This window comes from Peromyscus leucopus, chromosome 4 (assembly GCF_004664715.2).
Source record: "Peromyscus leucopus breed LL Stock chromosome 4, UCI_PerLeu_2.1, whole genome shotgun sequence".
Lineage (NCBI taxonomy): Eukaryota > Metazoa > Chordata > Mammalia > Rodentia > Cricetidae > Peromyscus > Peromyscus leucopus.
In genome coordinates this window covers 128,868,045-128,992,546 of record NC_051066.1, presented here as the reverse complement: position 1 = coordinate 128,992,546, position 124,502 = coordinate 128,868,045, and the positions used below count along the sequence as shown (strand labels likewise).

The 124,502-nt window shown below is 46.6% G+C and overlaps 2 protein-coding genes and 1 non-coding gene across 5 annotated transcripts; all 3 read right to left on the bottom strand.

The window, feature by feature from the left end:
• Positions 1 to 4,483: 4,483 nt before the first annotated feature.
• Tm9sf4 (transmembrane 9 superfamily member 4) lies at positions 4,484 to 51,772 on the bottom strand. 3 transcript variants are annotated; one of them, XM_028887430.2, is made up of 18 exons: positions 51,564 to 51,772; positions 34,370 to 34,483; positions 31,011 to 31,110; positions 25,675 to 25,843; positions 25,443 to 25,575; positions 24,054 to 24,177; positions 22,377 to 22,495; positions 22,164 to 22,275; positions 21,307 to 21,377; positions 18,818 to 18,950; positions 17,878 to 17,959; positions 17,705 to 17,780; positions 15,691 to 15,774; positions 13,222 to 13,397; positions 12,565 to 12,628; positions 10,584 to 10,703; positions 9,709 to 9,798; positions 4,484 to 6,365 (listed from the first exon to the last, which is right to left on the bottom strand). In XM_028887430.2, the coding sequence occupies exons 1-18, from the start codon at positions 51,576 to 51,578 to the stop codon at positions 6,216 to 6,218; spliced, it is 1,932 nt and encodes a 643-aa protein (XP_028743263.1). In that variant the 5' UTR covers positions 51,579 to 51,772; the 3' UTR covers positions 4,484 to 6,215. The 3 variants fall into 3 exon arrangements, with proteins under 3 accessions (XP_028743263.1, XP_028743261.1, XP_028743264.1); XM_028887428.2 differs by having other exon boundaries at positions 34,370 to 34,486; positions 51,564 to 51,771; XM_028887431.2 differs by lacking the exons at positions 34,370 to 34,483; positions 51,564 to 51,772 and having other exon boundaries at positions 25,675 to 25,799; positions 31,011 to 31,096.
• Positions 51,773 to 59,832: 8,060 nt separating this feature from the next.
• Positions 59,833 to 59,936, bottom strand: LOC114705609. Its single transcript, XR_003736417.1, has one exon. It is a non-coding gene; the product is annotated as a U6 spliceosomal RNA (small nuclear RNA).
• Positions 59,937 to 65,329: 5,393 nt separating this feature from the next.
• On the bottom strand, positions 65,330 to 117,255 carry Hck (HCK proto-oncogene, Src family tyrosine kinase). Its single transcript, XM_028887461.2, has 13 exons — positions 116,973 to 117,255; positions 99,307 to 99,424; positions 95,283 to 95,325; positions 94,395 to 94,494; positions 93,534 to 93,632; positions 91,930 to 92,033; positions 89,007 to 89,156; positions 88,424 to 88,576; positions 86,774 to 86,953; positions 85,385 to 85,461; positions 77,740 to 77,893; positions 68,029 to 68,160; positions 65,330 to 65,841 (listed from the first exon to the last, which is right to left on the bottom strand). Exons 2-13 carry the CDS (start codon positions 99,421 to 99,423, stop codon positions 65,639 to 65,641), a joined length of 1,512 nt encoding a protein of 503 aa, XP_028743294.1. The 5' UTR covers position 99,424; positions 116,973 to 117,255; the 3' UTR covers positions 65,330 to 65,638.
• Positions 117,256 to 124,502: the final 7,247 nt, after the last annotated feature.

The window sequence follows — 124,502 nt, the reverse complement described above, 5'->3', positions numbered from 1 at the left end:
TTCAGTGGAAGAGCAGTGGTTCTCAACCTGTGGATCATGACCCCTTAGGGGTCAAATGACCTTTCCACAGGAGTTGCCTAAGACTATTGGAAAACATAGATATTTACATTACAATTCATAACAGTAGCAAAATTATAGATACAAAGTAGCAACAAAAATCATTTTATGGCTGGGGGTCACCACGACACGAGGAACTGTGTTAAAGGGTTGGTCCCAGCATTAGGAAGGTGGAGAACCACTGATTTAGAGGGTCCCTTCTCCATATGCACCTCCAACCTTCCAAGAGACTGACTCAGCGGCAATGCTTTTGGAGGCATCTAACAGGTCTAATCGATTTACACAGTAGGCTTTTTCCTACATGAGTCTGCTTAGGTCAGACAGGCTTGGGGTTATTTATCAGCTCACTGATGTCTTCAAGGACGGGGACCTTGTCCTATCTGCCACCCTTCATGCTGGTTTCGCTCTCAGATTGGGGCCAAGGCAGTAGCTCCAAGGGTCACACTGGGATATATCAGTAACGACCCAGATTCTGTTCCAAAGGGAGATAGCCCTTTCCAGGGGCCTTGGTGCTTTCCTGTTGCTTGCTGGCTAGAACTGGGTCCCGCTCTGGAGTCTGTTACTCACAGAAGGGAGAGGGCACTGCAGGTTGCTCTAAGTAAGCACAGCGGAGGTGGCTATCTGCAGTGGCTACAATCCAGTCCTTCCTGGGACCCTTCAGGGAGCACTTGCAGTGTGGTGGCCCTCAGGGTTATAGGGTATTCTAAAACATTTCTTAAATCATCACTAATCTCTACCAAACTAAACAAGCAAGTAGTGCTTTTTTTTTGTTTTTTGTTTTTTGTTTTTTGAGACAGGGTTTCTCTGTATAATAGTCCTGGCTGTCCTGGAACTTGCTTTGTAGACCAGGCTGGCCTACAACTCACTGAGATCCACCTGCCTCTGCCTCCCAAGTGCTGGGATACCACGGCCTGGCACCTTTTTTTTTTTTAATTTAAAGATTTTTATGTGCACGAGTGTCTTGCTTGCATGTATGTATGTGCACCATGTGCATTCTCGGTGCCCACAGAGACTAGAAGAAGGGGTTCCAAACCCCAAGAACTGGAGCTGCAGATGAGCCACTCTGTGGGGGCCAGGAAGGAATAACTGATTGTCTGCCACGTAGAGGACTCTCACGTAACTCATATGCAGTCCTTCAGAGTCCCTGTGGTCTTTAGCTGAACCAGTAACTTCAGAGATCTGTCTCCAGCCAAGGCGGGGACAGGTTGCCACCAGAAAAGAGCAAACAAACTAGGAGCCGGGGAAGTAGCTCAATGGGCCCAAGCCTAATGGCTGAGTTAGAGCCACAGGACCGACGTCCAGGGAGAAAGAACTCAGCAACTGCCTCCTTCAAGTTATCCTCTGACCTCTACACGTGCACCACAGCATATGAACACACACTCGGTATACAAGCAACTGTTAAAGGATGTATCTTTTAGGCCTGTGTGATGGCACAGGCCTTTAATCCCAGCACTCAGGAGGCAGAGTGGTAGATCTCTATGAGCTTGAAGCCAGCCTGGTCTTCATGGAGAGGGGTGTAAAGGAGGGAGAACAGCCCTAGAGTCAGTGAGTATCGTGAGTTGAGGAGACCAAGCTGACGACGGTCAAGCGGTCATGGTGGCTCTCTGACCCTGTCAAATACTTTCAGAAAGTACGACACTGCAGAGATGTCCCTGGAGAGCCTCAGACTCTGACCACTCAGCAGAATGCTATTGAGAGCATGTTTGTGAGGAGATGCCTGAAACCAGGTAAAGAACACTTAGGAAGGGCTAGGCATGTGTGCTGTCCCCCAGGGACACTGTCTATCCCGACAGCCATCACAGGCAGTATACCCAGGAAGGTATCGCCTGTAGCCAACAGTTACCAGTAGAATGAGGTCACATGGATTTGCAAATAAAACATCTTGTGAGCCCAGAGAAAAAGTATTTCCAAAAACTTAACTGTCCCAGAACAAATCTCAGAAAATTTATAGGATTATAAGTATATCTAAGACCCCATGAGATAAAAATGTTCAATGCATGGCATCTTAGCTGGGCCCCTGGAGTATGCTAGTAATTTCAAGAGGATGGAAAGTTCTGGTACACAGCAAGTCCAAGGGCAGTCTGATCTATGTGAGATCCTATCTCAACAAAACATATATGTGTGTGTGTGTGTGTGTGTGTGTGTGTATCTCACATATACATATTCATACGTACTCATATATACACACATAACAACTTTGGGGCCAGCCTAGGCTACATAAGACTCTGGAGCAGGCCAGGCAGTGGTGGCGCAAGCCTTTAATCCTAGCACTCGGGAGGCAGAGGCAGGTGGATCTCTGTGAGTTTGAGGCCAGCCTGGTCTATGGAGCAAGATCCAGGACAGAAACTCTGTCTCGAAAAACCAAAAAAAAAAAACAAAAAACCTCTGGAGCAGAAAAACCAAAAACTTAACTCCAATGTTTGACATCCAATCCAATTATCAAGCCTACAGCTGCAGTCAGGGATTCCAGAACAGCTGATCTGACCAGCACCCTTGCCAACCTGACCTGACTCCACCCCAAAACACAGAAGCCTCATTTTTTTCCAGTGTACATGAATTTTTACTGAGAGACTGTATGTGTGGTCACAGAAGTATCCAACCATACACAGCTCTGACCCACAACAGAACTTACAAATCAGCAACCAATGGGTGCTGGAGAGAGGGTTCAACAGCGAAGAGTACTCACTGCTCTTCCGGAGGACTCGAGCCGATTCCCAGCACCCACACAGTGGCTCACAACGACCTGGAACTCCAGTTTCCTGATATACAGGTGTACACATGCAGGCAAAACACTCCCACAATAAAATCTAAACATTAAGAGAAAAGCAACAAAAAGACACCCAAATGCGTGTCCACGGGAGGAGAGACAACATTGCTAAGAGCACGATTCTTCCCAATGACCTCAATTGAAGACAATAGGAACTGAAACACAAGCTTTTCGTAGAAGAGGACAATGTGAAAATTCATATGGAGATGCTGATTTTACGAGTTACTTGAAAAGCAGGGCTATAGCTCAGTAGTAGAACACTCGCCTTGCATGTACAAAGCTCAAGGTAGGCGGGGGAGAGAGCTCAGTGGGTAAAAGGTACTAATGTGCAAGTAGTTCTGACGGACAACCCAAATTCAAGTTAAAAAAACAACAGCGGGGTGGTGATGGTGCAAACCTTTAATCCCAGCACTCGGGAGGCAGAGGCAGGCAGATCTTTGTGAGTTCGAGGCCAGCCTGGTCTACAAAGTGAGTTCCAGGATAGCCAGGGCTGTTACACAAAGAAACCCTGTCCTCCCATCCCCCCCCCCAAAAAAAAAATCCAGATGCAGTGGCATACATCTGTAATCCTAGCACTCCTAAGGTCAGCTAGGAGGGTGAGACAGGAGAATCACCTGGAAGTTTAAGGACTAGCTAGTCTCGAGTATGTAGCACAGGCACAGAAATAAGACCCAGTCTCAGCAGGGCCAAAGGCCAGAACCGATTCCTCAAAGTTGTCTTGACCTCCATGTGTGTCATGGTGTTCTCTCTCTCTCACACACACACTTAATAAATACACATTTTAAAAAGCTACAATGGCAGTGCAGGAGTCATAGTGACCTCAGAGACAGAAGATGTGTTGGGGCTCTCTGGTGTCTCTGCTGGTGATGGTCCATGGCATCAGTACGGCCAGCCAGGAAGCTGACTTGGCAGTAGCTGACTATCCTGTGCACAGTGCCTGGTACCTCCAAGAGGGTGCTCAACAGTCCAGTAAATCTAACAGTAAGAGAAGATCTGAAAAGCCTTCCCACTGGAGGATGCCTTGGAGGCCTGTGATGGTCATCAACCTGCTAAGATTGAGACTCACCTTGGAGACAGGCCCCCGGATACATGGGAGGATTATCTAGATTAGGTCAGGCAGGAAGACCCACTCACTCTGTGTGTAGCGCCATCTCATGGGCTTTGGTACTGTGCTGAACTGAGGAGGAGAAAGGGAGTAGAGCACCCACTGGTGCTCAAAGCTGTTTCCTGACTGTGACGTGGTGTGATCAGCCACCTCAGGTTCCTGCTGCCGGGACTTGGCCTCAATGGAATATACCCCCTCTAACTGTAAATCAGAATAAAGCCAGCTCTTGCCTCCCAAGTTCTGGGATGCTTGAGCCTAAATTTCTATTGCTTTGAAAGCATCCTACCTGACACAGAATGAAGCAAGTTGGGAATTCAAACCAGGTTTCAACGTTACTGGAGTCCACACTTGTTTGCCACTTTCCACTTATTCAGAGGGGCAAATGCCTGCAATTCCACATGGAGGGGCTGAGCCGAAGAGGCTGGCTAGCAGCAGGCGCAAACAGCCGAATCCTAGACAACCTGGATGGGAGACTCAACTTCAAAAGCAGCTACTCAATCCGTTGGGTGAAATGGTCATACTTCAAACCCCACACTCTTGCATGAGTCAAGATGTAACAGGACAATGGCATTTTTATTTACAATTGGACCAGAAAAAGGCATACAGGCATTTTTTTAATTAAAAATAATGACGATGATTTAAAAAGTCAGAAAAATTGACAATGTTTGAAACCCACCCCCCAAATGAGAACCTTAGGGGGAAAATGCAAGATTTGAATGAACAAGTAACTCCCAATCACTTTCTACTTTTTGGGTTCCCTTTTCTCCAGCCTGATTCGTGGTGGATGCCGCTTGGTGCTGTGGAGTCACTGTGAGGCAAGATTGAGAGGTTCACTGATTGGACTGGTGATGGTGGCAGGTCCCCAGGAGGCTGGGGCAGTGAGGGGCAGGGTGTGTTCCTAGCATAAGCAGCATCCTGAGCTTTGTCTCCCAGCAGGGTCCCAAAGGACTGGAGCGAGGGTGAGTGGCTGTTGTTGACCCCTACACCCAGGGTGGGTTTGGTCTCTTGCTACTTAAGAGCAAAGTCTATGACTTGCACAAGGTTCATAGGGGCTGGGGTGGGGTGGAGGAGCTAGGCCAGGTACGTGAGCCTCCTTCCAACTTGGGGAGACTAGCTTCTTGCCTATTCCTAGAAACTGGGAAAGGAGCGATCCAACTTACCTTCCATCTTCCTTCTCTCAGAGAAGTTTTCTGGGTATCCCCAAAAGAACTTGCATGGGAGGAAGAGGGGATGGGTCTGGCTAAAAGAACTGAGTATAAATGTTGAGGCCAGGGGCCATGAGGAGAGATCGTCTCTCCCTGGCCACCTCAAGGAAGAGATCTGAGGACTCCAGACCTGAAAGTGAGGGAAGAGGAGGTCCACCATCATCCTTTAGAAAGAGTGGTGCCCCCTAAGGAAGGACTGGGGAACAATCTTGAGGGGCGAGCACCCTAGTGGCCTTAGCCACCTCTTCCCAGACACACACATGGGTGCTTGGCTCCAGGAACACTTGGCCCTGACCCAGGGCTTCTTGGCACGAGAACAGTTCGCTGCAGGTCTCATCTCTTCCTTGGTGGCCAGCAAACTCTGGCTGCTTTGATGAAGGAAATCCTGCTGTCCTAGGGAACCAGGACATGTCCTTGTAGTAACCAAGGCCGGGGCTTGCTCCCGGTCAAAACGATGACCAAAGGCCTGGCTGGAAGCCCTGTTTTGGGCGGCAGAGGGCAGGCTGGGGAAGAGAATGGGAGGAGGGGCCGGCAGGGGTTGGTTGGCACTGAGGCTACTGTCCGGGCTGGAGCTGTGCTGTGTCGTGGCATCAGTGGTGAGGATGGCACTGAGAGGCTTGGAGCCCTCACTGCAGGCCCTGGCGATCCCTCTTCCAGTTAGTGGTCGGGGAGCCAATAGCTCTGAGGAGCTGATGGGACAGTGACTAAAACCCCACATTTATCCATCCTGGATCTGTTAAAAAAAAAAAAAACAAAAAAAAACAAAAAAAAAAAACAACCAAAAAAAACCCCCCAAAAACCCAAACCAAAAAAAAAAAAAAAAACCCTGAATTAACAGGTCAAAAGACTCCTGCTGAAGGCGACTCTCACTGAAGAACTCCTACAGACTGGAATAAGATGAAGGAAATGCAAGGGAATCTACAGGCCCTCCTGCCCCCCATGCAGCCTGGGGATCTAGGAACACTGTGCCAGGAGTTACATTCCAAACGAGCAGGAGTTATTTTATTTGTGTGCCTGCAGTTCCCCACGCAGGGTGGCTTCCTGTCCGAGGATGGAGTGGGCCTAGCGTTGGTCCACCCACTCAGTCTATCTTGACAGCAGCATAGATCTTGCGGACAAACATGTAGGCTGCATAGAAGCCGATGGTCCCTGTGAGCAGCCAGAAGGACAGGACCATGAGGGCGGTGTAGCCGAAGTAGAGGAGCGAAGGGATGAACTCGACAATGTCCAGCTGGGGCGGTGATGGCAGAGAAAAGAGGGATGGATGTTTAATGCCAGGCAGCTATCAGCTATGACAAACTGTGACACCCACCCTGTGCTCGCTAGTTTTATGTCAACTTGACACAAGCTATAGTCATCTGAAAAGGGGAACCTTAACTGAGAAAATGCCTCCATAAAACCCAGCTGTAGGGTACCCCTCCGTGGCCTCTGCATCAGCTCCTGCTTCAGGGTTCTCGGCCTGTTTGAGTTCCTATCCTGACTTCCTTCAGTGAAGGGACTATGATGTGGAAGTGTAAGCCAAATAAACCCTTTTCTTCCCAAGATGCTTTTGGTCATGCAGCAGTAGATAAATAACTAAGATATACACCCACATCCCCTTGCCCGACTTTTATGAAACTGACACTTGGCAAGGTAAAAAGGCTCACAGTAAAGACTAACTTCCAACTGTACTAGGGCTAGAGTACTGCCTTGGGCCTAGTGACCTTGGGGGTCAGGGGGAGAACTCTATAGGTAGGAATGGACACAGCTGCCCCGCTTCCTGGTCCACTGTCCCAAAGCAGCACCACAATATTCCTGAACAGCTGGAGCAACATCAGAGTCTAGAGCGGGGAGGTGTGTAGAGGTGTTCACTTCTTCCAGGACTATGGAGCCATCATAAGTCTGCCTCAGTCTACATAAACTCCCGTGACCCTGAGAATGCTTGGCGTATCTCAAATAGCTCACAATGCTTTTTATCTTGGAGTACAATGGCCTCTTTTGTGACTAAGGTAGAGGTTAAAGGGATTGGTGGTGTGACGTCTGCTGGTAGAAGAGAATACAGCCCATCTGGAACCTTAGTATGTGGCCAGTGCACCAGGCCCTGACGGGGTCTGTTCTAGGGCTCATGGGCAGATACACAGTCACAAAATGTGACAAGCCCAGAAGAAAACAATAAAGAAAAATAAAATCAAAGAAATAAAATAATATAGGTCCCTGTCTGAGATCATCTAAGCCTAAAGGGGGAAGGTCATATTTATAGGCTCCCCTCAAAAGTCCCTGCCGTCTCTTAGGGTGTGTGTGTGTGTGTGTGTGTGTGTGTGTGTGTGTGTGTGTGTGTGTGTGTGTGCGCGTGCGCCTGCCTGCAGATAGGGTGAAGGAGGTAGGAGAAGAAAGGAGCAGGACAGTGGTCAAACCAGGAAGGGAATGAGCAAGAAGGAAGGACTGACAGGGTCCCAAGTTGAGACCTAACAACTTCCTAAACTGTGCAGCGACATCAGCCCAAGGATTCTTTTTGCGTGAGTCAGTTTCAATTAGGTTTCGGTTACCTGACAGTCACAAAGGTCTGGACTTAAACAGGCCATTGAGATGGGACCAGCCCAGGAATAAAGTCAAGATACAAGGCACACAGGGACAGGCTGAGGTGTGACCCGAGCCCGTCACCATGACAGGGGCTATCCAGTTAGAGAATGGGGGTGTCTGGAGGAAGAGCTTCTGTTACTGGAGGGCTTCAGCAGGGTCAGCAAACCTTGTCTGAAGGGCCAGAGAGCGTTTTTACTCCTGCCTCAGTTTTCTAGTTCATGTGCTTTACAACCACCCAACTGTCACTGCGGTGTGAAAGCAGCCAGAAGACACGTGAATGAATGTACATCGCTGTGTTCCAATAAAATGTTCTTCCAAGAGCAGACCCCAGGCCTGTGAGCTAGTCTGTTGACCTCTGAGGCAGATGTGAGCCTCTGTTGGGACTGCAGAAGCAGCACCAAGGAGCACTGCATTAGATGATCTGGGAAGTCCTCTCCACAACCTGTACTCTGGGGAGACTTGGACATTCCGAATTCACCCACTCGACCTGCAGCTCTTACTTTGCAAATACGACCTGGCTGCAGGCAGAGGATTGTTTGCCCTTGGGCTCTAGAGACCCTAAGTAAAGCATGCAAAATCAAACCTTCAGTGTTGGAGGTGAGGAACCCAAAAAAATCCTCCCTAAACCCCTCTAACTGGCCTATCTGGTTTTCCCTAGTTGCTAAGCCAGACTCCTGTTGATTACCAGCCCACGCTTAACCTGTGTGAACTCATGCAGCAAGCAGGCCTCCAAGACACAAGCCTAGTGCTGGTTCATTCTCTCTTCACCAGGCAGAGGCAAAGAGTACTTGAGTGAAGAGGAGGAGGCTACAGACACATGAGGGCTGATGTGGTTTCTAATGGGTATGTAAACAGTCTACCTTGGTCTTTCTGTGTATGTATTTGTGTGTGCACAGGGGTGTGAGGCCAGAAGTCAACACTGGGCGTGTTCCTCAGTCAATTTCCACTTTATTTCTCAGATAGGGCCTCTCAAAACCTGGAACTCACCAGACTGGGTTGGCTGCCCACAAGCTCCAGGCAACCTGTCTCCACTTCCTCAGCAATGTGTCTACAGATGCACGCTGCTGTTCTCAGTCTTTTATGTGGGTTCTGGGGTATCAAACTCAGGTCTTCTCGCTCACACAGAAACACCTTATGGACTGAGCCATTTCCCCAGACTGGTTTTTATCTCTATTCATTGCTTTCAACTGCTTTTACTTTCACGACGTTGTCCTTTTCCCCTAGGTCTTGAGGTAAACTTGTATTGTCAGCCTGACTTCCGAGGAGAAGCACTGCAGGTGACTCTCTGCCTCTGAGGCGTAGAGGGAGTGGTGGAAGCCCCGAGTGAGTGAAGTCCTGAGTGAATGTGCACGTTGACATGGGCACAGCCATGCCAAGGACTCCAACACCGGGCTCAAGAGGAATGGCAAAGCTTTCCCCACGAGTCTGAGTGTTTCTGAATGCTTCATCAGTGTGTGCAAAGACTAGCAACTGCATGCAGCCTCCTCCTCCAACCTTAGACTGCTTGCCTACACAGACCTCCTACCAAGACTAGCCAACCCGTCCCCTGTGCTGCAGCCATAACAAATGCACTGAGATCCAGGTTGACAGTGAAGTAGACCCCACCTGTTCCTGGCTTTCCAGTACTTGTGTCTGTCCTTTCTTCATTCCCTCACCACCCTAGCCAGGGTTCCAGGACTCAAGCCACATGGGTCACAGCAGAAATGGTCTTGCTACATACATACCTCAGGCTGGCATGTATAAACTTCAACCCCTCCAGACTCAGCCTCTCAGTGCTAAGGTCGTATTGCCTTTATGTTCCAAGTATCACACAGGTTTCTGCACACAGCACTCTCACTGTTGTTCAGATTGAAGGCTTGTTTCCCAAACACACCAGACAGCTCTAAATGGCTCAGGTCACTTCCACTTTGGGTATGAAAGCACAATCCAGACACTTGGCTTCCTTCCAACAGCCTCCTCCCCCACAACCATCCTGCCCCAGAGAAGGTTAAGGGGGATCTTAAGGAGGGTGGTACCTTGTTAACAAAATAAAAGATGGCATAGACCAGGACGTAGAATGCAGACCCCCCTGAGACGAGGAAATTCCTCCACCACCAGCGGTAATCCTAAGGAGCAAAGAGAGGAAGAGTCACCACCGTAGGCTCCAGGGTATCTTCCCACAAATCTCATGGTCAACAGAGGGGCTCAAGACTCTGGGTAAGAAGAGTCACATTTGGCAGGGTGGTGGTGGCTCACACCTTTAATCCCAGTACTTAGGAGGCAGAGGCAGGTGGACCTTCTGAGTTCAAGGCCAGCCTGGTCTACAGAGTGAGTTCCAGGACAGCCAGGGCTACACAGAGAAACCCTGTCTCAGAAAAAGAAAAAAGTCACATTTGGAACTTTGATTATGATGAAGTCCCATATCTGGACTAATTTCTAAAAACCACAGAATTACAAACTAAAATGGATAATTTTACTGCTTATAAATTATATCTTAACTTTTTAAAAGATCAATAGAAAAAAAAACAATAACATGTAACTTTGCTTGAGCAAATGTTTCTTATGGGTAAGGGTCAGTCAGTCAGTAGTGGTGACTCCCATACTAGTCTCTTAGTGGAAGACCTGGCTTTCAGTCCAGGCTGGTAGTGGCTCTGGGCTGGCCTACCCTTCTGCACACAGGGAAGACAGGTCAACAATCTGCACCTAACTGGAGAGGATGTGATGCCGACAAATCACAGCCATGCAGAGAGGTGGGCATCATGAATTCCAGTGTAGAGGAAAATGGTTTGGGCAGGGGAGCAAGATAGCCCAAGGAGGTACTCACATGGTATATCCACCCTCTGCAGTCCCATGGGGATGGTCAGTGTTGGATCTGTCCCATCCCACCCCCGCCTACTGGTCTACCCCTCACCTCTGCACACAGTTGGAAGTACACCATGACGATGCTGATCTGTGAACAGGACACCACCAGGATGATGAAAACGAGGAACAGGAAACCGAAGAGGTAATAGAACTGGTTCTCCCAGATTGCCTGTGGGCACAGAGATGGCCTCAATGGCCTGTGCTCAGCAGCCACTTCCCCAGAACACCTCCAACAGGGCTCCTCTAGGGAGGGCTGGTGGCGCAGGTGACTAATGTTTGGGTGGACTCCAGACTAAAGCTGACGGCATTGAAGATAATTACTACCCCAATCAAAATTATACAGCACTGCTACCACTGAGGCACAGTGCACCCCACACCAGGTGCATGCTTTATCACCACACACAGACCTGTGTAACCTTGGCCTTTTTTGAAAAAAATCTTTTTAGTGAAAAAATTTTTTTCATACAATATATTTTGATGTTTTCCTTCTCTCTCAATTCCTCTTGGATGTTCCCCACCTAATTTTTTATGTTCTTTTTGTCTCTCTTTTAAAAAAAGACAAAACAGCTGGGCAGTGGTGGAGTATGCTTTTAATCTCAGCCCTCAGGAGGCAGAGGCAGGTGGATCTCTGAGTTCAAGGCCAGCCTGGTCTACAGAGTGAGTTTCAGGTCAGCCAGGGCTACATAGAGAAACCTGTCTTGAAAAACCAAACCAAACCAAACCAACCCCCCCCCCCACCCCCCGCAAACCAACAAAAAGACAAAACAAAAACATCAACAACAATAACCAAAACCAACCAACCAACAAACAAAAAAACAAGAAACACCCCCCAACCCCTGCAACGAAAATCAAAATAAACCAATTAAGAAAAAAAAAAGGCTCAAACAAAACAAAGCAAAACGAAACCAAGATTCTACAAAAATAGCATTGAGTTTGTTCTGTGTTGGCCAACTACTCCTAACCTTGGCTTTTCTTCTTTTTTTTCAAGACAGGGTTTCTCTATGTAGACCAAGCTGACCAGAGATCTGCCTGCCTCTGCCTCCCAAACGCTGGGATTAAAGGTGTGCACCACCACACCTGGTCCTTGCCTTTCTTAAAAAACAGTTTAAGCATTGTTTTGTAGGTATGAATGCTTTGCTTGTATGTACGTCTGTGCACCACGTGCATGCCTGGTGCCCCGAGGCCAGAAGAGAGCACTGTATCCCCTGAACCTAGACTTCTAGATGACTGTGTACCCCTGTGTGGATGCTGGGAATCAGGTTCTCTGGAAGAGCAGCCGGTGAGGAACTTAAGTGCCGAGCCATCTCTGCAGCCCCAGCCTGGCCTTTTATAGCTGAGGAAGTCAAAGCTCTGGTGACTGGTTCAGGGTCCCAAGACACCAGGAGAGCCCACGGAACCTACTCTGGGGACAGAGCCGCAAACAGCTGTGGTTATCCTAGGTAGGGAGGGAAGGACTACTCTTGTGGAACAGCAGAGGCCTACAGAGCACTGACAGGACGGGCACCACTGGGCTGGACAGCTGCGTCAGCTGCACACGTGCCCTGGAACCCTCCTGCTAGCTTTCATGTTGGCACTTCTAGGCAGGAGTGCTCACCATCATGGTGGTAGCATTTTCTGAATGCTGAGCCTGTTTCCATTTGTTCCAGTCTCACAATGATCCTGACAGTTGGGGATCCTTCTGTCTGCTTGCCTGAAGTTTTGGGTAAGAGATTGGCAGGTGAAGAGGGTGAAGGACTCAGGAATGGAAGCAGATGCAACAGTGCTATCAATCAGCGTTGCAAATGACTGCATCACTGAAGCAGCTTCCATGTGCTGAGCCTTTTCCATGCATCAGCCCCTCATGCACGGCATGTCTCCATTACCTCTCACAACTGTCCTGACAGTCAGGACCATTATCAACTTTAAGGGTGAAGAAGGGGGCTCCTGCAACTTCACAAAGAGCAGGAAGCAGAGTGGCTAAGTGAGGGCAAGAGGTCAGGCTCCTGTGGCGAGGGCTGCACGTAGAGAGGCGGGAAGCCAGCAGTACTCACACTGAAGATGAAGAACAGCTCGATGAACATGGCACCGAAGGGCAGGATCCCAGCCATGAGGATGCTGCAACAGAGAAGGAATGTTAACAGTGCACAGTACAGAGAATGCCTACATGGCGGCAGTTCTAAGGCTTTGTCATGTTGTGACACCAGTATTTCTTCTTGAGAAAAGAGCAGGGGCACAAAACGCTCTTCAGTTCATAGGTGGGAACTCAGGTAGAATGGTGGGTGACCTGCCCAAGGTTCAGGTGGTCATCTTTTTTATTTCTTTTAAATACAATTATTCCATGTGGCCTTTTGGTTTGGGGATATTGGGGATTGAACCTAGGGTAGTATGTAACTTAGGTAAGTAAGTATTCTGCCACTGAGTTTTATCCTCAGCTTTTCTACCTCTGCTTCCCTGACCTAGTTTCTAGGTACTACATCAAGCAGTTACTAGTTTCTAGTGCTACATCAAGTCGGTAGCGCTCGCCTTCACTGTGGCATGAAAGTAAGCTTGCAGGCCATCCAACACTAATGCACTTGCTGCTGGTACAGGGTGATCTCAGCACCCTTCTGGGAAGGTAGCCTCTTTATGCTCTCCTAAGGAGATGTCTTAGGAGAGGACTAGGCCTTGCCCACCCTGGAAGTCCCCGGTTCACCTCTGCCAAAACTCACCCCACAAATCGATTCATGTACCACCGTTGTTCAGGGATCTGTCGGGGAATCTGGTTTGTTCGCACAGGGTTGTCATACGGCTGCTTGCGGAAGCCGAAGTAGTAGCCCAAGTAGACGAGGGGCAAGGAGATCCCAAACCACATACACAGCAAAGCCACCATGGTGGGAAATGGTACCTGTGGACACAGTGCTGTGAGGCCCCCAGAGGCCCTGGTACCTAGCATAGAAGCCATGCAAGCGGTGGTGGTGAGGGGGGGTGGGCAGCTCTGGGCTCCAGGGAAGGAGAAGCCGCATGCGCAGCAGGGCCACTGTGGTGGGGAAGGTCCAGCAGACCTTTCCGCCCCAGGGCTCCTGGCCTGAATCTCAAGGCCAAGAATTTCCTGTGGGAGAGCAGAGTGTAGCCGGGGCCATGTGAGCTTCCAGTGAAGATGGAACCTCAGCACCCCAGGAGCTCGTCATCCAGGGAAGTGGGAACTGAGAACTCCAAGGAGCCGTGAAGAGCCAGAAAGAAAGGACACAACATGAGGTCTGCTGAGTGAAGAGAACAAGGGAAAAGGCAAAACTGCTCCAGTTTGGTTAAAATGAAACACCACAAATTCTTCCAACTGGGGAAAAGCAGGGCATAGGCCTGGAGTTATAAAAGGATTCCATTTTAATAAAATTCATTTTTTAGACAGGGCCTCATGTATCCTAGGTTGGCCTTGAACCCACTATGTAGCCAAGGATGACCTTGAATTTCTGATCCTCTGTCTCCACCTCCTGGGTGCTGGGATTAGAAGGCATGCACTACCACGGTGAGTTCATGAAGTGCTGGGGATGGCACTCAGAGTTTCAAGCATGCTAGGCAAGCACTCTATTTCCTGAGCTACTACATCCTATGGCCCCACATTCAATGCCCCTACAATAAAAAGTTCACAGTACTTCCTTGGATGGGTCTGGGAGTTGAATGAGTTTCTCCCCTTCCTCACCATCTGTATAGTCATTTTCTCTAAGACTTGTACAAAAAGAAGTGTTTACATTCCCATATTGAGATGAGACTGTAAGCCTGTGCAGCCACTCTAGAAATCAGTATAAAGTAAAAATAGAACTACAATGTGGCCCAGCTATACCACTTGGGTATACACATAAAGGATTCTAAGTCTAACACCACAGAGTACTTGCACATCCATTTACTGCTGCACTAGTCACAATAGCCAGGAAATGGAACTGTACAGAAGATAAAGAGAATGAAATAATGACAATTTGCAGGCAATGGATGGAATTAGAAACCATTATGTTAAAATAAGCCAGACTCCAAAAGACAGATACTGAGTGTTTTCTCTTACACGTAGGACCTAGACTTGAAATTTCGTGGGTATATATGTGTATGTGTAACTTGTGAAACTAGAAAGGAGATCATTAGACGGAAGGAAGAGATCTTCAAGGAGGGGGAAGTAGGGTAATGGAATACATGTGATAAGAAAGCAGAAGTTGGGAGTTAGTGGGGGAAGGAAGGGGACCAGCCAGAGGGGGAGGGGATAAGGAGAAGGGCAGTGGGTGAGGGGAATGAATGAGAACAAAGTATAGTGATACATATGTGTAAAATGCCATAGTGGAATGTATTACTTTGTATGCCAACCTAAAAAATCAATAAAAAAGAGAGCATGTTACATGTTTAGAACAGCATTTATTACAACAGCATAATCTGTCTGTTATAATTTTTAAATCACCATCTCATTTGAAACATCCCTGTTGAAGGAAAAAGACTGAAAGAACATCTATCTATCAAAGACCTCTGCAGTGTTTGCCTGAGTGGCTCCACTGGGTTCTGTGCTCTCCAGACAGTCCACCATGAATACTGAGGCTTCCGAAGCTGCTGGGACGAAGAAGCAGTCTGCACTCCAACCCTATCCAGAGCCCTTAGCAGATGCGTACTCTCAGCACACTAAGCGAGGTGGCAAACACCTGTCCACTTCTCCTGCAGTCCTGAGAATGGACCAAAGGGCCCACACTCCCACGTGCCCTCAGCCACAGAGCCTGGAATTCCATTCAGAGTCCGAGAAGCTGCTGGCAACAGCACAGCCTGGGGCTAATGGGTACTCCACTCTGGAGTGTGCTGACAGGAGCGGAGGTGAACCCTCTGACCTTATCTACTCACACCAAGCAGCTCTCACTTGGTTGAGACATGGGGAATTCCCCAACTGGCCCCTGGAGTGTGGAAACCTCCCTTTAGAGAAGTGAGCTCTGGCCAGCTGTTTCAAAGCCTGCAGAAAGGCCAGGGCCAGGGCCAGGGCCAGGGCCAGGGCCAGGGCACTGGCAGATGACAGACGGGCAATGCTGGGGAAACCCCAGCCAACCCTCCACCCCTACAGCTGGGAACAGAACTCCGGGGACTCAGAAAAGGGAAGGGAAGAAGGGAACAACAGGAAGTGACCTTAGGGAGTAGGGCTGAGCAAGGAGAGGGGCGGGACACTGGGGGAAGGCACTTACTGCTCCTGACGAGTGCTTTCCCCAGATGAAGCAATTCAACACAAAGCAAATGCCGAACACCACACCGGGATACAGTGTCGCCGTCTGTGAGCAAGAAGGACAGGTTGGCTCCTTCTTGGTCTCTGGGGGATTCACAGACCAGAAGACCAGAGGCTTCATGCCATCTGGTCCTTTGGGTTCAGCTCAAGCAGGTCCTGCTCTATGAGACACTTTGTAGAACCCTGAAACTACCTTGTCCTTGTCCTCATCCCACTTTCTTTCTTTCTTTTTTTTCTTTCTTTCTTTTTTTTCTCGAGACAGGGTTTCTCTGTGTAGCTTTGCGCCTTTCCCAGAACTTGCTTTGTAGACCAGGCTGGCCTCGAACTCACAGAGATCTGCCTGGCTCTGCCTCCTGAGTGCTGGGATTAAAGGTGTGCGCCACCACCGCCCGGCCTCACCCCACTTTCTAATTACAGATGGTACCCAACTTAGTAAGGTTCTGCTTAGGATCTTTTGAATTGGTGATGGACTGACAGTCTAAGGCATTCAGTAGCAACCACACTGCATTTGGTGTGTTAGATGCACATTCATCTCAGGACACCATCGACTGAGATGGAACCTCAGAGACAAAGGAGCACCTGCATGCAGCTTTGTTGCCTGATCAATGTCTGTCTCCCCAATCACTCCAAATCCTGTCCTCTGCTGTATTCTCATCACACAACACAGTAGCTACTCAATTAAGTATTTTCATCATAAATAAATTAATATAACACTATTAGAAAATATATATGTCTAGGCTCTGCTTAAAATAACAGTTCAGTTTTAATGGCATCTTAAGGATGGCAACTGTGGGCTCCACTTGTATCCTCTCACTTGACCCTCACTACGGGTTTAGAAAAGACTCTGTTAAAAGATGAGGGTATCCCTCCACTCCACAGTTTATCAATGGTGAGCAGAGGTGGGAATCTAGACAGCCTGCCTCCAAAGCCACTCTTGATATCCTGCAATGTAATCTCGTCAGTCATGGGCTAGAAGCCAGGCACCGAGCACCAAAGCCACAGGCTTACACTGAGTCTCATTCTTCCACACCAGGATCTAGGCATCCAGGTGGATCACCAAGCACAATGACCAAGGCCCCCTTATCTTGAGCAACCAGCACTCAAACTGCACTAATTCCTCTCTGGCTCAGGGTTGTCCCCACCCAACAGCTAGTCACTGCTCCTGCAGATTCTTGTCCCTGGGCCTTCATGTGGGTCATCAACACCTTGTGGTATGAGTGTACCAGGGCTATATGCTGCAAAGGAGATGCAACCATGCCACCGGAGATGGGAAGCAGAGGCTCAGAGGCTGTTCGTGATTATCTGTCAAGAAGAGCCAAGTCAAGACTAGGATCTTGGCAATTCAAGAATCTTGGGTGCTACTTAAAATCTTCAAGGCCCAGTTCCAACGTCAAGATGTCTTTTCCTTTTTGTTCTTTTTCATTCTGCGGTGTAGCAGAGAATTCCTCATCTTCCTTTCTGGCTGAAACTTATAGTCTGGACACCAGGTCTGATATCAGGCGCAGAAAGAGGACGAAAGTTCCTGGGAGAACCACAGCCCTGCACTACCCCATTTCTATGGACTTTTCTACCTCCAAGATGTCTCTTCACTCTGGTGGTTGGCATGCTGGCTAGCTGTTACCCAAGCCTGGCCTTGTTCTCTGGCAGGCAATTCTTTCTAGTCTGCTGGGCATGGCATCCTCCTGCGATGTTGCTGATGGCTCTGAATCCGCTATTCTCTTGCTTGAGCCACTGGACAATGCAAGCTAAAAGTCACCCAAGTTCAATCCCCTTAGCATTTTATGGACGAAGCATCTGCAGCTCTGAGAAACCCTTTTATAAGCTTAAGAGAGCCTTCTAGAACTGTTGACTGTGGGCCCTAGCCTAAAAAATCTCCACTGGGGCCTGCCTATGCTCCTGAGCAGTGTAGGGAGAGTGTCTCAGGCCCTACCAAACGCTGGGAGGAGGAGGAGGAGGGGGAGGGGGAGGACACTTACACAGAATGCTCCTTTCTTCCACCGATGGCCTTTTAGAGTTCGGTAGAGACGGCCAGCTGAAAACCCACCAAATACCCTGTTGTGGGAAAAGGCAGAAACCACAATGAGGGGTCTTGTAAATGGTGTGAAGCAGGCTTGTGCCAGGCCCTGGGAACAGCCTCCCATACACTTACCCCATGAACATGAAGAGGAAGCAGGCAGTGGTCATGAGAGCTCCCCGGCTGGAGGGCGACAGCATCCCAAGCATGGCCACAACTGCAGAGGGAAGCAGAGGGCAAAGTCAGGATCAGGGTGTCTATCTGGCCTGAAGCTTCTGATGGGCAGACTCACAGGACGCTAGACAAATGGGGCTAGAAGAGACCCCCTTCCTCCTTGGCCTTTGTAAGAGCACGGTTCTCTTCAGAAAAAGACTGGGTTATAGCTGGGCTTGGGGCTGGAGCAGCTGCTAGGCCTTGGCTGTCTGAATCTAACCACAGCTTCTAGTCCTAAGAGTCCTTGGAATGAACCACATAATGGGCCGAGAGCATTCTGAATGCCTACAAGCGGAATGTAACTTGACTATGAAAGACGGAAGTTAGTCTCTCCATGTTTTAGACAAAGAAACTGAAGCCCAACAAGACTAAGCGGCTATCTGGTCACAAAGTTTAAAGGCATGAGGGTGAGGTACACACTTAGGCAGACTGACTCCAGACCTGTCTGTAAGTATGAGAGATTAATTAGTAAGGGGTTTCTATATTAATGAGAAAAGTCCTGCTGTACGGTGGCACAGGCAGAAAAAGGGAGAGTTCATCTTAGCCTGGGCTACATGTAAGACCCAGCCTTGAAGGGAAAAAAGAGGGGAGAGGGAGGGACCTGAGTTTGGGCTAGCTGCTTACTCTAAGGACAGACTGAAGTTAGCCTCTTAGTACTGATGTGCGCTTGCTTCCCTGACCAAGTTCTCAGGATGGCTCTTATGTGAACAGAGCTGAAAAACAGGGAGGAGAATCACCACTGCCAGGGCTTGGGGCTGCTGTCCAGAAAGCCTGCTCCTGGGAGATAAGCCTACAGTGGCTATGCCTCCAGATCAGGCCACGTTCCTCTGATCCCCATACCCCGTCTACGTGGCCCACTCACAGATCACGATGAGGATCATGCAGAAGAGCTGAATGCCTGAGCCCAGCAGAGAGCTGAGGATCATGGGGTACTGGGGTGGCCTGAAGACATCACCATGCACAAGCTTCCACCCAGACTCCTCCATAGTGTCTTCCTGCAGCAAAGGGCAGAGAGCGAGGTAGGTTTGTGTGGACAGGGAGGCTCCTGCAGGGAACACCCCCATAGACCCAGGCTGCTCCATCAAACCAGCACCATTCTGCCACAGGCTTCTCAGAGGAATGCTACATGGGGAAAGGAGGCCAAGAACAGGATGCTTGAAGCTGCAGGAAAAAAGTTCCCTAATTCCACAAAACAAGAGAATGGGAAACAATGCAAATACCAGCATTGTTAAGTTAACTAAAATGTTAACTTAATAGTCTTGAGTTGTGAGAGTCTGAAGAAATTTACTTTTTCTGATTATCAATAAAAGATGCATTTACTTGTATAAAAAGTAGTATATGTCATGAAATTCAAATGAATTTAAAGAAACAGAAAATGTTTAGTATATAAAAAAATTAAAAACACAGAAAAGGCCAAGTGCAGTGGTATACACCTGCAGTCTTAGCACTTGGGAGGGTAAGGCAGAAGGATTGAAGAGTTCAAGGTCAGTCTGGGCAATGTGACAAGAGACTGTTTCCCAACCTATGTGTTCACACAGACGCATACTTTTCTATATGGTAGAAAGATCTAAACAATAAAATAACCTATATATGTAAGTAATGTTTACACATTAACATAAAATGATACCATTGTTTTCTTTAGTCTTGTTTCTTTTATCTATGTTTATTCATGTACACACATGAATAGTTTTTAAATAATAAATAGAGGGTCATACCACGTACTTTGTTATTTTCAAGTGATATATGATTTTGAACATTTCTCCATATTAATTTTTTTCTTTTTGTTTTTTGGAGACAGGGTCTCACTTGTGTATGGAACTAACTCTGTAGACCAGGCTGTCCTGGAACTCAAAGATCTGTCTGCCTCTGACTCCTGAGAGCTGGGATTAAAGGTGTGTACCACCATGGGCTCTCATATCAATTCTGCTAACGATTTTGTTCGGGTGTATATGTTCCTGTGTATGTACATGTGAGGTCAGAGGTCAACCTTGGGCATCTTCTTCAATTGCTCTCCACCTTATTTTTTGAGACACAGTCTCTGGACTTGGGGTCCGTCTGTCTGGTCCTTCAGCAGGGTTACAGATGCATGCTGCCACCCCTAGCTTTACGTGGGTACTGGGAGTCCAAACTCAGGCCCTCCTGCTTGTGTGGCAAAGCCAGCACATCACCCACTAACCCACCTCCCCAGCCCGCAGTCAGCACTGCACAGAAGAGAAAGAAAGAAGGCGGCGGCTTATGTGGTGGTGTATGCCTGTGCTCCAGCATTAAGAGGCTGAGGTAGAAGGATCTCCAGTTTGAAAGAGCCCAGGTAACACAGTGAGACTCTGTCTCAAAAAAAGAAAAGAAAAGAAAAGAAAGTCTGTGCTATTGACCTGTCCCAAGACCACTCTTATGACAGTTTGAATCTGAATTGTTTTTTTTTTTCGGGGGGGGGGGGGGGGGGGGGGCGCTATTTCTGAAGTATAAAAAAAAATTTCAAACAAGACGTGTTGGCTCACGTCTGTAATAATAACACCACCAATACTAATCTCAACAACAAATATTGAAGCATCATGTCATTATCATACACATTGTCTATGTGTAATTTCTTGTCTGTAAATACCTAAGAAATGTTCAGAACATAAGAAATTTAGGATTTTTTATTTTTTATTGTTGGTCGTGTTGATGGTGTTTTTTTTTTTTCTTTTTTTGGATACTTGTTGACTTGAACTCACTATATAGATCAGGCTGACCTTGAACTCATACAGCTCCATCTGCCTCTGACTCCCAAGAAACAGGCATGAATGACCATGCTGGGCCTTGCTGTTTTTAATACAGGGTCTTGTTAAGGAGCCAAGTCATCTCAAATTAGAGATTCTCCTGCCTCAGTCTACTGAGTGCTAGGATCACAGGTACATAATATTATGCCTGGTTCTAGTTTTGAATAAAAAAACGTTGTATTTATTTATTGAAGTGTGTGTGGGGAACATGTATGCATAACAACGTGTCAGAGGACAATTTGTGGGAGCTGGTTCTCTGCTTCCACCATGTGTGTTCTAGGGCTCAAACTCAGGTTGTCTGGCTGGGTGGCAAGCACCTTGACCATGATGTGCCATCTCAAAAACTCTACTTTAAAATTTTAAAATGACAAATTAACCAAGTTTTCTTTCTGTGAATTCTTCCAAATCTACCACTTTGGGTGATTAGGAAACGTTTTTGTTTTTCCTTTTCAATGCCTTTGAGGTTTATTCTATGATCTCTCTCACACACGTGTGCATGCACATGCGAGCACGCAGGCCTGGCAGGTGGAGAGCCCTACTGTTAGCTCGGCCTCCCTCTTCCAGTCCATCCCGCCCAGCCAAGACCTCGTACAATGTCATCCTCCTTGTTGTAGTTGGCGATGTCCTTCCGCAGGGTCCGGATAATAATCATGCTGAGGATGCCTGCAAACGGCAGGGAGGGGGTAGTGGTGAGCACTGCTAACAGTGGTCTAGCCCCAGGCCCTTTTCCAACAGGGCTTGGTCAGGAGGCCACCCCAAACCCTCCCACACAAGTAGTCCACCCCAGCTGAGAAGGGGGTGTGAAGAGAAGGAAACTGAGATGGGAGAGATGGCTGCAGGGAGGAGAGTTTACTGGAAATGTCCTGAATGATGGACTTCCACCCATGCATCAAGACTCACCTGGGGTACCTTTACCTCTCTCTATCCCTCAACAGTTCAGGGTACACCACTATCACGCTGCCTCATTTGTTCTGTCTCCCTCTCTAGGTAGCAGCATGGTCAGGAAATAGGCTTCATGACCCCGAGCTCACTTTATGCTTTTAGACTTAGCTCGTAAAGCCAGGGCGGCAGCCAGCCCCTGGGTAGGCAGTGGATAAGCAGGAGCCGCTGCTCCCATTGCCTCTCACAGGATGGAAACAATTGTCCTCATTCTACCTCTGCCCAACATTTTCTCCACCCAGCTTTCTGCCAAGCTTGCTTCACGGCAGAACCACGCTTCTGGGGTTGTTGAATGAGTCAATGACTGCACAAACGTTTCTGCTTTTCTCTAGCAAGCTCACCAGATCAGAGACCAATTCCTGTGCATTGCCATACACATGAGGCCTAGCACAGGGACATGGTGACTGACTGCGTTGACCACACCTGGCCCTGACAACACCCTAGAAATTCCCCTTGGGTCATGTGCCACCTCAGGGCCACCATTCCACCTTCACTACTCAGAGCTCTCACCTGACAGGAAGAAGACCACGACGACAGAGTTAATGATGGAAAACCAGTGGATCTGCACATCACTCATGGTTAGGTAAGTGTCCCAGCGAGAGGCCCATTTGATGTCACTTTCCTAGCAGGCAGGAGGAAGCAGAGTCAGGTCTCGTGTTGGACAGAGAATCCCAGCCCAGAGCAAACCCTCCTCCCCTGGCCAGAGCAGGCATTCTGTCTCACCTCCCAGTGCACAGAGTAGGTGAAGTACAGCTGATTCTCCTTAGTGGGGTCAATTTCTTGGGGTGAGGAGTTGGTCCCCTCAGGTAGAATACATGAACTCTTCTCATCTGTTTTGAGGTCTGTGAGAGACAGAGATCCAGTCTGCTCTCACAGTGGCCAGTGCTCTCCCCCAGGCAGGGCAGCTCTGCAGAGGGCTCAAGGTTGCCCTGCCTTCAGGGTTGAGTGGAGGTTGTGAGCATAAAGTGGAGGTTGTGACTTTTACAGCTACACTCCCTGGAGCCCTGGCTTTCCTAAGGGACTTCAGGAGTAAAAAGGTGTGTACGTGGGGGAGGGAGGGAGAGTCTAATTCCCTCCGTCCAAAAAGCAGTTGGCCTTCTACATTGGACCCCAGCCTCCACTGACTCATTCGCATTCAATCAGGCCCACTCAGCACGCGCCACTGTGGCTCCTTCTGTTTGCTCACTTACTCAGTCATCTCTACTACTTCAGGAACCCAACCGTTCCCAAGCCTTCCTCTTTCATTCACTCATTTGTTTGCTGCCATTCATCACCTCATCTAGTCAACCAACATATGAACACCAACCATGGGTCAGCACCGTGCTGTCAAGAAAAGGACAGAGTGTAATCTTGAAGAGCTACCGAGGATGTAAGAGAACGCTAAAAAGAAAAAAAAGATCATCTGTAAATGCCGAACTGTGCTTGTGATATTCACAGGAGAGGCAGGACAGTCCTTAGAGATCAGGTTCCATGCTTTATGACTGCTTTATGTGGAAAGTCATGTTCCACACTTTTTCAAAAAGCCAGAAAATCACCACTGTGGACAAAAGGCTTAGAATGGTGATTCATGCCTGTGATCCCAGAGGTAGGCTGGAGACAGAGCTCAGTAGAGCACTTACCTAGAATATGTGAGACCCTAGGTTTGACTCTTGGCACATGAAAAGAAAAGGCAGAGGCAGGAGGATCCATGGGTTCAAGGCCAGTTTGGGCTACATGGTGAGATCCTGCTTCGGGAAGAAAACAAAAGGCAAAGTACGGTGATGCAAGCCTTTAATCTCAGGACAACCAGGGTTATATAGCAAGACCCTGTCTCCAAAAAAAAAAAAAAAGGAGGAGGCAATGGTGGTGGCGGCGGCGGCAGAACAAAAAAGCAAAGTTCTACCAAATCCTGTGTGGCCACCGGGACTGAAGCTCTTCAACTCCTGGTCTACTGCTGACCCTGGGCAGTTTTAGTCTGGCCCATCACCCACACGGAGGGAGACAGTAACCTGCGACCTGCTTCCCAGTGGCTTTCCCTGTACTTTCATCCCTTGTTCTTCACTCAGGCACACTGGTTCTTGGGAAGAGGTGCCACAAAGCCTTGATCTGCTATTTGGTCTTGGCCAAGTCACTAACCTCGTGAGCCTCTGGTTCATCTGGTTCCTCATCTACAAGCACCTCTAATCTCCTGGAGTTGCTGGGAGGTGGTAGGCTTACATGGTCCCCAGCCCACAAGACAGTAAGCACATGTCTCCCTCATTCCCAGCCTGCTCTCTTGGGGTACAGTGGCCTTCTCGGGATGAACCTATGTGCCATACCTGGGCCTGCCAGCCAATGAAGTGGTGAGAACGTGAGAAGACCCTCTGTATGGAAGCCCAGGCCCATCCAGCCCTGCCCCTCTGGTGACACCTCCCCACTCACCCTCCAGCCTGATGCTCTGGGGAATCACCTCGAAGCGGACGACACGGTATGTGTGTTCCTGGTCCTCTTCCATGTCCTCCCGGTGGTAATAAAGGATGAATGAGAGGTGATTGTGCAGGTAGATCTACAGCAGAACAACAGAGAATAACAAAGAGCTAGCAGCCCCAAGCCAGAAAGTTACTCAGGAAGCCCACCCCAAACACTAGAGCCTTCCTCTGTCCAGGTCTTGACTGATCAGCCTTCTGAAAACACTGCTCTAGTCACACTCCACTCTTGCTCTGACACCTACTGTGGCTTCCTGGAACTCAGATAAAACCCAAGTTTCCTTGGCCTGGCTGTCAACTGTCTTTTTTTTTTTTTTTTTTTTTTTTTTTTTTTTTTTTTTTTTTTTTTAAGCCAGCATATAAAATAATGGTTTCATTATGGCATTTTCATACACATTCTGTTCTTGTCTTGCTCAACCAATGCCCTACCAATTGTCACATTAGCTCACCTGGGCTCTGCAGTCTGTCCCTGCCTCACAAGCAGTCCCTACCCTGTACTTCCACCCACAGCATCCCAGCAACTGGGGGATGCTGTCCTTCCTCGACTCCACTCAGCCCAACTCTTTTCTAAAGCCCCTTCGTCCCCCACGAGGCCCCGAATGCACAACAGCTCCCTGGCTAGTGGAAAGCAACCAGGAATCAAGACTCAGGGCCTCACACCACCAGTTCTCTCGAAATTAGGACAAGGCCTCTATGCCACAAAGGAATGTCAGCCTTTTATTCCCTGGGAAATCAGATGAAGGACACAGTTATGATCTATGTCATTACTAGCTTACTTCCAGGATTTGTGTCATGAAGTGTACACACAGACTGATTGTCAAAACTGCACGGATGAGATACTGAGACACTGGACTAAGGACACTCAGATCACTAGCCAAAGGTGGATGAAGGAGTCAGCCCAGGAAGTCTACAGTGTGTTCTTGATCATAGTGTGGGCTTCTCTCCTGTGCACTTTAGAAGTTCCAGGTTTCCTTTCTAGTTTTAATCTTACAGAAACAGAATCTAATATTCTAGTGTCAATCCCTTTATCTCTTATAGTATATGCTGGAGCCAGTCCAAAGCCGCAGAATTCTCACAGGCTGTACACCGTGAGGCACTGGCAGAAATGTATTCTGGTTGACGCCCATTAAAAGAATATATATATAAATAAAAATCTGTGTGTGTATACACATCTCAGCACATGTGATGGTCAGAGGACAGCCTGTGGGAGTCGATTCTCCTTCTGCCTCTTGGGTACGAGGGACTGAACCCCAGTGAGTCATCAGACTTGGGAACAAGCACCTTGACTTGCTGTACTGTCTCAGCACCCTGCTGACCCAGCCCTCTGAGCATGCAGACACTCTACCTTATTGACATCTGTGAAGCCAAGACGGTAGCCATGTTCAAACTGCACATCTTTTTCTTTCTTCTTGTCATCACCATCACGGTTGTTGGAGTAGAGCTCCAGCCGGGTGGCCACAGGCAGGTTGTCAGCAATGCTAGAAACCCAAGGCCTCACTCAGTCTCTCAGGACCACACTCCCACCAGACCCTCCCTGGGCTGAGTTCAAGGCCAGCAGGATGTAGTGGGTAACTTACAGGTGAACGTAGTAGTCTTCCGTGATGCGCTCAGCCACCAGCCGGCTCTGCTCCACTGTCAGGGTCACTGGCTTGCTGGATTGGCTGCAGAGAACTTCACACTTCTTCTCACTGTTCATGAGAACCTGGAAAGGGGTGTTGACAATCCGGTCCCCTCTCAGCACCTCTCCTGCCATAAGAGAGACAGATGGAGCTCAGAGCTTCAGCCCTGTGGTGGCTGAGGTCAGCAGTCACAGGGCTGTAGACAGCAGGACAAAATGGAGCTCCAAGGATGTCAGCAGTGCCATCAGGCTCTGCCCCACTGTTTCAACTGTCCCACCACCCTCTCTACTTGGTGTTCCATTGCTGGTAGATGCTCCACATCCTCCCATGCCTCTAGAGCCCTGGGTGGCTTCCTATGCCTGGTGTGTCATCCTGCCCCAGGCTCCCCTTTCTTTGGATCACCCTTCCTGACCCTGTAACAGCAGACAGGTAGGTAATGTCTTCTCCATCCCTGGTGGAAGCCCTCATGAACTTGTTTGCTTTCTGGACAAAGATCAGATTGTGTGTGATCCACCCTAAGGCCAGCCCCTACCCATCTCTTAGCCATCTCTCCAACTCTCCCTGCCACTCTGCTTTGCCACCACACAGGTAATCTCAGTCACTGCCCCCCAAGCAGCCTTTGCTGACCTCCTTTTCCTCCTCTGTACAGTGACAGTACTGTACAGTGAAGAGAATATTCTAACTCTACGCTACCTATTAATGCACCCTGCTTGATATTTACCAGCTTAGTCCCCGAATGTCACTTCACTGAGCTTCAATTTCCTCCTCCAGAAAATGAGACGGCGGTTGTATTCTCCTTACAGACATACCGAGAACTGAGAGGTTAATCCCCTCCCAGGCACAGAGCAGGCAGGTGACAAAGAACACCGTTTGCATTACTGGCATCACCTCTGCAGCCAGTTGGCCTCTTACCCAAGACCTTTCTATCTCTGTGAAGCTCCTCTATGTCCATGACATTACTTTGCAGTATGTTAATAAGTGTAGGTCTGACTCCCCTACTACCAGGGAGCTCTGAGCCAAACCCTACGTCTTAATGTACTGGCATCTCATGCCTGTTTCCTCCAAGGAACCTGATGCCAAATGTTACACTCACAGGCACTGAGCAGCTGGGAAGCAGCTACTAAACCCAACTGTGTTTTCACTCTGAGCAGCTCATTAGTTCAACAGTAATGATATGAAACTGGGGCAGGCTGAGGGAGACACACCATGACAACAGGCAGGACTACCACCTCCACATATGCCAGTGGATCTACTTGACACACTCAAATCGTCTAATCTACTCACTTACTCATTCATTCACCAACACATACTGGGAACTGGATATGTGCCAGGCCAGAAGATACAATGTTGGACGAACATATTTGTGGAACTCATGACCCTAAGTTCTAGTGAAACCGACTGATTAAATAATCAGCAAAGTGAAAATATACTGTTTAAGTGCTGTCATGGGGACTAGATCTAGGGAAGTCTTACTGAGCTAGCAGTGCTTGAAGGAGGAGCAGTACTAACCCGACAAAGAGATGGAGAACAGCTTACACAGAGGCAGAGGCTGCTTGGGACGGTGACTGAGATTACCTGTGTGGTGGCAAAGCACAGTGGCAGGGAGTGACCTGGGAGAGTTGGAGAGATGGCTAAGAGATGGGTAGGGGCTGGCCTTAGGGTGGATCACACACAATCTGATCTTTGTCCAGAAAGCAAACAAGTTCATGAGGGCTTCCACCAGGGATGGAGAAGACATTACCTGTCTGCAGCTATGGAAAGATCACTCTCATTGCTTCGTGCAGAGAAAGGGATGTAAAAAGTTGGCAGTAGTCATGGCGCCAGTCATGAACTAAGGACAAACAAAGAAGAGAGTGTGTGCAGAGGCCACCATCACAGCACAGATTCAAAAGCAGTGAAGGTGGTAAAGCTGTGGGAACCAGCTGCTTACTGGATACTAGGCATGAGGAAGGAGTGGTGCATGCAACAAAGACATGAAGGTCTCCATGACCAAGTTCTGTGAGTTGTCCATAGGAAAGGTCAGGCAGTTGGATGCTATAAGTTGTTGGTAGGTAAGTGCCAAGTGACAGAGCCACAAACTCTACCGTATTAAAGACAGCACGCAGCTGGGTAAGGTAGAAGGCCTAGGTGATGTCCTGAGTATGGCATAGGCCATCCAGGAGAGGAAATGGTAGAGAGTGAAGAAGGTGAAGCCTCTGTCCCTCAGCTGCCATCAGATGCCTGACAGTGCCTGTGAGCCTCTAAGTCTGGGATCAGTGGTGAAGAGAGTGAGGACATCAACAGGACATCTGCACAGCTCACGGCTGAGGACATTTTATAGACAACCAGAACCAGAGAGACAACAGCTCGACATGATCTGGGGTGGGCTCTTTCTTTACACCGTGTCCTGCTGCTCACTTCTTTGCAGGTCAATAAGGAGCTGACCTGAAGAGAGGAGGAACTGCAGACAGAAGAGCCACAAACTAAAGAAGGCTGTGCCACTTCTTAAATCTGGAAAGTAAATTGAATTAAGGAAGAAGGTGCTGGGCGGTGCTGGCACACACCTTTAATCCCAGCACTCAGGAGGTAGAGGCAGGTGGATCTCTGTGAGTTCGAGGCCAGCCTGATCTACAGAGCATGTTCCAGGACAGCCAAGGATTCATACACAGAGAAACAACCCTGTCTTGAAAAACCACCACCACCACCACCACCACCACCACCACCACCACCACCACCACCAAAAAAGAAAGAAGGGAAAAAAAAGAAAGAAGGAAGGAAAGAAAGAGAAAGAGGACATCCTGGTCTAGCATGGCTCATTTCTGAAAAACACAGAACTATTCCTCTTTTTTTTTTGAGACAGGGTCTTACTATATTACCGTGGCTAATCTAGAACTTACTCTGTAGACTAGGATGGCCTTGAACTCCTAGAGATCCACCTGTCTCTGCCTCTGGAGTGCTGTGACTAAAGGCATGGGCCATCCTGCCTAGTTAAATCCCTCTCCCCACTTTTTTTGAGACAGGGTCTCACTATGTACCCAGGTTGTTTTCAAACTCACAAACTCAAGCCATCCTCCTGCTGAGACTCTCAAGTAGCCAGGACAGCAGGCCTGTGTCACCTCCTTTAACAATGTACCAGAAGCCATGATGTGACGAAATAATACATGCTAATAAAAATTTTCAAAAGAACCAATTCTCAAGGGCTAAGGTGTAGCTCAGTGTAAAGCACTTGCCTAGCATACCCAAGTCCCTGGGTTTGATACCCAGCACCTTCTTCGTGGCACACCATGTCTCAGTGGTTAACAACTGTTGCACAATCATGAAAAATGGATTCAGATCCCAGCACTCAGAAGGCTGAAGCAGGAGGATCATAGGTTCAAGGACTGTCTGGGCAATGGGCAACATGGCAGATTCCAGGTCAGCTTTCGGGAAGGTGGCAATCAAAAAAACAAAAAGAAGGACCAAAGAAATGGCTCTGCAAAAAACAGCACTTGCTACACAATCCTGAGAACTAGACTTCATATCTCAGCACCCACAAAACAATCCACGTGTACCACAAAATGCCTGTAACTTCAGCTCTGAGGCATCTCTTCTGGCCTCCAAATATACTTACATACACTCACACTGATGAGCATACACTAAATAAAGCAGACCTTTTGACAATGACAAGAACAACAACAAAAAGCCAGAGAAAACAAGTGTCTTCCTTCTCCTTGCCAAGACAGAAGAGGAAAATCTGCTGAGGCTCTTGAGGTCCAAGGAGTGTCTGACTGCTTGCTTCTCTAGGATTTAATGAGAGATAGGCAGAGAGGAAGCACGAGAAACTGTCCTGAAGAGGTAACTCCAGTCAGAGAATTGTGGTGACATTGTGTTTCCCAATATATTGCACCCTAATAAACTTATCTGGGGTCAGAGACAGAACAGCCACTAGATACAGAGGCCAGAAAATGGCAGCACTCACACCTTTAATCCTAGTATTCTGAAGGCAGAGATCCATCTGGATCTCTCTGAGTTCAAAGCCACACTGGAACCAGCCAGGCATGGTGACTCATGCCTTTAATCCCAGGAAGTGATGGCAGGAAGCAGAAAGGTATATAAAGAGTGACCAGGCCAGGAACTAGAGCCTGGTTAAGCTTTCAGACTTTTAGCAGCAGTTCAGCTGAGATTCATTCTGGATGAGGATTCACGAGGCTTCCAGTTTGAGGAAACAGGATCAGCTGAGAAGTTGGCCAGGTGAGGTTAGCTGTGGCTTGTTCAGTCTCTCTGATCTTTCAGCGTTTACCCCAATACATGGCTCTGGGTTTGTTTTTATTAATAAGACCCTTTAAGATTTGTGTTACAGAGAATATTTAACCTAGAATTGTGACTGCTATTTACCACTTGTGCCAGACACTGTGAAGGGTGTTTCACACACTTTCTGAATAAGTCTTGCTCAGTTTAGCAAGACTGTCAATGTCTTTGCTTGCTTCAAGGTAAAGATAATCACTCTTTTCTTTTCTTTTTTGGGTTTTTGAGGCAGGGTTTCTCTGTGTAGCCCTGGCTGTCCTGGAACTCACTATGTAGACCAGGCTGGCCTCAAACTCAAGAGATCAATCTGCTTCTGCCTCTTGAGTGCTGGGATTAAAGTTATGCATCACTACTGCCCAGACTTTTCTTTTTTACATTTCTTTTACTTTTTAAGAGTTTCATATACAAGGACTATATTAACATCAATCCTTTAATTAAAGGTAGAGCAATGGTCTGGTGAGATGGTTCAATGGGTGAAGTACCTGAGTCCAGCTCCTCAGCATATACATACTGGGTGGATATGGTGGCCTGCCTGTGACCCCGGGACTAGGGTAACAAAGACAGGGGATCCCCAGAGCAACCTGCATGGCTAGACTAGCCAAATCAGTGAGCTTTAGGTTGAAGCAAGGGACCATGTCCCAATAAATATTGTGGAGAACAACCCAGGAAGACATCTAATGTCAACCTCTGGCCAACACACACCAAAAGCAGGATAAGGGCAGAGCAAGTAACAGAAGTCACTAGAAAAGAAATGTCTATCTAGAAACCAAGGGAAAGCTGCTATGGTTAGAAGCTGAGTACTCTAACCTTGAAAACTGGTAAAGCCCAGGTTAGCTACTACTGAACAAAATAACCAACGGCAAGTCAGTCTATAAAATAGACACACACACCCCATCACTACCTCTGCAGGGTCATTATGACTCAATAAGCTAACACGCACAGAAACTATTCACAACAGTGTCTAGCACATAGCAAGTGAAAACCATGCCAGGTCCTCTGTGAGACAGGCTGAAGCAGTACATGAGACTTACCTAAATTCTCTGCCTTGTAGGTTATCTTGCTGGGCTGGCAGAAAGGCAATGAGTAGTACTCATAAGGGAGCTGAGTTCGGGAGCTGGTAAGCTTCACGGCCTACAGGAAGGAGAGAAACTGTTATTCCTCAAACCACCAGAAACAGAAGGCTGTTCCAAGAAGTCTTCTTGGCACTCATGTCTTTAGAAAGTTCACTGCGGGAGATAGGACTATAGCATGCCATTCCTGTACTGCCCACAATTCTGGATTTTGCTGTAGACAGCACCACAGATTTAGTTTAAAGCCACAGTGAGATCCAATATTCACTGAGTCATAAACATTTGGTCACCCTTGAACAAGATATGGCACTTGAGTAGCCTTCCGCAGTAGGCTTTAAGAACAAAGGGGTCTGCACCTCACTTGCCATCCACGTAGCCCTCTCCTTTCAGTTCTTTGGGCCTATAGCTCTCTCTTACTTCAGGCTTTCCCCCTGCCATTCCTCTCCGCTCTCCTCTGTGCTCATCTGATGCTTTCTCCTAGCTCGGTCTCAGCTAAAATTCTCAACCCATGAGCCCTTCCCTACCCACTGTATCTAAATGAACTCCCCATCATTCCATTTCAGCTCTCTCAGCTTCCACCAGAGCATGTCACATAAAATGCGATTATTGTATACTGTTTTAATTTCTTTCTTTTCCTTTGAGACAGTGTCTTACTCTGTAGCTCAGGTTGGCCTTGAATTCAAAATCCTCAGTGCTCTCATTACCAGTGTGAGCCATCATACCCTAGTCTTTCCTACGACTTTAAAAATCAGTTTTTCCTACTTAAGATCACAGCACAGTAGATGTTCATTTAATATCTGCTAAATGACCAAAGAGGAAAAACATAAAAACAATGAAAGCCTTCTACAATGGGAAACTGATCAATCATGATTTACTCAAGACTGAGACAGGAGGAAAGTGAACTCAAGTTACAGAGTAAAACCAAGAAAGAAAAGAAAAAAGGAAAGAAAGGAAGGGGGAGGGAGGAGAGACAGGAACAGAGACAGAAGACAGTCTAGTTGTTAGCTAGCTGAGTCGGCAGGATGCCTGACTAGACTATGCAAAGCCACAGGTTTGATCCCTCGCATCGTATAAAATGGGCATGGTGACACACACTTCTAATGCTGGCACTCAGGAGGTAGAGGCAGGAGAATCAGAAGTTCAAGGTTATTCTTGGCTACAAGCCAGGCATAGTGGTCCAGGGGATCAAACCCAGGGCATTGTGGGTAAAGGTGCTTGCCATACAAGACTGGTGACCCGTGTTTGATCCACAGAACGCGTGTAAAGGTGGAGGGGAAAACGAACTCCACAACACTTACTGTGAGCTCCACATCCCTGCTGTGGCCCAGCCTACCCCACATACATTAGGTATGTGGACATTAATAATAACAAACACAAGCCGGGCGTGGTGGCGCATGCCTTTAATCCCAGCACTCGGGAGGCAGAGCCAGGCGGATCTCTGTGAGTTCGAGGCCAGCCTGGGCTACCAAGTGAGCTCCAGGAAAGGCGCAAAACTATACACAGAGAAACCCTGTCTCAAAAAAAAAAAAAAAAATAATAATAACAAACACAAAGTTCTAAGAATGCTCAAGACATTTTTGGCTACATAAGCTTGAAGCCAGCCTGGACTACACGAGAACCCATCTCTAACAAACAAAAAAGAAAACTGTTAAATCATAGCTAAAATAGAACCAGTGAAATATTATAAAAAAATTAAAATTTAGGGCCACTGAGGTGGCTGAGTAGATAAAGTCACTTTTTGCCAAGCCTGACGACCCAAGCTCCTATCCCACAGACCCACATGGTGGGACAAGAGAAACGACTCCTCCAAGTTGTCCTCTGACCTCCACCTGTGTGCTGTGGCATGAACCCACACCTACTCATACACACAGAGAAATAAATAAAATGTAATAAAAAATCCTTTAAAGAAATTAATTTTAACTACTTAGGAACTACCTGCTATTCCTCAGATACCATCTAAAAGTGTAAATAATTTTTTAAATTTTAGAATAGTTCTACAACCCTTTCTTAAAATTCTTATTTTGGAATTAAGAAATTTGAGGGCATTTAAACAGGCAGTATGGTATACACACCATGGGTTGTATCACACCCCCAGATGGGTCTGGAATAATACCTCATATCCCATAACCACGTGCAGAGAAATGCAAACATTGACACTAAGTGAAATCCATGAAGTGAGTAAATGGCATCACACCAGTCTGAGGTCAGCTCTTGACTGGAGGGCCCTTAGGAAACCTTGGGTTTTAGAGCTTTTGGGATGTCAGCCTGAAGACACTAAGGACCTCGGTTATACATGTTATATAAACTGGTGTAGTGGCACAGACTATAATTCCAGAACTTGGGAGGTGAATGAAGGAAGATCAGGAGTTCAAAGCTATTCTTAGCTACCCAGTGTTCAAGGCCAACCTAAGCTCCATAAGACCCTGTCTTAAAACCAAACCAACAAAATCAAGTTACAAATTACTTAAGGAAAAAAATTACCCCCAAATTCACTGTTGCTAATTCTTTTTTTTTTTTTTTTTTTTGGACAATGGGAGTGGGGTGGGTGGGGGTTATAGTCACAACCCACCCCCCCAATTACAAAGAGGTGCATTCCACCTTTATGTTCTCCTCCAGCCCAGGTGTCTCCTCTGACTCCGCTTTGGCAGGGTTAGAGACCAGACACTACTGGACCTCTACACCAAGCTTTGTTCAGGGCTGTGGACAGAGGTCAAAAGTGAGAAAAAAGGCACTGTGGTGGGAAAGCTGGCATTCTCAAAGCTCCATGTATCTTCCTTGGTGTCAATGTTTGCATTTCTCTGCATGGGACCAGTTGGCTCACTTCTTTATGCGTTAATTTCCATATCTGTGAAACATACAGAAACTCTGTAAAACATAAAATTTCCCTCAGAAGGTTCTTGGGGGCATCTTGACCTAAGCAGAGCCCAATGCATAGCATGTACTAACCCTCAGTCAGTTGTTACTTTTATGTTTTTCCTGCAAGACATAAGGAAGAGAGCTTCTTACAACACAGGCATTTAAACAGCTGCTGTGTGTTACTCAGAAAGCTGGTAATGAAAAGAGGATGGAGCAGATGAGGAAGGGAAGCAGAGAAGCCACAGAAGGAAGCAAGCAGAGTAACACACAGATGGGTGGGATGGCATGTGACACACTTCATAGTAAAAGTGAGAGTGAGGAGACAGAGACCAGAGGCACAGGGGAACAATGGAAAGGTAGAACTAACGTTAGGCAGCCTTTCAGGATGGACATACACAGTTCAACACAGTCCTCCAGCCAGGCTGCTAGGCACAGGAGCTCCTATGGTCCAAGCAGGCACTCACCTTGATCTCTACTGGGTCGTTTTGGTGGAAGTTGATTGGCGCGACTCCAGGGACATAGAAGGTGCTTGTTTTACATGTGAGACAGAGAAGCAGCAGGAACCTTGGCCACCAAACCTGCTGTGGAGAGAGACCACAGTTGGAATGCAGAGAGAGCAGTCAACTTTCCTGCAGGGCAGGTCAAGTGGGAACCTTCCAATCTGCTTGCACTGGCCAGAGTCGCCTCTGTTCTGGGAAGCCTGAGGTCACTGCTTCCCAAATGCCTTCCCAGAATGCTACAAGGAACAAGACTCTGCACTTCCAGAGATGGGCGACAAGATGGGTAGAGCTATTACTATCTGGAAGGAGGAGTAAGACTGCTGCTAGTCTGAGATATTAAAATGCCACTCTGTGCTCTGATATGGTGGGCACATTACAAACAGGGAGCATTTCTAGATGGCAACTTAGCACCTACTTCCCAGAGTCCCCAGCAATTCTATTCCTAAGATTTTTTTAAGTCTTCTGGAAGAGCCGCAGCCCTCTTAACCACTGAACCATCTCCCCAGCTCCTGGACTCTATTTCTAGACATGTTAAGAAAGATATGACAACTCTACCAAACATACAAGGAAGGACACTTACCAGGGTGTTAAATGAATTGAGTGATAGTGTTCTTTCTAATGTTTTATATAGAATTATATATTTACATTACTTTAGAAAAACAATTAGCCAGGTGTGGCAATGTACACCTACAATCCTAGTAGTATTTAGCAATTAGAGGCAGGAAGATCCCAAGTTCCAGGCCAGCCTGGACTGCATGAGATTGGGGGTTGGGGGGGGGGGCGTGGCATGGTAGCACATGCCTTTAATGCTAGCATTCAAGAGGCAGAGCCAGGCAATCTTTGTGAATTCAAAACCAGTCTAGTCTACATAGAAGGTTCAGGACAGCCAGGGCTGTATAGAGAAACCCTGTCTCAACTCCCCGCCCCCCAAACAAAACAAAACAAAACAAAACAAAACAAAACAAAAAAAGCCCTACCAATGCCACATTATTATTACTGTTGTTGTTATTTTAGGTCTCAATGCATAACTCTGGCTGACCTGGAACTCATTATGTAGACAGGGCTGGACTTGAGCTCATAGAGATCTGCCTGTCTCCTGTTTGCTGGGACTAAACATATGCACCACAATATTTAGCTTCATCCAGATTATGGATCATCCTGGATGTCTAGAAGAAGTCAGTGTCTGAGTTTCAGTAAGTTTAAAGGGTATCTAGGTGCTCACACTCAAAGTGAGATCTGTGGGGAACAGCAGAAACAGCATTTTCTGGAAGTTTGTTATAAGCACAGATACTCAGGTTATGCCTTGGGCCTGGCAATCAATGTAAATTCTGCAGGATGGCCTAGCAGTCAGGGTGAAGAATTATTCCTGGGGGAGTGGGGAGGAGTGTCCTAGAGTCAACTGGGAAAGAGGAAGTATAGGTCTCTAATTCTCTCTGGTCAGGTTTAAAAGTGTATCCTGACCATCAATAGGGAGGTGGCTGTCATATGCAGAGAAGATATTAAATTTGGGGCCCTCAGATATTAGCAGAGCATTGTATCCTACCCCTCAGCTATGCAGTTACGACCCATCAATGCTTCTGTGTCCTTATTTAGTATAAAAGGATTCACGTAGAAGTGTGTGTGTGGGGGAATCTATATGCACTTGAAACCACTTACTGACCTCTTAAGTCACCACTGTTATTATTATTATTATTATTATTATTATTATATGGGTGTTTGCCTGTATATACATCTCTGCACATATATGCCTGTTGCCAGTGGAGGCCAGAAGATAGTGTTGGAACCACTGGAACTAGAGTTATAGACAGCTGTGAGCTGCCATGTGGGTGCTAGGAAATGAACCACAGACCTCTTAATTGCTGAGCCATCTCTCTAGTCCCAACTACTCTTTTTTTAAATAACTTTTGTGTTTGTATGTGTGTATTCATACACATGCGTGTGTATACATATGTGTAACATCTGGTGTCTTCCCAATTGCTCCCCACCTTTTCTTTGAGAAAGATCTTTCACTGAACCCGAAGCACATGGACTGAGCTGGACCAGCTCAGGTGTGCAGTACTGTGCCCGCTCACTTTCTGTGTGGGTGCTGGGGACCTGAGTCAGGGTCCTCACGCTTGCACGGCAGGCATTTTAGTGACTGAGCCATCTCTCCAGCCCCAAGCCGCTACGCTCACATGTAAGGCACCAAGATCACTGTTCCTGTTAATGTAAAGAAAACGTGATCTGAAGTCCCTCCTAAGAAGCTTGACACCGGACGTTAGCCTTATCTGATGGGGACTTGAAGCAGGGGCAGAGGATTACAATCTTCCATGTTTATCAGGTCAATTAAATCTAAGAGGTTACTTTCGTTCTACCTCCTTCAGAAACAGAATCTTCAGCCTGAACTGAGAACACTGCCCCGCGGAGCACAATGCTCCCTTGGGAGCTCGGGTTGCAGAGGAATGAAAAGTAAATCCAGGAAGACTTCAATTCCCTTTGGTTCCAAAGTCTCAAACCAATGAAGCCCTTCCTCCTCCCCAAACAAACAAAACCCAAAAATAAACAGTGAGATCCATGCTCACCCCAGCAGGAAGGTAACATTAAAAAACAACAAGGAACCAGAGCCACTAATACCCGTGAAGAACACAGAACTGCACAGGCATAGCAACTTCCTTCTATTTACCTAGCTGCTGCTTTGTGCTAAGCACCTCCCACACTCATTGCTTATCTCACAATGACAACTACCTGTACACTTCTGCCACCATTTTGCAGTGGACTGTCAGTTAACCTGAGATAGAGAGATGAAATAACTTGGGGAATGTGGATGTAGTTTAGAAGATAGTGTGCATGCCCAGCATGCTCAAAGCCCTGTGTTTGATTCCCAGCGTCACATTAGAAGTATGACAGACACTCTAATCCTAGCACTTGGAAGATAGGAGGCAGGAGGAGTAGATAGATGTTCAAGGTTATCCTCAGATACACAGTGATTTCCAGGCCAGCCTGGGCTATGTGAGATCCCATTTTAACTCACTCCCCTCCCTCAAATAATAACTTATCCCAGGCCATGCAACCCAAATGTGATGATGGAATATGTGTGCCCTGCTGAGGCAGGTGAGTTTCAATATAAGATGATGAGCCAGGTGGTTGGTAGCACTTGCCTATGATCCTAGCATTCAGGAGGCAGAGGTAGGCGGATCTCTAAGTTTGAGGCCAGCCTCGCCTATAGCCTGGTCAGCAGATCCAGGGCAGATTCATACATTCATAAAATGTATGAATGCATGAGGCTGATGACAACAGCTAATATTTACTGCATGCCAATATGTGTGAGGCACAGTTTTAGGTTCTTTTTATGTATAAACCTGTATTCCCATTTCATAACTGGGGGTTAAGGGAGGGGGAGCTGTATGTATCTGCAATCCCAAAGACTCGGGAGGCTGCTGAGATGGGAGGATCACTTGAGCCTATGAGTTCAAGACCAACCTTTAAACAACATAGCAAAATCCCATCTCAAAAAAAGGGGGTGGAGGTGGTAGAGAGATAGTTAAGAGTACTTACTGCTCTTGCAGAGGACTTGGGGTCGGTTCCTAGCACCCATGTCAGAAGGCTCACAACAGCCTATATCTTCAGTTCCAGGGGAGCCAATGCCCTCTGGCCTCCTAGGCATCTGCACAACATGGTGTACATAAACTCTCATAGATGCATACACATCACATGAATAAATAAATAAACCCTGTCTCTAAACAAAACAAAAAAAGCCAGAGTATGCTAGAAGGAGAAAAACTATCATTTTTTGAGGAGAGAATTGGCAATGTGAGAGGCAGAGCTATTCTCAAGTACTGTCACCACAAATTCTTAGGTGTATGAAAAATGATCCTAGTTTATGTATGCATAGCCTATCTTGTTTAAATGTTTGAAAGCACACACCAGTGGGCCTGGTGCACACCTTTAGTCCCAGCACTCCAGAAGCAGAGGCAGGTGGATCTCTGTGAGTTTGAGGCCAGCCAGGAATACCCAGTGAGACCCCGTCCTTTTTTTTTGTTTTTGTATATACCAAAACCAAACAAAGCAAACAAAAAGGAAAACTACCAAAAATTTTTAGCATGAACACATATGGAAATACCCTTAAGAAAGTGTCCTCCCGTAGCTGGGTGGTAGTAGCGCACACCTTTAACCCCAGCACTCAGGAGACAGAGCCAGGAGGATCTCTGTGAGTTTGAGGCCAGCCTGGTCTACAGAGTGAGATCCAGGGCAGGCACCAAAACTACATGAGAAACCCTGTATTGGAAAAAAAAAAAAAAAAAAAAAAAAAAAAAAAACCAACAAAAAAAAGTGTCCTGTAATTAACACATTAAAAACATCTGCAGCTAGGTATGGTGAATTACGCCTGCAACCTCAGCACTCTGGAGGCAGATGCAGGAGAATGAGTTGAGGTCATTCTGGCCTGTGTAACGTGGTGGTGTTTGACTTTTCCCAAGAATGCAAGGACGGCTTTCTAGCTGGTCAATTACTATGGTGTACCATAGAAGCAACCCAAGGACAAACACAGCAGCAGCACACCTGACACAAAAGGCAGCTGACAAAATCCAATACAGTCATCAAAACAACTTCAAGTACAACTAAAAAGGAACTTCCCCAGCCAAATGAAAGGCAGCTATGAAAACCCACTGGCAATCATCACAATGTTGAAAAACTAAATGCTAAGTTCCTCTAAGATCAGAAACAAAAGAATACACATTCTTGCCATGTCTATTCAATTCTATACTATAAGCCAGTGTGCATGAAAGAAATAAAATTTAAACACATCCAAACTGAAAAAAGTAACAAATGCTTTTATTTGTAGATAATATTACCTTGCATTTAGAACACTCTAAGAAATCTATGCAATAACTAACTAGAATTAAGCTGAGGACAGGCACAGACTATCAGATTGATATATAAAAAATAACTGTATTTCTACATATTGGCTATAAGCAACTTAAAAATAAAATTAAAACATGGTTCTACTTAGTATTGAAAAAATCTAAGAAAATATATTAAAAATACTTATATGTGGACATGTGCGCACCTAAGTGTCTGTGTACCATGTGTGTGGGAGCCTGAGAAGGTCTAAAGAGGTGTTGGATCCCCTGGAACTTAAGTTACAGAAGACTGTCAGCCACCACATAGTGCTGGAAGCCAAACTCGGGTCTTCTGAATAGTAGTCAAGTGCTCTGAACTGCTGACACCTTTCTAGCCCCTAAGAATGTATCAGAAAGGACTTAGGGCTGGATGCAGCTGTTGTGTGATATTTTGTTTGTGTTCTGACAAATAAAGCTTGCCTAGAGATCGGAGGGTAGAGCTAGCCATAGAGTTAACCATAGAGGCCAGGCAGTGGTGGCACACACTTTGAATCTCAGCACTTGGGAGGAGAGAGCAGGAAGATCAGGAGTTCAAGGCTACCCTGGACTACTTGAGACTGTCTAAAAGAGAAACAGCCGATGGTAGTGGTGCACCCCTTTAGTCCCAGCACTAGGGAGGTGGAGACAGGGATATAAGGTGGGTGGAGACAGGATCCCCCCCCCCCCTTCAGTCTGAGGATTTGGTAGAGGTAAGAAGTTTCTAGTGGCTGCTGCTCTGTTCCTCTGATCTTTCAGGCAAGCTTTATTTGTCAGAACACAAACAAACAATCACACAACATGCAGAGTAGTAAAGCACTTGCTGAGCGTGCTCAACACAAGCTACGTTCAATACTACAAATAATAAAGAAAGAAAAGGAAAACAAAAACATATTTTGTTTTGGTTCGAGACACAGCTGTGTAGCCCTGGCTGGTCTGGTGCTCTTTATGTAGTCTGGGCTGGCCTCAAACTCATGGTAATCCTCCTGCCTCAGTCTCTCAAATGCTGTGATTACAGGCATGCACCACCATATCTAGGTACATGAAAATGACTTTTAAGAGCTTCTTTACTGAAAATTACAAAACACTGCCAAGAGAAATGAAAGATTTAAATAACTACAGACATTCCAGGTTGACAAACTGGACTACTCCACAGAGATAATATAGGAAACTGTACTTCCAGGGCTGGAGAGATGGCTCAGTGGTTAAGAGAATTGCCTGCTCTTCCAGAGGACTCAGGTTCAATTCCCAACATCTCCACAGTGACTCTCAACTGCCTGTAATTCCAGTTCCAGGGGAGCCAACAACTTCAGGCTTCAGTGGGCACCAGGCATGGTGGTGCAGACATACATCCAGGCAAGACACCCATACACATAATACAATAAAAATAAAAACTAAAAAAAGGAAAAGAAAATCCCACTCCCATACTGATCTTCAGATTCAATCCCCATCAAAATGTGAGCATGTTTTTTGCACAAACTGATAAATTTACTCTCTCTCTCTCTCTCTCTCTCTCTCTCTCTCTCTCTCTCCACACACACACACACACACACACACACACACACACACACACACACACACACACTGGCTTTTTGAGATAGGGTCTTTTTGTTATAGATATAAACCAGGCTGGTCTTTACTCACAGAGATCCACCTGCCTCTGCCTCCAGTGTGATGGGATTAAAGGTATGCACTACCATGCCAAGCACAAATTTACCTTAATATTGATAAAGAAATAGAAAGGATCCAGAATATCCAATGCAGATCCAAAACAGAATTGGGTAATTTATACAATTTTCTAAACATACCATAAAACATAATAATAATGATAACTGGTAAGCCGGGTATGGTGGCACATAATCCCAGCACTTGGAAGACAGAGGCAGGCAGATCTCTCTGAGTTCAAGGCTAACCTGGTCTACAAACCAAGTTCCAGGACAGCCAGGACTGTTACACAGAGAAACTCTATCTAAAAACAAACAAACGGAAAAGATAATTGGTAAGGATAGGCGCGCGCGCGCATACACACACACACACACACACACACACACACACACACACACACACACACACATTAATCCAACCAAATTAAAAGCATAGAAATAAGTCTTTCCATTTACAGTCATTTGATTTTCAACAAATATGCCAAGGCAATCCAACAAAGACAAAGTGCTTTAACTATGTGGTAACCATATTCACAAGTAACATTAGACCATTCACAAAAATAATAAATTCAAAGTGAACTATAGATTAAAACAAAAGCTGAAACTAAAATTCCTAGAAGAAAACTGTCACTTTGAGTTAGATGAAGATGTTTTAAATATACTGCCAAAAATATAACCCATTAAAATTAATAAATTTCATAAAAATAAAACATTTTACACTTCTAGGCCATGGACAGGTGAAAAATCTTTGAAAACGATGTATGTAATGAGGGACTGGTTCAGGATGCGTAAAGAACTCTCACAACTTAACGAGACAGCAAACACCCCAATTAAAAGTGGGCAAGGCCTGGGGGTGTGGTTCAGTGGGAAGTGGGAAGATGTCATAAAAGATCTGTACGCTCATTTCACCAGAGATGTGTACAGATACACGAATGGCACATTAGAAGATGTTTACTATCAGCTGTCATCAGGGAAATGCAAACCAAAGCTATACTGGGTACCAAAACACACCAGAATGACTAAACAACAAAACAAAACAAAAACCAGGCAACTGTGAACCAGGACATGGAGAGAAACCCTCACATTTCACTGATGAAAATGTGAAACAGCACAGGCACTTTTGCAAAGTTTGGTAGTAGCTTACAAAGTTAGACATAAACTTACTGGCCAGGACTCCCAACTCTAGGCATCAACTGAACAGAAAGATGTGTACTCAGACTTGCATGTGTTCATAGCAACTTTAACCACAACAGCTGTCTCCTTCTCCCTGGTTTCACTTTCCACAGTTTGAGCTACCCACAGTCAACCAAGGTCTGAAAACACTAAACAGGAAACTCCAGAGATAAATGATACCCAACCCTTTAACTCTTATTACTATATATTAGTATAAATGTTCGACTTTGTTATTAAGCATCCTTGCTCTTCCCTGCCCCAGGGATTCATGTACCCCAGAATGATCTTCCTGCCTCTACCCGAGTGCACCACCACACTTGGTTTATGTGGTACTGAGGACTACTGCTCATGCCTTTATGTATGCTAGGCAAGCAGTCCACCACCCAACTTAGATCACCAGCTCTGCGGATCTTACTGTGTCTAATTTACAAATTAAACTTTATTGTAAGATATTCAAGTAAAGAGAAAAGTATGGGGTTGGACTTGATGGAACAGGTCTATAATTTAGTTACTTAAAAGGCTGAGGCAGGAGATCATCAAGCTCAAGGCCTGCCTCGATACTGAGGAATTCAAACTCAGCCTGCACAACTTAGTGAGACTGTCTCAAAATAGTAAAAAGAGGTATGGGTATACCATTTGCCTGGCACATACCCTAGGTTCAACTCCTAGTACACAAAACAGCGAAAACACAGAGTTCCGTACTGGCTGCATTCCAAGCATCTTCTCAGAGGGCTTGGAACACACACCCTCAGATTCGGGGACTACTACAGTTCAAAACTGAAAATAATTCAAAGGCGCAATCATTAGTGAAAGCAGAAAAAAAAAGAATTGGGATACTATCAGCAGTTTTTTTAAGTAAAAAACAAAAACAAAAACCTGCCAATACAAATTACAAGAAGGAATAACCCAGAAAAAAAAAAAAAAACATACTAAGTAACAAGCCAGATGAAGAAGTCCATATGACACATGACTCCATTTCCATGGAATGCCCAGCAAAGGAAATTTACAGAGACAGACATCAGATTAGTGGTAGTTTGGCTGTGGAAACAAGGGCCTGATTGCATCACTCCCTTGACCAATGTGAGGGAACTTGGGGTAACAGAACTGTTCTATAACATTGTGTCACAGTAATGACAAGGGCATAAGTTTATACAGAGCTAAAGGTCACTGCCCTGGACATTCACAACGGTGATTTGTAGTACGAAAGTATAGCTTAATATGCCTGAAGAAAAGAGAACTTGTTGGGAAGGGTAGAGGTGAAAGGATGTGGCAATGTGATTACAACTGGTGAGGCTGGGTGACAAGTGACAATGGCTGTACTCTTCTATGCTGGTGTATGCTGAAATTACTATAACAAGTTGGGCTTTTATTTTTGTTTGTTTTGAGACAGAGTTTTACTATGTAGTATTGGCCGGCCTGGAATTCCCTATGTAGACCAAGTTTGTCTTAAACTCATAGAGATTCACCTGCCTTTGCACCCCCAACCCCAGTGCAGAGATTAAAGGCATGTACCAGCACATCCAACCTACAACAAGGTTTTAAAAGTAGGAATTACATATGCATAAAATATAATAGAGATAGTTTCTAAAATCAAAGACAATTTCTTCTGATAAATGGATTAGGGGCAGCCAAGTGACTTATTTTAGCTTTTCTGGTTTTTCCTTTATTGTTATTGTGTGTCTGTGGTGTGCATGACATCTGTGCTTATGTGCTACAGTGTGTGTGGAGGTCAGAAGAGAACTGGAGAATCCATTCTCTCCTTCCACCTTTGCTTGGATTCCAGGGACTGAACTCAGGTAGTCAGGCTTGCAAGGCAAGAAATTCAGTATTCAGCTTTTTTGACCCAGGTTTTTAAAAAAAAATTAACAAATTAAAATGTACACATTGATTATGTATTTCTTCATATTTTTATATTTTCATATGCATTTTTCCATATACATGGGTCATCATTATCTATAATACATACATATTTTAAAAAAATTAAGACAGTCTTATATAGCCCTCGCTGGCCTTGAATTTGCTATATAGTCAAGAAACCTTGAACTTGTGATCCTCCTACCGTCATCATCCAGATGCCAAGATTACAGGTGCATACTACCATGACCAGTTTATACAGTGCTGGATGGAGGTGGAACCCGGGGGTCTCATGCTTGCTAGGTCAGCACTTTACCAACTGAGCAACATTCCCAGTAATACATTTATATTTCTTTCTTTCTTTTTTTTTTTTTTTTGTTTTTGTTTTTTTGTTTTTTTGAGACAGGGTTTCTCTGTATAGCCTTGGCTATCCTGGAACTTGCTCTGTGGACCAGGCTGGCCTGGAACTCAGAGATCTGCCTGCCTCTGCTTCCCGTGTGTTGGGATTAAAAGCGTGTGCCGCCACCACCACCTGGCTTATATTTATATTTCAAGGGAAGGAAATTCATTGCTTATAAAAATACCTAGATGGGAGACATATGGAATTTCCAGCATAGAAAATCTGGCCACCAGGTGTGCAGGTGATAACTAATTGCTCATAATTAAATCAGCAATTCTAACCTTGGAAGAGTGTCCTAAACTCCCATGAGAGCTGATAAAAGCTATAAGTTCTGATGTCAGAAGTCCCAATATGTAGGATGTTACATGATTTAAGGAGACTTGAAGACTTAGCAGCAGTTTATGGGTTCCTGAGAGCTTAACAGGATGTAGCTCCCAGTTCATTTCTGTAAAAGATAGCAGAATCCCTGCTTATTGGGAAATTTCTCTGTCTTGTTCTTTGACCTTTTTTCAAAATTATTATTATGAGATTATTTTATTTTATGAATGAGTATTTTGCCTGCATGTGTATCTGTACACCACATGTATACCTGGTGCCTGAAGTCAGAAGAGGGCATTGGTTCCCCCAGAACTGGAATATGGATGGTACTCTCCAAGAACAAGTGCTCCTAACCACTGGGCCATCCATCCATCTAGCCCTGTCCCTTGACTTTTAACTGATCACCTCAGTAACTGTGACGAAGCTCAGTACAAAGCCTCAGGTGTGCCCAGAGCCCTAAAAGGAGGGTGAGTTCTAAGAGACCAGCAGCAGCCCACTCCACAGCATTGGTGTCCAAGTCACAAGACTACAGGGGCAGCCTATCAAGGAACCAGATGATGGCAATCGAGAACTCTGCAGGTAATCTAACACTCCACCTCTGGCAAAAGTACCAGTGACCTGGGAAGCTGAGAAGCTCAAGGGACCTAAGAATCAGTTTCTCCCTCACTTTTTTTTTTTTGTTCTTGTTTTGTTTTAATTCTTGGGGTCTGGACATTCAGAAACAACACCCCTCTCTACCCCTTAGTAACCTAAGGGAAGGATACTAGGAAAAAAAAATCATCCTGCCAATTTTGCCCTTTTGAAAGCTGTGGACAGTTACCTTCTCTCAAAGAAAACGGGAGCTTCTCCTGAGAACTGAAAATTGTTCATTCAATGGCATTTCTGTGACCAGAGGTTAATTTCTTCTTTTCTGGAGCCCTCTCTCTGCCTCTCCAACTCTTTCCTATAAATCGCATCACCCAGCCACCCAATCCTGACCCGGCTATTCCTGCTCCTGCCGCAGACTGCTACAAAACCTTCTTCTCCTCTGGAAACACTGCACCATTTTCAGGTCAGTTGGTAACTGCTCCACAGATGAAGGAACCGAGCCACAGGGGTGGGGGTAGGGAGGCTTCCAAGGCACTCTTTGCCAACAGTTAACTGAAATCAATTATCCAATCAGTGGAAGCTCCCTAAGAATTCAATCACATGTGAACGAAGGCTAAAGACCACTTACTAAGAAGCCCCATGGGGCTAAAGAACTCACCCAGCTACATGAAACCAAAACAAAATACCCAGAACTAAATTCGCTACTAGTGAGGAAAATGCAGCCTTTATTTCAGAACACATACCTGACAGTTGTGGAACAGGGACACACAAAGACACAAAAACTGCTGGGGAGTGAGGGGTGGAGAAGGTTAGGCGAAGGCCTGTCAAGAGGAAGTTCAGGTGAAAGCAACTATCTTCACAAAGCTATAAGCAGCCAGACTTATTCCTGAAGGAGAGGGCGTGCAGAAGTTACTGTTCTTCCCTGCCCTCGGGGGTATTTACAAAGAGCTCTCAGCTACCCAGGCAGCTGGCCCAGACGGGGCAAGCCTGCAACCCTTCAAATCTGGGATTAAGGCTACAAAATGCTAGGCACTAAGATTCATTATTACAACAAGTCTTTAGCTCATGCCCAGTTCAGAACTATGGGAATGGATTCAGTATGGGATAGCGGGTAAGCTCTGGAGATGGGTAGAGGTGGTGTTGCATACCACTGTGAATGTATGGAATGTCCTGAACTTGTACAGATGGTTAAAATGGCAAATTTTATGTCTATTTCACCACAATGAAAATATTAAGAAAAAATTAACAGGCTTAAAGAGGCAAGAAGTTTGCTCAGTCACAAAAGTAATTCTACCCCCAGTTTGTATACTCAGCCTTAGACCTGAACCTCAAAGCCTGGGAGGGCTGTCAGTTTAAGGCATCGGATGTAGGTGAGAAATCATACTGGACATATTGGGCAGCACAGAGGAAGCAATGAAGAGGAATGGGGTGGAATTGAGAAGTCTTGGGCGTCCCCCACTCCATCTGGGGAACAATAGTGACAGCAAATGGTTCAGGGATCAAAGCAAGTTAGAAGGTAGTGCCCCTACCATCCATTTGTAGCCAGATGGCCCCGCTCATCCTGGGTTCTTCCCACCTCCCTGCCAGTGCCCAAACATCAAAACTCAACCTTCTCCAACATTCTGCAGCCTGCTTCTTTAATTCCAAGATCAAAGGGGACCTTTTGTCCAAGTTGTAAAACAGACCAAGAGGCAACTAAATGCCATCTTCTCTGCATTTCCTGGGGGCTTAGGGCCTCCTTTAAAAGAGAAACACATTAACCAAGGCTTGGTACAGGCACTCGGTTCCCAGGATACAGTGGTTCCTGCAGAATATGTGCCAGGTGAGGCAACTCAAGGAGCCAGAGAGAAAATATCCCCAACACAACACCCTGGAGGGAGCACAAGAATGGTGACAGGTACCATACAAATCAAACTGCACAGGACATTAGCAAAAGTAGCCTTCAATGTAAGTATTTGTTGCAGAACGTTCCATTTGAACTTAGGAATCATGAAGTTTTTTTTTTTTTTTTTTTTAAAGGCAGCTCTCTTTCTATAGCCCAGACTGGCCTGGAACTCCCTATGTAGACCAGGCTGGTAGAACTCCCAGCAATGCATCTGCCTCTGCCTCCCGAGTGAGATTAAAGGCATGTGCTACCACCCCCAGCTGAAGTTCAAATATTAATGACACATATGACATACACAAACAGACCAAGAAAGCCAAATCCATTTGCCAGGCCACACATGAAATCAGCGCCTGGACTACAATGAGCCAGGCTGTGGTCTCCTACTCCAGTGCTGACTGATGCTCTGAAAGCCCAAAGGAGAGACAGCAGCTGCCACCACATGAAACTTCCTGCCTCCTGCTCCAGGACACATCCATCCAACTGCCCTATTAGCACTGCCTCTATTGGCTCCAAGGAACCCTGGTGTCAGTCAGCCCATCACTCTGTCCTCCATGGAATAAACCCTTCAAAATAGGATAAACTGACCCAGGAACTCTACTACTAGGCATGTATCCCAGACTACTGAAAACACGTTTATGTAAAAATGCACACAAAGTTCACAGCAGTGTTATTCCAAACAGCTAATACATGAGACAGTCCCAATCAGCAGATAAAGAAACTGTGTTCTATCCATACAACAGAATGGTTTAACCATTTAAAAAGAATAAAGTATTAGGAATGCTACATACAACATGATGAACTTTGAAAGTATCATGGGAAAGTAAATGCAGCTACATAAGAAAAACCACAAATTATACATTCTCTTTATATGAAATGAGGAAAGGTAAATCCTCAGAGACACAGAAAATCAGTGTTTGCCAGGGACTAGGGGGAGCAAAGCCTGGGAATGACTATGAATGCTTCTTTTTAGGTTGATGAAAATGTTCTGGAATTAAACAGTCATTCTCTAAATACACCAAGACCCACTGAACTGTGAACTTTAAAAGAGCTCAGTGTTAGAAGCACTCACTGCCTTTGCAGAGGATGGGGTTTGCGTCCCTGAACCCAAAAGGTAGCTCACAACCATCTGTAACTCCAGTTCCAATAATCTTTTGGTTCCCTCAAGCACCAGGCATGCACATGGTACACATATATACATGTAGGCAAACACATAAAATTTAAAAAGATCTTTTAATAAGGAGCGATTTTGTGGTATGTAAGTAATACCCGTAGAGATAAAACTATAATAAAAGCTGATACAGTGTGAGGGAGGAGATATCTGAGGAAAATAGAGTATTATGTGCCTATGAATGTACTCAATGGGTATTTCCCAAGTTCCATTAAAATATTCCCAAGAGTAGTTTTCTGTAATGAGATATGAGCCTGCTTCTCAATTCTGACCCAGCCAGATGAATTCTATCCTGTAACTTTATAGGGTGGTCTAAATCCAGGGCAGAAGGCAAACTCCTGGCTTCCTTTCCCTATAGCCAGAGAAGTCTTACTCTAGATTCAGGAAACACTGTTGTGCTTAGCAGACCTGGGAGACATCTGCACAACTGGGGAAGAGCCATTCATGAACTAAGAGAGGGAGGGGGAAAGCCCTTGACTGTATACCCACATCTCTAACTTTCAAAGCAAACAGCCTCCCCAAACTCCAGCCTGTTCCCATGGCCACTGAGTCCACCAGCTAAGTTCCTCTTTGCATGACTTGCCTCAGAAGCTGATTCACCCCAAATTAGATCTATATGCCCCTCCCAAAATGGTTGTGAAATAGCTTATGTGTATGAGGGCGTGGGGACAGTTCTGACTTCTGTGCAGTAACATGCTTGGTACAGACCAAATTTACACCTACCTGTGACTCCACATACACCTCTATACAAACTTGCTTCTGTGCCTTTTCACTAAACATGCAGTTTCTTGTGTGCCTTTTAAACTGACTCTGCATACAACATATTCTCCATTTATATTATCTATTTATCTATTTATTTATTTAGAGCCAGGGTCTCTCTCTATAGCACTGGCTCTTCTGGAACTCATTAGACCAGGCTATCCTTGAACTCAAAGAGATCCACCTGCCTCAGCCTCCCAGGCGCTACATTCTCCATTTATTGAAATGCATTAAATTAGTTTCCATGGTCTGTTTGTACACTAAGAACAAGATGGCTCCCTTAATGTGTTCCCCTAAGGAAGTGAAGCCAGCCTAACAGAACAATCTATTTCAAAACACAGTAGACGGACTGCAAATAGTGAGCTACAACCCACACCAATCACAAGCACACTTCTAGGAACCATTGTTCTTATCTGTCTCCAATTTGTCTTTGATCACAGTCTCTTACCCCACCTTTCCCCACGTTTCTGGTGTTCTAGCCTTCTGTATATTCCTTAGAGTACCACTGGATCTTCACACTTGCCATTTTCTTTGCCTGGGTCATTCTCTGTATGGCTGGTTCTTTGTGGTCAACTGAGCCTCAATTCATATCACTTTCTCTGAGGAGATTCTGACGCTCAATCCCAGGTATGTCAGCACCAATCATCACTTCACTGTGCTGTCTTCAAAGCACCAGACATTATTCTACTTGGGCGCTGCTCAATGCAGGTTTCCTTCAATGAGAGAAACCCCACAAGGGTGGGACCCTGACCCTCTGATAACTACACACCTAGTTCCTGGCACTAACTGGGCGCTCAAATATTTGCTGATTAAATAAATGCATACTAGAAATACACATCGCTAACGTATAAACTCCTAAAACTCCGTACAGGGCTGGAATTTCCCAGTGCAGCGCTATAAATGCCACTTTATTGAACTCTATATGGCCAAGAAAAGGTGTGACTTCCTGTCCTCACATCAGCCTTGCTCTGAAGGTGGTAAAGGAGAAAAAGGTTCAACATTCCACTCTGGGGATTTGCCCCATTTCATTCATTCAGACTGACGCCTGAGGCCACAGAAAGCAGCTAAAGCTTTGAAACATTTCCCCCCTCAAACAGTGCCATCAAACTCAGGCTCTTGTGTAGGCTCAGCAAGTGCTCTACCAATGAGCTACACTCCCCCAAGCTATGAAATCTTTTACCCGACTTCTGAGTTTATAAACAAAGAATTTTATTAAAAAAAAAAAAACAGAACAAATAAGTTAGCAATCTGCTAGCAGAAGGGAATCCTTTCAGTTAATTAACCTGGCCCTGGTTAAAGTAAACCAACACCAAATAGCTTAAGCCAGAATTTTCCTTTGGTGGAGTCAAATGTCAACAAGCTTTTTTCTGAGTCTTTCTTATCATTCACTACCAGGATGAAACAAAATTTATCTTCTGAGGAAGCAACATACAGGACCACCCAGGAAAATTCACTTTGGATCTTTGTTCTTATTCCTTGGCAAATAGAATTTGAGCTGAACTTCTCAGGGGAAAAGAAAAAAAAAAAAAAAAAAGCCAGCCCTTCAAAAACTTAACTCTGTGGTTCCATAACAGAAACCAGCAAGTTGCGACCCACTCTCCAGGTACAGCTCTGTTACCTCCACTCCCATGCATAGAGAGACTTAATTCTAGTCAGCTTTATGAGAGTGAGCCGTTCACCTGTAAGGAGCTGTATGGCATGGGAAGAGGATGCAGACAGGGAGGGCCAGAGGTGTTTTTAAACGGTAGGACAGGCACCACCTCCATTATAATCACAGGACTACTTGTGAAAGTGTAGATTCCTGAGCATTGCCTAACCTCAAGGAATTGCACTCCTTGGGCGTGAGGCTCAGGAAACTGCATTTTAACATGCCTCCTCACCCACAACCCAAGATTCCCATGCACAGTGAAGTTTAAGAACCAATCGGATAAAAACACTTCAGGAGAGGTAACGAGTTTTGACAGAAAGGCCGGAGGAGGGAAGGGCCCGGGGATGGAAGACGAGCACAAGATGCCCTGGTGTGGCAGCAATCAAGGGGGGTGCATTTAAGGACAGGGCTTGGGCTAAGAGGCTGCTCCGAAGCGAGGTGGCATCCGCAGACTGGTCAAGAGGATGGGGACGTGGGGAGAGATGAACGAGAAGAGGAGGAGCGAAGGCAGAAATAACGGGGGACTCTCGGAAGGAGACAAGGCCCGGAGGTGAAAACTGGGAAACAGAGGTGACAAGGGGGCGGGAACGCAGGCCGAAATGAGAACCGCCGAGACATTAGCTGAGCTCTTCCTTCCCAGCGGCACCTCCCCTAAAACTCCAGGCCCTGACCAGCCTAGGTGGAAGCCAAGGCTGGAAAAAGGGGTTTTGTGAGAGGCCAACCCAGTCAAGGGTAACCCGAGCAGGGGTTCTGCAGGGGGCTGGGGACCAGGCATGGGGTGCCGGAAGGTCCTGGGCTATCCAGGGGGCCCTGCTCCAGGTCCGGTTCCCGGAGTCTCCTTCACTCACCATCGCCGCCGCCATCTTGGATCCACGTGTCGCCGTGATGACGTCAGCGGAAGTGGCGCTTCCGTGGGTACGGACTGTAAACTCCACGAGCGGGTCGCCTCGCTTCGGTTGTTTCTGTAGTCGCAGCAGTGAAGAGGTAAAGGAGACTTAATTTCTCCTTGGCAAACTGGCCTTAGCAGTGTGGTCTCTGACTAGGTGAAGAGAGAGTACCATTGTAGCTATTGGAGCCATATTAACTCCTGGCAGACACCGCTCCTCCCCCTACTCCTTTTGCACTGTGGGTAATTGGGGTGTGTGGAAACATGCGCGCTATCTGGATGCCATCTTTATTATTGGCAGAGAGATCCGTTGCCAGGGTTACCCGAGACTTTGTGAGACAGAAGGCTTGGTAAACCCTCTCTGACAGCAACTGGATTCCAAGTAATTTGTAATTATGTGTTTAAATATTTATTTGACTATTATGTATCCCATGATACTGATCGGTCGTAATCCCTATGAAGGTAGGACTCAGTCTTATCTTTTTACCTTGCCCTGCCTTTTTTACATCTGTAAAATGGGGCAGAGATTTCTAGATGACTTTCGTAATCGAATTACGTCGAGTATTCACTGATACAATCTTACATAGGAAGTATTCGATCAATAAATGTTTTTATGTGACTGTGTACATTCCCTCACACAGACAGTAGGTCCCTCAAACAACACTCTTTGTTGAATGAGTGAATGGGTTATAGCGGAAGGACATCTTTTGTGAAGACGTCTTTCGTTGCCGTTTCAGAAAGTTGATATAATCAGCTTGTTCTGCCTGTGTTCTGCTTCTGTAGCTCCGTCTGTTTGCCTGCAGGCTCCCCTGTTTGGAAACCTCCACTTCTGAGCTGTAAAAACCTTTATCTTCCTCATGTCCAATGCTGACCGCCTGATTTTAGGGAGAGACAGCCAATGTACACGAATAAAAAAAGGCTTGCTTTGATTAATTTGTCCATGATGATTTGGGCCGGTGCTCTTTCTCCTCTTATCTGTGGGACTAACATGTCCTGGTTAGTTTTTATTGTTAACTTGGCACAACCTAGAGACACCTGGGAAGAGGGAACTCCAACCGAAGAATTTCCTCAATCAGTTTGGCCTCTGGGCATGTCTGTGTGGCATTTTCTTGATTATTAAATGATAACAAAATTCTTCTATTTTACTTTATTCAATTTTTTTTTTTTTTTTTTGAGATAGGATTTCACTGTGCAACAGCCCTGGCTGTCCTGAAACTCACTTTGTAGACGAGGCTGGCCTCAAACTCAGAGAGATCTGCCTGCCTCTGCCTCCCCAGTGCTGGGATTAGAGGCACGCACCACCAGGTTGGAAGGAGACATCTTCTAATGTGGACTTCTCGATTCTGACTGGCTTAATGTATGACGTGAAGCAAATCACTTAACCATCTTAAACTTCAGTTTCCAGCATTGGCTTAAGGGGTAGGTGGTAGCATATGCCTTTAACCTTTAATCCCGGCACTCAGGAGGCAGAGCAGGTGGATCTCTGTGAGTTCAAGGCCAGCCTGGTCTACAGAGCTAGTTACAGGACAACTAGGGCTACACAGAGAACCCTGTCTTGAAAAACAAAAACAACAACAACAAAAGGTGGAGGTGGGGCCTGGGGGAGGAGGGAGATGACTCGGGATCATGGAGAAAGACTTCATTTGGTCCACATATATCACTGTAAAGTGTGTACAGAGTGAGGGCTGTCTTCTCAGATGGAACCAAAAAGTTTTTTAAAGTGTAGTAACGACATCTGTGGATATAGTTCACTTGGCGGAGCGCCTGCCTAATCCTTAGCACCACATAAATGTGGCATGCTAGAGCACAGTTGTAATTCCAGAACTCCGAAGGTAGAGGCAAGAAGCATTCACGGTCATCTTGGGATACATGAGACCTTGTCTCGATGATGATGATGATGATGATGATGATGATGATGATGATGATAAATCAGCCAGTTTTGGTGGCTTACACTGGTAATCCTAGTACTCAGGATGCTGAGGAAAGATGGCTGTGGTGAGTTCAAGGCCAGACTGCATTAATAGTGAGTTTTAGTCCAGCCTGAGCTATAGTGAAAGCCACTGGCTAAAACCACCTCCCCTCCCCCCCCCCCACACAAAAAAAGAACACTCAGCATTGCTGAATGCTATAGCTCTTGCTACTGTACCAAAACAGTTCTTAAGATTGTTAGATCTCTCATTCTGCATCTTGGCAGGAACAGTTGAACTCTGACCACCACCATGGTCAACACTGATCACCACCGTAGTAGATTCTTTTGCATAAATGTCTACTAACAGTCTTCTCCTTGTTTGAGCATCTGGTTCTCCCATCAAAAGGTGGACTTTTTCCCTCTTGTAGAATATAATGGTCAAGTTACTTTGACCAATAGAATGAGGTACAAGTGTCTTTCAGTTCTGCATCTAGGCTTTAAGAGACTTGGCAGCTTCTTCCACCCAAGGGTATAAATAAGGCTAGGTGTTGTAGAATATTATTTTAAGATGTGTTACATTTGCTTATGCTGTGGAACATTCATTTAATAATGCAAAGATGTGTTGCATTCTTTTATGTTGCATTTGTTTAACTCTGTGGAGCTGTGATTCTTTGCCTGTCTAAAATACCTGATTCTAATAAAGAGCTGAATGGCCAATAGCTAGGCAGAAGAAAGGATAGGTGGGGCTGGCAGGCAAAGAGAGTAAATAGAAGGAGAAATCTGGGAGGAGAAGAAAGCAAGAGAACAAGGAGAGGAGGATGTGAGGGGCCAGTCACCCAGCCACAAAAGCCACACAGTAAGAGTGAAAGTAAGATACACAGAAGTAAGAAAAGGTAAAAGCTCAGAGTCAAAAAGTAGACAGGATAGTTTAAAGTTAAGAAAAGCTGTCAAGAAACAAGCCAAGCTGAAGCATGAACCTAATTAGTCTTAACAATAAAATCCTGGAACCAGACATCGAGGGTGAAAGTGGAAAGATCAGAGAAACAGAGCAGCCAGTCACTAGATACTTCTTATCTCAGACTGAATGGGGGCTCATCCTGTCTCTACCCACCTTATATTCCTATCTCTACCTCCCTAGTGCTAGGATTAAAGGCATGCACCTCTCAAGTACTGAGATCAAAGGCATGAGACCCAAGTGCTGGCATCAGAGGTATGAGGTACCAACCACCACCCAGCTCTGTTTCTCTTTCAGACTGGTTCAATCGCATGAAGCCCAGGGTGGCCTTGAACTCCTCATCTTCCTGCTTCCTCCTCCCAAGTGCTGAGATTAAAGGTGTGCGCCACCACTGCCTGGCCTCTATGGTTAACCAGTGACTAGCTCCGCCCTCTGATCTCCAAGCAAGTTTTATTTGTCAGAACTCAAACAAAATATCATACAACATCAAGCTAAGGCCAGGCATTTATAATTAAGAGTAAGCCTTCGTATGTGATTTATTTGTGAGCTGGGTGGTGCCCCCCCCCCCAAAAAGGAGCAAAAACAAACAACATTTTGGCATTCCAACATGGGGCTAGAGTAAAAGAAAATCTAGCAACAGCTAGGTGTCCTGCTGGAGAGCCCTATGAAGAGACAGGTCCTCTTTGTTCCTTAAGGCATTCTAGCAGCTCCACCTGACATTACACATATGAAAGAAATTAGTTTGGAAGTTCAAACCTAGCTGAACTACTAATGATAGTGTGATGTGACTAGCCTTGTTGACATTGTGCAGAACAAAAGAACTACTTGGTTGAACCTAGTTGATTTAGGGGATGGCTTGTCATGTAGCCTGAAACACAAACTCATAAATGGTTATGCTCATCACAACCATCCCAAAGAGCAGATATATTCCCAAAGGGCAAGGAGCTAGAAAAACGGCAAGGATTTACCAGAGTCTTGCAGTAACACTGAATTGCAGACTTGTGACCAGTTCTACTGCAGCTTAAATCCTGGAAATCTCTTACGACTACATCTGCTTAAAGAAGAATACTGACAGGGCTGCAGAGGTGGCTGCTCTTCCAGAGGATCAAGGTTCAAGTCCCAGCACCCACATGGCTGCTCATAACTTTCTGTAACTCCAGTTTCTAGGGGAACCGATGCCCTCTTATGGCCTCTGCAGGCACCAGGCATGCAAATGGTGCACAGCCATAAATGCAGCAAAACACCCATACACATAATGTAAAAGAATATATTTATAACAATAAATAAATATATTTGAGAAAGCATTTCTCTGTGTAGTCTTAGAACTCACTCTGTAGATCAGGCTGGCCTCAAACTCAGAGATCCACCTGCCTCTGCCCCCTGAATTCTGGGATTAAAGGTGTGTGCCACCACTGCCCAGCTCCAATATTGTTGACTTTTAAACATTTTTATTACATATATTACATATTTAGTGTGTGTGTGTGTGTTTGAGTGTGCACACATGCCTTGTTGCACATACAGAATTTAGAGGACAGCTTTCAGTGGTTAATCCTTCTACAATGAGGGGCCCAGGGATTGAACTCAGATCTTGAGGCTTGACTGCATGTTTCTTTATTCACTGAACCATCTGGTCTGCTCAGTATTGTAGATTATGTTCACAGCATGTATTGTCTATTGCTGTTACATTATAACCACAAACATATATGCTAGTTTGAAACTCTCAGCTTACTTAACATAGTTGCTCAAGTCACTAATGAGCAGAGTCCTGACAGGTCTTCATTATTTTGAGTTTCATATCTTGTTGTTCTCTGTGCTAAAGCAGTTCCTCAATTGCACAATCTCCACCTCAGCTTCCCTAGTGCTGGGATTATAGGCATGTGCTGCCATACCTGGCATTCTCTCTCATATCATTCATGAATAGGAACAAGTTCTAAACCTGTATTCATGTTGGAACTCTGTCTAGAAAGGGTATGGCATCAAGCAAGTTAATATCATGAATATCTAAAGCTTTTTCAGTGAGCAATCTGGGAAGATACATCTCTTAGAGCAATAGTTCTCAACCTTCCTAATGCTGTAAACTTTTAATAGGTTCCTCATGTTGTGGTGACCCTCAATCATAAAATTATTTTCATTGCTACTTCATAACTGTGATTTTGCTACTGTTATGAATTGGGATGTAAATATCTGTGTTTTCTGATGGTCTCAGGTGACCCCTGTGAAGGGGTCGCTTGACCCCCCAAAGGGTTGCGGCCCACAGGTTGAGAACCGCTGCCTTAGAGCCTGCCCATCCAGGAGAGGAAGCTGGACTCAAAAAAGGAGCACTGCTCCCAAAGTGTCTTAATTCCATGGCACTTTCAGCATTCTGGGAACACTAGCTCCCGAGGCTTTTGCAGTATAAAATATACGTAATACATACATCCCAGGCACAGCAATGCATACCGAGGCAGAAGAAAGCCCAGCCCATTCTAAGAGAAAGGAGTCCTGGCCTAGGAGGTCAAAGCCAGGGGCAGGACAGACCAAGCTGGTGTCAGTACTCAACTCTACTCGGGGACTTAGCCTCCACCCAGCGTTACCATCCTTTCGGTTCCTTCATCTTCCTCAGAGTCTAGTATGGCAGCTAAAGAAAGCTGTTACAGCCAGAAGGCAGAGGTAAAAGATAAGGGACAAAGAGCCTATATCAGCTGACGTGTAAAAAGTTAGGAATGCCCCCTGCCGTTTCCACTCAGCTCACAACTACCTGTAACTCCAGTTCCAGGGGACCCAATGTACCTAATATACTCTTCTGGCCTCTGTGGGCACCACACTCACACACACACCATCTTATTTATTTATTTAGCCAAGTGTGGTGGTGTACACTGTTAGTCCCAGCACTGGGGAGGCAGAGGCAGGCAGATCTCTGTGAGTTTGAGGCCAGCTTGTTCTACACAGTGGGTTCTGGGTCAGCCATAGCTACAGAGAGAGACCTTGTCTCAAAACAACAGCAACAACAACAACAACTGTGGTAGAACTTTCTCTTAGGTACCACCAGCTCACAAATAATGACAGGGAGACTTATTATTAATTATCAAAGCTTGGCCTTAGCTTAGGCTTTTTCCCAACTAACTACTAACTCTTATAACTTACTTAACCTGTATATTTTCAATCTACATTCTGCCATGTGGCTCGGTTACCTCTACTCTGTACTGTATATCTGACCCCTTCAGTGTCTCCCTGGCATCTCACATGTGCCTAGATTTATCTCTCTCTTCTCTCTCCCTGGAAATCCCACCTATCTCTCTTGCCTAGCTATTGCCCATTCAGCTCTTTATTAAACCAATCACAGTGACACATCTTCACACAGTGTGAACAAATATTCCCCAACAAACAACTATAATATAATATAATATAATATAATATAATATAATATAATATAATATAATATAATATAATATAATATAATATAAAATTGCATCATTTCCCCTTTCCCTTTCCTTCCTTCAGCCGCTCCCATGTATCCCTCTTGCTCTCAATCAAATTTGTGGTCTCTTTTTCTTTGATTGTTGTTACATATGTGTGTTTGTATATGTTCCTAAATATATAAATACAACTGTTTAGTCCGTATAACGTTATTTGTATGACCCTTTGTGTTGGATAACCAATTGGTGTGCTATTCCCTGGAAAGACTGTTTCTCACACTCTCAGCTTTCCTTAGTTGCCTTTAGTTCTTTTTCTAGGTTTAAAATTAAATCTTTAAAAACAAAAAGGGTCTGGAGAGACGGCTTAATCATTAAGAGCATGCACAGTCCTTCCAGAGGAACCAAGTTTGATACCCAGCACAAATGTCAGACGCCTCACAACTGCCTGTAACTCCAAATTCCAGTGACCCAATGCCTGTAATCTGTTCAGGTACCCAAACTCACATGCAGATACTCATACACAGACACATACACACATACCTGTGATTAAAAATAAATCTGTAAAACTAATAACAAGAAAAAGACTCCAGAAGCCATAGGGCGTAGTGCATGTTTGTAATCCTAAAATCAAGAGGAACAGCCAAGAAGCTCACTAGTCTGGACTACATAATGCTTCCCAGAGGAGCCTCTGCCGCGTCCTGTCTCCTGTCTCCAGGGTGTGGGTGAGAGTGGGGCTCCTGAAAATGACTTCATACATTTTTACTTAAAATCATTAACCAGATTTTTTTTTTTAATTTTATTTTATTGGTGTTTTGCCTGCATTATGTCTGTGTGAGAGTGTTGGATCCCCTGGAACTGGAGGTACAGACAATTATGAGCTGCCATGTGGGTGCTGGGAATTGAACCCAGGACCTCTAGAAGAACAGCCAATGCTCTTCACCACTAAGCCATTTCTCATTAATTCCACGTCTTTGTTTTGCTTTGAGAGGGAGAGTTAGTATGACTTTCCTAGAAGAAGCAGACTGGATATGAAGACAGCAGTCAATCCCTGCAAACCCTTGAAAGGGAGGGAGCACAAAGGGAAAATTAATCGAGCCTCATGTCACAATATACCATGTGGGGACAGACGCATGAAGAAATTAAGGCCCCAGGTAGGGAACATGGAGGTAGATTCGTTCCAGATCACAGGGTAAGATGAACCAGATGCTGCTCCTGCACCCTGGCTCAGTGGCACTCAGTTGAAGTAGGCCACCTGTGACCTCCCTTCCTGCCGCCACCTCCTAGGGGATGAATGCTTACTGTTTTCCTGCAGAATGGTGAACAAGAGATGTGTCCCCACATTTTGGGGTTTGTTTAATAGATACAAGATTTTTTTCTTTTGAAACGAGGTCTCACTATATAGCCAGGAACGCTACACCAGGTTGGCCTTGAACTCACAAAGATCCACCTGCCTCTGCCTCCCAAGTGCTGAGACCATACCCGACCTAGACTTAATTTTTTTTAACATCAGTACTATGATTTGAATGTGTCCTCCAAAGCTCATGTGTTGAGAACTTAATCTCTAAATGCAACAGTGTCTAAAGACCTGACATTTAAGGGATGAACGAGAGCAGGGGATATAGCTCAGTTGGTAGAGTGCTTGCCTACTAAGCATGAAGTCCTAGGTTCATTTCCCAACACTGTGTAAACCTTTGACGCATGCTTGCAATCCCAGCACTCAGGAGGTGGAGGCAGGAGGACCAGAAGTTCAAGGTCATCTTCAGCTACATAGCAAGTGCCAGGATACCCTGGGAGCTCCTGTCTCAGTGAACAAACAAGAGGGTTGGTTCCTGATGGGAGGATGGCTTTGGGCCCCTACATACCCATGCACCTTTACAGGTGCACTTCCATTTTCAGTGGGATGATACAAGAAGACCCTTGCTATATGCAGGCTCTCAACCTTAGACATCTCTGCCTCTAGAGCTTTTTATTTTTGGATATGAAATGCTTCACAGATATGTGTGCCATCCTTGCACAGGGGCTGTGCTAATCTCTTTATTGTTTCAATCTTATTATACATGTTGCTGAAGTGAGCGTTCTGCCCCTAGAACTCCTAAGAAATAAATTTCTACTCTTTACAAATTACTCAACCTCAGTAATTCTGTTAGAGCAATACCAAATGGACTGAAGCAAATTTAGGTATAGAGTATTGTTGAGTGGATAGAACAGAGGTCCATGTAACTTTCCATCCTAGACTTGTTTTTTCCCTGTTATTAACACCTTGCATGGGTGGTCCATTTGTGGAAGCTAATCAACCAGTAGTGATGTATTACCAACTCCAGTCCATACATTACCTCAGGGGCTCCTCCTCCTCCTCCTCTCCTTTTCCTCCTTTTTTTTTTTTTTTTTTTTTCCTGACAGGGTCTTACTTTATAGCTTTAGTTGTCCTGGAACTCACTCTGTAGACCAGGCTGGCCTCGAACTCACAGAGATCCGCCTGCCTCTGCCTCCTGAGTGCTGGGATTAAAGGATGTGCCACCACACCTGGCTTGGGTCCACTCTTTGTGACGTACTTTCGATGAGTTCTGACAGAGGCTTACTTGGTAAGTAGCCTCTGCTGTGGTACCGTACAGAACAGTTCACTGTCCTAAAAACTGCTGTGTTCTCTTTGTTCCTCGATTCTTCTTCTCAAATTCTTAGCAACTGTCTCCAAGGTTTTCCATTTTCAGGATGTCATGTAGCTGAGATCTATGGAGTGTAGCCTTTACAGACTGGTTCTCCCCCACCCCATTGTACTGGGGGTGGAACCTAGGACCTTGTGTATGCCAGGCAAAGGCTCGACCACTGAGATCCCCAGAACCAACTTGGCTTCTTCCAGGAATTTCATAAGATTCCCTTCTCTCTTTTTGTGGCTTAATACCTGATTTCTTTTTAGTGCTAATCATCCATTACAGAGTTTCCTTATTCCCCTTTGAAAGGCCATCTGCTTGCTTTGGTAACAATGAGGGAAGCTGCTCTGACTGTCGTGTGGATTCCTGTGTGGACACACATCTTCGACTCATGCAAAACAGCAGGATACCCAGCTGATGACTCATACAGTTAAGAGCTTGTTTAATTTTGTAGAAGAAATATTGGATCATCTTCATAAGTGACTGTGGGGTCTTGAGTTCCTGCAGCACTGAACGACTGTGTCCTGCAGCTGGGTTTGGTTTGTCTTCAGCATTTGGAGTCTCAGTCATTCTAAGTGTGTTCTTGTCATTTTAGCTATTGTCTCCCCAATGACACATGATGTAGAACATCTTTCTCATGCTTATCTGCTGTCTGTGTGCCTTTCAGGAGAAGCTTTTTCCAATCGTGCTCATTTTGAAACTGAGTTGTTTTCTTATTGAATCATGAGAACTCTTTGCATATTTTAGATACTAGTCCTCCATTAGACACATGTTTTGAACATATTCTTCAAGCTTAGGATTTGTCTCTCTCCTTTCTTCCCTTTTGCCCAGGCTGGCCTGACATTTGCTATGTAGCCCAAGCAGGCTTGTTGTGCAAGCCTGACAGACTGAGTTCATCTGCGTTCAGATCCCCAGAGCCCACATAAAAAGCTGGGCATGGGCCAGGAATGGTGGGCATGCCTCTAACCCCAGGGAAGCAGAGGCAGACAGATGTCTGTGAGTTTGAGGCCAGCCTAGTCTACAGAGTGAGACCCTGTCCCACATCCTTCCCCCCGGAATAAGTAGCTGTATGCAAGTAGGTGCAAGCATCAGTAGCCCAGCACCTCTCTAAATGGAAGCAGAGTCTGTGGAAGCTTTCAGGGCTGCTAGCCTGGCACACAGAGATGAAAACATCAAGACACCCTGTCTCAAATAAGGTGAAAGGTCAAAGTGAGGACCTACACTTGAGGTTGTCTTCTGACCTCAGTATGTGTGCTGCTGTGGTGTGCCCCCACCCGCAAACACACACACACACACACACAATTTTTTAAGGATTTTATTTATATGTATGTGTGTTTTGCCTGCATGCTGGTGCACCATATGCCTGCCATTCTTGAGGAGGCCAGAAGAGGGCATCCAATTCCTTGGAACTGCAGTTACAGATAGTTGTGACTAGGAGCCTAAACCAGGTCCTCCACAAGAGCAGTAAGCTCTTAACCAGCTGTCTAGCCCCCAACACAGTGTGTTTTGGTTAACTGCACGTCGTTACAATTACAAACTGGGATTGGCAAGATAACTCAGCGGGTAAAGGCGGGTGCTGCCAAGCCTACGTTCAACCCTGGAACCCACATGGTGGAAGGAGAGGACCAACTTCCACAATTTGCCCTCTGACCTCCACATGAGTGCTGCGACACATGTCAACTCCCTGCAATAAATAATAAATAAGTTTAAAAATTAAAAACTGGCCCTCAGGAGGCAGAAGCAGGAGGATCAGGACATGGGCTACACAGTAAGACCCTGTCTCAAAAACAGTAATTTAAAAATTTGCAAAGGACAAATTGTTAAGAAAATGAAGCCAGGCCTGTCTTAGTCAGCCATTACCATAATATCCATGTAACAAAACAGCTCCTGAAAGCATAAGCTCATGATAATTATTTCTCCTTCGCATGTCTGAGGACCAGCTGGGGGTCAGCCTGGACTGGGCTCGGTTGGGTTTGGTGCTGGCCTGAAGGCTGGTCCAGGTTTGCTCCTCCTGTCTCTCGTTTTCCTTAGGTCACATTCTAATCAGGAAGAAGGCTGGAGGGTGAGACCAGAAACAACATTCTAAACCTGTTTCCTTTGCCTTTGCTAATGTACCATTGGCCGAAACAAGTCTCATGGCCGAGCTCAACATCAGCGGGACAGGGACGAGTGCTCTTCGCATGGATGACTGACTGGAAAGAGAACCGATTTTTATTGCAAGGTTGTGAGTAAGATCCTGGGCTTTGCTTTCAGACTCCAAAGTATGTATTCTAAACCACAAAGCAAGAGCGCAATCAATTAGGTTACAGACGAGGTAAGTTTGTGTGTGTGTGTGTGTGTGTGTGTGTGTGTGTGTGTGTGTGTGTGTGTGTATTATAAATATGAAATACACATGTAAGCATATATCTATATCTATCTATCTATATCTATATCTATAGATATATATCGGTGATGCTGGTTTTAGATTTTGTCCACGGTTCCCACTTTATAACTCCCTCCTCAAATCAAGCTATAAAAGCTAAACTATGTCTTTTCTAAGTAGGTCATAGCAACTCTTATCATCCCCCTGCCTTTCTGTTTGGGATCTGGCCATAAAGACTCTTGTTGTGTAGTATGTGATAAGGGCCTCCTCACTCCAGTGGGATCCTAACCCATACCCTGAAGGTAGGAAAGCCCCGTAGAGAAGACACACACACACACACACACACACACACACACACACACACATCGAAGACAGGCCTTGCTGGGTTTTCCCACCCAGTTTATTAGCAATCACACCTAGGCAATAAAGTCTCCATAAAACTCCGAAGGGCAGGGTTCAGAGAGCTCCCAGATAGGTGGATATGTGGCGATTTCTGTGGAGTGGCAGGTCTAAAGAGGACACGGAAGTGCCACGTGGCCCCTTTCCCACTGTGCATTTTGTCATCTTTTCCTTCATGGTATCGTTTATGATAAAACAGTAAAACCTCATTCTCATCCTGAGTCCCCTGAGCAGCTTGAGCAAATTAATGGAACCTAGGAGGGAGCCGTGGGGAGCCTGGCTTACAGGCAGCCAGTGAAAGCCTGCATAAAACAACCTGCCTCTTTCATCTGGCATCTAAGGCAGAAGGGAGGAAGTCGTGGGGACTGAGCCCCCAACCTGTGGGATCTGACAGTACCTCCAGCTAGTTAGGGTCAGAACTGAGTTGGAAGAAAGGATACCCCTCCCAGTGGGTGACCCTTGCTGTAGGGCAGCTGTTCAGGAGAGATCTCTGCACCTTTCGTGCTCGTAGAAATGTTGGTTGTAGTTTGAAAATGGGGAGAACAGTCACTTTGTTTCTCTCCCGAGAACGTAGATTAAAAGCCAGCTCACCTTAGTCTCCACTGTTCTTAGACCCAGTTCTTAAGGATAGACCCATGAGCTCCTGAGTGATGATGCAGACTGGCTTCGGTAAGTTCAGGGTTTCATGTGACACTAGGGGATGCTGTGATGTAGGACCTTTGGAAGATGCAGTGATACAGAATGTCATTGTGCTCTGTCCCACTGTCACCAGCCCTGTCTTCTCCCCATGACAAAAGCTGACTGCCAAGAACTTTCAGCGGAGATGATAATGCAGAAAGTGTTCACTACCTTCTTGTCCCCTCTACTTCCTGTCAGGTCTCCCTCCTGGCCACCAAGAGCATCCCTTACAAAGTACCAGGTCCTCTTCTCAGTAGTCCCCCCTTCAGACCCAAGATCTCCTGCAGTGATGAAGACCATCTTTGCAATCATGACGGCTGTGTGGCCATGGGAAATGGCCACCATCCCTGAGGGAGGTCTAGCACACGGATCAGTATGGCTTCAACAGGAGAGAAACCATATGTGGTGCCCTGACAGACCCAGCTTCTGAAAGGCAAAACCATAAGCATCCGGGCACCAGTATAGTAGGCAGAGAAACAGCCCCTCAAAGGCTGCCTGGCGAAGGGGACTTGGCAAATGTGATTAAGGATCATGACGTGGAAGGACTATTCTGGCTTATTTAGGTGAGTCCAGTGTGATTACTTTAGAGGGTGCAGCAGCTGAAGATGCAGGGGAGACCAGAAGACGGAAGTAGAGCTCAGAGTGGTGTGCAGAAACCTGAGTCACAGGAGAGGGCAGCCTCTGGAGGCCAGAGAAGGCAAGGAAGGAATCCCTCTTCTTGAATCTCCGGGAGCAACAAAGCCCTGTCAGCCCAGCCCATTTGGCACTCCTGGCTTCCCCACCGTGCCATGATAATCATGTGCTGTTTGCAGCACATGATTTGTTAAGGAAACAAAAGGAAGCTGGTTGAGCCAGCACGTATTTTAGGATGGTTAGAAAAGCTTGAGCATTGCTTCTGATCTTTCCCTTTCTTATGCATAGGTGTATGTGTGTGTGTGTGTGTGTGTGTGTGTGTGTGTGTATGTGTGTGTATGTGTGTGTGTATGTGTGTACATGTATGTAGAGGTCAGAGGGCACCCTCAGGTGTCATTCATTCCCCAAGATGCCATCGGTCTCCTTTGAGATGAGTCTCTCACTGACCTGGAACTCACCACTTAGGCTAGACTGCCTGGATACTGAGTCCCAGGCATCCATCCTCTGGTTCCCCCTTCACACACACAGGGGTTACAAATGCACACCACCACACCCAGCATTTTTACATGAGCTCTGGAGATTGAACTCAGGTCGCTGTGCTTGTAGGACAAGCATTTTGCTGACTAACACCCCCCCCCCCCCGATTTTCTCATTTCTTCATACTTGTGGCCTCTGGGAAGGTCCTTCTTCCCTCTGATATGTCACACAGCAAGGAGGCAAATAGACATTTGGGAACAGGGAAGCTGACCTTTGGGAAAAGCCTTTGACATTCACATCTTTATTTAAATACTATTTTTAAGCTTCCCACTTAAACCACAGCTATAGCTTGAATTCAATCATCTCAGGCAAATAAGAAATACCAACTTGGGGTCCCTGAGAACGGCAGATTGCAGACGACTAGAGTCAAAAAAGGACTGTGAAGTCCACCCCACCCACTCAACAACTGAAGAATCTGTGGCTGGAGTGTGTAAAGTGGGGGTTGGTGTCTGGGAGTGAGCCCAGAAGGTTAAGCATGCCACAGGCACTCCTGGGGCGTGGCTCTGCTCATGTCCTGCCCATCAAGGCTGCTGCTGATACTGGCTCTCAGTGGCTGTGTAGAAGTCATCCAGCACACTTTGGATGTATTCGAAGGTGGGCCGTTCCTCTGGTCGGTTCTTCCAGCATCGGGTCATGATACTATAGAGCTCTTCTGGGCAGTGCTCCGGTCGAGGCATCCGGTACCCATGCTCCAATGCGCGGATCACCTCTGGGTTTGACATGCCTGAGAAAGAGGTGTGGAATTTAGTGTGTGTGTGGGAGGAGCAAATGGAGCTGCAGTCACCATCTGACTGTTTGGGGAAGATGTGGAAACTGAGTCCTAATAGCTGTCCAGCCACCAAGCCATGCTAGATCTCACAGGAGGCAGAGCATTAACCAATCTACTGTTTCTGCCACTGTTGGTCGTCATTTTATCTATCATCTGTTGTGGGATATTTTGTTTGTGTTCTGACAAATAAAGCTTGCCTGGAAATCAGAGTGCAGAGCTAGCCACCAGTTAACCATAGGGGCCAGGCAGTGGTAGCACACACCTTTAATCCCAGCACTAGGGAGGTGGAGACAGGAATATAAGGGGGGTAGAGACAGGGTGGGGCTCCCATTCAGTCTGAGAGCCCATGCATTTGGTCTGAGTTTGCGTAGAGGTAAGAACTCTCCGGTGGCTGGCTGCTCTGCTTCTCTGATTTCTAGGTAAGCGTCAGAACACAAACAAATATCACATAACAACCATCTATCTATCTATCTATCTATCTATCTATCTATCTATCTATCTATCTATCTACATTTATTTGTTTGTTTGTTTGTTTATATTTCATGTGCATTGGTATTTTGCCTGCATGTATATCTGTATGAGGGTATCGGATCCTCTGGAACTGGAGTTACAGACCGTTGTGAGCTGCCGTGTGGGTGCTGGGAATTGAACCTGGGTGCTCTGGAAGAGCAGCCAGTGTTCTTAAGGGCTGAGCCATCTCTCCAGCACTTCTCTTTATTTATTTTTGAGACAGGGTCTCACTGTGTAGCTCTGATCCTGGAACTCACTCTGTAGATCAGAAGGCCTCAACCTCACTGAGATCCACCTGCCTCCGCCTCTGCTGGGACTAAAGGTGTGCACTGCCACCACCGCTGGCTGTCCATTAGTTTTGTTAACTGCAACCTCAAGCATCTGAATGGATGTAGTCATGTAATCCTCTGCCTGGATTTTACTAGTGTACCCACAGAACAAGTGGTCACTCTGAATAGGATCATTTCCTTATTCTATTTAAGTTTACATTTGTTACCTATAAAAACAACCATGAAATACCTATGATCACCAACTTTACTTTTATTTTTAGTTTTCTTTTTTAACTTGGGGGGTTTGTTGAAGAGATGGGTCAATAACTAAGAACAAAAACAAAGAAACCTTAAACATCTTGCTTGGATGTCTATATATCACCCCAAGTGAATCAACTCAAATGTCCACAGCTCCTTCAGTGCCAGGACAGCCATCCTTGACTCTCTCTCCTTCTTTTGAAATGTGGCCCACTTCATCAGCTTATCTCTGCTGCCTGGTGCCACCTTGGTCACACACTCTCATCCAGTCACACTGAACCAAAGCCTGCCCCCTCATATTTATTTTTATTTTCTGTATACATATGTGCATATGTACATGTATATATATATATATATATATATATATATATATATATATATATATATATATATATGCTGGTATCCTTGGAGACCAGAAAAGGACATCAGATCCCATGGAACTAGAGTGACAGATAGTTGTGAGCTGCCACATGGGTACTGGGAACCAGACCCCCATCCTCTGCAAGAGCAGCAAGTACTCTTAACCTTTGATCCATCTCTCCAGCCTCAAGCATACATCTCAAAGAGAGAAATCATCCAGGTGTGGTGGTGTACACCTTTAGTCCCAGCACTTGGAAAGCAGAGACAGATGGGTCTCCAAGGCCAGCCTGGTTTGTATAGCAAGTTCCAGGCCAGCCAGGGCTACATCCTAAGACCCTGTCTCAAAAAATAAAATAAAATAAATAAAAAAAAATCATTTGACTTCCTCCCAGCCCCATGCCATCTCATGGCTTCCTAGATACTTTAGCAAACACCTACATTCATCACCATACCCAGGCCCTGCCAGTTCTGGCTTTTTCAGATCTTCTCATCCACTTCCTGCTCTGAGCTCTGATTGTTTAGGAGCAACAGGGTGTGTGAAAGATGAAACAGCGACCCAAACAGCCAACAGATCCTTTATGTGCAGGCTGAGGAATGGTGGGTGGTGGTACCTCTGATTGAAATGGGAAAGGTGAAGAGAGGTTGGGGGATGATCAAGAGCTGAGCTTAATAGACATGCTGACAAGATAAACCATGGCCAGGGTGAGCTCTAGACACACCCCTAAACTCAGGTCCCTTTCCCTACCTGGGTAAGGGATCCGGCCGTAGGTGACAATTTCCATCAGTAGGATACCGAAGGACCAGACATCAGACTTGATGGTGAAGGAACCGAAGTTGATGGCTTCAGGAGCTGTCCACTTGATGGGGAACTTGGCTCCTGCAGGGTTAGACAGAGCAGAATCAGGGTGAATCTGGGGACCTGTGAGGGCTGGGACTCCGTTAGGGTAGAGGAATCGGGACAGGGACACCTGCTGCCCCCTGCAAACAGTGATGATCCTGCACTGTGCCTCCCAGATCCATGGTATCAAGAGACATCTGTCTTGAGGATACACAGCCTGAAGCAATGAGGAATGGGCATAGGGATGTAATACAGGTGCTCGCTCTGGGGACCACCTCCTTGATTCGGCTGATACCTGGTGAATTATAACTCTGGGAAGTGGAATCCTAGAGGTCCTTGGGGATGGAGGAGCTTCAGGGGCCTTGAGTCCAGCTCACAGCTGATATCTTACCCCACCCTCCAGCCATGGGGTGCAGGAGAGTGCTATGGATGGTCTTTCTGTATGCTGTGAATATGTGTTGTTCCCATTGGTTAATAAATAAAGCTGCTTTGGCCTATGGTAAGGCAGGAATAATATGCCAGAGAGACAGGGCGAAGGGTGGAGTCAGGACAGATGCCATCCAGCTGCCCACGGAACAAGATGCCAGCAGACCACTAACACCATGGCCATGTGGCAAAATATAGATTAATAAAAATGGGTTAACTTAAGATGTCAGAGCAAGCTAGCAATAAGCCTGAGCCAGACCAAGCAGTTTATGTTTAATAATAAGCCTCTATGTGTTTATTTGGGACCAATCAGCTACAGGACACAGGAACACTTCTGGCTACATCTGGAGCCCAACATGGGGCTGGAATTTCTGCAGAAAACCTGACAAAAGCTTAAAAAGGGATTCTAGACTCACAAAAACATGAGTCAAACACAGCTTCTTGGTAGCTGCATTTTTTCAGATAGGCTCTTTTGTTGGTGGCTAACAGATGTGTGGCTCCTTTAAGAGATGGCTTCCTGGTTCATGCTGGTGGCACTCATGGCTCTTTCCAGAGGTTCTGCTATGGGACACTTAAATGGGGTTTGTGGGCAATGTGCTACAAGCTGCTTGATGGTGGCATAGACCTTCTGCTTCCCAGAACTGGCAGTGAATGTACCTCTGCCATGTTGAAAAGCTGAACAGGGCAGAGCCAGCAGCCAGGGCACCACTTGGGTTCTAGCCCCATAGCTTAGCAGTTTAAAAACTCTCTGGGTCAAAAAAGGATTAAAGATATACAGTAAAACAGATTCAGATGGTAAAAACCTTTAAATGGGTTACATTGTATTTAAAAATATACGTAGACTTGGGAGAAGAAAGAAAAAGGATAAAGTCCTTTAAAAAGAAATAAAATTAAAAAAGCCAAATGAAGATGGAAAATACACAGAGAGTCTGAATACTGTATATAATTGTGTTGTCTTTGGGATTTTTTTTTTCTAACTGCAGAGAGACATTTGATTGTAGGGGCTGCTAAGTTAAACCAACATATGGTATTTTGATTTTAAAATTTGGGTCTAAGGATATGTTGCTTTGGAAAAGAGGTTCTGCTTTTGTTTCGACAGAAGATGAGAAGCTGTGGATTCCTTCCAGTTTAATATGGTTCCATCAAGGAATACCCCCTGAGAGGTCTCCAGTGGATGATCCAACATCCAGAACAGCTTCAAGGCAACTGGCTGAGATGATGCAGCCTCATAGATGATTCCAGGCAGGACTTGACCATAATCCTAAATTTTCTCAGGATCCCCAGAAGATTGCCAGCACCCCCAATCAGCAGGAAGTAGTATAGAAAGCCTAAATTTCCAAAATATTGTTTATGAATGTTTGTTTTTATTTAAAGGGGGATATGATATAGAAATGATGAAAAAAGGTAGGAAATTAAATCTACTTTAATCCAAAAAACAACTGTTAATCTCAAAATACTTTACATTAATAAATTACATTTATTAAAATAAATTTAAGGTTTATTTTGTTATACTGTATGTGTATTTCTGCTCTTGTTTAAGGTATTATGTTTATGCAACTCATTAAAATTGTAATATTAAACACAAATTAATGGTCATCTATGATAATCAAACTTATAGTCATGTTAGTTAAGTTTTTAGGTATATAAAGATATATTTTAATTATATAGATTATCTTCAAATACTTCAAAGGCCTACAGAATATGGCATTTAAAATATTTTAAGAACTTAGCCTTTTCTGGACAGTGAGATATGTCTGCTCCTTGCAGCACCAATTACTTCAAAGAGAATGATGGGCATCGAAGAAACTTGTTATGGAGTTTGCTTACAATATAGAAAAGGCTAGCCATTTGGGCAAGAAACTGCTCTTGCCTGGACTGCTTGACAGTATGTTGTATAAACTGGACATGCAGGACCCATAGGAAAATGACCACTGAACTTTGCCAAACAAGGTGGGATGGTCCCTCAGGTTCCTGCTTTACAGAAGAAACTGCCAGACATTCTGCAGGACACAGAGGAAAGTGACTGATGAGCTTTGCTATTATACAGAATAGTTCTTCAAATTTCCCACTTCCTGAAAAATATGCCAGAGACTCTAGGCCTGTAGGCTGAAGATAGATGCCCCAATGTTACAGAGAAACTTTGGATGACTCTCCAGGTAGCCAGATGTCTCTGTCATTTCCACAGTTTTAGAAGTTGTTTACAGGGGCTGGAGAGATGGCTCAGAGGTTAAGAACACCGACTGTTCTTCCAGAGGTCCTGAGTTCAATTCCCAGCACCCACATGGTGGCTCACAACCATCTGTAATGATATCTGGCACCCTCTTCTGTATACATAATAAATAATCTTAAAAATAAATAAATAAATAAATAAATAAATAAATAAATAAATAAATAAAAGCATTTTCCTGTAAGACCTGCCTTATTAAAAAAAAAAAAAAGAAGTTGTTTACAATACACTTCCTGTTTACTTAGGTAATATTATAGCCTTCTGGGGTCTTTGATGGAGTTGAAGACAAGATAATTATAATTTTCCTTAGTTATGATAAAAGGTAAATTAGATATAAAACTTTAGACTCACAAAGATAGATGATAGAATATTTTCTTTAATTTTGCCCAATACAAATAGACTAGATATTTTAACTGTAATTCTTACTTGATAACTGTATTGTTATATATAATTTTACTATGTTCAAATGAAAACCTTCCTTTTTGATTAGACAGAAAAGGGGAAATGCTGTGGGACAGTCTTTCTGTATGCTGTGAATATATATTGCTCCCACTGGTTAATAAATAAAGCTGCTTTGGCCTATGGTAAGACAGGATAAAAGCCAGGTGGGAATCTGTGGCTGTTATGTAGAACTGAATGGTATTGTAAAAAAAAAAAAAAAAAAAAAAAAAAAAAAAAAAAAGCCAGGTGGGAAATCCAAGTGGAGAGACAGGGAGAAGAAGCTCAGAGTCAGGGCAGATGCCATCCAGCTGCCCAAGGAACAAGATGCCAGCAGACTGGTAATGCCACAGCCATGTGGCAAAATATAGATTAAAAGAGTTGGGTTAATTTAAGATGTCAGAGAGCTAGCAATAAGCTTGAGCCATAGATCAAACACTTTATAATTAATAATAAGCCTCTATTTGGGACCGAGTGGCTGCAGGACACAGGAAAACTTCTGGCTACAGGAGGGGACTTCAGTTGCTGCCCGAGGTTGGACCTAGTCACTGGATGTTCTTTGTCTACTCCTCCTCCTTTCCTTCTAGGATGGATTTGGTTAGCTGTTTGTGGGTATTGTCTTAATTACAGTCTCATTGGTGAACATGGTCTGCAGCTGCTCCTTGATTTAGGATTATTCTCTGATAAACCCACTGTAAGGCAAAAACCAGAAGTCAGAAACACCTTGACCACTTGGCTCACTTAACACTTAGTTCAGGAACTTCACACCATGGCTTCTTTGTTGTTTCCTCTGGTAACTAAATCAGAGCTGTAGCTCACTGCTCTGGCTTAGCATCATCGGGGGTGGGGTGTGTTGGGGTGGATGGGGGACAGCCTATCACTAGACTGGAAAAGAGATCAATATCCAAAGGGGGAGCATATTGATTGATTGATTCATTCATTCATTCATTCATTCATTTTTATGAGACAGGCTCTCACATAGTCTAGGCTGGCCTCAATTCACTACATAGAGAGGATGGCCTTGAACTCCTGATCCTTCTGCCTCCACCTTTCTATTGCCCAGATTGGAGGCATGTGCTACCACGCCCACCTTTGCATCATTTCTTCTGAATGCAACTATTTCTGCACCATCTCAATGTTGAAAATCAATGTTGGAGATCATGGCCCAGCTCTTAATCACTCTCTGCTGCCACCTGCTGTCCTTGCTTCATCATGGCTGGCAGAGCACATAGGCTGAAAGCTGAGGAGCAGGACCAGAAGCTGCCAAACATTAGGCTGAGGGGTAGAAAGAGCTAGAAAGCTTCAAGCAGTTCAGTTTCAAAGACTTCAGCAGGGCATTTGGCTTCATGGCCAGAGTGGCCCTGTGGGCTGAGAAGCTAGGCCACCATCCCTAAAGGTTTAATGTCCACAAGGCACACATCACCCTAAGCACCCATGAGCATGGGAGCCTTTCAGAGCTGGACACAAATAAACCTAACTGGCTTCATCATGGAAGTAGTTGCATCAGGGGAAGAAAGCAATTTAACCAGGACCCAGGGAGGGAACTGAGGACACGTAGCCCCAGACTCTTGCTGCAGTCCAAACTGCCATGTTGACTCTAATGCTTCCTCTTAGGGTTGGATCCTGCCTGTGGAAAGAGCCAGAGTCACTGCCAACAGCAGCGACTGAGGCCTTTTTGCCCCTGTGCCATTCTCCACCCTCAGGACTCTGTCACACAATGCTAATTTGAATTAGTGCTCCCTAACATTGCAACTTCTCTACAGACATATAATGCAAGAGGTCCTTTTGTGGTCCCAATTCAATTAAAAATTAAAGCTGGCCTTGGAATTGGAGCATGGCTCTCTTCTTCTCTAAACCCACACACGCTGGTTAAAGGAAAATCCAAAATCTCTGTCTCATGTCACAAGAGCCACCTGGTATGGGACAGAGGAAAACAAAATTTATGGGACTATTCTATTGCTGTTAATCTCATCATCCTTTGGTTTCTATTTAATACTTTTCTTAAGGTATAAATATTATCTCAAAATTTATAAGATTATATATATATATATATTTAAACTTTCATGATATTAGTGGTCATATAGAATATTAACTAATTCTATAAATAAGCTTTATCTAGCTTACACAATTTTGGGCTTGAGTCTGAAGCAAGTAACTAGGAACTAAGTTTGTGTACCCCATATGTATTTAACAGATTGTGGTTCTTTAACCTCTTGGAGATTTGCTGCATATGACATTTAAAATGTTTAAGTTTTCTGCAGTGAACCATGACCATCCCTGGCAGTGACCTTTGAGGTCTCCAAGGAGTTGATGAGGCCCTGCAATGACAGATCCACCTAGATTGTGATAATGCCACTAAGCTGACAAACACAACCCAAAGATCAGCTTTGGACTACAAACTTCTCAGGACAATCCAAAGCAGTTAAGATGGTCCAGCCTCATAGACTACTCCAGCCAGAACTTGAGATAATCCCTGTACTTTCTCATCACACCAAGACCAGACAACAGCTAGCTCTCCCAGGACTTGATCTTTATCTCAAATTTTCAAGGTCCCCTAAAGATACCATCACCCCCAGACAGACAGGAAGGAATTTTAAGAACATGACACCCACATTCCCAAGAGATGGTTGTTTGGTGGGTTATGGATGTTTATTATCAGTTATGGGGGTTAGTTTCAAGTTGTTATTGGTCATGGTCAGGGAGGAAACTAAGCAAAGGAGGTTAGATTCAGAGATCTCTTTGAAAAGGTAAAAAAGGGAGGATATAAGAATGATGGGATGAAAGTATAGATTGCTGAATTTACTTTTAAACTAAAAAGCAACTATAGTCCCTGAAAACTATTATTATAAACTATTCAGAATAATTAAGAAATGCAGGTTAGTAGTTAGTCATCTATAATGATCAGACTTGTAGTCATGTTAGCTCTGTTTTCAAGGTCAGAGATATATTTTAAATAGATAGTCTTCAAACAATTCAGAGACCTACAAAAAATGACATTTAAGATGTTTTAATACCATAAGACTTTTCATGACAGACACGTCTACTCCTGGCAGCACCAATCTACTTCAGAGAAGATGATGGGCATTGAAGAACATCCATATGGAGTTTGCTTTCTTTGTGGCAAAAGCTAGCCATTTGGGCAGCTTTTGCTGACAGTATGCTGCCCAAATTGGACAAGCAGGACACAAAGGAAGATAACTGCCAAGCTTTGCCAAGACAAGGTAGGACAGTCCTTCAAAATTCCTGCTTCCCAGAAAAGTATATCAGATATCCTAGGCCTGTAAGTCAAAGACAGATACCCTAATGTTGCAGAGGAACCCTGGGTAACTGTCCAGGCAGCCAGGCAGCCCTGTCATTTCTGTAGTTTTGGAAGTTGTTTGCTTTGTACTTCCTGTTTATTTTGGTAATAGTATATCCTTTTTGGGTCTCTGAGGGGTTGAAGATAGATAGTTACACCATTTTCTTTGTTATCAAATTCAGAAAAGAAACTTACAAAGTGATGTATAAGGTTGAGAGACATAAAAGCTGAAGTTGTTTATCTAAGAAAATGTTTTAAGGTCTAAAAGGATATTTTTAGGATGGTAATAGAAATTATGATAGAAAGTGGTCTAGGACTCAGCAAAATAGGATAGATAATAGAGCAATTTCTCTGAATTTACTAAATACAAATGGACTGGATATTGTCAATGTAATTCTTACCTGATAATTGTTCTTATTGTATATAGTTTTGCTATGTTAGAGTTAAAACCTTTCCTCTTTATTTAGACAGTACCTGATAATTTTTCTTATTGTATATAGTTTTACTGTGTTAGAGTTGAAACCTTTCCTTTTTATTTAGACAAAAAGAGGGAGATGTTTCAGGATATTTGACCACAGTATGACACTCTGAGACTGTTAATAAAGTTAACCTTGAATTAGGGGGCAGAGTCAATGACTAGCTGACCAGAATTACCCATAGAGATTTTGGAGGACACAGGATATAATAGAGAGACACAGGAAGAAATAGGGAGGGGCTTAGAAAGATTCGCAGGCCCTTTTGACCTGGGAAGTGTGGACACAGGGTCAGCTGGTCATTCTTCTGCTGCTTTCTTGTTCTATCAGGTTTTTACCCCAATATCTGACTCCCGAGTTATTAATAATAGAACAATTTAGGCAAATGACAAATTCCATTTCATGGAAATAGGGTTATAGATGGTTGTGAGCAACCATGTGGGTGCTGGGAACTGAACACAGGTCCTCTACAAAAGCAGCCAGTGCTCTTAACCCCTGAGCTGTCTCTCCAACCCTCCTTTCTTTTCAAGAAGCGGAGTCTACATATTCTAGGTTGGCTCCAACTTATGATAACCCTCAGCTTCCTGAGGGCTGGGATTTACAGCTCTAACTCTAAGTTAGTAATTTTCTTTATTCCATACTTTTGCTTTGTGTGGTACTAAGGCTTGAACCCAGAGCCTTGAACATGCTTGGTAGGCATTACTCTATTACCAAGCCACATCCTCAGCTGCCATCTTTTATATCCAGATAGTTTTCTTCATATCTCACTTATTCCCTACAGACTTAGATCATATATCCAACTTTTCATTTTATATTTTTGTAGTTAGTTTAAACTTTATCCAATCATAACAGAAATCGAATGGTGTGTGTGTGTGTGTGTGTGTGTGTGTGTGTGTGTGTGTGTGTGTGTTACTAGGGATTGAGTCTAGCACAATGCATATGCTATGCATGTGCTCTTGCCACAGAACTACTTCCCCTTTACTTTTTATTTTGAGACAGGGTCATTAACTTGCTTTAGCAGGCCTTGAACTTGTTATCTCAGTCTCCAGAGTAGCTGAGGTTACAAGCCTGCACCTCTAGACTTGACTAAAGTCTACAGATACTTAAGTTCTAACTTGGTAGTTGATAGCTGAGTAGCCCCTGTGATCATCATCAGATTAAGGCAGAGAACATTTGCAGCCTTTCAGAAGACTCCTTCCAGCTCCTCCCAGGCAGTACCTCTCTGCTCCAGCTAGCCCCTATTCACAGCTTTGTCAATATAAGTGAATTTTACAGCTTTAATGAGATATCATTCACAGGCCATAAAATCCACACATTTAAAGTGTGTACTCCAGTGGCTTTCATAATAGTGGAAGAGTTGTGAATTTTAGGCCGTTTCATCATGTGTCATCCAGTCCCATCCCAAGCACTCAGAACCCCTTCCTCCCGAGTCCCCGACCCAGCCCTAGGCAACCACTGCTCCACTCTCAGCCTCCACAGCCGTCTTGGTCTCACTTGGGAATTTCATACCAAGGGTAACAGATATCTGCATTTGTGCCTGGCTTCCACTGAGCATGCTCCTAAGGCTTGTACATGTTGTAGCACCTTCCAACACTTCATTCCATTTTATCACAAACACTATTCTGTGGTATGGATACTCGACATTTTCTTCATCTGTTCATCAGCTGATGGGCATCAGTTAGGGTATTTCAGTCTGGGGCTATTAGGAAGAACACTATGAGCTTCACAAATGACTTTTGCCTGTTTTGGATTCCCTGTCTGTGGAACCTCCTGGCATCTGCTCTGTTTAGGCTCACTTCTTTCATTTGGATGTCATGCCTCCCCTTTAGCTGCAGGTGGCATTGGTGTGTGGTGTGATGGGGATGGAACCTGTGGCCTTCTGTGTCAGTCAAACCTCCACCACTGTGTCATCTCCAGCCCCCGGTGTGGGTTTTTCCACTGCTGTATGATGCCACATCCTGTGAGTGTACAGTTGGTATGCACACCCTGTCTGTGGACATTTAGGTCACTCTGATTTTGTCTCCTGTGAATAAAGTTACTCTCACCTCTCACTACTACCTGTATTTTCTGAAGTTGTCACTTCAAGTCTGATCTGAAATGTTCCTCTTCAAGTCTTGTGTGACATTAACATTATCATCCTGACAGGATCTAGAATCATCTAGAAAAGCCCCTGGTTGTGTCTGTGAAGGACTTCCTAATAGGGCTAATTGAGGTGGCAAGACCCATCCTGAATGTGGGTAGCACCATCCCACAGGCTGTGGACCACACAAAAAAGAAAAAAGCACAGGGCGGTAGTGGCACACGCCTTTATCCCAGCATTCAGGAGGCAGAGGCAGGTGGATCTCTGAGTTTGAGGCCAGCCTGGTCTACAGAGCAAGTTCCAGGATAGGCTCCTAAGCTACACAGAGAAGCTCTGTCTTGAAAAAACAAAAAACAAAAGAAAAAGAAAAAGAAAAGGAAAAAAGCGAGCTGAATACCAGCATTTGTCTGTCTGCCTCCTGACTGTGGATACGATATGACCAGTTGTATACTCTTACTGACCCACTAGGATGGACTGTCCTCTCTAACTAGAAGCCAAATTAAAGCCTTCCTTATGTAGCCTTTGTTGAGTATTTTGCCCACTAATGCACTGTGCAGAAGGACCCAGCCAAAGTTGCTGCAGGAGTTAGTCGAGGACAGATCTTGGCCCTTTCCAGTCTCTCGCAGGTGTCCACCCTCAGATCTCACAGCCCTTCCGGGAGGGCTGCGTTGCCTACCTTCCCGAGCTGTGTACTCATTGTCTTCGATGACCCGTGCCAGGCCGAAGTCAGCAATCTTACACACCAGTGATGCAGAGACCAAGATGTTGGCAGCCCGGAGGTCTCGGTGGATGTAGTTCCTCTGCTCAATGAAGGCCATGCCCTCTGAAATCTGTGCCCGGAAGAGACAGGGTCAACCTCACATACTAAATTCTAGTAAATAATTCAAAAGAATTCTTTCTTCCAGCATAATATTTTTATCGATTATTTTGGGATTTCACATAATGCATCCTAATCACTCACTTCCCAGTCCTTTCAGGTCCACCCCCACCTTGTGACCTTCCAGAAAAAAAAAAAGGAAACCCAAGTCCATTTGTGCTTTCCATATACTCACTATAGCATGGTCAAACACCAGCAGCCAGCCCCTTAAAAAAAACTGAGTCTTTCCACACCCCAACCCCTGCCAGAAGGCATCAACTATGAAGAGCTACACTTTAGCATCCCTGTCACAATTTTTTATTTTTTATTTTTTTAAGATTTATTTATTATTATATATAGTATTCTGCTGGCATATATATATGTATATATATCCCTGCCTTCCAGAAGAGGGCACCAGATCTCATTCTAAATGGTTGTGAGATACCATGTGGATGCTGGGAATTGAACTCAGGACCTCTGGAAGAGCAGTCAATGCTCTTAACCTCTGAGCCATCTCTCCAGCCCCCCTGTCACAATTTTTAAGAGTTCTCTTCAATGGCTTCCTATCTGGACTGTTTCTCTGTGGGGGTGAGGGGAGGGTGTTGTTGGGGGGAGGTTGTCCCAGAAGCCTTCCCTGTCCCTCTTTCTCAACTGTCTGCCGTCATCGAAGCCACTGCAAAAGTACCTTCCTTTCTTTACAGTCAGTGGCAACATGGACCATGGACTTCCACATGGTTTCTGGCGGTAGCACAGACCACAGACATCCACTTGGCCTCTGTTGTCAGCCCAGACCATGGACCTCAGCATGGTCTCCAGTGGCAGTACAGACCATGGACATCAACATGGCCTTCAGCTGCAGCACAGACCACAGACACCATCATGGCCCTTGGTGGCAGCACAGGCCATAGACATGGACATGACTTCAGGTGTCAGCATAGACCACAGCCATCTACATGGCCTTTGGTGGTCACAAGGACCACAGACCTCAACTTATCTCCAGTGGCAACACAGCCCATAGATATCAACATGGCTTTGGGTGGCAGCCAAGACCAAGGGTATCTATATGTCCTCCCGTGGTAACACAGACCACAGACATCAACACAGCCCTTAGCTGTAACATGGACCATGGACACCCTCATGGCCCTCAGTGGCAACATAGACCATAAACACTCACATGGCCATCAGTGGTAACATGGGCCAGACATCAACACAACCCCCAGATGCAGGTGGACCATGGACATCAACATGGCCCTTAGCAGTAGCATGGACCACAGACATCAACATGGCCTCCAGTGGTAGCACAGACCACAGACATTCACAAGGACCTTGGGCATCAACATGGATGGGGTAGCAGCATGGACCACGGATATCAGCATGTCCTCCACTGTAGCATGGACCATGGATACTGACAAGGCCTCTTGGGGCAGCATGGATGATGGGGGTCTTTCCAGGAGGTCCAATCCAGAGAATGAGTTGTTCTTCATCTTGGACATCTTGCTGCTGTTCAGAGCCAGGACGATTGTGCCACTGGGCAATGTGTTCGGAAAAGAGCCTGCACAAACTCCTGGCTGCCACACACCACCCTGTCAGCCCTACTCAGCAATGACATGCTCCCCTGTGCCCTGTCCACCGCAGCCTTCTCCCACGTCTGTCACCAATGTCACATCTCTATTTCTGCCTCTCTCCATCACGCATGTGCTGCTCCATTTCTCCCTCTTTCCCACCTATCCATCACATATTTGTTTGTCGAAGTGGCATTGAAAACTGCAGTGTGTCACACAGCGCACACGCGCACACACACACAATATATATATATATATATATTCCAAACAACTTTACATGCAAATATTCATTGCAATGAGTCATTGATCTGATTCAAGGTATCTGGTTTCTGAAGCACCATAAATACTGGACCATCACTGAGACTTGTTTTGAATATCCGGCTGTTGCTCAGAGTCAGGAAGATCTTGTGGCTAGGCAGAGCATCCAGGGGCAGGATCCAAAAGAACTCCAGTCCACTGCACACCTCCCTGCTCTCAATGCTGGCAGGCCAGAGGCTCACCCGGCTGACACACTCTCCTTGTCCCAGCAGGGTAAGCAGCAGTGGTACTCTCCCACATTGCTCCCATACCCTTCATCTCTGTGTCTTAGTTTCGTCATTCTCCATGTGTGGCTCTGCTCTGCCAGCTTCCAGTTTCCTGAGTCCACTCTTTAAGAGCATTTTCCCATAGGACCTGCCTTTTTTAAATTGTTCCACAGATACCGTGGGCTCTGCAGACTCCTCCTGCACTGATGTGTCTCCCCTGTGAGCCTCCGTGGGTTTCTCAGGCTCCTTGGAGCTACTCCATGGTCCTGCAGCAGGTGCTGGAGGCCACAGCCATCTTTGATCAGAGCTATGCTTCTGGTTTTCATCTTCTATAGCTATGACGTGCTCCTGGATCTGGTTCTGCAGCACCAGCTCCTCCACATGCTCCAGCAGCTCATAGATGGAGTAGATGTCGGGATAGACCAACTCAAAGCACTAGATCTCAGCCGAGACGGCAGCCGAGTTGGCCAGCCATGGCATTTGGCCAGTGTGGAGAATTCTTATTCTGGAAGCTTCTGGTAGAAAGATTCATGGCTATGACTTAGAGATTTTCTTACTTACAAAGGTTAGGACAGAAGAGGCAGAAGATGAATCTTGGTTGTCCAGAAAACAGCATGTACAATTTATAAAACTACCTTGGAGCTTTGTGAAGGTAGACCATCATATCCATTTCACAGAGATACTGGCCCCAAATATCAGCATCAAATCAGGCTGACTCTAGATAGCCCAGAACTGAATTATCAGATGAGATTATCTGGGGAACCTAGGGTGGCTGAGTCTAATCAAAGCCTCAAGGGACTAGGAAGTGCACTTTTAAAGAATGAACAGCAGGGGGCATCAAAGGCAGTGGAAACAGGTCCAACTTTCAGCCCGCAATCTCAAGAGTGATTTTGTCTGGAATAGAGGTTATAGTGGAGTGAGCTGGGTTTTAACCTGGAGAGTATGGGAAATTTATAGGGCATCCTTAGAAGACTAGTTTGCAAAAATTATTAGGATGATAATGTAGCTTATTCACTATAAACTGATAAACAGAGAATTTTTGTTTGTTTACTATGGACTTGGGGAGGTAGTTTTGCTATCTCTTTCCACAGGAGGGAAAATGAAAGCCCAGAGAAGTAAATAACGAGTCAATAGCTACGTAGCACATAAGATCCAGAACCAGGGTTGTGAGCTATGGCTTGGCTGAGTCCACTCACCCTCTGTGTCTAGTGCTTTCCCACTGGCTGACACTCCTACGTCCGTGGTTCTTAAGTGAGCTCAGCGGGGGCAGGAAAACTAACTCCACTTGGGAGATAACAGAGCATCATGGCTAAGGGCCCCAGAGTTGGTCCAGCTTATCTTGATCCCCAAGCTCTGTGACCTCAAGCCTTTCTCCCAGAGTTCATAGGGAGATTACCCTCTAAGCTTGTACCACACCTAAGGACAGTGTCTTCCATATAGTAGTCACTTCAGAAGTGGCTAGTAATGCCAACAGAGTGGCCGAGCGTCTTGCTCAGAGCCTCACCGGCAGAGCTAGGACCAACCCATACACCCTACACGTCACTCAAACCCCACACTGGTGGGATGCTGCTTCTCAAATGTTTGTCAACTATGTAAGGATAGGTGACTTGGGTCCAGGTGCCCCTGGGACTTGATGATGATGATCGGATGAGGTTTCAAAACTACCAGGCGGGTCCCCATGAGGTCAGGCAGGAGAACTTGGATCTGCTTCTGAGAGCATGAGGGAGTCCCAGAAGAACTGGTAAGCAGAGTCTAACCCAAGGCTCTTTTGTGTTTATGTGTATCCTGCTGGAAATGAAACCCAGGACCTTGTGTGCTGGGCAAGCACTCTACCCCAGAGCTGCATCGCCAGTCTCTAGGCCAGGACTTGTCCTCAGGTTGTCTAGGAGTGGTCAGAGAGAAGAAAGATCACAAATAAGGTGGCTCTCTGCCAACTTCAATGGGAATAGCGCTCTCTCTCTCTCTAAAATAATTTATTTATTCTTATTTTATGTGCGTTGATGTTTTGCCTGCCTGTATGTCTGTGTGAGGGTGCCAGATCCCCTGGAATTGGAGTTACAGACAGTTGTGAGCTGCCATGTGGGCGCTGGGAATTGAACCTGGGTCCTCTGGAAGAACAGCCAGTGCTCTTAAATGATGAGCCATCTCTCCAGCCCAGGAATAACTCTCTTAAGTCATTTTAAAAAATCTACTATATAAAATTTTATCTCACCAATAAAGTTGGGAGTAAAAACAGATATCAAACTTGAAAGCTACATTTGTGATGCAATTTCCTCATTGGACAGGGAGACTGAGAAGCAGAGTAGGACCGAGGTCACAAAGCCAGGTCCCCAGGTAGTATCCTGTTCGCCTCGGGCTCAGAATCAACCTCTGCTTTTGGGTGTACCAAGACCAGAATGTCTTTTTTTTTTAAAATAATTTATTCATTTGTATTTTATGTACATTGGTGTTTTGCCTGCATATATGTTTGTAGGAGCATCCCCTGGAACAGGAGTTATAGTTATAAGCTGCCATGTGGGTGCTGGGAACCGAACCTGGGTCCTCAGGAAGAACAGCCAGTGCTTTTAACCACTGAGCCATCTCTCCAGCCCCAAGACCAGAATGTCTTTCCGGCCTTGTTTGATTTCCTCAGCTGTGAAGCAGGGGGCGTGTGGCTCTGTTTTCTGAGATGGTCTCATGTAGCCCAGGTTGACCTAGAACTCACTAAATAACCGAGGATAACTTTGAACGTCTGGTCCTCCTGCTCCCACCTCTCAAATGTTCAGATTACAGATGTGCACCACTGCATCTAGTTTTGGTGGGGCTGGGGATCAAGCCTGGGACTTCAGGCGTGCTAGGCAAGCACTCTACTGACTCCGCTATGACCCCAGCCCCAACAATAGCCCCTTCTGCAGCCTTTGACCCTTGTCCAGCAAGGCTCCTGCTGGTTTGATGGTTATACTTTAGTAACAGGCCACACTATTGTTTTCCCGAGGACTGGGGCCCACTGAGACGGAAGCGCCAGGCCTCGATTTCCATATGTCTCTGACATTCAGGGCTCTGAAGGTTGAGTCTCTGCTTAGACCTTGCTAGTGGTTCTGAGTCCCGGGTATTTGCATACTCAAATGAGCACTGACCTGGGCCTCTCCACCAGGCTCAACCCTAGGCTAAGCTGCAGACTCCTTCAGCTCCCAGCAGGCTGCACGCCATATCTCTTTCATCTGTGTTCCTCCTGACCAGACTCAGCCCCTTCATTTTCTCTTTGGGCTTTTGTGCTGGCTGTTTCTTTTGTCTAGACCTCCTTCCTACTCCTCTGCATGTGCAGAATTTCTAATCCCCAGGTTCCTCCTAGGGACCACTTCCTGGTGGTCCTTCTCAGACGGCTCCTGGACCAAGCCGTGCATCTCCACAGCACCACTGTCCGCCATGTTTTCTCACAGAGAGCAGAAAGCACGAGACAGGGTTGGAGCAAAACAACATCTGTGCTGTGTGTGTGTGTGTGTGTGTGTGTGTGTGTGTGTGTGTGTGTGGCAGATGAGATAGACTGTTTCTTTTTCTTTTTTGTACAGCATTGGGAATAGAACCCAGTGTGCCCTGCACCTAGCAAAGCTCTGTACCACTGAGTCATTTTTGTTGTGCTTATTTTTTTTAAATGGGGTTTTAGGATGCGTCCCTCAGGCTTACATATCCCTTTCTCTTTGCTGGATTCTTGCTCCTCAGACTGTGAGCCAGGGCCATGGAGTGGTAGGTCAAGAGAGCTCATTGTTTAATCCCCATGGTCTCACCTGCAAGCGACCTGCATGAGGCCAGCAGTGTCAGCCACTTCCATCATTGTTGCACTGCCCCTCCCCCACTCAGCCCCAGGCCAGCTGCAGAGCCCTGGGCTTCAGTTTCCTCATTCGAGTTTAACTTTTTTTTTTTTTTTTTTGTTTTTTTTTTGTTTTTCGAGACAGGGTTTCTCTGTGTAGCTTTGCGCCTTTCCTGGAACTCGCTTTGGAGACCAGGCTGGCCTCAAACTCACAGAGATCCGCCTGCCTCTGCCTCCCGAGTGCTGGGATTAAAGGCATGCGCCACCACTGCCCGGCGAGTTTAACTTTTTTTAAGGACAGTCTGCCGCTCAGATCATCTAGCCTGGAACTCCTGACCACCCATCTCCTGCCTCCCGAATGTTAGGATTAGTCATTCACCATCATGCCCTTCATACTTAAGTCTTTACACCTCAATTTCAGGGCTGTAAAATGGGATGAGTTACCTTCCAGTGACCAAGCTCTATTTGCCCGCCAGGACTCTGCTCCTGCACCGACTCTGACTCTGGCTGCTGCAACTGGTTTTGGCCACCAGGGTATTGACAAGTCAGTGCAAACAGAGGCTTAAGCCCCAGTTGCTCCTTGAATGGGTTCTCCTGGAGCTTTGATATTGGGCTGTGAAGAAGCTGTGTTAAAATACTGAGTGATGAGAGGCCACACGGAGAGAGACTAGAAAGATCACCTTGGACATTCTAACTCACGTCCCCTCAGTTCACAGAGTGGTCCACCTAGCCTGCTACAGTCGGTCCAGAGAATCATGGGAAATATTCAGTTATTATTTCAGACTACTAAGCCTTGAGGTGATCTGTTACATAAGGAATGGACAACTTCCACAGCTGGTAATGGAACTCACAGGCAGAGCCCTTCTCTGGTATGTGCAAGGCCCTAGGTTCCATGCCTCACGCCAAAACCCAACAAACCAACAAAATTATTCCAGGAGCTGGCGAGTTAGCTCAGTGGATAAGAGCACTGGCTGCTCTTCCAGAGGTCCTGGATAGGGTCCCAGTGCTGCAGGGTGGCTCATAACCATCTGTAACTCCAGTTCTAGAGGTTCTGATGCCCTCCTCTGGCATCTGAGGGCACCAGGCAGACATGTGGCACATAGACTTACATTCAGGCAAAAGACCCATATACATAAAATAATAAACTCAATCTTTTCTAAAAACCCATTCCACAGTTTTGATGTGAGCTCTGTATGAATTGGTCCATATGAAGAACACTCCATATCTGCAGGTTCTGCATCTGCAGAATCAACCACCGGACACTAAGAATATTCTAAAAACAATTTCATCTGCATTGTCTCTACAGACTTTTTAAAATGATCATTATCCCCTAAACAATACAACGTGACAACTATTTACATGCATTTATGTCGGATTCCATAAGCCTCCAGTATGCAGTACACAGGAGAATGTGCCTAGGTTTTTTTGTAAATACACGATTTTCTATAAGGGACTTGAGCATACGGAAGGTTTTGGTATCTGTGGGGTCCTGGAACAATCCATGTGCATGTGGAGGGGATAAGTATTCACATAATAGACACAGAGCGCTCAAGTGAGGTCACCTTTCCTGACCATCATTGGCATAGGCTCACCTGGGCTGAGAAGTCAATGAGTTTTGGCAATGGCTGCTTGCTACCTTCTGCACTCTTCAGAAACTCCAGCAGGCTTCCTGCAGAGGGGATGGAGAAGGAACGTTGTCTACTAGACCTTAGTGAAAACTAGCTAACACTTTCTCATAGCGCTAGAGGATTTTCTTCTTTGTAGTGAAAGGATTGACCCAGGGCCTCACACATGAGAGGCAAGTGCTCTACCACTGAGCTACATCTCCAACCAACTTTCTTTTTGAGATGGCGCCTTGCTATACTGTCCGGCTGATCTCTAATTTCTGGGCTCCAGCTATCTTTCCACTTCAGCTAGCAAAATAGCCATGACTACAAGCTTTCCTCTTGCCCAGCCATAGTGCTGGAGTTAGGACTGCTACTTACTGCTCCTAGTGTCTGAGTGCCAGAGCCTGGATTTCTCTGAAAGGACTCTTTGGTTGCCAGCTGGACTCTTTAACTGAGGTAGACTCATGAGATTGGTGCCCAGGGCCTGGCTTTAGAAAACTGGCTGATTGTAGATTTGGAAAATGGAAAAGGTTTTGACATTTCAAGTCACATTGGATGATGTTGTGTGAGATGTTTATCCAAAAATGAGCAGGAGCTGAAAATGACTATAGAACAGTTATCTTAAAATAAATAAATAGATAGATAGATAGATAGATAAATAAATAAATAAATAAATAAATAAATAAATAAATAAATAAATAACAATTAAAAAAGAAACCTGGAAAAACCAGGTGTGGAGACACAAGCATTTGTGAGGCTATAATCCCAGTACCTGAGAGGCTGAAGCAGAGAGCTGCTGTGAGATTGAGGCTAGCCTGGGCTACATAGTCAGTGCCAGGATAGCCTGGGCTACAGAGTGAAAGCCTGTCTCAAACATTCCTGAGATATGCTGAATGATCACTGGTAGGGTAGCCCAAAGCTTAGTAGCCTGGAGTGACAACATGAACATTTCCCATGATGCTGTGCATTGGTCATAACAGGCCTGGTGGACCACACTGTGAAGTGAGGGGATAGAGGTGGAACATTCAAGATGATGTCTCATCTTTATGGTCTCTCTCCGTGTGGTTTCTTGTCCCTTAGTACTCCAAGCAGGGCTTCATTACGGTCCAGTACCTAGGTTCCAAGGTACAAGTCACAAGGAAGCCATGTACCTCTTCTGTTGTCCCAGAGGCTCTGCCTGCTCCCTGCTCTGAAGACCCTGCCCTTCCTCTCCATAACCACCCTTCACATGGTCTCACTCTGAGAGTCAGGCCAGACTGACTGTTGGTGCTTTTGCGAGGACTTGTCAGAAGGGCCAGAAGAGCCAGGTCAAGGTCATCTTTGAGTCTGAAAGAAGAAGTCTGCTTGGACCATAGTCCGTCCTAGCCCACGCACCTTTGGCCATGAACTCCGTGACAATAAAGATGGGCTCCTGAGTGACCACAGCATGCAGCTTCACCAGCTTATCATGCTGCAGCGTCTTCATGAGGTTGGCCTCTGCCAGGAAGGCCTCCACAGACATGCTCCCTGGCTTCATGGTCTTCACCGCCACTTTGGTGTGCTTGTTGTAGGTGGCTGGAGAAAGCACAGAGCAAGGAGCGGGGTGTTAGGATCCAGCAGTCCTGGAGGAACCCTCCCCATCCACCTAGTCCTTTAAGACAGAGAGAGGGCACCACCAGCTGCGGGCTGGAGACCAGTTCCCTGCTTCCTAGCCGAGAGCGACTGAACAAATGACCTCAGTTCTCTGGCCTGTGTTTCCCTCATTTGCCAGGTGGAAATGAAAATAAGCACTCACTCTGAAGGGCTCTTTGCAAGAGTGAAAAACAGCCTTGTATCTAGGCCTGGGGCATACACCTGTCACCCTAGAACTCCCAAGGCTGTGATGTAGAAGAGCTGGCAGCTCCAGGCCAGCCCATGTCTCAAAAAAACAAGGGCTGGTACTGGAGCTCAGTGGTACAACACTTGCCTACCACGTGCAAGGCCCTGGGTTTGATTCCCAGCACTGTAAAATAACGGTAATAATGGGTAGTAACCCTTAAAGCACTAATTAGATTGTGACACTGTGGGGCGTTTACCCACCACCCCCACAGTTCCCCAGAGCTTTCTTGAGTGCGAGCAGCAGGAAATATTAGATAGAAGGATTTAGAGTGTGGAGATAAGCAGATAGAAAATACAGGATAGCCTCGAGAGGGCCTGAACCTATTTCAACGGGCCCTGACAGTCTCCGCCCTAGGGTATTTATAGAAACGCCAAGGGGTGGCACAAAAGACACCCCCCCCCCTCCAGCACAGCCAAGTGCAGACATCTCAGACACCTGCACTCAGGCCTGTGGTCCAATCATCCTCTCTATGCAGACCTGCTGGGTAAAGCCACGAGGAACCTGAAAATGGGCTCCCACAGGACATGAGCCTGCATGCACAGTGTTTAACTCTGCCTTGAAACAAATACCAGATTCACTATGCCCCACAGGCCCTGTGTGACTTGGCCATGCCCACTTTTCTGTCCTTGTCTTCCACCAAGTTCATCCCCAACACACACTCACAACCAGTGACTGAGCCAGGGCCTCATACTAGTAAAGTGCTCTACTACTGAGCTACATCCCCAGACCCCTTTCACTTTGTATTTTGAAACAGGGTCTTACTAAGTTGTCCAGGTTGGCCTTGAACTTGTGCCCTCCTGTCTCAATATGTAGCTGGGATTATAGGCCTGGATCACTAAATTACTCTTACTTTCTTTTCAACAATTTAATCACCCCCCCCACCCCCCATCATCCCAAGAGGCTGGTTTTGCCAGCTCCAGAGGTAGGCTGGCCAACTCCACACAACAGAGAGGGCCTTTGCCATCCAGGGCTCCGGCCTCCTAGAGGGCAGTTCCTTGACCCTCAAGCCTGACCACAAAGGCAAAATAGTGATTTCCCAGTAGACAATTTGGTTTGTTATCTGAGGAGTGGCCCTTTGGGGTTATTATTTAAATCTCCTCTGATGTGTGTTCTCCCACACCGGCAGGGCCCTCCCAGCCTTGGAGACTCTGGCCCCATCTCCTTACCCATCCACACTTCTCCAAACTGCCCGGCTCCAAGTTTCTTCTCCATCTGGAGGGATTCTCGAGGAATCTCCCAGGCATCTTTCTCCCATGGCTTCTGGGGTTTGGGAGACACACATGGCACTGACAGCTTCTGGCAGAGCCCATCCTTGCCCTCTGAAACAGAGTGCCCCATTCAGCAGGTGGTACACTCCCCAAAGAACAGAGCATGATGAGATGCTACCCGGGTGCCTCCACTTCCAAGTCCAACACGCCCAGACCTTCAGGACTGCCCCGAGTGACTGTTCCCCTGACAAGGACAGGAAGACCTCTGGGTGCCTCAAGGTCGTCACTCAGAATCCCATGTGACTGGGATTCTGAGAGACAGGCCCTTCTTAGCGGGGGCTGATGTGATCCAGTACTTGCCTATCATGTGCCAGCCTCTGGTTCCCTCCCCAGAAGCAGACAACCATTGTCAAACACAGCCAGGATGCTGAGGAATAAAGGCTGTGGCTAGGGATAGCACCCAGCTGGGCTGCACTGTGCAGTGGTGACCAGCTTGGGCTCTGCCGTCAAGTGTGGGGGCAAGGCCTTGGGCAGGACTCACTCTTGTAGTGGACCACAAGTTCCTGTAGGCTGCTGAAGGTGCTCCTCGGAGAGATGTAGAAGCCGCCACTGTCCAGTGTCCGGATCTTATAATGCTTCACCGTGTCCCCGTGCTGGGGGTCGTAGTCTCGAACAGACAATGAGTAGCTCCCTGCATTGGTCCAAGAGAAGCCCCTCAGAATGGCACCTCAGAGGCCTGGCCACCTGATGTCAGTTCCTGGACATCTTTATGATTCCCTGTGAGGCCTCTGCTGGCATCATGTGAGCACATGCACACCTGGGCAGATGCTCACGTCACTAAGAGTGGGCTGAGGCATCGGACTGCATGGGTTCCCATCCCAGGTCTGCTACTCTCAGTTATGAGCCCTTGGGCACATGACTGCATGGCCTTTCTATGCCTCGGTTTTCTCACCTGTAAAACAAGAGTTTTACAGGTCCGTCTCATCACATTGCCCAGTGACAAACAGAAGTAATGCTTGTAAATGACTTGGGACAGTCAGTAAAGCTGGTCATCACTACCACTTCATTATTTCTGATCTATCAGCTATCTATCCATCTACTCATCATCTACCTTCTAGCTATCTATCAACCTATCTGTCTGTTATCTATCTATCTATCTATCTATCTATCTATCTATCTATCTATCTATCTATGCATCCATCTACCATTTATTTAAAGAAGAAAAAGCCCAGATGCCACACTAATTTGGTAAAGAGAGAGAGAGAGAGAGAGAGAAACAGAAACATACAAATAAAAAGAAAGAACAAAGAAAACCTAGTCTGATTATGAAATGTGAAAAATGTACTGTGGTCAGCTGCATCATGGTCCATGATAGTCATATGTGAATCCTTGCACCTGGGAATATGTGACCTTATATGACATAGAATCCAAGGGGTTCCAAGTGAATCCAGAAGGGTGTTTATCAGAGGGAGGTGGTTAGTGAATGTACAGGTGGAAACAGGTGCTGGAGAGGAAAAGCCATGAGCCAAACAATGCTGGTGGCCGCTCAAAGCCCCAAAGGACAGAAGTGATATGGGGCCCACCCCCACCCTGCAAGCTTCCAGAAGGAGCCAGTCCCACAGACACCTTGAGCCCAGTGAGTGCAGACGCTTGCCTTCCAGAATTGTGAGGTAATAGATACATTACTCTAAATCATAGCTTGCGGTAAGCTATGGCACAGATTGTCACATGGACCAGAGACACACACGTCTTCCAGTCCATGGCCACAGTTTGCCATGTGTGAGCTATGCTAACCAGTCTCTCTGCCTTGCATTCTTTTTCTTTTTAATAGCACAGTGTCATAGGCTTCAGGGGAGGTTTAAATTGCTGAATGACAGTTGACTGTACATGCCAAGCACTGTTCTAAGTATGCTGGTCAAGTGAACAGCAAATGAATAGGAATAGTACACATTTCAGTAAGTTAAAATTACATGATGAATGAATGGGAATAGTATGCATTTTAATGAATTAAAATGACATGGGTTATATTACTCATGATAGTGAATAGCCTCCTGAGGTATTATCAGCCTCATTTTATATAGGTGAGGAAACTGAAGTGTCAACATAACTTATTTGGAGTCACATAGCTGGTCAGTGGCACATTTGGGTTCCAAACCTGGCCAGTTGGCTCCAGGGCCCCTTCTTAGCCACTCTGTCCCAGTCAAGGGGGCAGCCCGGAGTAGCTGTTGCTAGATAGGGTATGCAGGATCTGGGAAGCTGCCAAGTGCTCGGGGCCTCATTCTAAATCTATTTGATCTCCAGCATACCCCCTTCCCCAGAGGGTTATGGAAGCTAGCCAAGCCCCCCTCCCGCCCCCCTCCTTATCCACGGGTCTGCCATGGTGCCATTGATTTCTCTGCTTCCCTGCAGAACTGGACAGCCCAATCGCTAAACTATCATTGGCACAGCTGGAGGCAAGAAGCTGTGCCTCCCTGCAGCGTAAATGCTTGCTGACCTCAGACGTGGATGGAAGAACTGATCCCAGACACACAGATGCCTTCACTGTCTCCAAACCTATGTGCCTCACAGTCCCAACCAGGCCACACCTTATACAACTGGCTGACCTATTCAAGTGACTTTGAAAGCAAGTGACAGCCCAAGGCTTGCTGGACACGTGAAGTCTGAACTCACATAGCGCCTGTGTGCCACTCTGGGGAACTCACCTGGGTGGTGCTAGTTGGAACCACTCTCTGTGGTTTGAGGTAATTTTTTCTTTTTCTTTTCTTGAAATTCTGGTCACCCACTAAAGATGCCACCTTTTTAGTACAGAAATTTCAGGACAAGACTCCTGATATCTACCCATCCATGACATCTTCCTATCCACATGCCCCCAAGAGCTTCCCCCCACTATGTCTCTATGGGATAGAGCACATGCAGGTCATGTCATGCTCGTAGAGGTCAGAGGACAACTCTCAGGAGTTGGTTCTTCTTTTTACCATGTAGATCCTGGGGATCAAAGTCAGGCTGTCAAACTCGACATCAGGCATCTGGCTAAGCCATCTCGCTGCTCCCACCAAGACAGAACTTTAAGTGAGTCCCAGAGGTTGTTTTGGGTCTAGCCTCACCTCACCCCACACTGCTTCCTCACCAGGGAGGAACGAGACTTGTGGGCAGGACACAGTAGGTTAGCTATTTAAAAAATTAAACCAGGAACTTCATCAAAGTTGGGGACCAAGTGTCAGCAGGATGTATGTTTGCTGTCAGGGCTCAGACCACTTCCGGTGACCTCAGCCTGCATCTACCAGGACTGAGGACAGCCACCCAGCAAAGACCCTTCGCCCTCCCATCGCTCAGAGCAGCAAAGGACAGAAGAAAGCCTGGCAGCATGGCCACTTGACAGGGCTGCTCGGCCCTCCTCAGAGAATGTCCCTAGGGGTGGGAGGTGGCAGCACGGGGCACAGGCAGGCAGGGAGGGCTGGCATCACCTTTGGTGGTCTCACTGTCCCTGATCATGAAGGAGCCTAGCACATTGCCGGGAGCCAGGAGGTGGCGCTCTGCATCCTTCCGGCTGATACCCTTGAAGAACCACCTGCCAGAAATTAATGAGTACAGTGTGAGCCTCAAGATGGACCGGCCTGTCCTGCTCATATGATGCCCAGGCCATACCTTGACAAGCCCACCCAGAAGTCAAGGGTCAAGCAATTTCATCATTTTTCTTACTTTTGGGGGTGGGGGTGGGCTGGTGGGAAACAGCTATTCTCGTTCTCTCTCTCTCTCTCTCTCTCTCTCTCTCTCTCTCTCTCTCTCTCTCTTTCTCTGTGTCTCTCTCTGTCTCTCTCCTTCCTCCCTCTCTCCCTCCCCTCCTTCCTTTTCTCCCTCCCTTCTTCCCCCCTTCCCTCCCTCCCTCCCTCCCTCCCTCCCACCCTTCCTTTTTCTCTTCCTTCCTTTTTTTTCTTCCCCCTGCTATTTCGGGTACAGATGGAAAAGTTCCTGTTGTAAAGGCTCAGGCAATTCTCACTCTCACTAGGACAAGGAGCAGTTTGCTACCACAATGGGCAGGGAGCCCTGAGAAGATGTCAGCTTGCCTCAACCCTGCTGGGTGACTGTCATTCTATTCTCTGTTTCCTCAGTTATCAACAAGGGAGAAAGACAGCTAGCATCCATCAACCCCCCACCCCCCACCCCACCCCCACCCCAACCCCGCCACTCTGGCCTCAAATGCACAGAGATCCACCTGCCTCTGCTTCCCAAGTGTTGGGATTAAAGAAGTGGGCCATGAAGCCCGGCTCATTTGTTTTTTAAAAATAAATTCCTTCTCTCTCTCCCCCCACCTCTTGCGTGTGTGTGTGTGTGTGTGTGTGTGTGTGTGTGTGTGTGTGTGTTGTGTGTGTATTTGTATGTGTGTATTTGTGTGTGTGTGTGTGTGTGTGTGTGTGTGTGTGTGAGAGAGAGAGAGAGAGAGAGAGAGAGAGAGAGAGAGAGCTGGTGTCCATGGAGGCCAGAAGAATGTCAGATCCCCTGGAGCTGGAGTTACAGGCAGTTGTAAACCCCTGTGTTGGGAACTAAACTTCAGTTTTCTGGAAAGGCAGCCAGTGTTCTTAACCACTGAGCCTCCAGCCCCAGCCTACCTAGAGACCTAGCTCTATGTAATTGTCATCTTTATTATTCTTATTTTATAGTGATCAAACTGGATAACCAAGAGGACAAGTAGCTTGTCTGGAGTCACGCAGCTTGGAAGTGGAAGAGACAGGATTGGAACCCAGACTGTCTAGCTCCAGAGCCCGGGTGTGAGAGCTCATACTCAAGAGGGAGACAGACAGATGTGCATGTATGGATGACCAAAAAACCCAATGTTCCTTTTTGCCAGTGGGATATGTTCAGAAGGAAGTAGAAACAGGCTTCCTGGGAGCCATCTTGGACAGGGTGTTGGGACAGGCCTCTGAAGTCTAAAGCAAGGGGAGAAGCAGCCAAGCCAAGAGCCCCAGGGGGAGGGTGCCGGCAGGGGAAAGAGTATGTGTAACGGTGCTGAGGTGGGAGCAGGTCAGTTTTGCTCAGGCCACTTTCTGGAAGACAGGGATGGAACACTTACTCCTCCGTCTCCAAAGAGTTAACACGAGCCACATAGTTGCTTGGGATGTAGCCTTCTTTACGGGTGGACAAGGATCGTGCCCTCCACCACTCCCCAGACCTAAGGGAAAGGAGGGAAAGAAGGGTCAGTGGGTGCAGGAACCCTTCAGTCCCTTGTGGCCCCCACTTAGGCCTAGAAAGCTCCTCCTCCCCACACTCAGGAAGCCAGGAGGGTGAGGCACAGGACACCCAGCATGTGCCTGGACTAGGGTAGAGGAGCTGATAGTCTCCACAGGAATTTGGGGTGAAGTCTGTCCCTGAGTCACAGACTACACCCCGGGTCTTTGGATCCCTTCTCCTTCCTGGACTTTTATCCTTGGCTGGACTACCCTTACCCAATCCAGGACCTGTGTCCAGGAAGCACTCACATTGATTGGTTCAGCAGGGGTCCAGAGCAGAAGGCTGTGGGCTCAGGGTTTGACTGTGCATGGCCAGGTCCCACTCTGGGATCTCAGTATAATCTGAACTCTTGTAGCAGCCCGATGCTGAAAGCTGTGACCATCCCAGGTAGGGAACTCAGAGACCCAGGGATGTCTGAGTGCAAAGCCTCCAGAAGGGGCCAGGCCTGCAGGGACTCCTGGAGCCCAGTCACAGGAGCCTTAGGAAGGCTCTGCAGAGAGCCTGCCTGGAAGGGGACAGTTCCTGTCACCGTTTCTGTTACCCAAGAGGTAGCAAAGTCCTCCTCCTCTGTGGTATGCACTCAAGTTCTCATCTGTCATTTACTGCCAGAGTTAGACAGGTTCTCGGGTTCTCTAATGATGCAGAACAAGAATGTAGCTAAACCCGGCAGGTGGGTGTGTCTTAGGACCAGGCTAGAACTCACTCCTCCAGGACCACCATCTGGTCTCCCTTCTGGAAGCTGAGGTCTTCACGGTGAATGGCCTCGTAGTCATAAAGTGCAACCACAACGATGTCCTCAGAGCCTGCCAGGGAAGGAGATGCCAGGATGAGACCCCGTGCCGGCCCCCAGCACCCCACTCTGGACCCACTCCTTTGCCTGTCTCATAGATGACCGAGCGAGCAGCCTCCAGTGCTGGGTGTGATGCTGGTTAAAGCCCATAGGACCCTGCCCACATCACTGGGTGATGTTCTCAAAACACAAGAGCTCTGGCAAGGGACTCAGGAGTAATTCAGAGGATACTCAAGGATGGAGTGCTGGTTAGTTTTCACCAACTTGACCCAAACCAGAGTCACTTGGGAAGAGGGAACTTCAAATAAAGAATTGCCCAAGTCAGATTGACCTGTGGGCAAGTCTGTAGGGCATTTTTTTTTTTCTTGATTGATGGTTGACGTAGAAGGGTCCAGCCCCCTAAGGGCTGTGTTTCCCTTGGACAGCTGGTTTTAGATATATATAAGAAATATATAAGAAAGCAGGTTGAACAAGCCAATAAGCACTGTTTCTGGGTGATCTCTGCTTCAGTTCCTGTTTCTAGCTTCCTGCCGAGTTTTTGCTCTGACTTCTCTCAGTGACCGACTGTGATCTGCAAGTTGTAAGATGAAATAAACCCTTTCCTCCCCCAAGGTGCATTTGGTCATAGTGTTTTATCACAGCATCACCAAAAACAAAAACAAAAACAAAACCCTTAAACCAACCAAACAAAAACAAATTAATACAGATGTTTTTGACTTTTTCCCATCAACTACATACAACTCAGAACCTAAGCTAATAGATGGTACACGATGCCGGCGACCCCTGCCTCCAGATACTCACCCTCCACAAACCCTGGGGGCATGCTGTTGTTGTTGCTTGGCCCCTGCAGGAAGAAACAGGAAAAGGACATGGGTCTAAAGTATGAGGAGCCTGTATTGAAAGGATATCTAAGGACACCTTGCTCTGGCCCTGGGTCCTGGTAGGAGAGGATTACAGGCCTAGGTGGAGTCACGTGGCATAATAAGGAGCAGAGCTTGCTCAAGGATGGAGATCTCTTAGCTTGTGACCTGGGCCTTTGTCTTGAAATACTGGAAAAGGCTGGATTGCTCCTCCCACAAAGAGAGAGAACTGGTCCACATCAGTGTTTTTTATTGATATCTGAAGGTACCTTGGGTACCAGGTTTCTCGTGAACAGACTTCATCATGCTTGTGCAGCAATCTGAGAGCCCAGTGAAAGAGGCATGGTCACCAGGGCCATGGGGCTCTAAGTATCACTTAGAGGACTTCACAGGCATTGCTAAGTGAAAACAGCTTCTTCTGCTATGGTGGTTTGACAGAAAATGGCCCCCAAAGGGAGTGGCACTATTAGGAGGTGTGGCCTTATTGGAGTACGTGTGGTCTTGTTGGAGGAAGTGTTACGGAGGAGACAAGCTTTGAGATCTCATGTGCTCAAGCTACACCCAGTGTCTCAGACCACTTCCTGTTGCCTGCAAGTCAAGATGTAGGACACTCAGTTCCTTCTCCAGCACCATGTCTGCCTGCACACCACCATATTGCACCATGATGATAATGGACTAAACCTCTGAAAATGTAAGGCACCCCAGTGAAATGTTTTTCCTTTATAAGAGTTGCCATGGTCATGGCGTCTCTTCCCAGCAATAGAAACTCTAACTAAGACATCTGCTGGACATTACATTATTGAAGCTGGGCATGGTGGTGCACACATATAATGCCAACACTGGGTGCCAAGCAGCCTGAACTACAGAGTGAGACCCTGTCTTCAAAAGTGAGCATACAAACAAGCAAATCATTATATATTTATATCAAACACGGATACATATTTCCCGTGGACATGTACTTGGTACTGGATTGGTAAATGCATGGAAAAGTGTTTTTAAATGTCCATATCAAACTGATAATGATTGGTGCTTTTAGGGAATGTGTCACTAGCCCAGCTCTGTAATTCATGACGTTTTATCTTCAGTAAGAGTGTGCCTCCTGTCACACGTGCCCTTACACATTCGTTTGAGGAAGCACTGAGGGATAATTGATGTTTGTTTTGAAAGATTCTTAAAGGCTCCGAGATGTCCTTAAGGATGTCATCCAGGGTTTCTCGAACAGATTTGGCCTGGGAACACCTTCTCCTAGAAACATTCTCTTACTTACCTCCACCTCTGGGTCAGCACCAAGGAGGAGGGAACAGCATGAGCTCTGACAACTTCACCCCTTCTCAGGAAGGACAACCCAAAGCTGACCTCCAGAAGCAGGGCTTTTCAAGTGAGGAAAATACCCAGGGATGGAACCAACTCAGGATGTCACCAGTGTGAGACATTTGTGTAACCACAGGCTGTGTTAACAGAGGTCAAAAAGGGAGGGGGCGGCCATTGCATTATTTCCTCTTCTCAGGAATAGTCCTATTCTGAGCCTCACACTTGGAGAAGGACACGTAGAACAGAAGTCTAGGGCTCACATCCTGAGAAGGCTCAGAGGGGTGGACCTGGGGCAAGCTTTTGCCTTCACAGTGGGCTGTCACTGGGTGAAGGGACTGTATGCATTTGGGGCAGGCTTGGGATAAAGGGGGAGGATTATGTGTAACTGACCTCCCTTCAATAAGGAAGAACTTTTTTTTTTTTTTTTTTTTTTTTTTTTTTTTTTTTTTTTTTTTTTGAGACAGGGTTTCTCGGTGTAGCCGGGGCTGTCCTGGAACTCACTCTGTAGACCAGGCTGGGCTCGAACTCAGAGATCCACCTGCCTCTGCCTCCAGGATGCTGGGATTAAAGGTGTGCATCACCACCACCCGGCTGAGGAAGAACTTAAAATATTATTGTGTGTGCTCTGCGAGTGCATGGTGTGTGAGTGTGGACGCCCCTGTCATGGTGTGCATGTAGCTATCTCTGTGACGTCACTTCTCTCCTTCCACTTCTGTGGGGCTTTAACTCAGGCTGCCAGGCTTGCAATGCAAGTGCCTTTTCCCCAGACCCACCTCACTGACTCAGGAAGAGCTTCCTAAGGGACCAGCAGATGAAGGGATGCACTCCCCTTTGGGAAACACTGAGAATGAGCTCCCTCACCACTAGCAAATGAAGGGAAGGACCCAAGGGCCTCAAAGCAGATAGAGCTCCAGGTTTGGAGGCTGAAAGGCCCCAAACTTGATGGCTTCCCAGATGCTTGATCTCCTCACCCCAGGACCACTCAAGTTCTTTGGACCTGAGTCACCCTGATGATGAGCAGCATCCTTCTGCTTCCCAGGCTAGGATGAAGATTCTCAGGGACACACACCTGCTCCTTGTGCCCAGAACAGAGTGGGTGTCTAGAGAAGAGGACAACAATTACACCTCCTATGCTGCTGTGACTGCAGCCATGACCGTAGCTCCCATCAGAGCTCTGAGAGGCATGAGCCTATGGGGACGATCACAGTGGCTGTGTGGGACCCCTGTTACCCTAGCACCACCTCAACCGCAGCACCCAGTGTGAGTGTTCACCTCTGCCGCAGCAGCTCTTGATTTTGTGCTCTTGCTGACCACGTGGTCTTTGTTAGGTCATTCTTCCTCCGGAGCCATGCACTTGTTCTGTTTTGCTGGAGCAAGATCTCCCACTGGCATAGCATTCTCTGATTAGGTTAGGCTGTCTGGCCAGCAAGCCCCAGGAATCGGCATGCCTCTGCCTCCTCAGTGCTGGGGTTATAAGCATGTACCACCACATCTGGCTTCTTTTCTCTTCTGTCTGTCTTTAAACGTGAGTTCTAGAGATGCAACTCGGGTTCTTGCGCTTGTGTGGGAAACCCCGAATGGACTGAGCCGCCTCCCACTTCCTGTATTATACCTTCATTTTATTGACTATTCTCACTGATGCCCCTACAGTCACTGTGGGGGTCTACACAGGCGCATGCATTTGAACACTCGGCCTCCAACTGATGGCACTGTTTGGGAGGCTGAGGAGGTGTGGCCTTGCTGGAGGGAGTATGTCAGTGGGGGTGGGTTTTGAGAGTTAAAAGGCTCGTACCAGTTCTGATTCCTTCTCTATGGCTCAAGATGTGAGCGCTCAGCTGCTGCTCAGTCGCCATGGCCGCCGCCTGCTGCCTCTGCTCCACCATCATGGACTCTAACCCTCGAGAACCATGAGTCCAAATAAACCCCTTCTAAAAGTCACCTTGGTTGTGGTGCTTCATCAGAGTAAGGGGAAAGTAACTAAAATAGCCACTACGGCAGGGGTCTTATTTTTGTTTCGCATGTGTGTGATGTCCATTTATGTGTGTTCATGTGTATGCAGAGGCACATCTGTGTACAGGTATGTGTGTACACGGGTGCACACATGTATGGGGTCCCTGAAGCTGATGTCTTCCTCTCTCCCTCTCCATCTTATATATTGATGGAGGGTGTCTCTCATTGGGAAGTCTATCTGGCCAGCTTACTCCGGAGAGCCCGTGTCTCTGCCTCTGAGCGCTGAGATCGTAGATGCTACTGGGGATCCAAGCTCTGGTCCTCACTCTTGAGCAACAGTACTTTACCCACTGAGCCATCATCCCTCAGCCCCCACCATGGCTGCTGCTGCTCCCCTTGCTGGGATTGCTGTTACACCTTTGTCAGGCAGATGGACAGCCACGCTGCTGCTGTTGTCACGGGTCTGCTTGGACTGCTGTGGACAGGCTCCAGGTTCAAGGTCCACACCTGACTTGATTGAGAGGCGGAGACCAGGGCCAGGCCCTGGTTGCCACATAAGAAGCAGCTTCCATGCCTAGGGAAGCATCCTGGAAATGGCTCACGGGGTTCCATCTCACCCAAGTTGACTTCACTGGGCCAGGTCAGGAAAGGGTTTGAAGGCCCTATGGCAAGCGCTGGGTAGCTCCCTGGGGTTCCCTACTCACCAGCTTGTTGGAAGGCGTGGGATCTGGCACATTCACCGGACCCTTCTGATGGCCACTCGGTTCTGTTTTCGAGACCTTGCTTCCATCTCGAAGGAACTTGGACTTCATGCATCCCATCCTGTAGCCAAAAGAAGGGAAGACAGGAGTCTTCGCATCCCCACCCTGCCTGCCTGCCCCGAGTGAAACTGCTTGGGTCCTCAGCTTTTCTCTGGACCGTCTGCCATGCTGCTTGGTCAGAGCTCACATGGCGTTCTAGTCCTGGGCTCTAAGGACCAGCAGAATGGGGAGTCCACTAAGGAAAATCACAAGACTAATGGAAACAGCATGGCAGAGCTGTGGAGCAGTGTGGGGCAATGTGGGTGGTGGGTCGTGTTGGCCTGGGGTTAGGAAACTGAGCTGATCCCTGACCCCTGCACACCACTGCACTTCATCTGTCATTCCCATCCCCAGCAAACTCTCTACCCCTCCTGCAGAGCGCTGGAAGGATGGGGAAACCTGTGGCAATGGGAAACACTCAGCAGCCTTTGGATGGCATCCCAGCCCCAAAGAGCTTGACATGAGATAAAACTGTATTGTCACTGGGTGTTAAGTCCCAACGATGAAGATGTATGACATGGCTCAAGCAATCCAGAAAAATAACCGAGCTTCATACTCCTTGTGTTATGATTGGTTTATAGCTCCATTCGTTCTCTTTTTCATCCTTCCTTCCTTCCTTTTCTCCTCTTTCTAGTGGGTTTATCTGGTCATTCATTCATTCATTTGTTCATTCAAGTTTACCTTTTTTTTTTTTTAAAGACAGATTCTCCTATATCCCAGGCTAGCCTCCAGCTCAGCCATGTAGCTGAGGATGCCCTTGATCTTCTGATCCTCCTGCCTCCACCTCCCAAGTGCTGCCAATTACAAGCATGCAACATCACACAGAATTTATGTGGAACCCAGGACTCTGTGCATGCTGCGTAAGCAATCTTCCAATTAAGCCCCATTCCCTGCTAACATTTGTGTTATTTTTCTAAAACCATGAATAGGACAGGCCAGTTCAGGTCCTCTGGAGCTCAACTGGAGATGAAAAGCAGACACAGACAACAAACTAGTGAACAGGAAACTGACATGACGGAGTTGGGGACAGAGGATGCTGTAGGGGACAGCTGGGCATGGCTCTGGAGACAGGACAGCTGGGGAAGGCCTCTCTTAGGTGACATTAGCCCAGGTTTCTGAGCGACACAACTGGCTCTCTGAAGGTAGAGTATGGCAGGTCGCGGGAGCAGCAAGTGCAAAGGTCCTGAGGTTGGGGTGTGCTTGGAGGGGTGGAACTCGCCAAGCAGGAAGGGTACGTGGCAAGGCCACCATATCTCACAGGCCAGGGAGGAATTAGATTTTACTCTAAGGAGGGTGGGAACCGTGGAGACTTTGGGGCTCAATTTCTTTTTTTCTTTCTTTCTTTCTTTTTTTTACTTTACTTTTATTTTCCAGACTGGCTACTACCCCATTGAGCTGTATCTCCAGGGCATCAGCTGCACTTTAAGATGAATCGCTGGTTACTGGGAGAAGGGTGGAGGACTATGGAAGCCAGGCATGGACCCTGTGAGGAGAATGCTGTGATGTCTGGCCATGGGTAATGGCAGCTCTGAGGGATGTTGGGGGATAGGACCCTACCTCTTAGAGGCAGACCTCTCCAGCTTTGCGGCTGTATCAAGAAGAAACACATTCACCTGTTTGTTTTGAGACTGTCCTGCTATGTAGCCCAGGCTAGCCTCAAACTCACATTCTTCCTGCCTCAGCCTCCTAGTGAAAGAGTTGTAGTCGTGTGTCACCACACCTCGATGCTGACCTAGTAATTGGAGTCAAACCTTAACTGTAGGGAGCTAAGGGCATCGCTTGGTGGTAGAGAGTTGACTTAGCATGTGTGAGGCCCTGGGATGGGGACCCAGGGATGGATCCCAGCCCTGTATACTCAAAAACTTCATTGCAGAGTGGCCGAAGAGTTTCTTCCCTCACGTGTTTGCTGAGAAAGCAGACTGCCAGTCACTATAGGAGGAAGTGCCAGCTTCCTGGAACTGCACGGCTCTGGGCCAGTGAGAGAGAACTCCATTATGACCACGCCACCCAAACACACTGCATCTCGTTGGATCACAGAAGCTAAGAAGGGTTGGGCCTGGATAGTAGTCAGATGGGAAGATTCAGTTACACTTGAGTTGCTAAAGTCAGCCTGGGCTACATGAGATCCTGTCTCAAAACAAACAATTTAAGTCTCAAGCAAGAGCAAAACAAAATAAAACAAAAACCCAGCATGATTTCTTCTATTTACCAGTATTTGTCTATCCTGGGAGAGAACACATTCAGATTCCTGGAATGCTAGATCATTAATTCGAAATTTCATCACAATGAATCAACTGCTTTATAATTTAAACCTGAAACCAACATCTCTTGATTTGTGAGAAAAGCCCTGGGAAATTAAGCGGCATCTTGCGTGTGTGTTTTACAATGCATAAGATCACAGTACACTGGTATGTTTTGATCAGTCAGAGGAACCTGCAGTGTGAGGCAGTGCAGCTCCATCCCTGTGCATGGGCAGTAGACAGATGCAGCTGTGCGCACCAATGCAACACGGATGCCTCAATCACAGAGTGCATAGTGAGCATCATTTACAAGGACGATTTACATATTCATGAAGTTCCCACTCCAGGACCCTCTCGGGAAGGATGGTGGGGTCCTCTTTTTTCCTTCCTTCCTTCCTTCCTTCCTTCCTTCCTTCCTTCCTTCCTTCCTTCCTTCCTTCCTTCCTTCCCTCCCTCCCTCCCTCCCTCCCTCCCTCCCTCCCTCCCCCTCTCCCTTCCCCCTCCCTCTTTCTCTTTCTTTCTTTCTTTCTTTCTTTCTTTCTTTCTTTCTTTCTTTCTTTCTTTCTTTCTTTCTTTCTTTCTTTCTTTCTTTCTCTCTTCCTCCTTTCCTTTCCTTTCCTTTCCTGGTGCTGTGGATGGAACCCAGGACAGCATAAACGTTGAGCAAGAGCCCGACCACTGAGCTATGCCCCCAGCCTGGATGGTAGGCTCTGTCCCACCGGGTGGGGGTGTCTAAGGGAGCTGACGGAAGTGAAAGTACTGGGCACAGTGAACCCCACAGAAACCTCAGCCCTAACATTTCTATTTAGGAGCAAATGTGTCACAAAATGGGGGTGTGTGGTGGGAGGGAGGTGTGACTCAGTGCTATAGCACTTGCTAGGCATAGAGGAGCCTTGGGTTCAAGCCCCACCCCCTGCCAGATACGAAACAAACAAGTGGCTTAGAGGCCAGGGGAGTCTGCAGTCCCTTTGGCCAGGAGCTACAGCCACCACTCCCAGCAGGAACTTTTGAAACAGGGAATTCCCATCACCTTGGAGCAGATGTGCATGCACCACAGCGTGTGTGTGTGTGTGTGTGTGTGTGTGTGTGTGTGTGTGTGTGTGTGTGTGTGTGTGTGTAGGGGCTTCAGAGCACAGCCTTGGCAGCTGGCACTCCCCTCCACTGTGTTTGGAGACAGGGCCTTGTGAAGGAGTATTCCTGGAAAGGAGCTGTGTCTACAGAGCGGATTAACTGATTAGATCCCCAGTGATGTTCAGAGGCTGCAGCACAGCAGGTCCAGAGCCTAATAACAGCTGAGCCCAATTACAGGCTAACTTGAGTCTCCTAAATAGCCATTCCTTGACCACCTTCAACACCCTGTGGCTAACCGAGAAAAACCTTCTGCAATGTATTGACTTAACAAAACCCCATTTTCCCACCAACTGAAGGGTTAAGAAAGCAAGCCAACAGCATCTGAAGCCTACAGCGGAGATTCTCCTGCTTTGCCGTAACCACCTAACTCATGCTCCGACCGAGGTATTTAAAAAGTGTCTCAATTCATAATTCTCTTTCTCTCGTTACTGTAAAAACTTCATGAGATTGCTTCATGTTGGAACACGGAATTTGGGGTGACCTAATCTGCATTCTTGACTACGGTCACTCAGCTCCAGAATAAACTCACCCCTTAGAAAAGGGATGTTCCTAGCCTCTTGTTCACTGCTGCATCTGCCAGGCTAGCTGACCTGAGAGCTTCAGGTGACTCATTCTCCTGCCTCCACCTCCCATTCTCCCATAAGGGCACACAAGGATTAGACACTTGTGCCGCTGTGTCCAGCTTTATGTAGCTCTGTGGATCCAAACTCAGGGTGTCAGGCTTGCTGGTGAGCATCTTACTGCTGAGCCATCTTCTAGAGACTGATCACCTGCTCAGAGCATCTTGTTCTTTACAGTGAAGTGCCGGGATAAGGCTTTCGCTCCATGAATCAAGCTGAGCAGTGAAATCTGAGCACACAGAATGGCATCTCATGGAGAAGCCACTGTTGGAGACTATGGTAGATTGGTTATGGCCTGGAGCAGGATGTGGGGAGTTTTGTTGAATAGGAACATCTTTGGTTTTTGAAGATGATGGGGGTTGTGAAGGTGGATGATGGCAACGGTGGGTACATTATGAATGCATTTAAATGCCACTGAACTACACATTTAAAATGGTTACGGTGAGAGATTCTGTGTTACATGTATTTGCTACAGCTTGCCTCTAGGTCACATATATCATCTCTCTCCCCCATGCCCCCCTCCCTTTAGGCCTCTCCATCCCCTCCCACACACACCATACATGTATATGTAAATTTATATCTAGATTCTGTGTTTGAGAGAATACACAGTATTTGTCTTCCCAAGTTCGGCTTATTTCACTTAACACCTTCAGTTTCATCCTCTTTCCTAAAAATTGCATAATTTTATTCTTCTTTATAGCAGAATACTACTCTATTCTGTATACCTATTTCATTTTCTTTATCTATTCAGCTGCTGATAGACCTCTAGTGGTTCCATTTCCTGGTTCCTGTGACTAATGCAGCAATCAACAAGGATGTGCAACTGTGTTGACCGACAACCCTTTGGGTATATACCCAGAAGTGGTGCAGCTGGGTCAGACGGTAGCTCTATTTTGAGTGTTTTTGAGGAACCCTCATATTGATTTCCAGAGTGGCTGCACTAGCTTACACTCCCATCAGCAGTGACAGAGGTTCTTTCTTCACATCCTCACTAGCATTTGTCATCATTTTTTTTTGTTTGTTTGTTGAGACAGGCTCTCATTATGTATCCCAGGCTAGCCTAGGACTCTTGACAATCTTCCTGCCTCCGCCTCATTTGTTTTCCTGATGACAGCCATTCTGATTGGGTGAGAGTAGTTTTAATTTGCATTTCCCTGTTGGCTAAAGATGTTGAAGATTTTTTTTTTTCCCAAATACTATTGGCCACTTGTATTTCTTTCTTTGAGAAATGCCTATTCAGTTCATATCCCACTTATAGATTTGGGTTCTTGACATTTAGCTTTTGCAGTTTTTAATATTATAGTTACTAATCACTTTTCTGACTTATGGCTGGAAAATGTCTTTTTCAGTTCCATAGAGCAGAGCAATTTCACACACGCCCATTCATAATTCTTGGAGTCCTTTACAGAAAACCCTTCCTGTGCCCCTGCTTTGAAGTGCTTTGCCTACGCTTTTCCTGACAGTTTCATGTCTTGCATGAGGGTCCATTTTGAGTTGATTTTTGTACAGAGTGACACATATGGATCTAGTTCCATTCTTTTACATGTGCATACTCAGTTTATCAACTGTGAATTTCAGCATTAACCATCATGCCTTGAACGAAGAAACTTCTCTGAAGAGACCTGAGAGTGGCACTAATCTATAAGTAGTTTGGTACTGTGTCCATTAGCAAAATAATAGTATGTTCACCCCTGGAGCCTATGAGCTTCCCCAACTGTGGGTTCCTGGCCAGGTTCACAAAAGACTAGGCATGCATCTCCTTTTGCAGAACAGACTTTAAATCCAATCATAAAGTTCTTGGTTACTCCTCTACCATTTATACCACTACTGTCCCCATGGCTGTAAATTGTCACCTAGACCCAGAAAAACAGATATCAAATTTTCTCACTCACATGTGAGTCCCCGCCCCGAATCTTTAAATTTGTGTGTTTAACTTGAAGTGCCTGTAGGATCCAGAAAACTAGAAAGGGGACATGGATGGGAAGAGGAGAAAGAAACGCCATTGTGAAGAACACCATTGGGATTTTGATGGAGGAGTATGGTGAAGCCATACATTGCTTTCAGTAACACAGCCATTTTCATGAGTGTGCTAACCCTGAGCATGGGGAGTCTCTCCATCTTCCAGTGTCTTCTTCATTTTCTTTCTTTGGTGTCTTGAAGTGTTTCACTATGGAGGCCTTTTACCTCTTTGGTTAGATTTATTCCTGGGTATTTTTAAAAAGCTGTTGTGAATAAGATTCCTTTTCCTGATTTAGTTTTCTACAAGTTCATTATTCAGACATAGGAAAGCTGCTGATTTTTAATGTTGACCTTTTATCATGCTAGAGCAGTTTAGCTAGAAGTGCTAAGAGTTTTCTGCTGGAATATACAGAGGCTTTTAAGATCATAAACCAGGCATGGCAGCTTACGTCTGTAAACCCAGCACTTGAGAGATTGAGCTAGGAGGATCACCATGAATTTGAGGCTAGTCTGAGCTACACAGAGAGTTCAAGGCCAGCCTGGCACTACAGAGAGACCCTGTTTCATAAAATGCACAAAGCGGGGGCTGGAGAGATGGCTCAGTGGTTAAGAGCACTGACTGCTCTCCCAGAGGACCTGAGTTCAATTCCCAGCACCCACATGGCAGCTCACACCTGTCTGTAATTCCAGTTCCAGGGGACCTGACACCCTCACATATACATACATGCAAGGAAAAACACTAATGCACATAAAATAAAAAAGAAAAAAATGTACAAAGCAAACCAAATTAAAACAAACAAACAAACAAACCCAAGAGTATAGGATCATGTTATCAGCAAATAGGGATGGTTTGAGTTCTTCCCTTTCTATTTGTATTCCTTTTTCTTGTCTTATTACTCTGGCTAGGACTACAAGCACTACACTGAATAAGAGTGGACAGAAGAGGCACCCTTATTTGTTCCTGATTTGGGGGGAAACGCTTTCAGTTTTTCCTTAACTTAATGTCATGTTGGTTGTTAATCTGTGGTATAAAGCCTTTATTCTGTTGAGGACTGTTCCTTCTATTCATAGTTTCTTCAGGGTTTTTTTTTTTTTATCACAAAGAGATGTTGAACTTCATTAAAGGCATTTTCTGAATCTACTGAGATGATGGTGTGAGATGAGCTTTGTGTTAATCACACATGGATAGAATTATTTTACATTTACTGACTTGTGACTGTTGAGCCATGCTTGCATCCCTGGAGTGAAACCAACCTGGATGTGGTGTATGGTTTGCTAAGTGTGTTGAATTTGGTTTGCAAGAGTTTTATTGAGATTTTTTTGTAACCAAGTATGTGAAGAACGTGGCTGTGTGTGTGTGTCTCACTTTGCATCAGGGTAAAACTAGTTTTGTACTGTGAGATTAGTTCTCTTTCCTTTCTATCTTATGGAACAGTTTGAGGAAACACTGAAATCTGAGCCCCCAAATGTAGTGGAGTGAAGGCTGAACCCGGGAATTTGGGTCTCAAGGTTTTGCCGCAGACTGACTGTGAGACTGGACAAGTCACCTTGTCACCTTCCCTCTCTGGTTTTCATTTTCATTTTTTAAAAATGTTCTATTTTTTAATGATTTATTTATTTTTATTTTATGTGCGCTGGTGTTTTTCCTGCATATTTGTCTATGTGAGGGTGTCAAATCACTTGGCACTGGGGTTACAGAGAATTATGAGCTACCATGTGGGTGCTAGGAATTGAACCCGGGTCCTCTGGAAGAGCAGCCAGTGCTCTTAACTGCTGAGCCATCTCTCCAGCCCCTCATTTTCTTCTCTGTAATTAGGAGGCACTTGCTTCTCAGGCTTGACTTGAGGTCTCCTGAGACAAAGCTGTGACAAACTTCTCAAAACCTCCACATGAACACTTCTTGTCTAATGTGGTTCCGAATCAGGCACTGAGAGCGGAAGTAGCCTCCAGTCCCACACTGACTCGGCACTGTGGACTGGGTCTAGGTCAATCCCCAGACCCTCTCTTCTCTTAAGATGCCTCAGGTCTGTAGGGGCTCCACGGGAGAGAAAGAGAAGAGCCAGTTATCCTGGCGGGCTTTCCCCAGGGCTGTCAGGCTATAGGTCCTCTCAGACTCCAAGCCAAGGAGAAGGCTGGGACTGCTTGAGCATCCTTGGGTTGGGCATGGGATTCTGAAAACATTTATTCCCAAAGCTCACTGTGTGGCCTAAGGCAAGGCTCCATTTCTCCAAAGTGAAATGAGACATTTTCTGAGGGAGACAGCTGTAGTTTCTTCCAACATAGCGTCTGTTTGCCCCTGATAGCAGCAGCTCCCCAATTTTCCTCTGTGGACCCCTCCCTCAGGCTCAGTTCAAGGACTGAGGTAGCCTTGACTCCAGTCTGCTGCATTTTGTGGAGGCACAGGTCTGTGACCAAGTTAGACCAATCAGAGCTGTAGCCACAGAAGCCAAGTTGGGTGTGACTCAGTTCTGACCAAGGAGCATCAGTCTGTGACCTCTGTCTGGGAAAGATGTTTTCAGTAGCCGGAAAAAGCCAAGAAATAGAGACATCCAGACTCCCAACTCAAGTGCAACCTGGCCTGAAGTTGGGGTCTTGTGGGCTTTCCAATAACCTTCTCTACTGCTTGGGCCAATTTGAATTATATTTTTGCTCCTTAATACCATACATAGAGTTCTGCCCAGAACATAGAAGATTCTTAGGAAGGGTTGCAACTTACACTCAAGAGCAAATGGCTGACTAACTTCTCTGATAGCAGGCTTTGGTAATAGAGAAGTTAAGCTACTAGAAGTTAAGCTCACAGACGGTGAGGATGGGGAATATGGATCTTGTCCAGCTGGAGGCACTGAAGCCGTAGCTACCTAATAAGTGCATGGCCTTGAGGGGCCCATCATCCAGGTTTGAGGATCGAACACATCGTGTTCTTCTCTCTGCAGGCCTTACCATACAGAACTGTAAGCCAGTAGACCAGAATTAGAAACCCATTCTTCAGATCAGAAAATGAAGGCTCAAAGAAGGAATTCCTGTGTCAAGGAGCAGTGGCAGGGAGAATGAGTTCTCTTTCCTGTCGTTCCCCCTGGGGTCAGCAACAGAGGCTACTGGACAAGGTGTGGGGGAGCAAGGAACCCAAAAAGAGAGCTCAGGGAGGCAGCGACTACTATGGGGTCCGTAGCTTACAACTGTCTGCTTAGAGGAACTTTCTGTTCTCGGAACAGCTCAGCCAGGGGGCTGGGGCAGCTTTCTAACCAGAAGTTCCTTTCTAAAGCAGTTTTTGGGGTACAGTGTCCCTTCAGGCATCCTGGCCACATTCTGAGAGAACCATCTTTACTCTATGTGGCTTGTCTCTGGTGGACATTTGAGGGGGTCACGCCTCACTCCTCACATACCTCCTTTAGGAGACTTAGCTTCCTCTGGCCAAGCTATGAGTTTCGTGCATACAGAAAGAGTGTTGGAGGTCCAGCCCTTCATTCTCAGGTGAAGTAAAATCTCTAGAGAGGATGCACAGTAGGCCCTGGGTCCCCTGAAAGCTGGGGACCCCACCACCTAGAGGAAGACTCTGACTTCTGCTTCCAAGTGTGGCCCAGCTGGAAAGTTGGTAGGAAATGCTTGAGCCCCACTGCCAATCAAATTCTTAGGACTTCACCCTTAGGCTGTTGGTCAGCCCCAGAGATCTGCAGCATCTGTGAACTTCCTTGGGATGTTTTAAATCTCATTTTCTCTGTCTTGAGGCCAGTAGTTGGAGAAGTACAGGATGAGACCTGAAATCCCTTGGATGGGAGTCTCCATTCTTTCTCTTAAAAATACAAGAGTTCTTTAAGAATGTAGCCCAGAGGGCTGGAAAGATGACTCAGTGGGCAGAAGCACCAGTTATGCAAGCCTAAGGACCTGGGTTCGAATCCCCAGCACTCAGGTGTGGCAGCACGTATCTGTAACCCCAGTGCTTTGGGAGACAAGAGCGAGGAGGAGCTCTGGGGCTACTGGCCACCAGCTTAGCTTCAGGTTCTGTGAGGAACCCTGCCTCAAGGGAATAAGGAGGAGAACGCGGGGGAAAAGGAAAGCACAGTGAACCTAGGCAATTCCTGTGGCACCAGCGGACACAAGCCTCCTCAGTACCCAGGTTTCTTAGCAACAGTTAAAAAGGTGTCTGGGTGGGGAGAGCTTTTCAGTTTGCTCATTTTTCCTTAGCAAAACCAGGTTCTCTTTGGCTGGAGCTGATTGTCCCTTTTATACAGGGCATGGTGGCCAGCTTGGCAACAGGCAACTTTTCACTTTCGTCTGCTTTGCTTTTCCCAAGTCAAACATCCAACTGTGTCTCATAGATGCAATCCTCAAAGCCACAAGAACAGGGTCTGGGGATGTAGCTGGGCTGGTAGAGTGTTCAGCTTGCATGCACAGAGCCCTGGGTTCCACCCCCAGTACCACTGAAGCCGAGGGTTGCTGCATGCATCTAGGATCCCAGCAGTCAGGAGGTGAAGGTGGAAGAGTCAAAAGTTCAAGGCCCTCCTTAGGAGGAAGGAAGGGAGGAGGGAGGGAGGGAAAGGAGGGAGGGAGGGAGGGGAGGGAAAGGAGGGAGGGAGGGAGGGAGGGAGGGAAGGGAGGGAGGGAGGGAGGGAGGGAAGGAAGGAAGGAAGGAAGGAAGAGAGGGAGGGAGGGAAGGAAGGAAGGAAGGAAGGAAGGAAGGGAAAGAGCTGGGGGTGGGGCTCAGTGGTTAAAGCTCTTGCTATGCAAGCAAGAAGGATTGGCCTTTGATCACCAGAACCTTTATAAAGGCAGGGTAGGCGTAGCAGCCTGTCTATCATTCCAGCCTCAGAAGTTAGAACAGGGAGTCTGTGGAGCAAACTGGGTAGGGAGATGAGCTGTATTGGCAACCTCTAGGGTTGATTGAGAGATCCTGCCTCAATTAATAAAGCAGAGAGCAATCAAAGAAGATTGCCGACATCAACCTCCAGCCTACACACACACACACACACACACACACACACACACACACACACACACACACAGCGGGGTGGGGGGGAAGCCACAAGAACACATTTTTACATCTTCCAATTGATAGAGCTCTAGGCTCTGGTTTCCTTTGTATTTTGGAGGGTGTGCTATTATTTTAAGGATCAATTTTTATTACTTTTAATTATGTATTATCTACATGTAGGTATATGCAACGTGAGCATGTATACCTGTGCAGGCCAGAGATGATGGGTCCCCTAGAGTTTCAGCCTGATGAGGGTGTTGGGAACTGAACTCGGGTCCTCTGGAAGATCAGTAAATGCTCCGAATCACTGAGCCATCTCTCCAGTCCCAAGGAGGGTATAGATTCAGAACGCTTTGTTTGGATGTATTAATTGCACAAAACAATTGGTTTCATGGTGAGATTTTCATACATGTATATAATGTACTTTCATCCTATGGACTGGACATGTTTGGTTTAAAACATCAGCTCTTGGGGCTGGGGAGATGGCTCAGAAGGTAAAGGCACCTCTTGCCAAGTCTGAGGACCTGAGTTTGATCCCTGGGACCCACATGTTGGAAGGAGAGAACTGATTCTCACAAGTTGTCCTCTAGTTCCACCCCCCCCCCCCCACATATGTGTATATAGACACACCCAGATAAATACATGTGGGGAAACTTCCCTGTTATCGTCTAATGAGACAGTAGCACAGGCTTGTTAAAAGTCTAAATATCACAAGTGAATCTGAGGTCCCTACAGGTCACTCCTTTCACTCCCTCCAGGGCCCCTCCCCTCCCTGACCTGGGTAACCTCTGCTAATATCTGGCCTGGGCCTTCTTGACAGTTGTGCATTGTATGTGGAAGCAGGTGTTGTGCAAGCCCTGTCCTTGACCCTCAGCACCGAACCATTCTGGAACATTCTGGCTGGACTTCCAACTGCCGGCCCCAGCACCTCTGTGCCATAGAGATTTCTCTGTGGCTACAGGTGCCTGCTCTGTCTGAGCTTCACAAGCTGATACGCCAGCAAGCTGTCACACTCTCAGGAGCAGCCTTCACCAAGGACTGACAGGCAGGAGGCCAACGTCCCAATTCTCTCACCTCTGAACTAGCCTTGTGCCGCATCCAGATAGCCTGTGGGATGGGGCTCTGGGGGCCACGGTGGGAACTGCAGGGTGGACCCCTCTTCCTACTCCTCTATCAAGGGTTCTGGAATCAACTCCCAAGTAAACTATTTGCAGTTGACACTGCCTAGGGTCTGCTTCTGAGAAAACACACATTAAGACCTGCATACTGCTGTGGATATCGTTCTGTATAAATAAAACACTGATTAGCCAGTGGCCAGGCAGGAAGTATAGGTGGGACAAGGAGAGAGGAGAATTCTGGGAAGTGGAAGGTTGAGTCAGGGAGTCACTGCCAGCCACCACCATGACAAGCAGCATGTGAAGACGCCGGTAAGTCACGAGCCACGTGGCAAGGTATAGATTTATGGAAATGTATTAATTTAAGCTGTAAGAACAGTTAGCAAGAAGCCTGCCACAGCCATACAGTTTGTAAGCAATATAAGTCTCTGTGTTTACTTGGTTGGGTCTGAGCGGCTGTGGGACTGGTGGGTGACAAAGATTTGTCCTGACTGTGGGCAAGGCAGGAAAACTCTAGCTACAGCATACCCTGAAATTGTGAGTGTGAGTTTATGCGTGAGTGTGTGTGTGTGTGTGTGTGTGTGTGTGTGTGTGTGTGTGTGTTGTGAGCATGGTATCCTTCTTGTGCCCATTTTCCAGCTGAGTAGACTGAGTCATAGAGAAGGGGCTAGCATGGTGAGCCGCAGGTTGTATAAGACAGGCTCTCAAGCAGACCCTCAAACTCAGGCTATCTGCCGTGTCTCTATCTATGGTTCCTCTCTCCATTTCTCCTGGGCCCAAGCACTTCAGGGTGGTGTTGGGAGCTCAGTCAGTGCATCACAGAAGGAATTGGGCATGCAGAGCTATGCTGACACTCAAGATGTGTGGCCACAGCCACAGGCCAAGAGCAAGGACACATTTTAAATCCAAACAATGGCTTCTTCTCCATCATCATCTGCACCTGTAGTGGAATGGACTCATTCCACTCCCTGGCCTATAGCAACAGGGTGGGGACCAAAGCTTGCTTTGAAAAATGGAGGCTGAGGGAGATTGTGTTACTGACTTGCTGTGTAACTCTGAGAACATTACTTACCCTCTCTAGGCTCTCCTATGAAGAGGACGAGGTGGAGGTGGCTCCTCCCACTACAGTTACAGCCAATCTTGCTGTGATGCCTGCTCCTCCATGCTGCACTACACCCTCAAACCACAACAAAACCAGCCACTGGAAAGGCAGCTCATGTCTCAATTAAAAATGTTGAAAAATGATGGGCTGGAGAGATGACTCAGCAGTTAAGAACATTTGTTACTCTTGTGGAGGACCCAAGATCAGTTTTATGAACCTGCATGGTAGCTAACAACCACCTGCAGCTTCAGATCTAGGTGATTCTATGCCCTCTTCTAGCCTCTGAGGGCACCAGGCACACACAGACATGCCCGCAAACACTTACACACATTAAAATTGCAAAACCTTGTGTTAATCTAGACAGATTAAAAGTGATTCACCCCAAATACTGGAATATTATACAGTCATTTCAAAATTCAAGATCTTAGCGAATGGGAAAATGTTAACAGTGTAATGCTAAAACTCTTAAGCGGGACAAAAACTGCGCACACAGCATCACGCACGGGAAAGGTTGTGTTAAATAAAAGGTGTGTAGAAGAAATTCGCAGTAACAAAATTCACGCTGCCAGTTCTTGCAAATCTACTGTGCACCAGGCAGAGTGAAAAAGGCCGCTGAAGCTTGTCACAGCAGAGAGCATGTGGCCTGGTAAACTGGCCACAGTGAGCTGAGAGGTCCTCAGACCCCACAAGTGACCTTCCAGGCCCCCACACTCTTCTCATACAAAGGGACAGGTGACACTACTACCCCGGGAGCCATCCAGTCCCTTAGTGTTTCCCCCAAGAAACGCCTGCACACATGCCCAGGTCACACGCACAGGATGGTCCCAGCAATATTACTTGTCGTATTAACACTGGCAGCAGCAACCTGAATGTCTGACAATGGGTGGGTGGGGGGGGGAATGTCCCGCCGTCGCTGGCTAGCATGACTCCACTACAGCTAGCAGGAATAAATCAGGCCTCAAGTCCTCATCCCTGTTAGATCCCAGTTTGATGATCAGTAGGGAGAAGACAAGTTGCAGAAGAACCTCATAGTTAGATCAGTACTCATGTAGAGTAGTTCCTCTACACTCCCAATCAGAGGGTTAGCTTTGCACAGTTTCGGGCCCAGGGTTAACCACAACCTGAAACTATTGCATGGGAAATTCCAGAAATAAGCAACCCTCAGTTTTTAGCTGCATGTCCTTCTGAGCAGAGTGATGAAATCTCACAGTCTATCCCTGTCCTCCCCAAGATGGAACCATCCTGTTATCCAACGGATCCATGCTACATGCACTGCCGACTCGGAAGTTACTACGCTTGTGTTCAAGCAACGCTCATTGTTTAAATCATAGCCCCAGGCACAGGAGCAGTGATGCTGTCAATTCAGAGTTGCCAAAGAAAAACTTTCCTATGTCTGCAAAAGATACATGTGAAGCTCAGTATGGCCTGCCATTCAGGCATCTGCTGGGGTCTTGGAAAGCATCTCTCGTCGATCAAGGTGAATGGCTATAGATTGCTTTGTTTTGTTACAGACAAAGTCTCATAGCCCAGGCTGGCCCCAAACCCTTGCTAGATAACCGAAGACGACAACCTTGAATTCCTGCTCCTCCTGCCTCTTCTCCCAAGTTCTGGCGCTGAAGCTGTGCACTGCTACACCCAGCTCTGCTGTAATCTTTACAGCACAGGGGACACGTTTGTGTACTGTTTATCACGGCGCAGACAGGAAGGACTAGTTTTCAACATTGGGGTCTCCTATAGAGGGAGAAAGAAGACTGAAAGGGATTCCAGGCAGGGGACTTGGATTTTATCCATTACACTTAGCCATTTTATTCTTTTAAAATTCTAAGGCAAACATGCCCATGCACCTCCATTAGTTAATTCTGGGTGGCATGTTCCTAGGACATGGGATATGCATTCTTTAAACAGCACCCTTCCTCCTCCAGAAAAGGAGGGCAGTGAGAAGGCCACTAGATAGTAAGCGCTGTCTTGTGAGGCCTCTCAGGGCTTGGCCAGGATTCTCAAAGTGGGATTCCTGGGCAACATCAGCAGCCCTGAGATTGCCAATCCTCAGTATCTTGCCCCAGACCTTCCTCTGGGGGTTGCCTTAGCAATGTGCATTTTAACTCACTTTCCTGGTGATGCTGGTGTGAGAATCTCAGGGCTGGATGGGAACAGTGGAAAGTATACTTGATAATCAGTGCTCTAAGGGCCTTTCCTCCAGTTCTCTCTCTCTCTCTCTCTCTCTCTCTCTCTCTCTCTCTCTCTCTCTCTGTCTCTCTCTCTCTCTCTCTCTCTCTCTCTCTCTCTCTCTCTCTCTCTCTCAGACTTAGCATGTGTATGTGTCACAGCACATGTGTGCTAGTGCCCACAAGGCCAAAAGAAGGCATGGGATTCCATGCAGCTGGAGTTACAGGCAGCTGGGAGGCGTTCGTTGGCTGTTGTGGTTGGTGAGAGCCCAGCTAGAGTCCTCTGGAAGAGGAGTGTGTGCTCTGGACTGCAGAGCCACCTCTCAGCCCCTTGCCTTCAGTTCTCAGTTTCGTCTTCAAAAGCGAGGGGGCATCCCCAACCCTGAATTTGAAACGCTCTAAAATCTGAGACACTTTGAGCACTGACAGGATGATCCAAGGGGAAAGTCTATACCTGATCTGAAGCTATGAGTTGACATAAAAATGTAGATGCTATTAGAAGGTCACATCTACATTTTTTTTTTTTTTTTTTTTTTTTTTTTTTTTTTTTTTTTTGGTTTTTTCGAGACAGGGTTTCTCTGTGTAGCTTTGCGCCTTTCCTGGAGCTCACTTGGTAGCCCAGGCTGGCCTCGAACTCACAGAGATCCGCCTGGCTCTGCCTCCCGAGTGCTGGGATTAAAGGCGTGCGCCACCACCGCCCGGCCACATCTACATTTTTATGTCAGCTCATAGCCTCAGATCAGGTATAGAAATGTGACATTGCTGGGCGGTGGTGGCGCACGCCTTTAATCGCAGCACTCGGGAGGCAGAGGCAGGCGGATCTCTGTGAGTTCGAGGCCAGCCTGGTCTACAGAGCGAGATCCAGGAAAGGCGCAAAACTACATAGAGAAACCCTGTCTGGAAAAACAAACAAACAAAAAAAAAAAAGAAAGAAAGAAATGTGACATTAGTTACTTCTGAGCAATGAATATACGATATGTGAAAATCATGGGCTGGGGAGATAGCTCAGCTGGTAAAGTCAGTGTCCTGAAAACAGGGGGACCGGAGTTATACCCCGAGAATCCATGGGGAAAAAAGCGAACTGGGATTTGTGCTATCCCAGTGTTAGGGAGGTGGAAACAGGCGGACCCTTGGGACTCACTAGCCAGTCAGCCCCACCTACCCAGCAAGCCCCAGGCCAATGAGAGACCCTGTCTCCAAAACTAACATGGATTTTGCTCAAAAAACAAAACAGAGGTTATCCTCTGACCTCCATATGTGAATGAACACCCAATCACACACTAAATTGTACACACACACACACACACACACACACACACACTGAAGTATGTATAACATACACAAATTTCCTTTATAGACTTAGGTTCCATTCTCCAGATGCCTCCCTATGCACTTAATATCCAGAATTCTGCCATAATCTGAAGTCCTAAACACCTCTGATCCTAAGCAATTTGAATCGGGGACATTCAACCCACCTTATTACCATTCCCATCCGGCAGCTATGGAAACAGAGGCACAGAAAAACCAAATTCCCCGCCCAGTATCACACAGACCTGCTTCTCTCCCTGGACCACTCAGCTTCCACGGCAGACTTAAAACAGCCCATTTTACAGAGGAGGAAACTGGAATCCAGAGAGCAGCTAGTGACCTGCCCAGGGTCTCACAAGCAGGAGATTGCGGTAGATTATGGTCCTCGTGTAAGAGGTTCTGGAGTTTGATGTAGACCTGTTAGGGGTCAACCAGGAGGGCAGGGGAAGCCAGAAGAGCAGGGGAAGAGGGGACTCAGACTTACAGCTGCAGCCGGGCCTGGGTGTGGTGGGCATGGGCATGTCTTGCCCCAGCTGCTCATTTAGCCCTGCCCGCTGACTACCCTGCGTGACCTACCACACCCCCACCCCCACTGGGAACTGAACGGGCATTTCCCGCCCCTCCTGCTTCTTCTTCTTCTTGGTGTGTGTGTGTGTGTGTGTGTGTGTGTGCAGAAGGGGAACCTGGTCTGTCAGAGAAGCGTCAGCTCAGCATTGTCACTCCCCTGCCTGAGCTTCCTCTATCTAGGGTTATCCCATGGTCGCCTTGGGCCGCGGCAATTCCCCTCACCTGGCCACCTGGGCAACCCCACCAGCGATAGACGGCGCATCTCACCACCAATCGGTTGCTCCTGGGACTGTCCCTTCTCTCCTCGCCGCCCTGGCAGCTCGCCCCGGGACCCCAGCTTCCTGGCGCTCAAGGTCTGCGGGTTCTCGGAGTCCCATCCCACACCCTCACTCACCTGGGCGCCCGCCCCTCGCCTCGCGGGCAGCCCGGATCCTCGCAGCTCGAACGACCCCCCAGCTCCGCGGTCCCTGGCGGCCCTGGAATCGCAAGCCTGGAGCAAACGACGAAGACTTGAGGACTGCGGAGGCTGCGACGGCGCTCCGAGGGGCTCGAAGAAGCTTGTTCCGACGACTCTGCTTCCCTCCCACCCGTCTGAGAGCCACCGGGGTGAGCACAGGCTGGAAGCCGAGACCCTGTGGCGCTCACTGGCCATCTGGGAGCCTTAGCCGCGCCCTGGGCGATGCAAACCCCGCCCCCAAATGACCAGACTCCGCCCCCTAAGAGCCTAACCCTACTCCCGCCCTCCTGTCGTCCCCAGCTCTTAATCCACCTCCAAAGAATTTCAACATTTCCTTGCTAACTCTGTCCTCAAGGATCCTAACCAGTCCCTGAAGGAGTGAACCAGACCCCAAAGTTTGACCTATTCTCCAAAGATTCCCAGTCCCCCAACTAACTTAAACCCCACCTCACGGTCTGAATCGGTGCAAATGATTCTAAACCCCCTCCCTCAGGGATTCAGACTCCCCATCCAAGAGACCTAATACCCAAAGACTCATGCGGCCCCTAAAGGATTTTATTGTTTTACATTCATTGATTAATTACATGTACTTGTATAAAGTACATTAGTGCTTCAGCGTGGTGTGATGGGATTGAATTCGGGTAGCCAGGTTTGGCAGAAGGAGCCTTTACAAGCTAAACCTTCTGCCTCCTTCCCCTGCAAAGCATTTTTAATCACACTTTCTGTTCTGCCCCCAAGGATTCTAATCCACCCAAGTGAAGGGTCCCAATCCTTGTTCTCTAGATTTGTGATCCAACCTTCTGAAAGGATTTTAATCTTGAGTGTGTGTGTGTGTGTGTGTGTGTGTGTGTGTGTGTGTGTGTGTTTGTAGAGGATGGAATCCGGACAATGTGCTAGCTGTCTCTGGGATTCTAATCCCATAGGGTCCCAAATCCTGAATCCTGCATTTGAGCCGTCAAACATTCCTGCCCTTCACTTTTAAGATTCTCAACAAGCCGCTGAAGGAATATAGCCTCCTTTACGTCTAACCACGCCCCTCGAGATTCTGGTGGGTCTCCACATTCCTTCAGTCCCTCCCACACGCAGTGGTTTTTCCCTCTACCCTCCCAGCACTTATTCAAACTCATGCAAAGTTCGGCGCCCACATGCGGGAGTTCTCTGCCTCATTCTGGGCAGAACTCGGAATTGCTCAGAGGACCTCCCAAGTTGAAGAGGAAGAAAGTCTGACTGGCGGACCACTGAGGCCGTTTGCATGGCATTCTGCCTGGCAGGAGACAGGGGCAGAGAACATCCATTCAAAAAGACAGGGACCCACACTCTGTGGTACTCCAGCCAGGCCAGACCACCAGCGTCCCTTACTCATTCCTTTATGTATGCGTGTATGCAAGCCTTCAGCAGTACTGTGTATTGGGTATGAACTCTTCTGAGCACGACCCAGGGTTAGCAGCTCTCCTGAGTCCCACCCACTGGACCCATTAACACTCTTCCCCCAGTCCTGACAACCAGAGCTACCTCACAGCCTGGCCAACTGTCTGCCCCGCCCCTCAAGACGCAACCACTACTGAGAAAGACACTCACCCTACACATATGTGTTTGTTATGTACTTTAGTGTATGTATGCCCAGTTTATAAAAATAGACTGAGTTTTGAGTGGGTTTAATTGACTTCAACACAGAAGTGGAATTAATCTGTGCAGAAGTAAACAGTACAGGTTATGGATGGAGTGAAGGAGCCAGAGGTGGGAAGGAAGCCATGAAGCATCACAGAGCTAACTACTGGCACCTGCAACTCAGATTCTGTCCTGCTAAGACTAGACACACACACACACACACACACACACACACACACACACACACACACACACGTTATCTGCTTTGACAAGGGCCTGGGCATTTGAACACTCTTGTGGGGTGTTAGGTGAGGGAATGCCCAGAGGGCATTAGGCCTCCAGTACTCTGGCCTGCCACAACCTTGCTCTCAGGGCCTCCAGGAAGAGAAAGGTAGGTCCTGGAGCAGGTTCAAGGGATATTAGATATGACCAGCATCAGTTACATCACTGTTGACAAGGTGCCATTTGATGGCAAAGAATTATAGAGAGCCAACATGTTACCTTTTTAAACCATTTCTCAGAAGTTCTTGCTGACGTCGTATTGCCATAAAAATCCTCATTCATGTCTCTAAAGTTCCCATCATGTTTATTGTGACATAATTAAAAATATTTTTATTAGGCTGGGTGTGGTGGTGCATACCTTTAACCTTAGCGCTTCGGAAGCAGAGGCTGGTGGATCTCTGTAAGTTCCAGATCAGCCTGGTCTACCCAGCAAGTTCTAGGACAGCCAGTGCTACACAGTGAGACTGTTTCAAAAATATTTTCAAATTTTGTTCTCACCGTGTGTATGTGTGCATGATATGCATGTGGGTGTGTGTGCAGAAGAGCCTTGGCATGTGTGTGGACAACCTTTGGGAGTCGTTCTCTCCTACTCTAGGATGGGGTTGTCAGTGTGGCATGGGAAGGACTTTAACCTACTGAGCCGCCTCTCTGGCCCAGATGATTTACTGTGTGTGTGCACACAAGGCAGCTTTGTGGACTCCCGTCTCTCCTTCTACCTTGATGTGGGTTCCAGAGACAGCACTGAGGTGACCAGGCTTGCAGAGTGAGCCCCTTTATCCATAGAACAATCTTAGCAACCCTGTTGTGACCTAATTTTTATAAACAAAAGGCATAATCAGGACTGACAAGATGGGTCAGCAGGCCAGCAGCGGTGGCGCCCGCCTTTAATCCCAGCACTCGGGAGGCAGAGCCAGGAGGATCTCTATGAGTTCCAGGCCAGCTCGGTCTAGAGAGCAAGATCCAGGACAGGCACCAAAACTACATGGAAAAACCCTGCCTCAAAAAACAAACACAAATACAAACAAACAAACAAGATGGGTCATCAGGTTAAGGCACTTGCCACCAAGCCGATGACCTGAGTTGGATCCTGGTAGAGGAAGAGAACAGACTCCCACAAATTGTCTTCTGAGCACTACATACATGTCATGTCACATGAACACCCACCCACCCACATGCACACTCATAAATAAATATAATTTAAAAAATTTCCAGGTAGTGGTGGTACATGCCTTTAATCCCAGCACTTGGGAGGTAGAGACAGGTGAATCTCTGAGTCTGAGGCCAGCCTGGTCTATAGAGCAAGTTCCAGGACAGCCAGGACTACACAGATAAACTCAGTCTTGAAAAAAAAAATTAAGGTACAATTATAACTATTAAGTGTGGTAAATCTGGGCAAGCAATACTTGCCTATGGAACCATTCCCTTAATGAGAACACAGAATGTTTTGGGCTGGGGTTACAGCCTAGTTGGTAGAGGGCTTTCCTAGCAAGCACAAGGCTCTGGGTTTGATCCCTAGTACCAAATAAATGGGGCACAGAGACACACACCTGTAATCCCCACACTTGGGAAAGGGAGCAGAAATCCAAGGTTATCTTCAGCTACATGGTGAGTCTGAGACCAGTCTGGGTTACATTCTGAGATCCTGCCTCAAAAGCAAACATATTTTTATAGCCCAAAGGTTTCCTTAAGCTCTCTTCCAGTCAATTCTTCTAGCTCTTAGGTGACTCCAGGTAATTGGCAATAGATTTGTTTTTTCTTTTTGAGACAAGGCAGCCTAGGCTAGCCTTGAACTCACCATATAGCTGAGCATGGCCTTGAACTCCTGGTCCGCCTGACTCCACCTCCCAAGTGCTGGCCTTACAGGTGTGCATCAGTATTTTTGGTTCATTGGGTGCTGGTGATGGGAACCAGAGCTTTATCTGTACTAGATCATCACTCTACCAACAGAGATATCTCCCCAGTCCCCGTGAACTCATTGTTATTATAGATTAGCTTTGTATTTTCTGTAATTTCACATAAGCATAACCATGATATACTTCTTTTGTTTCTCTTCTCTGTGCTCACTTACTGCTTTCTTGAGATTGTCCACATCGTTACATAATCTACTAGTTTGTCCTTTTTCATGGCTGAGTAGTGTTCTACCGCATAGATGTGCCGCTGTCCATCCACTTACTTGCTGGGAGAATTTGTGTTGACTTTAGTTCTTTTACTGTAAGAATAAAGCTGTGATAGGTGTCATGTTAAAGACCTTGAGAGAGGCCTTGTTTTTATTTCTCCTGAGTGACTTCAGACTGGAATCGCTGGGTCTGGAGCCAGGTGCTTGTCTAACTGCACCATAAACTATTGAGTTGGCAAAGTGTCTCCGTAACTCGTGTTTCCATCAGCAGTGTGTGAATTTTAGTCACTCCACATCCTTGCCTTTTGATATTGTCATTTTTTAATATAATAAAGTCCCCGGGCTGGAGAAATAGCTCATAGACCAAGAGCACTGGCTGCTTTTCTAGAAGATCAGGGTTCCATTCTGAGTACTTTCAAGGTGGCTCACAACTGTCTATAACTCCAGTCCCATAGCCTCTTCTGGCCTCCATGGGCAGCAGGCATGCACACGGAGCATAGACATACATGCAGGCAAAACCAACAACAACAACAATAACAATTTTAGTACAATCTATTTTTTTTTAAAAAAATCCCATCTAGGGCTATTGAGATGGCTGGGCGGCGGTGGCGGCGGGTGTGTGTGTGTTGGGTTGGGGGGTTGTTAAAATTCTTGCTGCCGATCCTGACAGCCCAAGTTTGACCCCACCAGGATCTGTGGTGGAGAGAGAGAAATGATTCTTATAAGTTGTCTTCTCGTCTCCTTATGTGAGTGTGCTCTCTCTCTCTCTCTCTCTCTCTCTCTCTCTCTCTCTCTCTCTCACACACACACACACACACACACACACACACACAGGAAGTATAATAAAAAATCCCACCTAACTTTGATATTTACATTAAAACATTTATACAATTGCAAATTTTATGCTAAAGCAGTGTGTATCCAGTCTTTGAAGTGGCAAACCTTCTTGTCATCCATCCATCCATCCGGTCACTGTCGTAGACAATCTGGCTGACTACTGGAAGAATCAGGGAAGCTCAGAGGCCTTAGCATTGCTACCTGCCCACTGGCTTCTGTAATAATCAGCCTCTCTGAGCTCCAGTCTCCTCATGTCAAGTGGGGATGAAAATGGCCTTGACCTAAGGAGGTCACCGAGAGAGTCAAACAGACAAAGCCTGGGCTGATTTCTACAGTTGCCTGAACCGCTGAGACTTGAAACTGATGATTGAGCTCTGACTGGAGCAGCGTTTGGAAGTCAGTGATGACCCACCTGCTTCGTTCAATGACAAAAAGCAGCATACAACTGAGCAAGTAGCTGTCTCTAGGAGGAAGATGGGTCCTGAGACCGTGGGCTGTCGGAACCCTGGAAAGACTTTTGCTGCCATTGATGTCTGTTGACTGAAGCAGACCTGGGGTGGGAAGCCATCCTGGCTGGGTGTGTCTAAACTAGATTCTAGTGTCCTTCTGTCTCCAGAAGTGCCCCTGAGCGTGCCACTCAATGTCTCCAGTTCATTCCATCAGCACACTTTTTGTTTTGGTTTTTTCGAGACAGGGTTTCTCTGTATAGCTTTGGTTCTGTCCTGGATCTCACTCTGTAGACCAGGCTGGCCTCGAACTCACAGAGATCCGCCTGCCTCTGCCTCCCGAGTGCTGGGATTAAAGGCGTGCACCACCACCGCCCTGCCCATCAGCACACTTTTGTGGAGCCCTCACCGAGTGATGAGCACCTAGCTGTGAGCTACAAAAATCAGAGGAAGAAGCAGCTCCTAGCCCGAGCCTCAGGAGCTCCGTCTTGATGAAGTTTGTGTAAGTAAGTAGTTGCATAAACAAGGGTAGGTTAGAATTGTAATCCTCTGCAGAAGGTGGGAATTCATGCAGGGATCCACAGGGGAAGTAAGAAAGGACTTTCCAGAGGAAAAAACATAAGCTGAGCCCGAATGGGAGCAATGGGTATGTGATGTCCACTCTCCAAGATATGCCCCCTTGGCATTCCCTGCCCCTCTGAAGACAGCTGAACTGTGTCACCAAGACATCAAGAAAGGTTATAGCTTCTATGGCTAGGTTACATCATTGGTGAAGGGTGTGAGCCAGAAACCCCCAGCTCCGAGCTGCGGCCAGGAGCAGCCTAGCTTCTTCATAGAATTCTGCCATCAGGTGCAGCTGAGGTTCCTGACTTGGCCTAGCATGGGATGGGTTAACATGAAGCAGAACTGGAGTCTATCATTATTAGCAAGGGAAAGGAAAAGACACACTCAAGTGTGGATGGGGGCTTCCCAAGAGAGATGCACTTAAATGTCAACAGCCGGTGTCTCCCAAAGAACTGCTAAGGAGCCCCTCCAGCCTCCCTTGTAGAGGGATTATAAAGTAGCTTGTGATGCTTTGGGTGAGATTACAGTCTGAGAAGGGAAACCGTCGGCTGCAGGCTCACCAGAGGGGGGTTAAGACACCTTCTACTATAAATGGGATTTCTTGTTTTGTTTCCTAGAAAAGTGCAGGTTTACAGCTGTCGAGGAAGACCACACTCTGGTCCCACATATGATGCGTCCAGAATGCTTCTCTGAAACACCTGTATATGGTGATCTCTGTTCACGCCACGTTTGTGTGTTAGGCTGGGATTCTTGACTGGCAGCCGGAGAGACACTTCATCCAGACTCCAAAGCAAGAGGCTTCCCTTCCCAGGTCTCCTTGATTTCCTCATTAGTTTCCTTCTTTCCTTTCTTCTTCTCCTCCTCCTCCTCCTCCTCCTCCTCCTCCTTCTTCTTCTTCTCTCTCTCTCTCTCTCTCTCTCTCTCTCTCCTTTCCTCTGTGTATGTATTGTGGTGTGCTGTGCATATGTGGTATATGAACTTGTTAGTGTAGCATATGTATGTACACAAGTGTGAATGTGGGGGCCAGAGGTCGAGTAGGAGACCGTTCCTTAATTGCTGTCCATTTTTGTTTTTCGGAGACAAGATTTCTCCCAGAATCTTGAAGCTCATTTATTTGACTAGGCTTGTTGGCCAATGAGTTTCAGGGATCCATTCAGCTCTCCTCATTTAATGACTCCCAAGTGTTGGGGTTATGGGGCGCACACACACACACACACACACACACACACACACAGACCTTTTGGTGTGGGTATTGGGGATCTGAACGTAAGTCCTCATGCTTGTGCAGAAGCACTTACCTCCTGAGCTACATTCACAGTTTCTCTCTCTCTCTCTCTCTCTCTCTCTCTCTCTCTCTCTCTCTCTCTCTCTCTCTCATCTTTTAAAGGAAGAACAGTTTATTGAGTGCAGTCCAGGGAGCAGTAAGTTAGACCTGCTAGCATTGTTCCTGTCCTTCTCTCCTCCCTCAGGAAAAGCCACATGGCTTTTGCCTGGCTTTCTCTTGGTTTATTTCCTCTGGGGGAAGCCAGCCACCCTGCTGTGTGCAGAACTCCACACAGCTGCGCAGGAATGAGGCGTCCCACTAATAACCGCAAGCAGCTTGGGAGCCACATT

Bases quoted from the DNA above. Each gene is read 5' to 3' on its own strand.
- Tm9sf4 (XM_028887428.2), bottom strand. The intron at 21,378-22,163 runs GTGAGAGCTCTG...TGCCGTTTGCAG, and splicing joins CGTGGTCTTCTTCCTGTCAG to GCATCCTCAGCATGATTATT. The intron at 17,781-17,877 runs GTAAGTGTATGG...TTCCCACAACAG, and splicing joins TTCCTCTTCATGTTCATGGG to GGTATTTGGTGGGTTTTCAG.
- Hck (XM_028887461.2), bottom strand. From the start codon at position 99,423: ATGGGATGCATGAAGTCCAAGTTCCTTCGAGATGGAAGCAAGGTCTCG. The intron at 89,157-91,929 runs GTGATGCCAGCC...GGACCAATGCAG, and splicing joins GGACAGTGAGACCACCAAAG to GGAGCTACTCATTGTCTGTT. The intron at 68,161-77,739 runs GTAGGCAACGCA...CTAACCCTGCAG, and splicing joins TGAGTACACAGCTCGGGAAG to GAGCCAAGTTCCCCATCAAG.